Source organism: Salvelinus alpinus, chromosome 30, assembly GCF_045679555.1.
Source record: "Salvelinus alpinus chromosome 30, SLU_Salpinus.1, whole genome shotgun sequence".
Taxonomy (NCBI): Eukaryota; Metazoa; Chordata; class Actinopteri; order Salmoniformes; family Salmonidae; genus Salvelinus; species Salvelinus alpinus.
This window is the reverse complement of record NC_092115.1, coordinates 40,276,087-40,420,265: the sequence shown is the minus strand read 5'-3', so window position 1 is coordinate 40,420,265 and position 144,179 is coordinate 40,276,087. Positions and strand designations below refer to the sequence as shown.

The following is a 144,179-nucleotide window of genomic DNA, read 5'->3' as shown; positions in this document are numbered from 1 at the left end:
CTTCAGTTTCTTGGCAAGTTCTCGCATGGAATAGCCTTCATTTCTCAGAACAAGAATAGACTGACGAGTTTCAGAAGGGTCTTTGATTCTGGCCATTTTGAGCCTGTAATCAAACCCACAAATGATGATGCTCCAGATACTCAACTAGTCTAAAGGACAGTTTTATTGCTTCTTTAATCAGAACAACCGTTTTCAGCTGTGCTAACATCATTGCAAAAGAGTTTTCTAATGATCAATTAGCCTTTTAAAATGATAAACTTGGATTAGCTAACACAATGTGCCACTTGAAAACAGGAGTGATGGTTGCTGATAATGGGCCTCTGTACGCCTATGTAGATATTCAAAAAAAAATTAAACAGCTGTTTCCAGCTACAATAGTCATTTACAACATTAGCAATGTCTACACTGTATTTCTGATCAATTTTATGTTATTTTAATGGACAAAATAAAAAAAAAGTGCTTTTCTTTCAAAAACAAGGACATTTCTAATTGACTCCAAACATTTGAACGGTAGTGTATATGGCACAGCATGTTGTGCCAAATGGGAGTACTGGCCATTCATAGATTGTGGGCTCTGCGTCTAGTTCCATATCTCGCCATATGAACCGAAGCGGTATGGTGTCGGAAGGCATCAGACAAATCTGATGAAACATGGCTTTGATGTCTCCACTGACGGCTGTGGAGTGCTGCCGGAACCGGAGAAGGACGCAGAGCAAGGAAGGACCTAAGGTTGGCCCGGGGAGTAGAACGTCATTCAGGCTTTGACCACCGGCTTGGAATGAACAGTTGAAGGCAAGTCTGTACTTCCCACCATGTTGCTTGATAATATGGTGAGGGAGATACCAGGATTCGCTGAGTGGGTTTCCCTCTTCATGAGCTGTCACTTTGGCCACATAACCTTGTGAAGGCAGGCTATGAATCTCAGCAAGCTCAGGATTCTTATATCCTGCCTGTTTGGCCCTGTCCGGGGGTATCGTCGGACGGGGCCACAGTGTCCCGACCCCTCTTGTCTCAGCCGCCAGTATTTATGCTGCAATAGTTTATGTGTTGGAGGCTAGGGTCAGTATAATATATATGGAGTATTTCTCCTGTCTTATCCGGAGTCCTGTGTGAATGTAAGTATGCTCTCTCTTTCTTTCTCTCGGAGGACCTGAGCCCTTGGACCATGCCTCAGGACTTCCTGGCCTGATGACTCCTTGCTGTCCCCAGTCCACCTGGTCGTGCTGCTGCTCCAGTTTCCGCTGTTCTGCCTGCGGCTCTGGAACCCTGACCTGTTCACCGGATGTGCTACCTGTCCCAGACCTGCTGTTTTCAACTCTCTAGAGACAGCAGGAGCGGTATAGATACTCTGTATGATCGGCTATGAAAAGCCAACTGACATTTATTCCTGAGATACTGACCTGTTGCACCCTCTACCACTGTGATTATTATTATTTGACCCTGCTGGTCATCTATGAACATTTGAACATCTTGGCCATGTTCTGTATAATCTCCACCCGGCACAGCCAGAAGAGGACTGGCCACCTTTCATAGCCTGGTTCCTCTCTAGGTTTCTTCCTAGGTTCTGGCCTTTCATGGGAGTTTTTCCTAGCCACCGTGCTTCTACACCTGCATTGCTTGCTGTTTGGGTTTTAGGCTGGGTTTCTGTACAGCACTTTGTGACATCAGCTGATGTAAGAAGGGCTTTATAAATACATTTGATTGATTTGTTCTTTGCCAGGCGCCGCTCCGTTCCGCGCAGTAGTGGGAGTACAGCCCGTGTCGTGGTTGCCAGAGGAGGATGGTTGGGCACCCTTAGCAGTGGGGTCGCGTACCTCTGAATGCCATCCATTTCAGTGGTGGTGGTGCGCTTCTCCAGGAGGTCTAATTCAGAGGAGTCATGTTTCGAGCGGCTCCTGTAGCTTCCGGTTGGAGAAGGTGTCCATCTTCCAGAGCATCTCTACATTCCAAAGGAGGTCAGTGGCTGTACAGGGAGATGGAGCTGGACTGATTCTGGTGAAGAGGACTTACTGTGACTGTACAGCTTGGGTGGAGAGAAGTAGATGGGCTGGACCTTGCATAGCCAAACCCAAGGATGTATGGACAGCAACGGGCCCTCCTTCTGGTTCCAGCTCGTATAGGCTCGGTCAGGGTGACGAGGTGTGGGTGGTTTGACCCAATCAGGATGAGTGATGCTACCCTGGCCATGTTAGGAAGAGGCAATCAGGATATTGCTTCTGTAGAACAGTCACCGGGCAGGAGTGCTCTGCGAGATTCAGGCCATCTGCCGTGAAGGCATTGATGACGTTATAGGTCACATCCCTCTGTCCTGAAGGTGAAACGCAGAAGGTCACGGCAGAGCCTTCACTTGGATAACATCATGTCGCATCATTCTGAGGTTAAGGGGTCTCGGGGGTCCCCTTCAGGTTAAGCTGCCGGGCGGCAGCTGGGAGAATGATTGTTCATTCAGACCCATCTAGAACGGCGAATGTATCCATGCTCCTCCATTCGCTTTGCAGGGTGACCTTTACCACCTTCAACATGACCCTTGGAGACTGGTTAGGCTGGTCAAGGTAGAGCTCCTTTGCGGCTCCTACCATGAGCATACTTTGATCCTTTGGCTCTTGGAGTATTACATCATGCAACACTGTGAGATGGATTTCCTTACAGCGATTGCAGGGCTTTGTCAATGTGCAGGTCTCCACTTTATGGCTACAGGCACACTTGTAGCATCGCTGCCTGAAGTTTCCAGGCCTTCAATTGGGGTCGAGTGAGCTTTTGTACTCTGGTGCATGAGCCAAGGAAGTGCTCTTACTCTTGCAATGGGGCAGCAAGGCTGGAATTTGATGTTCTTGCTCGAGAGAGGTCCTCTTCTCGGGTTTCTCCTCAGCTTCACTGTTTAAGTACATGGTAGTGAGATTTGGCTTTTTACGAACCTCCTTGCATTCAAACTCCTTCCTTATACCGGAAGCTGTGGCCAAGATTGTGGCCTGGTGAGCGATGCTAGGTCTTTGAAGGCATAGGTGCCTCTCGAGCCCTCTTTCAGGAAGCCTTTGTTCAAACTATGTTCGATGAAACTGTCTCTGAAGTAGCGCTGGAAGCTTGCTAAGAAGCCTGTCCATGTGGGAGACACATTTCAGCTTGTTCCCGTCTTCTCCTTCAACGGATTGGAGCATTGAAGTCAGGGATTGGACAGCAAGGGAGAACTCTTGGAAGGCAGCATGGTCTCCCATTTTGATTGGAGATGTGTTCAGGATGTTGTTAAGTTCATTCTGGATTAGCTGGCGTGGCTCAACATAACTCGCTTTCAGAGCCTGGAGAGCGGCAGTGTATGGTGTTGTGGAGTGCATTAAGGATTTGTCCAGCTTGTATGCACTGGGAAACCGCAAGTGATCCATCAGTACTTGTAGCATTGTGACAGATGGCTGTGAATAGCCAATAGTCTCTCCAATGCCATTTCCAAAAGGACAAAATCACTCTCCTTTCCGCTCTCAAAGTATGGCAGTTTGGTTCTGGGAATTCCATAGGCTGAGGCGACTAGCAGTTTCATGATGTTGGCTCCCTCTTCTGGTTGCATGAAGGATATAACCGGGACTGCTGATGAGCTCACAGTCGCCTCATTGGGCCTGTCCCCTACTGTCCCAGACCCTCCATTGGTGGCAGCCTGAATTGAGTGACAGCTCTCCCACCTGATGGTTGATGCCTGGCCTGGCCCAGGCCCTGTACGAGAGGAATGATTTGCCGTTGTTGGTAATTGGCGGAAAGGCGAAGGAGCGGTGCTTTGTCTACATCAGGTATTCCCAAACTGGGGTACGAGCAAAGCTGTCGGGGGTACGCCAAATAAAAATGTGATTCACATATTCAAACAGTCCATTTATATTTTCCAACGGGGCTATACATTTGGGTGAGTTTTTTCCCCTCGCCTGAGTAGCCTCATTTCAAAGCCAAAAATAAATTTGAACCATCTGGTGTACAGCGAAATAACAACACAATGTCAAATACAGGTAGCCTAGTCAAATAATTAACATCCAATCACATTAACCATTACTCTCGAGGGAATTCCACTAACGGTCCGTATGCAGCCAAACGTAGCTGCAGCTCATTCCGTTTGCTTGAAAATTAATAAATGGTTAAACAAAGTAAGGCCCATGTCCATAGAGACACATACCAGCTCTACTGGTAGTACTGCTACCAGCAGCAGTGCTACACCTGCACCTGGTCGACGACACAAGTTGCTCTGCTTCCACTAGCACATCCAATGCTAGAGTCAGTAATTCTACATTTGTTGTTTACCCAGATAGCATGGACACTGACAGTTGTGAATCTGATGCAGCCGAAGAGCTAATGCCCCCTTACCTGGGAAAGCACCGAACAACAGACAGGGACGTTGAACCATCAAAGAGGCGCAAATATGATGAGGACTACCTTTATTTGGGGTTCACTTATTTTTTTATTTAACTAGGCAAGTCAGTTAAGAACAAATTCTTATTTTCAATTGCAGCCTAAGAACAGTGGGTTAACTGCCTTGTTCAGGGGCAGAACGACAGATTTGTACCTTGTCAACTCGGGGATTTGATCTTGCAAACTTTCGAGTACTAGCCCCACGCTCTAACCACTAGGCTACGCTGCCGCCCCTTATATTGGTAGTGGGGCCTTTCCTCAGCCACAGTGTGTTATATGTGTAAATGTACCATCTCACAACTCGATGAAACCTTCACTCTTGCGCAGACATTTAGAAACAAAACATGCCAATTTGAAAAATAAGCCACAGGAGTTTTTTTTTAACGTGAATTAAGACGACTTTTGAATAGTAAGACATGTATAAAAGCAACAGATACCATCAATAAGAAGTGGCTAGAAGTGTCTTATATGGTGAGCTACCGAGTGGCTAAGACAGGCAAGCCCCATACTATTGTGGAGGACTTAATTATTCCTGCTGCCGCGGATATGGCTGGGACAATGCTGGGGGAAAAGGCCCAAAAAACTATACAGACAATGCTTTCATCAAACAACACTGTTTCACAACGCACCAGTGACATGGCAGGAGGTGTTCTGAAACAATTACTGCTTCACATACAAGCCAGTGAATTCTAAGCGTTACAGCTGGATGAGTCAACAGACGTGGCGGGCCTGGCACACCTCCTAGTATATGTCCGTTACGTTTATGGGGGGTCAATTAAGGATGACATTCACTAGACTATCCGTGCCTTCTCCAACTCCCTTCTTGCTTGACGGTGCCGCCACTGCTGTGCCAGGTCTTTGGCAATGAATTGCCATTCCTGTAGAGCTCTACGGGCCTGCACATCCAATAGGTGACATCGTTTCTCAGCCTGTCGTTCCTCCTCAATCTGACACTCAAATTTCCTCCAACGGTAGTAGTTTCATCCTCTCTCATAGGACAGCGGTCTGTGAATCGCTGAGGGCTAGTGAACGGTGGCTGCCATGGCCACTTCCAAAGGGGTATCCACTGGTCAAACTCTAACTCCGTCTAGAGTGCCTCGATGATTTCCCATTACTTAAGGGGTGAGCGGAGCCTACCTCGGGAAAAGCTGGTCGACCTGTGCTGTGGGAGTTACCTCTACCATGGGTTCTTCCTGTAGATCATTTCCCGTTCCAAAGCAGTTTCCGGTCCTTGCCTCGGACGGGATGGTTGATGGCTGAAATGTACACTTGATCCATTGTCGCTTTGAGCCCTGGTGGGCTTGCCCTTTGGTGGGGGAAACTCCACCACATAATCCTTAAGATAACCAGGCGCTTGTCTGCTCGTTTGTTGCCTGGTTCTCCTGGTGTTGCTGGTGGTCGAGGATGAAGCCTTCTTTGGTGCTTTAGGCTTAGCTCCTGGATCTTTTATTTGTTTCAAGACTTTTCCCTCTTTAGCCTCAGCTGCTCTTTCCTCCTCTCTCCTTCCTTCCAGTGGAGAGAGTTCTTCCTTCTCCATTTCACCTTTCTTTGGCTCAGTCATCATCCGGCTCAAAGGACCATTGAAAGATTATTGGAATCTGTGTGGGTAGCTGGACGGGTAGGATGACTGACAATAGTGAAGGTGAACAGGTGGCCACGGGTCAGGTGACAGAGGAATGCATGAGACTGAGGCAGGAATTCACAAAGTGGTATATTTACTGGGTAGTTTGTCTGTGCTGCATAACAAAGGGAACAGAATAACATGTATGCAATCAAATTCAAATCAGAAAGTCAAATCATAACAATCATTCTCATTATTAACAGAAGGTTCAGTAAGGTTAACAGTAAGGTTCCATAGGAATTCAATATGAAGCAGAATGGAGTCATTTAGGATCATAACCATTCATCATAATCACGAGAAGGATAATACATATCAGTCGATCAGTGATCAAATCTATAATCTCCATCAGTTTGATATCAGAATTGATCAGTTCAGCAAACAATAATTACATTTCATATTTCATCCTTTCAGGTTTGTCTTCATATGTACATGTCATTACATATTAACATATATCAATGGCATAATTGGCCTGTGATGATTTGTAGGGCCTTGATCCTTGTTCATTTAAACCTGCTCTCCAAGCCGTGCTCTGCGGTAATAACTATAAACCCTAGCTGATGGCTCGCTCTTTCGATTGCAACAGATAGTTCAGATGAAAGGTAACAGATTGGGTGGACGTACGTTTATTCATTGACGCACAGAATGTCTGGATTAGACGGAGTTGGGGAAGAGAAAGAAGCGAGGTCGGGCAGTGGTGATTTCCTCCTTTTAATGAGTTGAGATCTGTCAGACATTTCTACCTGACCTAGTTAAAGCACCCCTGGCCCAACTGAGCAAGTGGCCATGAATTAAAGGACGATTCCAACTAATCCATGGGCCTTTTTACAATAACCCACTATAACCATTTCACCACTATTAATCAATCAAAAAGTAATTGGACAAGATGCAATCCTCCTCCTTAGACAATAAAGAACAACTTTAATCTGGAGGTTATGTGTAGGAGAGGTCGTTCCCACGATCCGTATATGTGCAGTGATGCTACCTCCGCTGAGACCTGAAATAAACTGTTGCCTTTGGAGCCATACACTACCTGCTGGTGGGAGCATAGTAACAAACACAGAGATATATATTGTTCTATTTAATTCAGGGTTGGTGCATTCTACATCTGCATGGGGGTAAATATAATGACTGAGACATAAAGATATGGAACATAAAACCACACCACATACAGAATGGTCTAATTAATGGTCTAATCACATTAGTATGTGAGGACCAATAACTCACTGTTCGAATGTTATACAGAACACACACCATGTTTACACACACCAAGGACATACAGTACCAGTCCAAAGTTTGGACACACCTACTCATTCTAGGGTTTTTCTTTATTTTTTAACTATTTTCTACATTGCATAATAATAGTGAAGACATCAAAACTATTAAATAATATATATATATGGAATCATGTAGTAAGCAACAACAAAAAGTTTTAAACCAATCAAAATACAGTGGCAAGAAAAAGTATGTGAACCCTTTGGAATGACCTGGATTTCTGCATCAATTGGTCATCAAATTTGATCTGATCTTCATCTAAGTCCCATTAGATAAACATAGTGTGCTTAAACTAGTAACACACAAATTATTGAATTGTTATTGAATACATAATTTAAGCATTCACAGTGTAGGTTGGAAAAAGTATGTGAACCCCTAGGCTAATGACTTCTCCAAAAGCTAATTGGAGTCAGGAGTCAGCTAACATGGAGTCCAATCAATGAGACGAGATTGGAGATGTTGGTTAGAGCTGCCTTGCCCTATAAAAAAACTCACAAAATGTGAGTTTGCTATTCACAAGAAGTATTGCCTGATGTGAACCATGCCTTGAACAAAAGAGATCTCAGAAGACCTAAGATTAAGAATGCTTGACTTGCATAAAGCTGGAAAGGGTTACAGAAGTATCTCTAAAAGCCTTCATCAGTCCATGGTAGGACAAATTGTCTATAAATGGAGAAAGCTCAGCACTGTTGCTACTCTGACTAGGAGTGGCCGTCCTGCAAAGATGACTGCAAGAGCACAGTGCAGAATGCTCAATGAGGTTAAGAAGAATCCTCGAGTGTCAGCTAAAGACTTACAGAAATATCTGGAACATGCTAGCATCTCTGGTGACTAATCTATGATACATAAAACACTAAACAAGAATGGTGTTCATTTTGCTACTGGCAAAATATTCTGTGGACAGATGAAACTACAGTCGAGTTGTTTAGAAGGAACGCACAACTCTATGTGTGGAGAAAAAAGGCACAGCACACCAACATCAAAACCTCATCAACTGTAAAGTATGATGGAGGGAGCATCATGGTTTGGTGCTCCTTTGCTGCCTCAGGGCCTAGACAGCTTGCTATCGTCGACAGAAAAATGAATTCCCAAGTTAATCAAGACATTTTTCAGGAAAATGTTAGGCTATCTGTCCACCAATTGAAGCTCAACATAAGTTGGGTGATGCAACAGGACAACAACCCAAAACACAGAAGTAAATCAACAAAATTGGCTTCAACAGAAGAAAACAAGCCTTCTGGAGTGGCCCAGTCAGAGTCCTGACCTCAACCCGAAAGAGATGCTGTGGCATGATCTCAAGAGAGCAGTTCACACCAGACATTACAAGAATATTGCTGAACTGAAACAGTTTTGTAAAGAGGAATGGTCCAAAATTCCTCCTGACCATTGTGCAGGTCTGATCCGCAACTACAGAAAACGTTTGGTTGAGGTTATTGCTGCCAAAGGAGGGTCAACCAGTTATTAAATCCAAGGGTTCACATACTTTTTCCACCCTGCACTGTGAATGTTTGCACGGTTTGTTCAATAAAGACATGACAACGTATAAATGTTTGTGTGTTATTAGTTTAAGCAGACTGTGTCTATTGTTGTGACCTAGATGATTATCAGATAAAACGTTATGATCAATTTATGCAGAAATCCAGGTATTTCCAAAAGCTTCACATACTTTTTCTTGCTTTCTTGAATATTTTAGAGTCTTCAAAGTAGCCACCCTTTGCCTTGCTGACAGCTTTGCACACTCTTGGCATTCTCTCAACCAGCTTCATGAGGAATGCTTTTCCAACAGTTTTGAAGGAGTTCCCACATATGCTGAGCACTTGTCGGCTGCTTTTCCTTCACTCTGCAGTCCAACTCATCCCAGGGGATTGTGGAGGCCAGGTCATCTGATGCAGCACTCCATCACTCTCCTTCTTGGTCAAATAGCCCTTACACAGCCTGGAGGTGTGTTTTGGGTCATTGTCCAGTTGAAAAACAAATGATAGTCCCACTAAGCGCAATCCAGATGGGATGGCGTACCGCTGCAGAATGCTGTGGTAGCCTTGCTGGTTAAGTGTGCCTTGAATTCTAAATAAATCCCAGACAGTGTCACCAGCAAAGCACTCCCACACCATCACACCTCCTCCTCCATGCTTCACGGTGGGAACCACACATGCGGAGATCATCCGTTCACCTACTCTGCGTCTCACAAAGACACAGCGGTTGGAACCAAAAATCAAAAATGTGGACTCATCAGACCGAAGTACAGATTTCCACGGATCTAATGCCCATTGCTCGTGTTTCTTGGCCCAAGCAAGTCTCTTCTTATTATTGGTGTCCTTTAGTGGTTTCTTTGCAGGAATTCGACCATGAAGGCCTGATTCACTCAGTCTCCTCTGAACATGTGTATGGTACTTGAACTCTGTGAAGCATTTATTTAGGCTGCAATCTGAGGTGCAGTTAACGCTAATGAACTTATCCTCTGTAGCAGAGGTAACTCTTGGTCTTCCTTTCCTGTGGCGGTCGTCATGAGAGCCAGTTTCGTCATAGCGCTTGGTTTTTGCGACTGCACTTGAAGAAACTTTCAAAGTTCATGAAGTTCTGCATTGACTGACCTTCATGTCTTAAAGTAATGATGGGCTGTCATTTGTCTTTGCTTGTTTGAGCTGTTCTTGCCATAATATGGACTTGGTCTTTTACCAAATAGGGCTATCTTCTGTATACCACCCCTCCATTGCCACAACACAACTGATTGGCTCAAATGCATTAAGGAAAGAAATTCCACAAATGAATTTTTAACAAGGCACACCTGTTATAGAAATGCATTCAAGGTTACTACATCATGAAGCTGGTTGAGAGAATGCCAAGCGTGTGCAAAGCTGTCATCAAGGCAAAGGGTGGCTACTTTGAAGAATCTCAAATATATTTTTATTTGTTTATCACTTTTTTGGTTACTGCATCATTCCATATGTGTTATTTCATAGTTTTGATGTCTTCACTGTTATTTTACAATGAAAAAAATAGTAAAAAATTAAGAAAAACCCTGGAATGTCCAATCTTTTGACTGGTACTGTACATTGGATGGACAGGTCTTCAAGCCCTTAAGCCTACTATCCTACAAGCTGTGGCCTAGATAGAGGATGGATAAAACCCTTTACTAAACCTAGAATTGAATGTTCATTTCTCTACCATAAGCCACCTCCAACGTCATTTTAGAGAATTTGGCAGTACACCCAAATGGCCTCACAACCGCAGAAAAAGTGTAACGATGCCTGCCCAAGATCTCCGCATCCGGCTTCTTCACCTGCAGGATAGCTGCAGGTGAGACATAGTACACTGAATAAAATTATAAATGCAACATGGTTACTGTTGGTCCCATGTTTCATAAGCTGAAGTAAAAGATCCCGGACTTTCCGTACGCAGAAAATTTCTCGCATTTGAGAGACATAGCTGATGAAACTGCAATAAAGCCTGTAATGAAGCCCTTTTGTGGGGGAAAAACATTCTGATTGGCTGGCCCTGGCTCCCCAGTGGGTGGCCCTTGCTCCCTAGTGGGTGGGCCTATGCCCTCCTAGGCCCACCCATGGCTGTGCCCCTGCCCAGTCATGTGAAATGCATAGATTAGGGCCTAGTGAATTTATTTCAACTGACTGATATGAACTGTAAGTCAGAAATCGTTGCATGTGTTTATATATTTATTCAGTATAATTTAATCACCTTTGGCAGCGATTACAGCTGTGAGTCTTTCTGGGTAAGTCTAAGAGCTTTGCACAATATTTGCACATTCTTCTTTTGAAAAATCTTCAAGCTCTGTCAAGTTGGTTGTTGATTATTGCTAGACAGCCATTTTCATGTATTGCCATAGATTTTCAAGTAGATTTAAACCCAAACTGTAACTAGGCCACTCAGGAACATTCAATGTATTTTTGTTAAGCAATTTAAGTGTATATTTGGCCTTGTGTTTTAGGTTATTGTCCTGCTGAAAGATGAATTTGTCTCCAAGTGTCACGCCCTTATCTGTTTCACCTGTCTTTCTGCTTGTCTCCACCCCCTTCCAGGTGTCGCCCATCTTCCCCATTATCCCCTGTGTACAGTACTTATACATGTGTTTTCTGTTTGTCTGTTGCCAGTTCGTCTTGTTTGTCAAGCTTACCAGCATTTGTCCTGTGAGCTCCTGTCATTTCCCAGCTCGTTATCTCGCTCTCCTAGTTTTTGACCCTTACCTGTCCTGACCCTGAACCCGCCCGCCTGACCACTCTGCCTGCTCCTGACCCTGAGCCTGCCTGCCGTCCTGTACCTTTGCCTCTGTTGCTGTAATAAACATTGTTACTTCGACACGGTCTGCATCTGGGTCTTACCTTATCCTGATACCCAGTGTGTGTTGGAAAGCTGTCTGGAGCAGGTTTTCCTTTTCCTGCATACCAATAACATCACCATCATGCATGAAAAAATGAAGTGGTATTCTGTAATATGTTGTGTTGGATTTGCCCCAAACATAACGCTTTGTACTCAGGACTTAAAGTTAATTTCATTGCCACATTTTTTGCAGTTTCACTTTAGTGCCTTATTGCAAACAGGATACATGTTTGCAATTTTTTTGGTATATTCCAGAATTAAAAAGGCTTCTAAAGTTTGTAATTTCATCTTTAAAATGTCTGACTTTATTTTCCCTAATGAAATATGTATATAGTCCCACAAAAAAAAGTATATTAATTATAATCCACTTGATAATAATTCACATTTCCTGTTGCTGCATGATTATTTTCCTACTGTAGCAAACTGGCTCAAATTAAGAACCAACATTTGTAGTCTGAACATTATGGTTATACTCATGAGTGTACAGCTCAGTACATTCTTTACTGTGAAAAGGTTGTACAGAACATACAGTTGAAGTCGGAAGTTTACATACACCTTAGCCAAATCACTTTTAAACTCAGTTTCACAATTCCTGACATTTAATCCAAGTAAAAATTACCTGTCTAATAGGGAGAATGATTTATTTCAGCTTATATTTCTTTCATCACATTCCCAGTGGGTCAGAAGTTTACATACACTCAATTAGTATTTGGTAGCATTGCCTTTAAATTGTTTAACTTGGGTCAAACATTTAGGGTAGCCTTCCACAAGCTTCCCACAATAAATTGGGTGAATTTTGGCCCATTCCTCCTGACAGAGCTGGTGTAACTGAGTCAGGTTTGTAGGCCTCCTTGCTCGCACACACTTTCAGTTCTGCCCACAAATGTTCTATTGTAACGGCCACTCCAATATCTTGATTTGTTGTCCTTAAGCCATTTTGCCACAAGTGTGGAAGTATGCTTGGGGTCATTGTCCATTTGGAAGACCCATTTGCGACCAAGCTTTAACTTTGACTGATGTCTTGAGATGTTGCTTCAATAATTCCACCAAATTTTCCTACCTTATGATGCCATCTATTTTGTGAAGTGCATCAGTCCCTCCTGCAGCAAAGCACCCCCACAACATGATGCTGCCACCCCCGTGCTTCACGGTTGGGATGGTGTTCTTCGGCTTGCAAGCCTCCCCCTTTTTCCTCCAAACATAACGATGGTCATTATGGCCAAACGGTTCTGTTTTTGTTTCATCAGACCAGAGGACATTTCTCCAAAAAGTACAATCTTTGTCCCCATGTGCCGTTGCAAACTGTAGTATTGCTTTTTTTATGGCTTTTTTTTGTGGCGGTTTTGGAGCAGTGGCTTCTTCCTTGCTGAGCGGCCTTTCAGGTTATGTTGATATAGGACTCGTTTTACTGTGGATATAGATACTTTTGTACATGTGTCCTCCAGCATCTTCACAGGGTCCTTTGCTGTTGTTCTGGGATTGATTTGCACTTTTCGCACCAAAGTACGTTCATCTCTAGGAGACAGAACGTGTCTCCTTCCTGAGCGGTGTGACGACTGCATGGTCCCGTGGTGTTCATACTTCCATACTATTATTTGTACAGATGAACGTGGTACCTTCAGGCATTTGGAGATTGCTTGTGGAGGTCTACAATTATTTTTCTGAGGTCTTGGCTGATTTCTTTTGATTTTCCCATGATGTCATGCAAAGAGGCACTGAGTTTGAAGGTAGGCCTTGAAATACATCCACAGGTACACCTCCAATTGACTCAAATTATGTCAATTAGCCTATCAGAAGCTTCTAAAGCCATGACATCATTTTCTGGAATTTTCCAAGCTGTTTAAAGGCACAGTCAACTTAGTGTATGTAAACTGACCCACTGGAATTGTGATACAGTGAATTATAAGTGAAGTAATCTGTCTGTAAACAATTGTTGGGAAAATTACTTGTGTCATGCACAAAGTAGTCCTAACCAACTTGCCAAAACTATAGTTTGTTAACAGGAAATTTGTGGAGTGGTTGAAAAACGAGTTTTAATGACTCCAACCTAAGTGTATGTAACCTTCCAACTTCAACTGTGTTAAGGGCATGGCTTGGAACTCTACACTCAGTCGGCAGTTTATTAGTGTTGTGTTTTGATGACCTGATATATGACGTCACCACGTCAGTAAAGGAATTCTGGTTCTTGTTACACCGACAGTGATGGAGTAAAGACATGTTGAAGTTTACCTCTGAGTCTGGTTGATTCAATTCAGTATAATATCCTAACTTAGCACAAATTGTAAGTATGGAATTGAACAATGGCGACGAGGATAACATTTGAAAATGATAGAGAATTCGTTTTGTCAAGATGGAAAGCACCATGCCAAAGTTTGAATGCTACAGTGAGTCTGCTACGCTAGTTCCACACTGGACCAGGTTGTTGATGGCGTTTGAGTTGTTTGTGGATGGTAAAGGTTTAATACTATCCGGTGACGTTGATGCAGTTACAAAACAATGGAGACCTTTGCTTCTACATCATGCTGGGACAGAGGTGCAGGACATTTTCTCCACACTCGCAGACACTGGAGAACCAACGGACTACGTCAGGGCTGTGGTTGCGTTAAATGCATACTTTGTGCCACAAGTGAACACAGCATTCGTGTGACAGACATTTTATCAACTGACACAGAAAACTGGTGAGACGGTTCAGGATTTTGTTACTCATCTTAAACAAGCAGCTAAAGACTGACTTTGCTAGAGATAAGGACAATCAGATTAGAGATGCCACACTGAGCAAGTGTAATATGAAAAATGTGCACCAAAAACTATTGGAGGGCCCTGGGCTAACATTGGTGCAGTCACTCGAGCTAGCCGCACAATGTGAAAGAATTGAAGTGCAAATGTCCACCACGCATGTGAGCATAGATGCTAAGAATAAGGAAACTGTGCTTTCAAAAAGGAGGGGAAATGTCACAAAAAGAAGCAGAGTAAGAATGCAAAATTAAAAGACTAATCAGAGAAGGTGTGCTACTGCTGTGGACATGCAGATCATTTTGCAAAGGACCCTGCTTGTGCAGCAGGTCCATTTTGCAAAAATGTGCAAGACCAAAGGTTACAGACTGTGAAATATGTTGATTCAGAGGGACAAAACCAAGACTATGCATTTGTGGTAAATGAGAACTAACTCAGACAGGATCACCTTCTCAGTGGGAAGGTTCAATTTATTATTGTTAATTGATTCTGGAACCACGCGTAACATAGTAGATGAGAGCACATGGGAAATGTTAAAAGCCAAGGAAATCAGGTGCCGTTCGTCACTGACTGATAAAAAGCTACATGCATACTCATCAAACGAGCCATTACCAGTAAAAGGGGTTTTCACATGCCAAATAAAGACAGGCAAGCGCAGCACACAGGCTGAGTTCACTGTGGTATGTGGACGGGAAGAGCCATTGCTAGGTAAAGAGACTGCCTTCACATTGGGTGTGCTAAAAGGGAGTGTTGGCATTAGCAGTGACAGATGTAAAAACGCAGATAAAACAGCAATACCCCAAGTTGTTTGAAAGGGTGGGTAAGCTAAACACAAAGCAGATCAACCTACATGTTGATTAAAACGTGACACCAGTAGCACAGGCGTGTACCCTTCTACCTGAGAGAAACTGTGGAGAAAAAGAGGAACTACAAAACATAGACTTAATTGAGAGTGGATGATGCCACACCATGGGTGAATCCGGTAGTGGTAGTGCCAAAACTGGATGGCGACATAAGACATAAGTGTCTAGACATGAGACAAGCGAACACAGGAATCATATGTGGCAGGTACCCAATCCCCACAGTAGGCAAGGAATGAATGGGTCTGTCATGTTCAGTAAACTGGATCTAAATGGGGCTATCATCAATTGGAACACCAGAGTCGGGAGGCATAACAACGTTTGCAGTGCATAATGGGATATACAGATGTAAGAGATTCATATTTGGAGTGTCATTGGCGAGCGAGGAGTATCAACACGAAGTCGCAAGAGCACTGGCAGGCATCGAGGGGGTGGAGAACATATCGGATGACATCATCGTCCACACTCCGGACAAGGAGATCCTTGACCAGTGGCTACATGCTGTCCTCAAAAGGCTGGAGAACTATGGGCTAACACTCAACTCAGAGAAATGTCAGTTCAACATGGGCATGCTACTCTAACAGAGGGCATTGTGCCCACAGCTGAAAGAGTGAGAGCAGTGGTCGAGGCCAGGGATCCTGAGACTGTAGAGGTTTGTAGCTTTCTAGGCTTAGCGGGCTACAGCAGTAGGTTAATTCCCCGGTTCTCTACACTCTCAGAGCCTCTGCGGAATTTAACCAAGAAGAACACAACATTCCCCTTCGGACCAGAATAGAAGAATACATTTCAGACATTAAAAGAGAAACCGTCTGACGCCATGACACTTGTGTACTTTGACAAAGACACTGCCACAAAAGCAATAGCAGACGCAGGACCAGTGGGCCTAGGAGCTGTGCTCATGCAAGAACAACAAGGAAAAATGGTTCTAGTCTGTTATGTGAGCAGGAGTCTGTCAGAGTGTAAACGCAGATATTCACAAACTGAGCGTGAGACCCTAGCATTGGTTTGGGCTTGTGAAAGGTATGTACACGGCAGGGAATTTGATCTAGAGACTGATCATAAGGCGTTGGAGGCTATTTTACAGCCCTCGCTCAAAGCCATGCTCTCGCATCAAACGGTGGGTGCTGATACGCCAACTCTATGACTTCCGTGTTTTCCACATAGCAGAGAAAAACAACATCGCCGACCCTCTGTCATGTCTAATTGGAGAGACTGCAGTGAAAGACCCACGCACACATGGAGCAGAGGAGTATGTGAGATTTGTGGCAGTGAACATGAACGCCAAATGCAATGACCACAAGGGAAGTGGAAGAAGCATCAGCTACAGATGAAGTGCTATTCAGAGCGGGTGTTATGAGACATGCCAGGCATATGCACCTATAGCAAATGAGCTGTGTGTAATTGAACAATTAGTCCAAAGGGGAACACGCATTGTTATGCCACGTGCACTTCACGCGAGCGCTATAGCCTTAGCTCACAAGAGACATTTGGGCATAGTGTGCATAAAACAACACCTCAGGAGTAAGGTATGGTGGCTGGGCATGGACAAGGCTGCAGAGAGACACGTCGAGTCATGCCACGGTCGCCAGATTGTAGCCCGATCAGACGTGCCAGAACCGCTGAGACCCACAGCGCTACCTGATGGGCAGTTGCAGGACGTCGCCACTGACCTATTGGGTCCACTACCAACAGGACACTCAGTACTAGTAGTTGTAGACTACCACAGCAGATATTATGAATATGATATCATGCAATTCACTACCGCAGAAAAAGGTGATTGATAGTCCGGAGACTATTTTCAGTCGTCATGGTTTAACTTTAACAATACGATCTGATTGTAGCCCACAGCACGTCTGCCAGGAAAATGGGATACAGCACGTAGAAACCTTAACCGGCGTTCAAGCGGTGTATTCCATGTGCTAGCACCAGCCGAACGATCCTCCCTCTTTAGACGAGTGAAGTGAGTTCAGAATAATATGTCTTAGAAGTCGCTTTCACATACAAACTTCATATGTCCTAACTCAGCATCAAAAATGCTTACCAAAAATAACATGATCGCTGTGCTAGAACGTTTATTTTGATTGCCGATTTCCTGCATTTATAAGTGTGGCTTCAGGTAGCCTGAGTTCAGATGTGTCCATGTGAACAGGATTATTAGGGAAATCTTTCTTCTTGCAAAGCACGTAAATGTTTTAATCGAGCTATTATATTAATTTGATCATCCACAATAAATCGCATGATTGTGTGCATGTAACCGTACTCACTGTCGTGCGTGAAAAGCCCAGGAGGCCGGCAATAGGAGCGAACCATTTACGTGAAAGGGGTGGTATTCACGTTGTATAAATGATTGGAGGCAGGCGCAAGAGTACGTAATAGGGGGGTTTTAATACTCCACCCAAAAACACAACATGCCGTGAAAAGGCACAGGGACGAAGCCCAAAACAAACACGTATTCAAAAACACAAGAATGTAACCCAAACAAAAGAGCGAGGTTAAACCTCAAATAAATACACGGGACGAGACCCGTACTAAACACTACACAGGACGAGACCCGTAATAAACACTACACGCAGCACAAAAGCCGAAACAACAAAGCACAGGTACTCACAAGACCAACATTGTCACGATCGTTGGTTGAATTAATGGACCAAGGCGCAGCATGCATAGAGTTCCACATGTTTATTGGATGAAACTCACAGAAAAACAAACCGTGAAACTAATGTAGTGCTCGCAGGCAACTAGACATTGACAAGATCACACAAAAACCCAGTGGGAAAAGGCTGCCTAAATATGATCCTCAATCAGAGACAACGATAGACAGCTGCCTCTGATTGGGAACCATACCAGGCTAACATAGAAATAAAAAAACTAAACTACCCACCCTAGACACACCCTGACCTAACCAAATTAGAGAATAAAAAAGGATCTCTAAGGTCAGGGCGTGACAAACGGACTTGGGAACAATAACCAAACAAGACAATGGTGAACAAAGGGCACAATTATACAATTCCTAATCAGGGGAAATGGGAACCAGGTGTGCATAATGAAACATTTCAGTGATGACTAGACGCCGGTGACGTAGACCTCCGGAACTGGTGCACGGAATGAGCAACAGTACCGAGGGGAGGTCCGTGACAGTGGTGTACCTAATAAACTGGCCACTGAGTGTATAATCAAGGTTGTCCGTGGGCTAAACAGTTTCATTTACTGGAGAAAATGTAATATTTGTACAGAACTCTCTGCGGGGATCGTTTTCTAAAGTCAACTTTCTGTTTTGTGGACTGAAGGTCAGTTGGAATGATTGCTAATTTTGCTTCATTGTGTGTGTTTGAGACCTTAAGACTTGTGTTAGCTCCCGAGGTAATACTTGTGCTTTAGCTAACAAAGATCAAGTGGGCTAACAAAGATAACCATTGCAAATTGCTAATCAGGATCTGTTCTTAATTGATTTACCTATATAAATAAAGGTAAAATAAATCAATAAAAACACTTAGGGTGCAGGAGACCAAGGTTCAAACCAAGTCGGTCCCATGTGTACACCCATCCCCGAGTACAGTGAGCACTGAACTCTTCCTGACCCTGCTGAAATGTATTGTGCTCTCAAACACAAGATGGTTTTGGGGTTCTTACAGAAAGCTCTCCTGAGAAAAGAATACACCAGATGCTCTCCTTTAAATTTGCAGGGGAACAGGGAGGTGAGATGTGATTCACGCCCATTGAAAACATTCAGATTTTAGCCCTATACTCTCAAATGGCGTAATGTTATATTGTAGAATGTTATATACCACAAACCTCAAGCATGTACAAAGGCACGCACACACAAATGCTTTATTTGGATCAACAGTGAACCATGGTGAGAACCACACAAGTCCATAGAGATATGGGCTCGTGATTCTGCATTAGTCATTGTAGAACGTCAAGTCATCTATGACAGTCTTACAGTCAGGGTTTTCCTCCATATGGACATGCTGCCATTATCAGCTAAAACAGAGCAGTATTCTCTGCTAGATGTTCTGCATTTTTCTTTGGCACACCTGTTATCAGCATAACATAAACGTGGGGTAATATCTTAGACAAACACACACACTTGATGATCTACAAATGGAAATATGATGTGACGCTCAATCAATTATTTTTTAATTTGTGATCGAGCCACGATACCCCCTCAGCTCCTGGGCTTTAGTTCAGTTTCGTAGCCAAGATTCTAATAATACTACCAATCAATCAATCACACACACACACACACACACTGTGTGTCTGTACATGTGTGTCTTCTCTACTGCAGTGAAAATTGAACTAACAGAGCTACAAGATCTCACAGTTTTACCAATTTGACTTCAGATTCTGATGCTTATCCAGATTTCTCCAAACATCAGCTTTAGAAGTTGCTCCAAATGTCAAATTTCAAAGTGTTTTTGACACCCTGGGTTGAGTCCTCCTGCTCAGCATCATTTCGTTTCTCCAAACGTCAAATTTAGAAGTTGATGGTTAATGTTTGGGATAGAGTAAAACAAAAATGGGTTTAGGCATTCCTTCTGATTGGTTAAGTTAAGGGTTAAGGTTTGAGATATTGTTAAAAAATAAAAATACAAATTGAGTCTACCACGCAACCTTTGGATCTAGAGTTTACATTCTGAAGGGTTAAAATAAGGCTACTTCAAAACCAAAGACTACATGATGGTAATACTGCTCACCGTTGCCCCTAGTGTCTGGTTTTTAAGGTATTTCTTGTCATCCTCAGGACATGCACAGATGTCCAATTTCGAAGTCAATCTTGAGCAATCTGCCTGGACAGATATCTGGAGATGTGAGATGGAGGGAGTACTCTATTTTTGGAGCCGAGATTCGCAGCATGCCCCTGGGAAGAACCCCTCCACGGGATCCCCTCCTTGAATAACACTGCTGGAGGAACCTCTTAGAAGCAGAGACAGCAGCAGATAGTTAGCTGGCTATTTAGAGATGCCCCCTCCCCCCATTTAGGGGGACTCATGTCTCATTCAGGGAGGTCTGAGACTGCTTGTCACAGAGGTGTTTTTATGAGGCTTATGAAGAGCTAAGTGCTGGGAAGGGAGGAGGAGGAGAGTTGAGGTCGAGCTGCAGTCTGTTCCTATCCTCCATTATCACGGCTGCAAAAGACACACGTTATTTACTTAGAAAAACATTTATTGGTGTGTGTGTGTGTGTGCGCGTGTGTGTCAGTGGCGGTCGGTGCCGATTAAGATTAATGAGGACACATTTTTGGGGGGCCTTATTTCCATTACAGCATATTGGATGATTGTCATTCATCTTCCATTCAACCAGATCAATGCAACATCAATATGTTTAGTCTACTACATGATACTCGAATATGCCCTATCCCCATCATGAGGTTGCTACAACCTAGACTACAAATGAAAGTTTATAACGTAGGTGCACAGGTCGAGTGACAAATTGGAGTAATCAAGGTGACAGACAGTGACACATTCAATACTGCCTTGCACACTCTTGCCTGCATCTAGCTGATCTGGGGTGTAATCATTAGTCCAAACCGTTAAAACAACATTTTATATTGGACAAATTCAGGTACGTCCCTCCCTGCTTCATTCCGTTCGCTTCTGCTAACATTTTGTAACAGAATCGCTGGAATGAATACACCCCTGATCACAGGCAAACATAGTTCGTTTTCATAGCAGCCACACACAGCATCATCACTTTGCTTTTTGTATTAAAAAAAAGCTACACTCCTCCTCTCACCTTTTCCCTTTGAATGTGGACTTCAGAGAAAAACATAACAGCTGTCTGTGACCAGGCACAAAAACCTCTTCAAGACAAACCTTCATACCATAACCGCTACACAGCCTACATTGTTGTCACCATATTAACGTTATACTCAAGAAACTAGAACTAATGCATTAGTAAACCCACAATCCAATCCATGTGTACAATCACGCAGTACAGTGTACAGCAAATAGTTTAGCAGTTACACCGGCAGGCCCCGGTGGCAATACTTTTATAAAACTGAAAGCTTACCTTGACTTGGAAGATTTGCAGTGTTGGTTAGCCTTAGCCAACTAGCTAACATAAATAGCATTCTCTGTTTGAGAATGCTATTGTTTGTCAGGTTGTTGAGTAGGCAAAATGAGCTGCATTAGCTAAGTCAGTGAAAGGTAAATTAAAAAGAAAAAATATAGGCAGCTCAACAAATGTCTTTCTGTCTCTTTGAGTCAACTACTCACTACACTTTATGCACTGCAGTGTTAGCTCGCTGTAGCTTATGCTTTCAGTACTAGATTCATTCTCTGATCCTTTGATTGGATGGACAGAAATTCAGTTCATACTACAAGAGCTCTGATAGGTTGGAGGATGTCCTCCAGAAGTCATCATAACTACTGTGTAAGTCTATGGAAGGGGGTAAGAACCATGAGCCTCCTAGGTTTTGTATTAAAGTCAATGTACCCAGAGGATGAATGAAAAAAGCTGTTCTCCAGCTACACAGTGGTGCTACCCTAGAGGGTGCTGCTGAGGCTACTGTAGAACTTCATTGCAAAAAAAGTGTGTTTTAATCCGTTATTTGGTGACGTGAATATATTTAGTGTAGTTTTATCTAGAAAGACTATAAACGTTTTCATATTTCTCAATTTCTTTTGTGTGAAATTCCATGAGTAGGATGGTCCTCCCCTTCTTCCACTGAAGAGCCTCCACTGGTATGTGTGTGTGTGTGTGTGTGTGTGTGCGTGTGTGTGTGTGTGTGTGTGTGTGTGTGTGTGTGTGTGTGTGTGTGTGTGTGTGTGTGTGTGTGTGTGTGTGTGTGTGTGTGTGTGTGTGTGTGTGTGTGTGTGTGTGTGTGTGTGTGTGTGTGTGTGTGTGTGTGTGTGTGTGTGATGGAGACAAGGCTCCAAGGCTAATTTCTCTCCAGACTTTTTAGGATTGGGCTAAGCTACGTGTTTGTAAGCAGTGGTTCCCAAACTTTGTAGGTTAGTGACGTGAGTGATCCAGCCATGACCTGCCACTGGGTCCTTGATCCCCCTTTGGATTACCATTGGATTAAGAGTGAATATTATGAGTACTATTTTCAGTACTATTTTCAGTTATAAGATTCATCCTTACTCTTATGTAATGGACCAAATTAACTGTAAAATATAATAAAGTCATATTTTATTGAACTCTCATTTCCCTCCCAAGAAAATATTTTGCAAAGCACCGACTTGTGTGGAAAACGAAAAGCAGGAAAAAGTCAGAACAGCACCGTCATCATTCTGCTTCACTCTTACAAATATGAATCAGTTATCCCATTAGTCATGACAACTTCAATGCCACAGTGCCCTCTAAGCACACCACAAAGCTCACAGCCCTGGGACTGAACTCCCTATGCAACTGGGTCTTGGACTTCCTGACGGGCCACCCTCAGGTGGTGAAGTTAGACAACATTACCTCCTCGGCACTGATTCTCAACACTGGGGCCCACAAGGGTGCGTCCTCAGTCCCCTCCTGTACTCCCTGTATACCCACGACTGTGTGGCCTCACACAGTTCCAACTCCATCATCAAGTTCGCTGACAACACCACAGTAGTAGGATTTACAACAAATTATGTGACGGTCTACAGGGAGGAGGTAGGCACTCTGACGGTGTGGTGCCGGGTAAACAACCTCTCCCTTAATGCCAGAATAACAAAGGAGCTGATTGTGGACTTCAGGAGGAACCAGGCTGGGCACGCCCCCATCCTCATCAACCGTGGAGACGGTCAATGCGTACACATCTCTGAGGGGCTGAAATGGTCAAACCACACGGACACTGTGGTGAAGAAGGCATGACAGCGACTCTTCAACCTCAGGATGCTGAAAAAATGTGGCCTGTCTCCGAGGGCCATCACAGTGTTCTACATGAGCACCATCGAGAGCATACTGTCGGGCTGCATCACAGGCTGGTACGGCAACTCCACCGCCGTGAACTACAAGGCGCTACAGAGGGTTGTACACTCAGCCGAACGCACCAGGTGTTGCAGGAAGGGCAAGAAGATAATCAGGGACCCCAGACACCCGACCCATTGCTTGTTCACCAGTTTCCATCACTCAGTATAGGAGCATCATGGTAAAAACTGCAAGACTGGCCAATAGCTCCATCCCCCGCCACCTCAATGGACATTTTTACCCTGTCCCCACCTCAATGGACATTTATCATGCTGAATAGCCACCACTTGTCAGCTACCTACACCCCATGTACTCTCTGCTGCTCCCCCGGTCTTCTTTTATTTAAATGGGGCCTGTATTGTTGGAGCTCAAGAACTTCCCTGTACCCCTGTAATTACATATGCAAAGGTGTACATGTGACTATTAAACTCTCTCATCTCTAAAAACGTTCAGCTATTTGGTGAAACAACATAGCAGCGTAATGGACTAATGCTTTCTGCTCTGTTGCTGTGACAACGACGGGCAGCCAGGAACGCGGACAGGAAACCTTGGGCAGCAGGAATGCTATGTACACAGTCACAGAGGACACATTCTGTCAGTTTAACATAATAACTTTATGACTCACCCCCACACACACTGACTAAACATCTGCACTGTATAGAACTGAAGACATTGTGGTAGCACTTTACTCATTGTGTTAGGTGTTTGGTTGATAGACAGAGTTTCAGTTTCTGACATCAGAAAATGCACTTTAGGCCTACTCTTTCATGAGGCGTACATGGCAGTTCCATTATAATGTCATGACATATTTCCTAAGCTGTCATGACTCATGACAGTTGACATAAGATGACATATGTTGTAATAACGCATGACTATTCATGACGCCATCATTATAAGCATGTAGGCCTTATGACAAAGGGCTCAAGTAAAATGTTTTACCAAAATCCTATATCCTTGTGTACCAGGCTTTTAGTTCCTCTCGTCAGGCCAGGATGATCCTCATACAACAACAATCACCTCTGTTGTTCAGTGTCCTGTGTCCATGATGATGAATGGCTGAGGGGTAGGATTGTATACCATCTCAGCTTTATCCAAACCCACAGACTTCTCTGGCCAGATCCAGTCTTGCTGAGTTAGCCAAGGCTGAGGCACACTGGTATCCACACCACACAGAGAGAGAGAGAGCAGTCCATGGCCCTTTTCAAATACTGTTCAAATGAATCTTTCCTTCTTCCCCTCCTTTGGAGTAATCACTTATCCAACACGAAAGGGAGGTGAAAGCGAGAGCTTTGTGCGAGGGAGCTTAGATCATTCATGTTAGAACAGGGATTACCTCAAGAAAGGGAGGAAAGAAAGAAGGATGCATTGCAAAAGTATTGTGACAGGGCACAGGGTATATATTACGCTGGATTATGGGAGAGAGATGGGATAAGACTGACAGCAGAATGACACATCTGGGTGCATCTCAATAGTCGAAAGTGCATTTTCCTCACCTGGTCTTCTTGTGTGTGTGTGCACTGACAAGCCAAACCACATTCCTCGCAAATATATCAATGTACGTTGCATTCCCCTAGCCTGTGTTCTCAGACCAGTACAGATGAAGGGAACAAAAAGAAGAGGCCACTTTAAACTGTTGTATTTACACATCAACAAATCAGTGCTTCCTTGTACTCATTAATACTACACAGTTTAAGTGTCTGCAAGCTCTAGTATGCTAGGGTACAACAAGATGGCGTAGCAGTGCAGACGTGGTTTGTCGTCCTCTCGTTTACTTTTTGTATTTTTCGTCTTTTTTTGTATATATTTCAAGTTATTTTCAATCTCTTTTCCATTTTTAAATTAAATATACCTTCCAGTAACCCGTCTCACCCAATGTGACACGGATCCGCTATTTTTTAGACCTAGCCAGAACCTCCGGCAGAAGCTAGCCATCAGGAGCTAAACAGCTAATTAGTTACTAGCTATTTAGTCATTGTTAGCCACTGCTAGCGGCCTTTACCTTCTGCACAGACACCAGCCGTTTTTTTTAGCCTGGATAATACTTGCCAGCCTGCCAGTATCGGACTGTTTTCTCCACTACAACGCCGAATTCCTGCCGTAAACCCTGGACCATTACTCCTGATCATCCCAGCTAGCTAGCTGCCACCGAGTGACCCAGCCCCGAAGCTAGCCCTGAGCCAGGCCCACCTCCCGGCCTACTCTGTGATCACTCGGCTACTCAGCTGATGCCTCCCGGACTCTACCTCCAACACGGCTAGAATCCACTACTCCACCGGATCCTTGCCTTAAGCTCTGGACCTTTGCATCGGATCTTCGCTGCTAGCTAGCTGCTACCGAGGGCTATAGTGGCTAACGCCCCTGCCCAGAAGCAAGCACCAGTTAGCCGCAAGCCAGGCACATCTCCCGGCTAGCAAGACGAAATTACTACAACTATAATACCTCTTTCGCCATCTGGCCCGGACCCTATGTCGACACGGCGCCCCGCCGTACCACCACGACTGGTCCGCCGACGTAACTCCACCCGCTGTGCCCTCAACGTCGAAGCAGAAGCTTCTACTTACCCCGGCCTGCTAACTTTAAATGCCGTGTCTCCCGCTTGCTAGCATAGTAACGACAACCCCGCGACTTCCCTGTTTCATCTATTGCTGTTCACTGGACCCTATGATCACTTGGCTACATAGCTGATGCCTGCTGGACTGTTCATTAATCACAGTACTCCATTTAGTAAATTTTTTTGTTTATCTGTCGGCCCCAGCCTCGAACTCAGGCCCTGTGTGTAGTTAACCGACCCTCTCTGCCCATTCATCGCCATTTTACCTGTTGTTGTTGTCTTAGCTGATTGGCTGTTGTTGTCTTACCCATTGTTGTCTTAGCTAGCTCTCCCAATCAACACCTGTGATTGCTTTATGACTCACTTTATGTCTCTCTCAAATGTCAATATGCCTTGTACACTGTTGTTTAGGATAGTTATCATTGTTTTAGTTTACTGCGGAGCCCCTAGTCCCACTCAACATGCCTCAGATACCTCCTTTGTCCCACCTCCCACACATGCAGTGACCTCACCCAGCATAACTATCCCATCCAGAGATGCAACCTCTCTTATCATCACTCGGTGCCTGGGCTTACCTCCACTGTACCCGCACCCCACCATACCCCTGTCTGTATATTATGCCCTGAATCTATTCTACCACACCCAGATATCTGCTCCTTTTACTCTCTGTCCCCAATGCACTAGACGACCAGTTTTGATAGCCTTTAGCCGTACCCTCATCCTACTCCTCCTCTGTTCCTCGGGTGATGTGGAGGTTAAAACCTCTAACGAGTCACAAACCCGGATCCGGGACCCCCCCCATCAAAAAAGCTGACTAGCATAGCCTAGCCTAAAGCCACAGGGATATCATATAATAAAATGTTCATGAAATCACAAGTCCAAGACACCAAATGAAAGATACACATCTTGTGAATCCAGCCATCATTTCTGATTTTTTTAAATGTTTTACAGGGAAGACACAATATGTATTTCTATTAGCTAACCACCATAGCAATAGACACAACTTTTTTTTCCCACCATTTTTTTCCTGCATAGGTAGCTATCACAAATTCGACCAAATAAAGATATAAATAGTCACTAACCAAGAAACAACTTCATCAGATGACAGTCTGATAACATATTTATTATATAGCATATGTTTTGTTCGAAAAAATGTGCATATTTCAGGTATAAATCATAGTTTTACATTGCAGCCACCATCACAACTCTCACCAAAGCAACTAGAATAACTACAGAGAGCAACGTGAATTACCTAAATACTCATCATAAAACATTTATGAAAAATACACAGCGTACAGCAAATGAAAGACAAAGATCTTGTGAATCCAGCCAATATTTCAGATTCTTTAAGTGTTTTACAGCGAAAACACAATTTAGCATTATATTAGCTTACTACAATAGCCAACCACACAACAGCATTGATTCAAGCCAACAGTAGCGATAACGAATAAACCAGCAAAATATATAAATTATTTCACTAACCTTCTCAAACTTCTTCAGATGACAGTCCTATAACATCATATTACACAATACATATATTGTTTGTTCGAAAATGTGCATATTTAGCGGCACAAATCGTGGTTATACAATGAGAATAGTAGCCAAGCTGCCAACAAAATGTCGGGAGAAATCTTGGGAGAGGCACCTAATCTAATCAATAACTAATCATAAACTTGACTAAAAAATACAGGTTGGACAGCAAATGAAAGATACATTAGTTCTTAATGCAACCGCTGTGTTAGGTTTTTAAAATTAACATTACTACGACATACAGCGTGCGCTAAAGCGAGACCGCACCGAAATTAATGGCCGAATAATAGTTTAACATTTTTCAACAGAACAACGAATTAACATCATAAATAGTTCTTACTTTTTGATGAGCTTCCATCAGAATCTTGTGCAAGTGGTCCTTTGTCCAGAATCATCGTTGCTCGGTTGTAGATTGCCGTCTTCAAATTAGGAATTAGCAGCAAACATTAGCTATGTGGCCCAGACGTGCCCAACTCTTCATAACGCAGCACAAAGAAATATCCAAAAATCGCAATATACTGATATAAACTGATATAACTCGGTTTAAAATAACTACATTATGATGTCTTTAACACCTATATCGAATAAAATCAGAGCCGGATATATCTAAGGCCTATAACGAGAGCTTTTCAGAATGCCATCCTGAGGTCCTCCTTTGCGCCATGACGAACGTTGAAAAGAGTGCACCCCCGGTTCCATGAGCCTTTATATGGCCTCAGATCTGCCTAGCAACACCATTCCAATTCTCACTGCTTACTGACATCTAGGGGAAATCATATGCAGTGCATGTCGACTCATAGATCACATGCAATTTAATAAACTGACCCTGGAACAGAGCATCGATTTCAGATTTCTCACTTCCTGACAGGAAGTTAGCTGCAACTTGAGTTCTGTTTTACTCACAGATATAATTCAAACGGTTTTAGAAACTAGAGAGTGTTTTCTATCCAATATTAATAATAATATGCATATTGTACGAGCAAGAATTGAGTACGAGGCAGTTTAATTTGGGAACGAATTTTTACAAAGTCGAAATGGCGCCCCCCTATTGACAAGAAGTTTTAACCCAGGCCCTGTGTGTTCCCAGGCACTCTCATTTGTTGACTTCTGTAACTGAAAAAGTATTGGTTTCATGCATGTTAACATCAGAAGCCTCCTCCCTAAGTTTGTTTTACTCACTGCTTTAGGACACTCCACCAACCCTGATGTCCTTGCAGTGTCTGAATCCTGGCTTAGGAAGGCCACAAATAAATCTGAGATTTCCATACCCAACTACAACATTTTCCGTCAAGATAGAAATGCCAAAGGGGGAGGAGTTGCAATCTACTCCAGAGATAGCCTGAAAAGTTCTGTCATACTTTCCAGGTCTATGCCCAAACAGTTCGAGCTTCTAATCTTAAAAATGAATCTCTCCAGAAATAAGTCTCTCACTGTTGCCACCTGTTATAGACCCCCCTCAGCTCTCAGCTGTGCCCTGGACACCATATGTGAATTGATTGCCCCCCATCTATCTTCAGAGTTCGTTCTGTTAGGTGACCTAAACTGGGATATGCTTAACGCCCGGCAGTCCTACAATCTAAGCTTGATGCCCTCAATCTCACACAAATTATCAAGGAACCCACCAGGTACAACCCTAAATCCGTAAACATGGGCACCCTCATAGATATTATCCTGACCAACTTTCCCTCCAAATACACATCTGCTGTTTTCAATCAGGATCTCAGCGATCACTGCCTCATTGCCTGCATCCACTACAGGTCCGCGTTCAAACAACCACCCATCCTCACTGTCAAACGCTCCCTAAAACACTTCTGCGAGCAGGCCTTTCTAATCGACCTGGCCCGGGTATCCTGGAAGGATAGTGACCTCATCCCGTCAATCAAGGATGCCTAGTTGTTCTTTAAAAGTCATTTCCTCACCATCTTAAATAAGCATGCCCCTTTCAAAAAATGTAGAACTAAGAACAGATATAGTCCTTGGTTCACTCCAGACCTGACTGCCCTCAACCAGCACAAAAACATCCTGTGGCGGACTACACTAGCATCGAATAGTTCCCGCGATATGCAACTTTTCTGGGAAGTCAGGAACCAATACATGCAGTCAGTCAGGAAAGCAAAGGCTAGGTTTTTCAAACAGAAATTTGCATCCTGTAGCTCTAACTCCAAAAGATTTTGGGACACTGTAAAGTCCAAGGAGAATAAGAGCACCTCCTCCCAGCTACCCACTGCACTGAGGCTAGGTAACACTGTCACCACTGATAAATCCACGATAATCGCGAATTTCAATAAGCATTTCTCTACGGCTGGCCATGCTTTCCTCCTGGCTACCCCAACCCCGACCAACAGCTCTGCACCCCCCGCAGCTACTTGCCCAAGCCTCCCCAGCTTCTCCTTCACCCAAATCCAGATAGCAGATGATCTGAAAGAGCTGCAAAACCTGGACCCATTCAAATCAGCTGGGCTAGACAATCTGGACCCTCTCTTTCTAAAATGATCCACCGCCATTGTTGCAACCACTATACCCGGCCGGTTCAAACTCTCTTTCGTATCGTCCGAGATCCCTAAAGATTGGAACGCTACCGCGGTCATCCCCCTCTTCAAAGGGGGATGAACTGTTACAGACCAATATCCATCCTGCCCTGCCTTTCTAAAGTCTTCAAAAGCCAAGTTAATAAACAGATCACTGACCATTTCGAATCCCACCGTACCTTCTCCACTGTGCATTCCGGTTTTCGAGCTGGTCACGGGTGATGTCTTTTACAAAATAGCTTCCAATACTCTACTCAGAAAACTGGATGCAGTCTATCACAGTGCCATCCATTTTGTCACCAAAGCCCCTTATACCACCCACCACTGCGACGTGTATGCTCTAGTCGGCTGGCCCTCGCTACGTATTCGTCGCCAGACCCACTGGCTCCAGGTCATCTATAAGTCTATGCTAGGTAAAGCTCCGCCTTATCTCAGCTCACTGGTCATGATAACAACACCCACCCATAGCACGCGCTCCAGCAGGTATATCTCACTAGTCATCCCCAAAGCCAACACCTCCTTTGGCCACCTTTCCTTCCAGTTCTCTGCTGCCAATGACTGGAACGAAATGCAAAAATCGCTGAAGCTGGAGACTTATATTTCCCTTACTAACTTTAAACATCAGCTATCTGAGCAGCTAACCGATCGCTGCAGCTGTACATAGCCCATCTGTAAATAGCCCACCCAATCTACCTACCTCATCCCCATATTGTTTTTATTTAATTTTCTGCTCTTTTGTACACCAGTATTTCTACTTGCACATCACCATCTGCACATCCATCACTCCAGTGTTAATTTGCTAAATTGTAATTACTTTGCTACTATGGCCTATATATTGCCTTTCCTCCTCACGCCATTTGCACACACTGTATATAGACTTTCTTTTTTTTCTATTGTGTTATTCTGTACGTTTGTTTATTCCATGTCTAACTCTGTGTTGTTGTTTGTGTCACACTGCCTTGCTTTATCTTGGCCAGGTCGCAGTTGTAAATGAGAACTTGTTCTCAACTAGCTTACCTTGTTAAATTAAAACAATTAAAAAACAACTAGCTATCTTCAAGTTAGCTAGTTGAAGTTAACTCTTCCGAAGTTCCTCATCTAGGACAGAAGATGGTTGATAAAATGCCCTAGGGGAGTGGTTAAAGAAATTATTCACAAAGTCTATTCAAAGGCTTGTGTGTCGCTAAGTGGAGACAAATGATTTTTGTCAACTTTAAATCAATGGTCCGGTGATTTCTGACTGAAGAGTTGCAACACTAAAGGTGAGGTTGATTAAGACGTCTGACGCACACACATGCCACTGCGGAACTAAGAAAGGTACTCAGAGCTCTAATAGAGGATAGGTTGTCAGAGAAGCCCTCTGAAACACTCAATCATTTGCTTTGTACAGTTAATCCATGAAAGTCTGTTCAACCCAGTCACTTTAACTATACATTCATGTACATACTACCTCAATTGGGCCGACCAATCAGTGCTCCCGCATTCTACCTCAATCAGCCTGATTAACCGGTGTCTGTATGTAGCCTCGCTACTTTTATAGCCTCGCTAATGTATATAGCCTGTCTTTTTACTGTTGTTTTATTTCTTTACTTACCCGTTGTTCACCTAATACATTTTTTCCACTATTGGTTAGAGCCTGTAAGTAAGCATTTCACTGTAAGGTATTCGGCACACTTGACAAATAAACTTTGATTTGATTTGATCATTATGAATGGTCTGCTGTGACATAGACTGTGTCTGACATCTAGTGGTAAAAACTAGAACTTAACAGTATCTTTCGAGGAGTTTGTTGAGTAGGCCAAATTTGATCAGATGTAATGGTTTATCCGGCCTCCTTAGCAGCTAACAGTACAGAGTATTTTTCTTATGTCATTTATTTGACACGGCAGGTATTTGTTAGATCCGTCACAGGACTTGGACTGGACAGTGGTTTATGATCCTCCACCCTCCACATGATTAGACTCTCTCCTGCCATGATTTGCCACTGGAGGAGACCAAGGAAAACGGAGAGATGTGGAAAGTTATGATCCCTATTACATAATCTTTGTTACTGTAATGTAACATTTATTTTACTTGGTTTAGCCTCCTTGACATTTTGAGAGATACCTGACGGAGGGAAAATTGTACGTAGCCTACATTTAGCATGGTTTTAATTAATAAGCTCAATGATAAAATGAATAGTAACACTGTATGCATATTATCTGTTCTAAAATACTGAGATGGGAGACAAAGTTCTGAGTTAAATAAAACACAATAAATAATTGCTGCCAGCCAACAGTGGTGTAAAGTACTTAAGTAGTTTTCTGGGGTATCTGTACTTTACTTGACTATTTATATTTTTGACAACTTTTACACCACTACATTCCTTAAGAAAATAATGTACTTTTTACTGCATACATTTTCCGACACCCAAAAGTACTCGTTACATTTTGAGTGCTTAGCAGGACAGGATAATTGTCTTATTCACACACTTATCAAGAGAACACCCTTGGTCATCCCTATTTCCACTGATCTGGTGGGCTTCTGGTGGATATTTTAGCAATTACATTTACTTTTGATACTTAACTATATTTAAGTATCTTTTAGACTTTTACTCAAGTAGTATTATAATGGGTGACGTTCACGTTTACTTGAGTCATTTTCTATTAAGGTATCTTTACTTTTACTCAAGTATGAGAATTGTATACGTATTCCACCATTTGAGTAATATATTTAGGAGCCTCCTTTTGGACATGACGGATCACATCCATTGATTTACAGAGGTCCTGTGTCAGGTAGCTGTCTTTTCTGGTCACAGTCTGCTCTGTAGCTCTAGTTGTTTATGTACAGTACGGATTGCGAGAGGCGGAGAGAGAGATAACGAATATTGGGAAAGACAATCCACAAAATGTATTGCATGGTGGGAAATGTAGGTTAGTTCAAACTACGTAGCCTATTGGCCGCAAAGTTTACTAACAGATAGGCAAAATAGATACACACGGAATCTTTAAAGGCTTGCCAAAGCCACACTGTAGATTTATGCTAAATTAAAACATGTCCGCTCCTTTGTGAGATACAGCACCCAATCACTTTCCATGGCTTTGTGGTGAGTGACGTAATGGACACCAACTCCCAGCGTCCTTTGAGAAGTACACTGATTTAATGAACAGTTCGTTTAGGCATAGACCTATCTTGGTAGTTGTAGTTTCCGTAGTAAGACTATTTCCTTGTAGCTTTCATGAGGTGGATTCTGCTCAGCAGAGGGAAGTAGATATGAAAATAGTGCCCAGGTAACTCTGTCTAAATATTCATTCTACTTTAATAATCGTTTTACTACACTAGAGTATAGGCCTACTGTAATTCAAGCCCTCCAGTGCGTCAATTTCGCCTGTTGCGTGCGCTATTGTAATGCAAATGTGAATACCGCATTGGTCGTTTTACTGTAGACCAGAGGTCAGTTTTATGTCACAAAACAACCTCACTGTAGCCTATACATGATTACATGACGTTCATTGTTACATCGACGTTGATGTCGCAAAATAGGCACGCGCGCCTTTGAAAAACAATTGTCAATATCTGAACAAAAATTACGAATGTGAAAGGCTACACCTCTGCTTACAGGATGGCTTCAACTTGACTATGTCTGTCGCCAGGAATATATCTTGTCTAGTCCAGAAAAATCTAATTGCTACAATTTTACGAAACTTGGTCGCAGCGAAATGACACTAGAGACGCGACATGATTGTATAGGGAATTGCACTGGCAGAAGTTGAAAGAGGTTATGCAGCGAGAGGGAGGGCGACATTGTTGTTTGTTGACATCCGGTATGGCTACAATGTAACAAAGCCTGTGGTCTACTCGCGGGAAACTACTAGGCTACATGGGTAAAATAACCAATCCTGTAGGAATACTTGTAGACTACATTGGTGGGTGTGGATTTGTTGGTTGTAGGGGATAGCATAATTTACGTAACCATAATTATGCGATATGATAACACTGTAATTTAGGCAACATTGTTATGAGTGTCCAGAATCCCAGGTAAATATGTGTGCCTTCTTCCTTTGTAACTTGAATATAGGTCTTTCTGCTCCTCAAGACACTGTCCATGTGTTATCCATGTAACCTAGTAAAATATAAACTCATAATCCAGCACACAATACCATTGTATCAAGTTACTTTCTCAAGATTGAGATTATTAAACGTTTTTGTGTTGTAAAATACACTCTTTGCCCTCTACCCACAGGATTGTGTGAATTTATGGAAACATGTCCAAGAAAAGGGGCAGGTAGGTTGAATCACCTGTTGGTTATTTCACTGATATTCTAGTACTGTTTTGTGTGTTTCCTGGTTTGCTTGAACCCGAACTTGCCCACTGGGCATACGATGGTTGAATTAACGTTGTTTCCACGTCATTTCAACAAAATTACATTCAACCAACGTGGTATAGACTGTGAATTGACGTATGTGCCCAGTGGGTTGAACTTATTTTACATTTGTCATTTAGCATTTAGCAGACGCTCTTATCCATAGTGACTTACAGTTAGTGTAAAGATAGCTAAGTGAGACAACCACATATCACAATCATAGTAAGTTTTACCTCAATATAGTTATCAGCAAAGTGCTAGTATGAAAAAAAAGTAATAGCACTAGCCAACAAAAGACAGGGCAACAACTGATTAAGACAAAAACTGATACTTAGCTACTCCTGGAGAGAGCAGAAGTCCTCTAGCTACAGATTCGATTTTTTTATTTATTAGGATCCCCATTAGCCGACACCAATGGCGACAGCTAGTCTTACTGGGGTCCGACACATAACGAAAAAGACATTACAGACATAGATGAAGAGCCTATATTCTTCTCTCCCTTCCCCTCAGAAAACGTAGCAGCGGTGAGCTGAGTGAGAGTTCAGGTTCGTCTCTGTCGTCGACCCCAGACGCTAACAACCTGCTGGGCCTGCGGATTGAGCACAATTGGAGGGAGAAGGGCAACCTGACCAAGTGGAAAGGCACAGTGCTGGAGCGCCTCACCGTCAACACCTCCCTCTACATGGTCAAATACGACGGATTCGACTGCGTCTATGGCATCGAGCTGTTCAAGGATGAGCGAGTGTTCAACCTCCAGATTTTAACAGAGAAAGTCGGTGGGTTGGCCTGCTATTTGAGTATGTTGACGCTTTTATTTAACCAGGTTGATCATGAGTAGGGCTATGGCGGTCACGAGATTTAGTCAGCCGGTGATTGTCAAGCAAATAACTGCCGGTCTCACGGTAATTGACCGTTAATGAACATAAACACATTTAGCCTCTCCTGGCTTCCAGACGTAGTCTACAAGCCACTGATGCAGAACTTTGAAACATCTATATTATAAAAAGTCTCATAAATCCCTGTAATATAGCCTACACCTTCACAATAAATCCATGATTTATTTTAGAATGGTCTAAAGTAACATGGTATGAAGAAAATGTAGTCTATTTCAGAAGAACAGAACAGCATACTCTGAGTTGTCCTTATGTTAGGTCCTGATCTGGCAAAATACTTTAATGTAGAAAATGGCTATTTAGGATAAAAGTATCTGATGAAAACCTTTCAAGTATACAGCTTATCGTGTTGCATCTTCCAAGCTTTGGAGATACAATTTACAACCAGGAGAGAAAAAAATCTCGTAAATTGCCATTTTCTTAAAAATCTTTTTTTTAATCCAGAATAGTTCCTGTTTCAGTATAGCTCTCAAATCATCATATAAAGTACAATAAAATAAAATGTGCACTTCATTCTCAACCTCCTAAATCCCAGATAGTACATAGTCGCTCTTCTTCATCAATGGCATTGAACCTACGTACTTCATATTGCCAGAGGCAGTATCCTGGTTCTCAACTGGGCACACAAGGACATTTAGATTTTTGGTTAGGTGAGCGGTGAGCGGTGACATAAGGTCATAGATCATAGCTGTTTTTGATCTGGTTGTAAGTTCAGAGTTTTGGTTTAGACATATGTCAGTTGACCATTTTTCATTGTAGCTCTAAGGGTTAACTTGTGTTTGATCATACTGCATCCTAACCTGTTTCTAAATAAGTGTTGTAGATCAGCTTCCTTAAATATGGCATCGAGTTCCGTTGTCCAAGGGTAGTTGTGTGTTTTATCCCAGTTGAAATCCATTTTTGTTATTCTGTCCACTGTGAATATTGATAAGGCGGTTCCATAACCTAATAATTTCACCCCTCTGTCTTATTTCACAGAGCTTCCAACCCATGTCTCCTTGAATAGCAAGGCTTGGAGCAAACTTATGCACTCCCAGAAAACATTGTATGGCTCTATTCTGAATAGAGTCAGCTGTTTTGGATTCTATAAAACTCCTGATTCCAGCAGCATAGTTCAGTATAGGACACACATGAACTAAAGAGCTGTGAATATGTACAATAGCCCAGGTCTTTACAGACTTTCAGTGTACTTACGACAGACCCCAACATGCTATCTGCAGAATCTAGTACGTACTTTATACCCTCTTTTAAAGGTCATACATTCATCAAAAGGAAACCAATGTATTTATATGAGCTAGTGTATTTTAGGGGCATTGCTTCAAAAGAGAATATGAAAACTTCTTACAGTACATTTTTTTTTTAAGTGCACCATCTGGGTTTTATCTTGGTTAATCATTCATCTCCATTTTGGTACACCAGAGATTGACTGTTCTGCGTACATTGCAAATCAAACTCGCTTTCTGCAATGAGGACAATATCATCCGGGTACAATAGTAAAAGACAAAATAGAGTCTGCAGTAACCTAGTAGACTTCGGGACTTCATTTGGCAACTCTGCTATTCCTATTGCTTTTCTTATTCTGCTTTCTCAACAGCCTTCCTAACTTCCTCCAAAGTCAATTCAGGAACACGTTTGAGGCGTATCCAGCCCTATTCATCTCAATTTCCAACCCATTCTTTAAGTTACATGATAATTTATAATTAATCATCAAGCACAGATGGTATATTATTGCCTGAAAATAGGTTAACAAAATCCTTCTCCCAGTTGTCTAATACACAATTCTTCTTGTGTTCAAGTTGATAATTATTCCAGTATGATTTCCATTGGAATTTTCATAACTCTTTTCGGACCCAGTTTATTAATTTCATTCCAAAATTGCTGAAGGTTGTTACTTTGCAGTTGTTCAAGATGCAGTGCTTGGCCCCTTCTGATACTCCTCTTCTAGAACTTAGCTTGTTTGTCAAAGATATGTTGACACTGTTTAAACTCTTCCCTTAAACCTCTTCTCATTGATTGGTCAAACCCTAAATGACTTAACTCTTTATTCCAATAGCGGTTTACCAATTTGTCGAGGTCTCTTAGGCTTGGATGATACTGATTTTAACAGGTAAACACTTTTCCGTTGCATCATGTAGTACATCACAGATCCGGCCATACCACTGATCAATATTATACGGTGTTTTCTGGCAAGCTTCCAGGTTATCAATCAGGTCCATAAGAACAGTACAGCACATGTCAGATGAAAGAAAATGGTCAGCTAGGTTTCTAGGCCTTCTTTTGGTCTGATTTGCACTTGACTTCGATAAGCCTACATCACCTTCCTCCCCAGTATAGTTTCCCACCATGAATTTCAGAAACAACAATGAAGGATCAGGCAGTCTACTACGATCTCCAATCAGACCAATACACTCAGGACCTTTACTTTCCACAAGCTTAGTTGAGGTAATCACATTCAACTCCACACATGAATTCAGACATTCATGAGGTGTTATAATATAGTCGATGACTGCTTTTCACTTTGTTGACAAAATTATAATTTTGTGGTGATAATCTACCATCCAGAATGCAGCATTTGGAATCCTTTTGAGAACTCATGCCTATTTAAACCTGTGTCTAAAGCAAATTTAGGTGCAATAACATCAATGTTAATTATACAGTCTTTCAGATCAGAGATACGACTGTTCAGGTCACCGAATATATATATATATATATATACAGTACCTTCAGAAAGTATTCATACCCCTCGACTTATTCCACATTTTGTGTTACAGGCTGAATTTAAAATGTATTAAATATATATTTTTCTCACCCATCTACTTCCCAATGACAACATGAAAACATGTTTTAAAACATTTTGCAAATGTACTGAAAATGAAATATCTAATTTACGCCCCTGAGTCAATACAGTGATTACAGTTGAGTCTTTCTGGGTAAGTATCTAAGAGCTTTGCACACCTGGATTGTACAATATTTGCCCTTTTTTAATTATTTTTAATTATTCAAGATCAGTCAAGTTGGTTGCCATAGATTCTTGCCACGTCTTGCCATAGATTTTCAAGCTGGTTTAAGTCAAAACTGTAACTCGGCCACTAATGACCATTCAATGTCGTTGTAGTAAGCACCTCCAGTATATATTTGGCCTTGTGTTTTAGGTTATTGTCCTGCTGAAAGGTGAATTTGTCTCCTAGTGTCTGTTGGAAAGCAGACTGAACCAGGTTTTCCTCTAAGATTTTGCCTGTGCTTAGCTCTATTCTGTTTTATTTTTTATCCTAAGAAAAACTCCCTAGTCCTTGCCAATGACAAACACATCCATAACATGATGCAGCCACCACCATGCTTGAAAATATGAAGAGGGTATTGTGTGTAGGCTCGTGGCACAAAATCCCAATTGAATCCATTTTAAATGCAGGCTGTAAACACAAGAAACTTTGGAAAAAGTCAAGGGGTGTGAACACTTTGTGTCCAGAGAATACACCTGCGCCAACAACTGGAGAGTTCCCCTTGTAGAACCCTCCGATAGTAAATAACAAGGCAAAATAATGTTTTTTTATTTAACTAGACACACAGTGTTCAAATCTTACACCAATTATTCCACCCATTGACTTGTCCACAATGTTCACTCTATATTGTTCAATTTGTTCCTATAAAAAAAAGTCAGATGCCACCTGAAGCTTTAGGGGCTCTTGGTCTTATATGAAAGTTTTGGTTGTGTCCAAACCAAGAATAACCATCGAAGTCAATAGTGGAGCCGCCAGACAAATGACTTTCATTCAGATAAATAGTCAGGGTGTAGGGCCTGCAGTAGTAATGTTCTAAGTGTAGAATTTGAGGTCGTCCATCCATTAACGTTCCAGTGAATGAAATACAATTGTTAAGCATTTAACGGACTGGGCAGATGGTTCTCATCCTTCCTGGACATGATCTGTGAGTCCCGGCGTCTGTCAGAAGAACTGCTTCATCATCCTCCTATTCCCCGAAATGTAGAAATCTCTGTTTTGAAGTTGAGTTCGATGATTCCATCTGTGTGGACCGATGATGCTTTAGCCGGAGGCTATCCACCTTATCTTTAATGCGACCTTCACGACTCCTGGTCCCCGGCCTCTTGCTCTCAATCTTTCGGTGGCCACCAACTCTGGCACCCTCGGTGACGGCTCCCCTCCTTTTCTGCCGTGTCTTTGTTGTCCTTGTAAGGTTACTATTATAGATACGTCTGGGTCGAACTGTTTAGCTGGGTTCTTGTTGTGTTACATTTCTGTCCTCGATACTGCCCATTTTTGAACTCAGGAGCGCTATATCCAGGTCAATATCTTCACAGATTTTTTTGGCCTTCTGCTCCAAATCAGTTTTCATGAGATTTTGATTTTCTATGACCAGCTTCTCCATGTTGTCACGAAGGCTGTCGACCTTGCTGTTTATTTGCTTTTTAAGAGTCGTTTGCATTGTGATCATTTTCGCATTGAGCATCTTCAATTATTTCATTATACCGTCAGTCTCGTTTTTGTCGAAGCGAATCTCCATCCGGGTTATTTTCTGCCTTAACGGTAGCGTAGCAGACTTCTCCCATATGGTTAAGATAGCCTGCTGAGTAATTAATGTAACTTTAGGAAGTTTAAAACAACCTATTTACATTTTGTTTTCAAAGTTTTGTCTCAGTTTGCTAAATGCTGTTCACCAATTGGAAGTCCAGTCAGTCTATCTACAAAATACACAAGAGCTACTGTGTGTGCAGGTCTTTGCTCCAGGCCAGCATGTACATAACAGATTAATCTTATCAAGGCCTTAATGATTAGCATAATTGTATAGAAAAGCCTGTATACCCATATCTCCCTTTACTCTCCTTATCCCCAAGTTAATGACCTACCATTGCCTTATCATGTGTAATTTCCCCTCATTGATAATTGTATTCTTCTTCCGTACAGCAAACCACAACTCTGTGCAATATAATTGTACTCAATCCCATTATGAACCCGAGCACCTCGCTTCTACTGTATATGTGTCAATGTGGAAGGATTGTGTAGGATTGGACCTATACAGCTATCCATGCCATTCAGATCTACACAAGTTCTTAGGAGTGGTTTTGAAATTGAGTATTTGTGTTTCCCCCTCTTGTCTTAATGTTTCCCCCTCTAGTCACCCCCCAAAGTACACAAAAAAAAGCAATGCTATTCCCTCTACCTTTCCCAACTTGGGGAACTATTTTAGTTGCCTGGTGGAACCTGCCTGGTCTTGCGAAAGCTCACATTCGGTTTCATTTTAAACCAAAAGTGAGCGCAGCATTCAGTCTGCTTAACCATGTTGCTATTTGAGTTATTTTCAACACTATAAACCCTGTGGTTTACCCCTATAGTAAACAACAAGATCAAGGTGCCCCATGATGCGCCAGAGCTGGTGGGGAAGGCTGTGGAGCACCTGTTTGAGAAGGAGGACGGTGAGAAGAATGAGTGGCGGGGCATGGTGCTCTCTCGCGCCCCCGTCATGACCAACTGGTACTACATCACCTATGAGAAGGACCCTGTGCTCTACATGTACCAGCTCTGGGACGACTATAAGGACGGAGACCTCCGCATCCTCCCTGAAGCAGGTAAGAGCTTTTATTTGTTTTGGGGTGTTTGTTTTCTTTTCTTTGGTTGGAATCAGCTCATTTCCTAATCCTGTAAAAAGAGGGAAGGGCAATACAGAGAGACAGAAATGGAGAGAGATAATTGATCCACTGATAAATCTGGACTATACAAATGAAAGATTAAACATTCTCAGACACTGCCAGAGATAATTATCATTCCCTCTCAAATAGCCTATGATGATAATCTCAGGAATTATGCAATGTTAGTGCTGACCAAAGGGAAACCTCATTTAACATAGTAATGGGGGTGGTGGTCCTTTTGATTTTCAAGGGTACACTCATATTGGTATAGCTCTACAGTATCTTATCTTCTTAAGAAAGCATAGTACTGGAGTTTACTGCGTACAGCACTGAGGTCGGAATAGGGACAGAGGAAGAGTGTGACGTCGAGAGTACTATGACCACCTGTGGTGAAGTAATTGTTGTGAAGCTACATGGAAGGCAGGTGACTGAAAGCATATGAAAAAAATAGGAGGTGATGTAAATCTTGTGAGGCTACTGGGTGAAATAGACTTGAGTTTTGAATTGAGCATGAGAACTGGAACACACGTACATACATACCCTATGCTCATTCCCTGTTCAGGTTGTTATTGTAAAAGAGAGTGTGTTCTCAATTACTTACATGGTTAAATAAAGGCAAATAAATAGCTTAGCTTCTGAGCAGGCTACTTGAATGAGGAAGAAGTATTTGTTATGGTATGTGAAGTAAAAGGGCAGATGACAGCATATGCAAATTCTCTTTTTTCATTCTCTCTATTCTTTCTTCCTCATCTTATTATTTTCTTGTTTCCCAGAGAATAAACACCTACTGCCTGCAGACAGGAAGCCAGGCGAGGAGACAGAGAGCCTTGTGGGTAAGCAGGTGGAGTACGTCACGGATAAGGGCGTGAAAAGGACGGGGCTGGTTATCTACCAGGTTCCAGCCAAACCCTCTGTCTACTACATCAAATACGACGATGACTTCCACGTCCACGTCTACGACCTGGTCAAAACCACCTAGAATACAACTCTACCCGGTCAAAGCCCCCTAGAAAGGACTAGGCCCCCCTGCCTCCGACCCTCACACCTGTACACTCATCTTAGGTTGAGGCCTATTTCAACTCAGTCAATTCAGGAAGTGAGTTGAAGTTCAGTATTCACCAAAGTCGAAATATTGGGAAACTTTTAATTAATTATTGGAATGTCAATCCATTTCCTGAATTGACTGGATTGAATTGGAACTCTCTGCAACCATGACACTACCCTGTCATTATTGTGGACATATTTCTTGCCCTGTGTCTTGTCCAACGTCAGAAGTTTGCTAAAAGTGTGAACTCTGTGACTCATAGTGACTAGTGTTTTGTAAACAGTGCAAAGCTTGCATGTATTTCCTTTGCTTTTAAGAAACAAGTGATTAAGCAGTTATGTTTTATTTTGTTTGGCTAAGAAGTACTAATTATAAATCGCTCTGGATAAGAGTGTCTGCTAAATGACTAAAATATAAATGTAAGGAAGTAGATATTATCAATGAAAATGACCTATGTTGATGTTCAAATGTGTTTCTAGAATAAGTGCAATAAAAAAATGATTTGATAGAAATTATAAACAACTGCCAAGATTTGACTGCACATGTCTCAGAATAGCCAAACACCAGCTGAGGTCAAATTATTAGACCTACTAGTTTCATGAGTACAGAGAAGTCATGTTTATTTGAGCCAGACATTTAAATATTATTGGCTGTCACTGCAAGACATTTTGGATTATTAATAATCTACCCTTAGTCATGGTTGAATAATCAAATATGTCTGTCACGTTGTTAGAACGCCGTGAACGTAACTGTACTTACTTTTGTAAATACCTGTATTGTGAGTCATTCTTGAAAATACTGCAAAGATGCTTTGGTATGATTTGCTGTTAAATAATGCACGATTTAGAGATTGCAGCAATTGTTGGTTCATTATTGTTTGTTTCATTATGGTGGGTAACCACCCCAGTTGGTAAAGCAGCACAATATATACAAAAAGACAGAAGGACAAATGGTTTCTCCATCATTTAATCCTCCCCCCTCCAACATTTTAAATAAACATTTAAAATCAAATTAAAGTTTATTAGTACAGAGATTAGCGGATGTTAAAGCAGGTGCCGTGACAAAAAAAAAAAAAAATCAACAAGAAATTAAGAAACGAGCAATATCGGAGTCCGGAATATTAATACAGGGTGTGTATAGACAATATCTAACATATACGGTGTCAGTAGTAAAAGGGTATGTACAACAGTAGTTGTATAGGATGAGCTATGTCAAGAATACAGTATACCACTAGGCACAAATGTCAATTCAACGTCTTCCACATTGGTTCAATGTAATTTCATTGAAATAATGTAGAAACAACACCTAAAGTGGACATTGCTCTTGGCTGCACGGAATCGCATTAACAGTAATCCCATGCATCCTTGTTTACAAGTTTGAACACTGGAAGATGAGATTTAATTAACACCTCGATTAGGATGATAGAGCGTAATTATTTCTATATAGCTTATATTCTTGTTCTGAACTTCTAATGCGAGTGGGGTGGGTGTGGCTTCATGACAAGCAGCTGCTCACCTATTTTACCCAGTGCAGTTCCACCTCCAACACCGCCAAAACATCCACTATGCGGGTGTCTGCTATCGCCAGTTAATGCTTGATCTGATTGAATCTAGGCCGGCTTGTGATGACTGTTTAACAGTCTGATGGCCTAGAGATAGAAGCTGCTTTTCAGACTCTCGGGGCCAGCTTTGATGTACCTGTACTGTCTCCGCCTGCTAGATGGTAGCAGGGTGAACAGGCCGTTGCTCGGGTGGCTGAGGTCCTTGATGATCTTCTTGGCCTTCCTGTGATACCCGGTGCTGAAGGTGTCCTGGAGGGTAGGCATTGTGCCCCAGGTGATGCGCTGGGCAAGACCGCACCACCCTCTGGAGAGCCCTCCGGTTGCGGGAGGTGCAGTTGCTGTACCAGGCGGTGATACAGCCCGACAGAATGGTGCTCAATGGTGCATCTGTAGAAGTTTGAGATGGTCTTGAAGTCCAAGCCAAATTTCTTCAGCCTCCTGTGGTTGAAGAGATGCTGTTGCCCCTTCACCACGGTATCAGTGTAGCGGGACCATTTCAGGTTTCTCTGAGGAACTTGAAGCTTTTGATCCTCTCCACTGTGGCCCCGTGGATGGGGGCGTACTCTCGGCTGTCTCCTGTAGTCCACAAACAGCTCCTTCGTTTTCTTGACATTGAGGGAGAGGTTATTTTCCTGGCACCACTTTGCCAGGGCTCTCACCTCCTCCTTGTAGGCTGTCTCATCATTGTTGGTAATCAGGCCTACCACTGTGTCGTCAGCAAACTTGATGATAAAGTTGGAGACGTGCATTGCCATGCAGTCATGTGTGAACGGGGAGTACCTTCACCACCTGGAGTTGGCCCATCAGGAAGTCTAGTTGCACAGAGAGGGGTTCAGACCCAGGGTCCTGAGCTTAGTGATGAGCTTGGAGGGCACTATGGTGTTGAATGCTGAGCTGTAGTTGATGAACAACATTCTCACATAGGTATTCCTCTTGTCAAGGTTGGATAGGAAAGTATGAAGTGCAATGGCGATTTCGTCTTCCATGGATCTGTTGTGGCAGTATGCAAATTGTAGTGGGTGTCGGGTAAGGTGGAGGTGATATGGTCCTTAACTAGCCTCGCAAAGCACTTCATGAGGCAGGGGTGAGGCTGTTGATGTTTGTATGTCAGCATGTTGTCATTTTTATGTGTATGTTTTGTATTGTTCAATAAAACTTTTTTTTAACAAAAAAGAGCACTTCATGGTGACATTTAGATCAGTAACCTTTGCTTTCTTGGGTACAGGAACAATGGTGGACATCTTGAAGCAAGTGTGGACAACAGAAAACCGTTTTGTAATATGATTCTAGCAGGTAATTACTGATTGTTAGAAATAGTTCAATTGAGCAAAAGCTTTAATAAACACATTAAACCACACTTTGAACAATTGTTGTAAAATGAGCATTTCCTTGTTTTAGCAATGACTGAGTGGCAAACACGACTCCAACGCCATCATTAGGTTTGCTGACGACACAACAGTGGTAGGCCTGATCACCGACAACGATGAGACAGCCTATAAGGAGGAGGTCAGAGAACTGGCGGTGTGTTGCCAGGACAACAACCTCTCCCTCAATGTGAGCAAGACAAAGGAGCTGATCGTGGACTACAGGAAAAGGCGGGCCGAACAGACCCCCATTAACATCGACGGGGCTGTAGTGGAGCGGGTTGAGAGTTTCAAGTTCCTTGGTGTCCACATCACCAACAAACTATCGTGGTCCAAACATACCAAAACAGTCGTGAAGAGGGCACAACAAAACCTTTTCCCCCTCAGACTAAAAAGATTTGGCATGGGCCCCCAGATCCTCAAAAGGTTCTACAGCTGCACCATCGAGAGCATTCTGACCGGTTGCATCACCGCCTGGTTTGGCAACTGCTTGGCATCTGACCGTAAGGCGCTACAGACGGTAGTGCGAACGGCCCAGTACATCACTGGGGCCAAGCTTCCTGCCATCCAAGACGTATATAATAGGCGGTGTCAGAGGAAAGCCTATAAAATTGTCAGAGACTCCAGTCACCCAAGTTATAAACTGTTTTCTCTTCAAGCGGTACCGGAGCGCCAAGTCTGGGACCAAAAGGCTCCTCAATAGCTTCTACCCCCAAGCCATTAGACTGCTGAACAATTCATAAAAAAGTCGCCACCGGACAATTTACATTGACCCCCCCCCCCCCCCCTTGTACACTGCTGCTACTCACTGTTGTTTGTTACCTATGCATAGTCACTTCGCCGCCACCTACATGTACAGATTACCTCAACTAGCCTGTACCCCTGCACACTGACTCGGTATCGGTGCCCCCTGTATATAGCCTCGTTATTCTTATTCTTATTGTGTTACTTTTTTATTATTACTTTTTATTTTAGTCTACTTGGTAAATATTTTCTTCTTCTTGAACTGCACTGTTGGTTAAGGGCTTGTAAGTAAGCATTTCATGGTAAAGTCTACACTTGTATTCGGCGCATGTGACAAATAAAACGTTTGATTTGATTTGACTTATGTAGTGGTTTTAGTCCATTCTTGTACAGTTCAAGTGATTGACTGTCAATGGGTTGTCATTAGAAATACAATTTCGAAGGAGATTTGTTGAAGATAATCACTTGCGCTCTGTGGACAGGTTCACTAATAAGGAATAAGGAATGAAACATAAATGGTATTGAAAACATTTAATGTTTCTAGCTTAGCTTTTGTTCTTTGTTCACCTCGGGAAATAACAGGAGTAAAAATTGCACAGACCTTTGTAAAGCTGGACATTAGGTTTTAATGGGGTATTTTTCCACGCTAAAAAGGTTGATGTTGAAATTGACTTTTGAAACTAGCTTTTGTTTCGAAATGTTGAAGAAAGATAAATACCTTCTTAGTCATGTTCTCTCAAAATGCAATTTTTAATTTAACTCTGAAATTATACATCTATTTTGAGACTTGTCATTGTCCTCTCCTCTTGTGTTCTGCTCTATTATTCTCGCCGTGTTTGCTAGCTATTAAAACCGTTGTTTCTGTCATTATGCCAGTCTATCAGTCAGTGGCATTCAAAATCTCTGTTTGGAATAATATTTTAATTTGTAATGTTCTCTCCTCCCTCTCCTTCGTTGTTACAGTGTATAGTTTGCGAGCTTACAGGACTGTCAAGGCCTTCGGAGGAAATATATTTACGCTGTTATTTTGCAGCTTTCTACAAAAGTGTATTATTTAGTAAGCTTAGAAGTGTTGAATTCTCCGTCTTATCTGTTTGTGTAGCAACACTATCATGGATAATAAAATGAATATTTTCTGCACAAGGTGTGTATATGTTCCCAGCTCCTGGTACATAGCTCCCATTTCACTGTTCATGGAAATAGGGTGAGAGGAAGAAGTAGAATGAATAAAAGGAAGAGGGAACACAATTACATAGTGTTTGTGTGTCCGTGCATGCCTATCTGATGTGAAAAATATACAGTACCAGTCAACTCATTCAAGCGTTTTTCTTTATTTTTTACTATTTTCTACATTGTAGAATAATAGTGACGACATTAAAACTATGAAATAACACATATGGAATCATGTAGTAACCAAAAAAGTGTTAAACAAATTTGAGATTCTTCAAAGTAGCCACCCTTTGCCTTGATGACAGCTTTGCACACTCTTGGCATTCTCTCAACCAGATTCACCTGGAATGCTTTTCCAACAGTCTTGAAGGTGTTCCTACATATGCTGAGCACTTGGCTGCTTTTCCTTCACTCTGCGGTCCAACTCATCCAAAATCATGTCAATTGGGTTGAGGTTGTGTGATTGTGGAGGCCAGGTCATCTGATGCAGCACTCCATCACTCTCCTTCCTGGTCAAATAGCCCTTACACAGCTTGGAGGTGTGTTGGGTCAATGTGCTGTTGAAAACAAATGATAGTCCCACTAAGCGCAAACCAGATGGGATGGCGTAGCGCTGCAGAATGCTGTGGTAGCAATGCTGGTGAAGTGTGCCTTGAATTCTAAATAAATCACTGACAGTGTCACCAGCAAAGCAACCCCACACCATCACTCCTCCTCCATGCTACACGGTGGGAACCACACATACAGAGATCATCTGTTCACCTACTCTGCGTCTCACAGAGACTCAAATTTGGACTCATCAGACCAAAGGATAGATCTAATGTCCATTGCCCGTGTTTCTTGGCCCAAGAAAGTCTCTTCTTATTATTGGTGTCCTTTAGTAGTGGTTTCTTTGCAGCAATTCAACCATGAAGGCCTGATTCATGCAGTCTCCTCTGAACAGTTGATGTTGAGATGTGTCTCTTACTTGAACTCTGTGAAGCATTAATCTGTCCTGCAATCTGAGGTGCAGTTAACTCTAATGAGCTTAACCTGGGACGCAAACTGGTGAGGGCCTAAAAAGGTGACACTTTTTTTTTCTTTTTTCACCGAAACATGCAAAAAAATCACTGCACTTGGGTAAAAAAACATCTTAAAGTAGAAATCGAATGAAACAAACAGGCATTCTATTATTGCTCTATTATAGTGGCCACTATGGTAGACATTGATTAAGTGCACAAGGCTACACGTGTGCAAAAATAACGTTCACAGAGTAAAACATTTAATAACCCCCCCCCCCCTCACTCACACACAAGTTGTACTGTGAAGTTCAACACAAAATCAATATCTTTGGGCTACACTGCAGGTTATTACATTGTACACTTTCTGCCTGTAGACATCTGTTCTACAATGTGCCAGCCACAGAGCATGAGACCCTTTGTTGACATAATGGATCTCTTTCAGGCAGAGAGTACACCTGGCATACTCCTTTTTATCCACTGTATTGGAAAAGTGAGAAAGAGGGGAAGTGTGTGGTGTTCCTTTCACCTCTATAGTGGCATCCAGCTTAAGCCAGGCCTAGCTACACTTTTTTTTTTAAACCTTTATTTAACTAGGCAAGTCAGTTAAGAACATATTTTTTTATTTACAATGACATCTACACCGGCCAAACCCAGACAACGCTGGGCCAATTGTGCACCACCCTATGGGACTCCCAATCACAGCTTGATGTGATACAGCCCGGATTCAAACCAGGGTGTCTGTAGTGACGCCTCTAGCACTGAAATGCAGTGCCTTAGACCGCTGCACCACTCAGGAGCCCCAATCCACTTGTTTAAGCAGCGCCTCATTTTTACCAAATTCTCTCATTCTGAACATTAACATTAACCACATATTGTACAGGGAAAACATTAGTTCACAGATAGTAGTTAGTTCATTAGCTAGTTAACTAGTCAACATTTCACATAGATTGCCAGGGTCCAGTAAGCAACTAACGCGTTATAACTTCAGGATCGGCAAGGAGTCGTAACGTTATACCAGTTAAGTTAATACTATAGCGAATTGGTTAGCTCATCTGATGTTAGTTCATCTGATGTTGTAACGTTAGCTAGCTAACGTTAGCTGATTGACTTTATTAGCCAGCTAATTTCCCCACCATAAACTAAATTATTTGATCAGTTAAGTTGGCTAATGTTGCTCAACATTTCTCTGGCTAGCTTAACAATGCTAACAATAATAGTACTTGTTCCACCACACTTTCTCCCTCACCTCAAACTTTCCAAATACTAGTTGTTTTTTGGTTACAGCTCATGAAGTATGCTTCATCACCTTCTCACCCCGTCTCCGTAGTCAGGCTTTTCACCTACCTCTTCGTTATCGTTCAGGGGACACACTGCTGTAAATGGCAAACTGCCTTTCTACTCTCTGCTGTCTTTCCAGAGCAGGCGCTGATGCTGTAACTAGCAAATTGGTTGTCTCCTCTCTTCAGTCGTGTGCTGCATTCTGCTGTTATGTGAACGATATTTCGCAGAAAGCTTGCATCCCGGGGTAACTCTGGGTCTTCCTTTTCTGTGGCGGTGATCAATTGAGCCAGTTTCAATATAGCGCTTGATGGTTTTTGAAGAAACTTTCAAAGTTCTTGAAATTTTCCAGATTGACTGACCTTCATGTCTTAAAGTAATGATGGACTGTCGTTTCTCTTTGCTTATTTGAGCTGTTATTGCTATAATATGGACTTGGTCTTTTACCAAATAGGGCTGTCTTCTGTATACCACCCCTACCTTGTCACAACTCAACTGATTGGCTCAAACGCAAATTAACTTTTAACAAAGCACACCTGTTAATTGAAATGCATTCCAGGTGACATCAGATGACCTGGCCTCAACCCAATTGAGACGGTTTGGGATGAGTTGGACTGCAGAATGATGGAAAAGCAGCCAACAAGTACTCAGCATATTTGGGATCTCCTTCATGACTGTTGGAAAATTATTCCAGGTGAAGCTGGTTGAGAGAATACCAAGAGTGTGCAAAGCTGTCATCAAGGCTACTTTGAAGAATCTCAAATATAAAATATATTTTGATTTCTTTAACAATTTTTTGATTACGACATGATTCCATGTGTTATTTCATAGTTTTGATGTCTTCACTATTATACTACAATGTAGAAAATAGCAAAAAATAAAGAAAAACCCTGGAATGAGTAGGTCTGTCCAAACTTTTGACTGGTACTGTATATTAAATCCAATTTTATTTGTCATATGCTTCGTAAATAACAGGTGTAGACTAACAGTGAAATGCTTACTTAAGGGCCTTCCCGTCAATGCAAAGAGAAAAATAATAGAAGGATAACACAAGGAAGTAACAATAACTTGGCTATTTACACCGGGTACCAGTACTGAGTCGATGTGCAGGGGTACAAGGTAGTTGAGGTAGATATGTACATATACTGTATGTAGGGGTAAAGTGACTAGGCAACAGGATAGATAATAAGTCGTAGCAGCAGTGTATGTGATGAGTCAAAAGAGTTAGTGCAAAGGGGGACAATGCAGATAGTCTGGGTAGCTATTTGGCTAACTATTTTGCAGTCTTATGACTTGGGGGTAGAAGCTGTTCGTGTCTATGACTTGGGTGGCTGGAGTCTTTGAGTCTTTTGAGTCTAAATCTATGTGCCAACTTTACAATCAAAACAACCTTGGCATCTGGGCTAGATAAGGCTATAGTAGTAGGGCTCTATTCAATCTGTAAATTTCAGCGTGACAGCGTGATTTAAATTTAAAGGCAATATTCCCACGTCAATGGAGACTGCATTCACAGCGAAGCTGCGTACACTGAGTATACAAAACATTAAGAATACCTGCTCTTTCTATGACATAGACTGACCAGGTGAAAGCTATGATCCCTTATTGATGCCACTTGTTAAATCCACTTCAATCAGTGTAGATGAAGGGGAGGAGACAGGGTAAAGAAGGATTTTTAAGCCTTGAGACAATTGAGACATGGATTGTGTATGTGTGCCATTCAGAGGGTGAATGGGCAAGAGAAAATATTTAAGTACCTTTGAACGGGGCATGGTAGTAGAGCACCGGTTTGAGTGTATCAAGAACTGCAACGCTGCTGGCTTTTTTCACGCTCAACAGTATGTATCAAGAATGGTCCACCACCCAACAGACATCCAGACAACTTGACACAACTGTGGGAAGCCTTGTAGTCAACATGGTCCAGCATCCCTGTGGAATGCTTTCGACACCTTGTAGAGTCCATGGCCCGGCGAATTGAGTCTGTTCTGAAGGCATAAGGGGGTGCAACTCAATATTAGGAAGGTGTTCATAATGTTTTATACACTCGGTGTATGTCGGCTCAATCGGAAATTACCTTTAAATTTCTCTTGTACAATCTGTAACACTTCAGCGATAAAGATTGAATAGAGCCCTTAGTTTAACTGAGAGGGGTTGGGTTAAATGCGGAAGACACATTTCAGTTGAAGGCATTCAGTTGTACAACTGACCTGATATCCCCCTTTCCTCTTTCAGGGAAGACAAGCGGTAGGCTATACCTACTATACATTTGAAGAAGTGGACGTCATCCATTGGATGGCGAGAACCTCTCTTCCTGCGGCTTGCAGCAGAGTACCTACATAGGCTACCATCCTTTACAGAACCTGGTGGAGTTTTTAGAACATACTTTTTGACAGTTTTGATTTTAGATAGCCAAAAATCAACTCGGATATTGACACAAGCGTGATTTAAAAAAAAAAAAATAAGGTGTGTTACCTAAGCATCACCTGTAGCATTGAAATGGATTCAACATGATTATGAAGGGCAGGATGAAGACCATGTTTTTTCATGTCTAGTATTTGGCTGATGGCAGTCCTCTGGAAGGACACGTTTCTTCCAGTTCTCCAACAGTAGCTAGCCATGTCAGTTGAGTAGCAAGGCAAAGGGCAGGCAAAAATATTATTCAAGGTTTTGAATACACCTTTTGAGCTACTTTTATGTATATTCTTTCATTTTTAAGGCAGTTGTTGTCATTTTAATTTTCCATTCTTATATTCATTTGGACCTTTTTCTATTTCACGTACATTGAGATTTAATGCACTGATTTGACTGTTGTGATTATTTGACAATATAATGGAGCTCTTTCTGACGTGCGTGTTGGCTTCAAATATGTCGGACATTTGATGTGAGGGTCTTTATGGTAGTGATGATGATGATCCGTTCAACACAAATTCATGCTCGACCTCAAAACACCAACATTGTATCATATCCATTGTGATCAGATGATCTTCTAATTCCCGAACCGACTAGGTGAAAAACCTGTCGATGTGCCCTTCTGCAAAGCAATTAACCCTATGTAACCATGTACGCTGAGAGTTGGGAAGCAAGTTCAGGGAGTGAATACATTTAATAAATACACGAACAAAACAAGAAACACACCGACATGAAACAGCAACAATGACGACTGGGGAAGGAACCAAAGGGAGTGACATATAAAGGGCAGGTAGTCAAGGAGGTGATGGAGTCCAGGTGAGTGTCATTATGCGCGTAACGCTGGTGACAGGTGTGCGCCCTAACGAGCAGCCTGGTGACCTAGAGGCCGGAGAGGGAGCACACGTGACACCCTAATTGCTCCTGTAAGTCGCTGTGGATAAGAGCGTCTGCTAAATGACTAAAATGTAAAATGATCTTCCTCCCTCATCAGTTGTCTTCCTCACCCCAAGCAGCCTGACTCACTGTCTGTCTGTCCCTCCCCTCAGTCTGATCGTGGTGCCAGGGTGCTGGTGACTGGTGCCAGCACGGGCATAGGAGAGCAGGTGGCATACCGCTACTCAAAGATGGGTGGCCAGATCGTCATCACGGCCAGGAAGGAGCACGCCTTGCAGAAGGTTTGTGGATCTGTCTGACTAACTATGTACATCTGTCCTTTCTATTATGACCAGATGGTGACAGCCTCTTTACCAGTGTGTCATTGCTTCCTCTGTCCTGTAGGTGGCAGAGGACAGCACAAGCCTGGGGGCCCAGAAGGCTCTGTATGTGACAGGAGATGTGTGCCAGGCCTCAGATCCAGAGAGAGGGGTGAGGATGGCTGGGTAAGAACTGATCACTTAGATTAACTTCAGTCATTGTCTGTATTATGTTAAAGATTCATACGGCACATTAGTTTACATTTTCCAACTGTCTTTTTGTTCTGCAGGATGTCTTGACATCCTAGTTTTGAATCACATTGGATCCTCCCCATTCGCAATATGGAACGGAGACAGGGAGCACGTCAGGGAACTGATGCAGATACGCTTAGTTTTTTTTCTTTATATTAGGCTATACTTAGCCTTGCACCTAGCCAAGTGAGACAAGGCTATGCTATAGTAGTTTTTAATGTGTTGCTGTTTTCCAAAGGTGAATTTCCTCAGCTACGTGAACATTGCTTCTGCAGCTTTGCCAGTGTTGGAGTACAGGGTCTGTGATCGTAGTATCCTCTCTGTTGGGTGAGTACACAACACACGGTCTTATACAAATACAGTCTTATACAGATGCAGTATTATACAGATGCACACTACACTTGTACTCCTTCTACTGTATTGTTAGAGGGGAATAAACCCAAGATCTGTCCTTCTGTCTGAAGTACTCAGACAAGCACTGTCAATACTGTGTGAACTCACCAACGCTCTTTCCACCCTGTCTCTCCTTCTCTCCCCCACAGGTAGGATGACTACTCCGTGGAGCCCTACGCGGCCAACGTTTTCTTGTAGTGAACGTTTTCTTTGGCACCATACAGCATGAGCTAGCCATGCAGCACAGCAATGTATCTCTGACCATCACCACCTTGGGCCTGATCGACACAGAATCAGGTCAGACACACAAAATCCATTTACAGTCTTTTTTTTTATTTTTTATATGTGTTCTAGAGCTTTTGTCTTTTCCTACTGAATAAATGGCATTATGACTGGGTAGTGTGCGTGGTTGTGCTGGTGATGTTGAATGACTGGCCATGTAAAATAAACATTTTCAAGTGTCACCGTGACTTTACATGCATGAGTTGTATTGACTGCTTGTGTAGCAGTAGTTGGATATTTATGAAGGTACAATACCTGCTACATTTATAGTAGGCCTTAGATAAAGTAGAATGAAGTAGAAAACATTACAGTAGGTATCATGTAGGTCTTATCAAGGTGTCCTTACTCTATTATTTAACCTTTAGTAAACCAGGAAGTTCAATTGAGATGAAACCTGATCAAAACATTTAAACACATCCTGCATGTAGCATGCATCACAGTACCCTTAATGTCTTACCCTGCAGCGTATCTTTAATTTCCCATGTACTATCCCGCCTGCAGAGGCCACGCCTATATGATGGCCTCCCCAGCCAGCGATGCTGCCCTCCACCTCATCACCCGCCAGAAGAAGTCATTCTGCCCTGTCTACATTTACCTCGCCTGCCTGTGCAGACTGGTTCCCCTTCTTCAGAGACATTGTCATTGAGAACTCCTACACATACTGAAGGAGCCTCAAACCCCGAGTGAATGAAGCCCCTACTACACAGAGTGGGGCAGGGTAAGGGTCAGGGGGAACTTTTTTAAGGATAGGATAGAAATATAGAGGAGAGAGGGTGCTAGAGCAGTGGGTCAGATTCAAACCCATGCTCGCAGACGTTCACAGTACATATGATCCAGAGACAGTGACTTTCAGACAGCTGGAACTCCCAGGCCACGTGCTTCACCTACTTAAGGGAACCCTCATAGTTGTATGGAATGAGCCCACCTACTACTGTGACCACACAGGAAGCCCAACTCCACCTATGGTTGGATGTTGTATCTATATGAGGCGTTCTCATGTCTTCAAAATGCTTTCCATTGTAATGGTGGCGAGTGCTCCTTATCCACTAACCAAGGTGCAGCACCCGTTGTGACCAATCAGACTTATCTGGGGGGAGGAGGTGGGTGGTTAAATGGAAAGCATATCAGGGCGTAGAGTGACCATCGTGGCTATATCTCATTATGTGTGGTCACTAGTGTGCAATTGAGATCTGCTTTAATGATTTCAGACAGGCCCTCCTTAAGCCCCCTTCAGGTGCTACATGCGTGGACATCAAAGGATTTGAGTTCTAGCCACCGGTTCTTATAACCCATTCCTTTAATTAACATGCAATATTCTGTGTCTAGAGAATAAGGTGCACAATAAACTACGGTGCTAAGCGGAAGGTTGAAGTAGGGCTGTAACGTGAAGACCTCTGAAGTGTTGTGTGTGTGTGATGACACGCTCGACAGCAACGCTAACTGTGTGCAGTCATATGAATACAATGAATAGAACAGACACAGGTCTGGGTAGGCTATGTGTTCTCATGACTCATTGGGTCAAATGGAACAGAGGGGAATGCTAAATTGATTTGAAGTATTCCAGCTTGGTAACGGAGCATTTCAAAATGGCTTCTTTTATACAAATCCATTACCAATGCCCTTTGTCTCCATGGTCATGTAAATGCTGCCTGTACATTGTCTGTAGGTTCAAATCTGTAATGTGTTAGTGTGTCTAGGCTTTCTGCAAATGTTGATGAAGTCTGTTGATGTCAGATAAAGCAATTATAGAGGTGTTTTTATCTACAAAGTGTAGTCATAAAGTCATTTACCGTTGGTCTCCTGCCCTAGTTCAACTGTACCAGTTTTAAATGCAAGTCACATGCGATTACTAGGGGAAAATGGCTGCTTCTCATTTTTAACAGCTTGCCTGGGAAACTGATCAAAGCATGTTTGCGATGAGGTACCAAATTTCAAATGCATTTTCTGATTGTATGAAAGTGACCATTTGTACATGTTTTGTATTTTATCAATGTTCCAGTCTTGAATTAAATGTCTATGCTATTTCAGCTTACACATCATGATGGTTTTATTTGCATTTATAGTCATGCATGTTTATGCTGCAATTACACCGTGAAACAACACACACACACACACAGTAATATGCAGCAGACTGTAGGGAAGTGCCCTGTGCTGAGAGGCAGACTGGGACTTGTTGTTATTCTCATTGCTCAGCATCACAACAAAATCACTAGTCTTCCACACTGCACTAGGACCAGTTCTCTCTCTCCATCCTCCATCCATCCATCTGTCTGGTGTTTTATTCATCCCTTGCTTCAGCTGAAAGAGAATAATGATACAAAATGTGATAGCACAGAGCCTTGACACAGATTCTGAGGGTAAAAACTCACATTCCACTTGACATTTCACGTATGTACCCACCTAACATTTGTATTCCCGCTCCGCACATCCACATTTATACAGTATGCACTCAACATGTAAATACCACACTCTCCTATGCATACTCACACTGCATTTGGGAGCTGTAGTGGAACTCTAGTGGAAGATATAAAAAGTGACAAGGGACGTAGGGGCTAGAGGTTGATTTCACACTATCCTTTTCTCATTCCTGTGTTTCCTCTCTCTCTCTCTCTCTCTCTCTCTCTCCCCCATCTCTCCGTTCTCTCGGCCTATTTCTCTCTGAAGCCTGTTGACATTCCGTCCTGCCTTTGTTGTTCTAATGCCAACCTTTCAGCTCTTCTCAAAGAGGCAGAGGAGAGGAGGAGAGCAGGATGAGGGGAGGTGGAGGAGAATAGGGGGAGGGGAACATAGCACTCATAATAAACCTTATTTGCTAAGGCACTGCTACTGCATGGAGGCCTTCTTTTCTAGTCAAATTCTAGCATTAAAGAAATGGAGATGGCCTTCATTAGTATGCCCGATCTACATAGGTATTTATTCAAATGGTTCTATGTTTTCATACTGTAAATATGATGTTACATTATCTATACACTACAGTCACCTCCACTAATGACAGTAAAAAATAAACTGCACTGCACTTCCACAGCAAATAAATCAGATTGTTGTTGGCTTTAGACTTAATTTTCCATAACATCATCTGATATTTTTATTTTTCAACATATGCCATGCTAGCGTGCATGCATGTACACAGCTATAATCTTTGTCTTCCATCTCCAGTGTTTCACGGGCAGTGCTAGTAGCTATGCAACAGGACTGGGAGCAACTGGGAGAGGGGGATGGGGTGGGGGTGACAGTTTAGCAAAGGAAGAGAAGGGAAGGATGGGGGGAAGGGGCCTTGACAGTCGTTGTTGGCAACCATGGTTGGTAGAGAGGTTGGCTGATCACGAGCAGAGAAAGCCCTCTCTTAGGAGAACAGATTGACTAGAGGAGATTTGTCATCTTGTGTGGAAAAGTAAATTCCTCTTTTGCATAGTTATATTTGCCAAGACCTGCCTTGCCTTGATTTTCTGTTGGCAATAACATTTTAGAGTGAAAATTACATTCAAAAGTCAAATGAAACATAAACATATCAATGGCTCTTTTTGACATGAATTTCATGAACCTTTACACTTGAAAGTAAATGGTGATTTCAATATTTAAAAAAATTTCCAGATGAATTAAGGGTATTGTGTATATATTCTGAGGCAAAAGCCTACTCATTATATAATTACATGGTGTGATGTAGTTGCTAACAAGACCAACAAACACATTTAAAATCTGGTGGCGAATTTAAAAGAAACAACCTTTGTATTGATTGACCCACATAAATAGGCGAATAGACATTGTGAATGTAGGAGCTGTCCGGTGTCTCGGGCTGAATGACGCCCTACTTCATCTCTCTCCCATCCTCAGCATCAGACTCGCCTTTCCCTACTCCGGCCCGGGAAAAACCTGCCACCTGTTGCACGAAAGTTTCCCATCTAAAGCTGATTTTATTTTTTATGATATTCAACGTAAATGAAGATAAACTACGTAAATAGGCTACTGAAAGTTAACGGCTGCTCAAAACATTTTGCGATTTGTTCTTTAAAAAAAAAACAGCAACCGGTGAGGGAATATTTTTCTCGAGGCTCGAGCTATATCGCGGCAGACGAGCGAGAGAATTACAATATATTTCAGAATCACTCCAGTAAAGATGGAGTCTGCTCTTAATTTGTCAACGATAGATCACGATTTACTGTTTTCTCACACTGACCGTTTTCTTCTTTGGGACACATGCTGTACCATTAAACCATAATTGTGTGAACATGAAAATGTATCTCTACAATGACCACGTCGACGAAATGTTCTTAATAACCCGTTTTAAATAGATGTACATGTCTAAAATGTGAAATTGAGAAAGTCTGACTTACCATCATGTAGCGTAGCCTATACGGACCAACAGGGGTCTTCTTATGGCAGCACATCTCTCTCTCCGGCTGCCATTGAAACACACGTCAATCTCAGCTGTAAACCCTCCCCATTTGAGGTCCACGTATTGGTTATTATGATGTTACTAGGTAGCTCAGAGAGAGAGAGATTCTGTCTGTTTATATACTGTCCAAACACCAGAAAGGAGGTTGGATCAATGCAGATGACGACTACAGGAAGAGACCAATTGAGATTCGATTATTTTTTCTAGTGCTGTAGTAGAAAATCCAGGGTGCGGCCCTAACAAATTGTGACATGAAATTACAAATAAAAACCAATGGAGTTACACATTAATGATGTTAAACGCAAATAGGCCTACAAGCACATGCAAAAATGTATAACGTTTATTCATGATGATCATATACAAACAAGGCTGTTTGCAATTGGATTAAATCTACTATCATGAGAAAAGGTGAAATGCATTGGGCAATTATTCTTTACAGAGTATGGTCACTTTACACACAGGTGTAAGCCTGGAAACCACAAGAGGATTGATCATATTCATGTGTGGATACTGTCTTTTTCTAGCCAGTTGCAACTACCTGAACAAATAAATGAAATAGGATATAATATGCAAAGGATTTCAAGGGCGCAATCTTCAAATAAATTGTCAAACCTTCAATAACCACCTAAGGCCTACTTATATGTGCCTTAATATTGGGGAAAGTGCTCATCTCACCCCTCTCCCACATAAACATATTTGTAAAAGCAAAACCTACTTGGAAAATCCAAGTGGTGCTACTTTGCAATTCAACCCTAATTTTGACATGGTCCATACTTCACCCCTGATACCGCACAATACCTATTCACTAAACATTTTTAAAGACGTTTCATAGCCAGTGGAGAAATGAATGAATACAATTACGCAGGAGCATTGTCTGTAAAGGTCGCTCATAATTGTGAAGTCCCACTCACGCCTCAAGAGAGCCCTGAGCCATGCAAACTCAAATAGATGGACGCAAGTCTGCGATGACTGAGGATGCTGTGGGCGATGTTACAATCCTATACGGACACAACCTATTAGTAGGGACGTCAACATTCAGCTTGCTGCACAGACCATATTGGACGCTCTAGTCTAGGTGGTGGTTTTTCTGTGTTCGTTTTAACAGGACGTGCAACCTCATCTCTCCCCTTTTGCGCAATTAATTTCAACTTATTTATCGATAGGAGTGATTGACAAAACAGTGTTGCGTCTCTCTTTCTGTGAGGTGAGCCCAGTGGTTATTTTGGCATTAATATGTGTCACATATCAGTTTGAAAACTCATTGACTTAATAAAGCTGCATACAAACATGGTCTCTTTTTAGTTTTCTTGATTAAGGCAGCTCCAAAATGCAGGTGTTTCAGCCTAGCTCAATGCTTTCTGTGGTGGTGGGGCAGCCAGTGGAAAATATGGAGCTTAGGGGTTGGTAATTTCACTAGTTTAGCCGTGATTGGCTCAGTGTTCTGTCACTCATGGGGACACCTCGTCACCGCAACATCTATGAGTAGAGCTAGAACATTCAAGCCCCTTGGATGCTGCCACATTAGAAATGCCCTCAAGGTCATTGGCCACAGATAAAATGATGTCAAATCATTATCATTATATCTACCATAGCTTTGATTGGACTGTCAACATCATACTTTCAAAATCGTAGCTAGCAAGCTAGCAGTCATCATCATGAATCAAGTTGACAATCTACTGGCAAATCCTTTTCAATCCTTGTCACAATGAGAGAAATTATGAAGAGAAATTATAGATAAAACGTATTGTATCGGCCATTGGACATAAACATTACACAACAAGTTGGAAATCGCAAAGTTAACAGTGAGTGGTTTGGATGGAATCAGGGTGTGTGGTCCAAGTGTGGGTTTAAGGGTCTCTTTTCCAAGCTTAAAAGGATAAACATTCAACACCATGGGTCATAAAAGGTTGAAGACATTGACCCTGCTGTCAATCCAGCATGACTTCTGCCGCGTTCAAAACAACTGGAAACTCGGAACTGGGAATTATCAAACATCAGGGAGTTCAAGACAACTGGGAACTCTTGAAAAAAATTAGCTCCGACTGGGGAAATACGTTTTGAACGGTCATCCATCTCAGAATTCCAAATCAAGAATTCGGGCCTCTTTCTAGAGCTCCGACCTGATAATCACTGACGTCATGATTCACCCTTGTTTTTTACGAGTTGTCTTGAAAGCACCATAAATCCAGAGAATGCCAGACTTTGATGACAAAGTTTGATGACAGAATTTGCCCACAAGAAGGACCACCTTCCTGTTCAAGTGAGCACAACACAACAAGGTGAGTCCAAAAATGTATTCTATGCTGCTACACAAATTATGTAATTTGCCAGGGAGATATGTATACTGTAGCTAAGAAAGTAATACTAAGTGTATGTTGTGTAGTAAGCTGTTAGTTGCCCATATGCCTCACCTTAATAACTTGGTCCCTTTTCCCCTCCCCCTTTTCCCCCCTTTTCCCCTTTTCCCCTCTTATGACTTGGTGGTGCACATGTAGCCTATAGCCTGTTTTAGAGAAATGTAATCATTGAATATTGTGAGAGCTGTTATCGTCTGTTTACAGTAATCCCTCGTTTATCGCGGGGGTTACGTTCCGAAAATGACCCGCGATAAGTGAAATCCGCGAAATAGAAAACTTCTTTTTTTTTTACAATTAGCAACTATTACATGTATACAAATACAGTGACTCACGTGTAGGCCGTTTCACTGCTCTTCAGACTGGGCCGCTGCATCCTGACTGCGCTCTGCAGTGTTCTCTTCTTCTGAAGCCCGCGGTGCAGGTGTGTTTGTTCGGGAGAAGAGCATAGTGATAGGCAGCTGTTGTCGCTCTTTTTTCTTCTTTGCAAAAAGATCCTTGTACACCGACATGCCACCATCGATTACGTTGGAGAACTGTAATGAACGGCTCATCAAAGGGTCCCATTCCTCAGCTACTCGCTTAAGTTCAGTGGCCATTCGCACCATGGTTGCTAAGCGACCAAGCGTTAGTCCTTCCTTCCTTCCTGGCCAACTTAATGTAAATTTGCCAAGCTGTTTTATGTACGTACACATAACTGCACGAGACGACAAAATGATAGCACAATTCGTAGCATGTTTTGATACAAGAAGCGGGAGTGAGTTTTTAGCGAATCAGAATGCAGAGCACAATGCACCAAAAATAAATAAAAAATGCATTATGAAAATCCGCGAAATAGCGAATCCGCGATAAGTGAACCGCGAAGTGGCGAGGGATCACTGTATATGCCACCTTTATTTATCCTACGGTTCTGACTTGGTGGTGCACATGTAGCCTATAGCCTGTTTTATAGAAATGTAATCAATGAATATTGTAAGAGTTTCCATTCTCTGCTTATAGGCACCCTTTATTTATCCTACCGTTCTGACTTGGTGTACAGGGAGAACACTTTAAAAACGACCCATGTTCGGAATTCCGTTGCTCTACATTTCAAATGCGCTAAACAAATAGTTACATTGACTACGTCCGTCCTAGCTCTCTCATTAATGTCTTAATCGAAATTACAGATTGCCTCTTATTTATGCAAGTCAGCCATATCAGCTATGTTTTTTTTAAAGGCAGTAAGTGAGGCTGAATTAACTGTTCCACTGCCAAACAAGGCTCCGCTGGTAGCAAGGTGTAGCAGTGGTACGGATTTACTCCATGGTGCTGACAAAAAGCTCTGCTGTTGGGACAGATTAATCAAGGCCCTAACCGTTTGTTTTGCTGACATACATCTAAAAAAAACAATGTTTGAGTTTGCCCCACCAAGATTGACATGCTAAAATCACCACTAAGTGACCCCTGTATCGAAATGCAACATTCCAAAGTGTAGCTGAATGTGTTTTGCAGGTTGTCCTCTAACCAGTGATGTAAAAACATATCCAGTTTCCATTCCATGTGGTTTTTGGTGCCTGTGCAGTTTACAAGGTGCTCATTTAAATAAAAAAAAGTTATATTACTATTGTTGCAAAATAATCACTCACACCCCTTAACTTTTTCCACATTTTGTTGTGTTACAGCCTGAATTTAAAATCAATTAAATGTAGATTTTTTTAGGCACTGGCCTACACACAATACACCATAATGTCAAAGTGGAATTATATTTGTCGAAAGTTTTACAAATTAATAAAATATGAAAAGCTGAAATTTCTTGAGTCAATAATTATTCCACCCCTTTGTCATGGCAAGCCTAAATAAGTTCAGGAGCAAAATGTTGCTTAACAAGTCACAAGATAAGTTGCATAGACTCAGCCTGTGTGCAATAATAGTGTTTAACATTCTTTTTAAATGACTACCTCATCTCTTTACCCCACACATCCAATTATCTGTAGGGTCCCTCAGTCGAGCAGTGAAATTATTTAATATTTTTTTCTCACCAATTTTTTTGTGATATCCAATTGCGATCCAATTACGATCTTCTCTAATCGCTTCAACTCCTCAACGGGCTCGAGAGAGGCAAAATTCGAGTCATTCGTCCTCTGAAACATGACCCGCCAAACCTCGCTTCTTAAAACCCGCTCGCTTAACCCAGAAGCCAGCTGCACCAATGTGTCGGAGGAAACACCGTTCAACTGACGATTGAAGTCAGCCTGCAAGCGCCTCGCCCCAACACATGGAGACGCTAGAGTGCGATGAGCCAAGAAGTTGAGTGTCAGCCACATAGCAATGATAGACGATACCGTGTGAGGTTATGATGGAGCCGAGTGACTTGGTGTATAGAGAGAAGAGGAGAGGGCATAGAAGCAAGCTCTGGGGGACACCAATAGTGAGAGTATGTGGTGCAGACAAAGATTCTCTCCATGTCACCTGGTAGGAGCGGCCTGCCAGGTAGAATGTGCAGAGCCTGAGGGGCCCAGCCATGAGAGGGTGAAGAGGTGGATCTGATGGTTCACCTTGTCGAAGGCAGCGGACAGATCTAGGAGGATGAGAACAGAGGAGAGAGAGTCAGCTTTGGCAGTGCGGAGAGCCTCCGTGACACACAGAAGAGCAGTCTCGATTGAGTGACTGGTCTTGAAGCCTGACTGGTTAGGGTCAAGAAGATCGTTCTGAGAGAGATAATGAGAGAGTTGATCAGAGACAGCATGCTCAAGTGTTTTGGAAAGAAAAGAAAGAAGGGACACAGGTCTGTAGTTTTTGACGTCAGCGTGTTGGTTTCTTGAGGAGGAGAGCGACTCGGGACATTTTGAAGTCAGATGCGACGCGGCCAGTGGTCAGGGATGAGTTGATGAGGGAAGTGAAGAATGGGCCAAGGTCTCCAGAGATGGTCTGAAGAAGGGAGGAGGGGATAGGGTCGAGCCGGCAGGTTGTCAGGCGGCCAGACCACACTAGTCACAAGATTTCATCTGGAGAGAGGGGAGAAAGTGGTCAAGGTGTTATGTAGTTCTGTGTGAGTGGGACCAGTGGACTCAATAGGCTGAGTAAATGAGGAGTGGATGTCAACAACCTTCTTTTCAAAGTGGTTGACAAATTAGTCCGCAGAGAAGGTGGAGGGAGGGGGTGAAGTATTAAGGAGGGAGGAGAAGGTGGAAAAGAGTTTCCTAGAGTTAGAGGCAGAAGATTGACATTTAGAGTGATAGAAAGTGGCTTTAGCAGCAGATACAGAGGAAGAGAAGGTAGAACAGAGGGAGTGAAAGGATGATAGGTCCTCCGGAAGTTAGTTTTACTCCATTTTCGCTCAGCTGCCCGCAACCCTGTTCTTTAAGCTCACGATGAGTCACTCAGCCACCGAGCCGGAGGGGAGCCAGGAGGATAGGGGACAGTGCGAGTCATATGATGCGGAAAGAGATGAGAATTAGGGGACAGGAGGGTGAAGAATTTAGCAGAAGGGAGAGATGATAGGATAGAAGAGGAGAGAGTAGTGGGAGAGAGAGCGAAGATTACAACAGCGCATTACCATCTGGGTAGGGGCTGAGTGGCTAGGGTTGAAAGAAAGGGAGACAGAAAAGGACACAATGTAGGAATCGGACACCTGGAGGGGGGTTGCCTCCCTACCTGAGTTGGAGAGGATTGGGAAAGGGTGAGGTCAAAAGAGACGAGGAGGGGAAAGAGAGAGTTGGAAAGAAATGAATTGAAGGCAGGCGTAGGGAGGTTGAAGTCGCCGAGTACGAAGAGCGGTGAGACATCTTCGGGAAATTAGCTTATCAAAGTGTCAAGCTCATTGCGGAATTCTCCAAGAGCCCCTGGTGGGCGTTTGATAACTACAATATTAGGCTTGAGTGGACAACTGACAGTGTCAGCATGGAATTCAAATGACCAGATGGACAGGTGAGAGAGGGAGAAAAGAGAAACTCTCCAGTTAGGAGTAGCTATGACTATGAGAGTAAATGGTGTCAAAGGAAGAGAGAGCAGCTGGAGTAGCAGTGTTCTCTGGGGAGATCTATGTCTCTGTCTGGGCCAAAAAGTCACAGCACGGAAGGGCAGTATAGGCTGAAATGGGTCAAAAATAAAATGAATAGAGGGGTAAAAAAGCAGATATTATATATCCCCTTGAGCATGCTGAAGTTATTAATTACACTTTGGATGGTGTATCAATACACCCAGTCACTACAAAGATACAGGCGTACTAACACTGCTACTCCTACTGCTCTCTCCTCGTCTGCCCACGTGTTCTCGCACACCCCGAGAGCTTCTGGTCAGCGGGGTGGTGGCACTGGGATCCTGATCTCTCCCAAGTGGACATTCTCTCTTTCTCCCCTGACCCATCTGTCTATCGCCTCCTTTGAATTCCATGCTGTCACAGTTACCAGCCCTTTCAAGCTTAACATCCTTATCATTTATCGCCCTCCAGGTTCCCTTGGAGAGTTCATCAATGAGCTTGACGCCCTGATAAGTTCCTTTCCTGAGGATGGCTCACCTCTCACACTTCTGGGTGACTTTAACCTCCCCACGTCTACCTTTGACTCATTCCTCTCTGCCTCCTTCTTTCCACTCCTCTCCTCTTTTGACCTCACCCTCTCACCTTCCCCCCCTACTCACAAGGCAGGCAATACGCTTGACCTCATCTTTACTAGATGCTGTTCTTCCACTAATCTCATTGCAACTCCCCTCCAAGTCTCCGACCACTACCTTGTATCCTTTTCCCTCTCGCTCTCATCCAACACTTCCCACACTGCCCCTACTCGGATGGTATCGCGCCGTCCCAACCTTCGCTCTCTCTCCCCCGCTACTCTCTCCTCTTCCATCCTATCATCTCTTCCCTCTGCTCAAACCTTCTCCAACCTATCTCCTGATTCTGCCTCCTCAACCCTCCTCTCCTCCCTTTCTGCATCCTTTGACTCTCTATGTCCCCTATCCTCCAGGCCGGCTCGGTCCTCCCCTCCTGCTCCGTGGCTCGACGACTCATTGCGAGCTCACAGAACAGGGCTCCGGGCAGCCGAGCGGAAATGGAGGAAAACTCGCCTCCCTGCGGACCTGGCATCCTTTCACTCCCTCCTCTCTACATTCTCCTCTTCTGTCTCTGCTGCTAAAGCCAATTTCTACCACTCTAAATTCCAAGCATCTGCCTCTAACCCTAGGAAGCTCTTTGCCACATTCTCCTCCCTCCTGAATCCTCCTCCCCCTCCTCCCCCCTCCTCCCTCTCTGCTGATGACTTCGTCAACCATTTTGAAAAGAAGGTCGACGACATCCGATCCTCGTTTGCTAAGTCAAACGACACCGCTGGTTCTGCTCACACTGCCCTACCCTGTGCTTTGACCTCTTTCTCCCCTCTCTCTCCAGATGAAATCTTGCGTCTTGTGACGGCCGGCCGCCCAACAACCTGCTCGCTTGACCCTATCCCCTCCTCTCTTCTCCAGACCATTTCCGGAGACCTTCTCCCTTACCTCACCTCGCTCATCAACTCATCCTTGACCGCTGGCTACGTCCCTTCCGTCTTCAAGAGAGCGAGAGTTGCACCCCTTCTGAAAAAACCTACACTCGATCCCTCCGATGTCAACAACTACAGACCAGTATCCCTTCTTTCTTTTCTCTCCAAAACTCTTGAACGTGCCGTCCTTGGCCAGCTCTCCTGCTATCTCTCTCAGAATGACCTTCTTGATCCAAATCAGTCAGGTTTCAAGACTAGTCATTCAACTGAGACTGCTCTTCTCTGTGTCACGGAGGCGCTCCGCACTGCTAAAGCTAACTCTCTCTCCTCTGCTCTCATCCTTCTAGACCTATCGGCTGCCTTTGATACTGTGAACCATCAGATCCTCCTCTCCACCCTCTCCGAGCTGGGCATCTCCGGCGCGGCCCACGCTTGGATTGCGTCCTACCTGACAGGTCGCTCCTACCAGGTGGCGTGGCGAGAATCTGTCTCCGCACCACGTGCTCTCACCACTGGTGTCCCCCAGGGCTCTGTTCTAGGCCCTCTCCTATTCTCGCTATACACCAAGTCACTTGGCTCTGTCATATCCTCACATAGTCTCTCCTATCATTGCTATGCAGACGACACACAATTAATCTTCTCCTTTCCCCCCTCTGATAACCAGGTGGTGAATCGCATCTCTGCATGTCTGGCAGACATATCAGTGTGGATGACGGATCACCACCTCAAGCTGAACCTCGGCAAGACGGAGCTGCTCTTCCTCCCGGGGAAGGACTGCCCGTTCCATGATCTCGCCATCACGGTTGACAACTCCATTGTGTCCTCCTCCCAGAGTGCTAAGAACCTTGGCGTGATCCTGGACAACACCCTGTCGTTCTCAACTAACATCAAGGCGGTGACCCGTTCCTGTAGGTTCATGCTCTACAACATTCGCAGAGTACGACCCTGCCTCACGCAGGAAGCGGCGCAGGTCCTAATCCAGGCACTTGTCATCTCCTGTCTGGATTACTGCAACTCGCTGTTGGCTGGGCTCCCTGCCTGTGCCATTAAACCCCTACAACTCATCCAGAACGCCGCAGCCCGTCTGGTGTTCAACTTTCCCAAGTTCTCTCACGTCACCCCGCTCCTCCGCTCTCTCCACTGGCTTCCAGTTGAAGCTCGCATCCGCTACAAGACCATGGTGCTTGCCTACGGAGCTGTGAGGGGAACGGCACCTCCGTACCTTCAGGCTCTGATCAGGCCCTACACCCAAACAAGGGCACTGCGTTCATCCACCTCTGGCCTGCTCGCCTCCCTACCTCTGAGGAAGTACAGTTCCCGCTCAGCCCAGTCAAAACTGTTCGCTGCTCTGGCACCCCAATGGTGGAACAAACTCCCTCACGACGCCAGGTCAGCGGAGTCAATCACCACCTTCCGGAGACACCTGAAACCCCACCTCTTTAAGGAATACCTAGGATAGGATAAAGTAATCCTTCTAACCCCCCCCCCCTTAAAAGAGTTAGATGCACTATTGTAAAGTGGTTGTTCCACTGGATATCATAAGGTGAATGCACCAATTTGTAAGTCGCCCTGGATAAGAGCGTCTGCTAAATGACTTAAATGTAATGTAAATGTACTTCCTAACTCAGTTGCCGGAGAGGAAGGGATTTCAACATGAGGCCAATGTTGACTTTAAAACAGCTACTGAGTTTAATGGCTGTGATAGGAGAAAACTGAGGATGGATCAACAACATCATAGTTACTCCACAATACTAACCTAATGGACAGAGTGAAAATAAGGAAGCCTGTACAGAATAAAATATTCAAAAACATGCATCCTGTTTTCAACAAGTCGCTAAAATAATACTGCCAAAAATTTGGCAAAGAAATACATTTTTTGTCCTGAATACAAAGTGAGTACTGTACACATTACTGAGTACCACTCTCAATATTTTCAAGCATAGTGGTGGCTGCATCATGTTATAGGTATGCTTGTAATCATTAAGGAATGGGGATTTTTTCAGGATAAAAAATAAATAGAATGAAGCTAAGCACAGGAAAAATCCTAGAGGAAAACCTGGTTCAGTCTGCTTTCCACCAAACACTGGGAGATTTATTCACCTTTCAGCAGAACAATAACCTAAAACACAAGGCCAAATCTACACTGGAGTTGCTTACCAATAAGGCAGTGCATCTTCCTGAGTGGCAGAGCTACAGTTTTGACTCAAATCTACTTGAAAATCTATGGCAAGACCTGAAAATGGTTCTCTCACAATGATCAACAACTAATTTGACAGAGCTTGAAAATAATAAGGGGCAAATGTTGCACAATCCAGGTATGGAAAGCTCTTAGAGACGTACCCAGAAAGACTCACAGCTGTAATCACTGCCAAAGGTGCTTGTACAAAGTATTGACTCAGGGGTGTGAATACTCATGTAAATTAGATATTTCTGTATTTCATTTTCAATAAATTAGCAAAAATGTCTAAAAACGTTTTCATTTGATCATTATGGGATATTATGTGTAGAAAGAAAATCTATTTAACCCATTTTGAATTCAGGCCGTAACACAACAAATGTGGATTAAAAGGTATGAATACTTTCTGAAGGCATTGTACGTGTAGATAATACATTTTAGGTTAAGTTTTATGGAGTAAAAAGTACATTATTTTCTTTAGGAATGTAGTGAAGTCAAAGCAAAAGTTGTCAAAGATATAAATAGTAAAGTATAGATACCTTAAAAAACGTCCATAAATTCTTTTTTTTACTCAAGTACTTTATACCCCTGCGTATTGGTTATTGATTTGGACACTTAAAAAAAATAATTACTGCAAGTCTTGTCAACAGGAAGCAGCGACAGCATCATTTTCAACTTAAGTTTAAGGAATATGTAACTTTCAACATTCATTTCCAATGTATTGTACTTAATCAGGTAAAAACTGCTGAATGAGTCCAAAAATGCTGTTATTGATACATTTTGATGATATACCAGAAATCACAAAAATGTGTTTGGTTTTTTGATAACATTGAGTTTTATTGCATATTTCCGGTGGTTTTGACCCACAGATTTGCAGATAGACTGGCAGGTCAACAATTTTGGCTTGTCTAGCGAGCTAATTGTTTTTATTATAATTTTTTCGAATGATGCATCTGGACACTGTACCCTTTATTTATCTATTTTTTCACCTGGCTGCTGGTTCCTGATATTTTGAAAACATAAACTGAAGAGTCACCTGAAGCTTGAGAAGAATATGAGATGCAGTAGAGAGATTGTAGCAAGGAAGACTGGCTACTACTGTGAACTGTGTGTGGTGAGCTTTCTGGCACCCAGAGCTGCCGAGGCATCACCCAAGTGTGTGCTATACATAGTGAAGGAGAAGTACAGTGGCTACATGACTCACAATGGTTCCCAGAGTAGCCTTCTACAAGATCGTCGCCAGACTCTTCATCAACCATCTCCCTGACCACCTTTCTTTGATCAAGCCATAAACTGTCTCTCTCCATCTTTGTAGGATGCATCATGCACTCAAAGACGTACTATTGGTTGACCTAGCTAACTATATGGGCTACTCATGATGATGTAATGCTTCTTTGCTTTTTTTGCTTTTGAAGCACTTTGAAATTATGCATTCTTTTTTATAATTTATTATTATTATTATTGATTGCCCAACCTAATGTTTACCAGTAAATAGGCTATGCATGGTATTATATCCTATTAATAGGATATGGCATCAAATCATATATCCTTACAATGTTGTATTGCAAACCAACCCAAGATATAGGTCTATCCTGTCTTTCGGTCTGAAGAAATCCTTCCATTTTGAGCCGACAGGTGGTTGGGGGGACAGGCAGGATGAGAATCCATTTGCAAAAGAGCTCTATGACCCACTACAGCTCCATTCTGTCCAGGAAATGTCAGCAGGACGGGCCTGGGTAGCCAACACTCAACTCCACTCCTTTGATAGCCAAGAAGCCTGGTGGTGACTAGCACTACAACTGGGTTTAATATGGATCCTACAGACCTCTCTCTGGGCTGTCTCCTGATAGACTCATCGGGAGGCAGGATTATCCAGATGAAGACATCTACCTCTGTTCTCCAACCTTTTCTCAAGGCTTAATGATACAGGTTCTAAGCTGGAGCTGCTGTAGAGATGTAATGCTGTGCGTGTCCTGGTTTATCCCTACATCACAATAGAGTATCTGTGTAATTTGCATGGGATTATGATAGGTCTGGAGGAAAGGCTTCTACAAGTAGATGGAAGACACAATCCATTATCTGTCTGGTGAGCACACCGCTTTGATCCTTCATTGTTCTGTGGTCCAATAGTCTTTAGTAGTTTCCATTTGTCTATCTGGTCAAAAAACAAAAACTCCTATCTGCTAACCTATGTATTTGCAGAACTGAAGGGACTGGATAGGTGAAAACAACAGATTTGCAAACAAGCAACCAGGTTAGACAGGGGGGAGGGGGCTTGGTAAGAGTTGTTTTTAGAATGGGCTTCTATCCCCTCTCTCACCATGACCAGTGAAGGGTAGAGACACACCTTATTGGCCTCTCCTTTCACTTCAGTGGTCATGAAGAAAAGGAAGCAATTCAATACTATTAAGAAGCAGCTGTGATACAGGCCCAAATGGAACATTACCAGTTCCTGACCCTTTGGGTTTGTCAAGTCTCTAAAAACAATATTGTTGAAAATCTTAACTGTTTGAAGGACTAGTTTAAGCAGAAGCTCCATATTTCTCACAATTCCTCAGTCCTTTCACACACGTGAACACTGAAGGGGTGGGAGCTAGGGTACTAGCTCAAGAGGGCTCTGAACGGTCAGTGTGTGTGCAGGCACATTCAACCCATTCAAAGAATCCACTTACTTTTTTTTATGCAACCAGTAGTTCAATCAAATAGCACTGGGCTGGAACAAAAGTTTGCACATACTGCAGCCTTCCAGAACTGGAGTTGTCCACCACTGGCCTGATCTTGGTGCGGAAATGGAACAGAGGTGTGGATGAAAGGCTGCTGCTGCTGTAGAAGAGAAGACTGGTGCCCTCTGGTGCTTCCTTTGTATTAGGACAGCTTTACAAGAGCCATCTCACACTGGGCTTCAGTTTCTGGTACAGTAACAGCAGTTAACCAAGGGTAAAATCTCACGCAATTTGGTCAGCTGCGTGATTAACTTCTGTGTTCATACGTGTTAGACATTAAGAGATCTGGCAAAAAAGTAGTCTCCACCCTCCACGATCTGTGTGGGCACGCACTGGAAGCACTTGTGGCAAAGCAGTTTAAGCACCGCCTTTGCCCAATCCTGATACTTCCAAATAACCAGTGATGAAACCGCCAAGAAACTGAACTACTGCTGCTCCATTTCACACATTCCTTTCAGTCCTGGCAGATTCTCTCGGTCTACATGCAGAATCTGCCCACGGGAGATGAATGGTATGATAGTCATCAACACATACAGCAGTTAAAGCTCTTTAGCAAGAATGATGTCTCTCTCAGGGGACTATTCAACACTACACCAATCATACATGCTCTGCATTCCCTCTCCTACACACACACACACTTTATAATGCAAACAGATAATAGCATACACTCGAAAATAGTGATGTGATCACTTTATTTTTTTCTCAGTACAGAAATATTTTTTGATCTTCATAACATTCTTTATGCATTTCAATTTGGCAGCATTCTTTGTTTTGTTTCTGTGGCATAAAATAATAAGTACAAACGCTTAGCTAGGACTGGAGCTAGTATATACACTGTACAAGTCAGCGGTCCATCTTTCAACTATCAGATAATAATCAACTCTCAGAATAATACACACATGCTGTGTGTGTACTGGACACTTTTACACAGCTCAAATAAATAGCACTCATTCACAGACGGCACAAAAGGTCACTCAAAAGCCACATCCAAACTGAGAAAATGAAAAAAAAGGTACCACTACAAGAATCAAACAAAGAAATGCTGAGAAAAAATAAGTGCCCTGGATTAAATATCTTTATACCGCAGACAGACACATATAGCACAATGCAACCATCAAGGCCTTTTAAGAGACCATGAATGTTTTTCCTTTTTCTTTACAGCGCATTTCAGTTACTGCTACACCCAGGGAAAAAAATAAAACGTTTATATTTTATCCTGTATAAGTATAAATTCCAAAGTTTATGCCTAGTTTTTTTTACCTACGTTCCCAAATACTACTTGTTCGTTAGACTGAGTGCAATGACATTTTCTTAGAACAAAAGACACCAAAAATTGTAATTTGTCTCTGTAAATGTAGGTTAACCTACATATATCCATGCAAGTGATTACTGAGTACTGATACTTTGGTTAAAAATTAAAAAAATACAATTAACTGGCAAAACAACACAATTTACAGAAAAACTGTAAGTGATTTTATGTAGTTAGTTTTTGGCCACTGCTCAAATTTCAAAATGACCACTGCAGATTTGTTTTCTAATTAAAAAATGTAAGATTTTCACCATTATTGACACACATCACACAATTAACTTAAAACTTTTTTTTTTACCGGGTGAATAAATTAGAATGGTCTACAACATGTAAAAAAATTATAATATCTATAGTTTACAAATAGGTACAGGACAGCTCACCCTGAAGTCAAAGCATGTCACACATTTTCATACCTCGTGAGGCAAAAAAACATTTGACATACTTTCATTTTAGATGTAAACTATCCCTTTAAGGCACAAACAAACAAAAGCTTCAGGCTCTTCGCTGAAGAGTCCGACACGCAACATTCACTCACACAGAAAACAAAACAAAGTCTGCTGAAGCACACTGGCGACGTTACGTGATTAACAATAAATAAAACATTCAAAAAAAAGGACAAACTTCATATTTGGCAAGTATGCACAGTCTGTCTGTAAACAAAACAGAATAACTTGGGGAAGATAACATCCCAGAATCCTCCTCTTCCAGGGAAAATCACCAATGGTACTATATGGGGGTGTGGCCTTGTAATGTCACACTGATTGTGATGGGTGTTGTGAGGATAGGATTTATTCCACTGGAATATTGACTCCCATCTATCGGCTTCACGACCTGGCCTTGGGTATTTGAAAGGGCCATAGGCTACCAGAGGCCTAGGAGGACATAAGGGGGCAGAGAAGGGGAGTTGTTTTTCAGAATGAAATCCAGTGGGCTGGTTCACCCCCATGTTCCCTTGTTGGACACCAGCATCCCTCTGGCTACCGGATCCTGGTAAACAGGTTCAGAACAGATACAGACTCCTGCAGAGGAAGAGAACAGGGGTCAGCTCTCTAACACTAGAATCCTCAATACCAGTGTTTCCCAAATGAGACACTGGTTTTGCTTATTGGGTTGGTATTGGTAACAAAATCATTTAAAAAGAGGTAGACTTTAAGTGGGGCACAGGCAGCACAAAACCAATGTCGCCAGTCAATGAGGTGTGGGGTTACCTTGGTGGACCTCATCTTGCTGAAGACGTTCCAGAAGCGCAGGGTCTCGTCTCCGGCGCCTGTCACGATGGCCTCTCCGTCAGGGGACATGGCCAGGTAGAGCACTCTGTAGGAGTGACCTGTGAGTTTCGCCACCTGTGTGAGGGAGGGGTACTTCCACACCAAGATCTGGTTCTGGGAGTAACCGTGTGTGCTCACCTGGAAGTAAAAATAATTTTAGTTACAAATGCTTAAAAGGGATAATCCACCCAATTTTGTGAAAGACTATGTTCAGTAAAACATTTCCCCCCCCCCACAATTTAACTTCTAAGTGGTCGGTCTGAAATAAAGAAATCATGTAGGAATGTGTCATAGCTACATGGTTCTCGTTACTGGAGATCGGGTTATGGCCCATCACATTTCATAATTACCTGGGGCTCGATTCATTACTTAAGAAAAGAAAAGTAAGAAGATTAAGGAAAAATATAAGTTCGTAAGATAGTTCATTCTTAGGAACCCAATAAACAAGCCTGTGACAGGGATGATAGGATTTGGCCCACTATAATAAAGTGTTGATATTTCCATTTGAATTCCATTTGTTTTTTGCTTTGGGTCTCAAAATTATTATTTTTTTGTTGGCTCGCGAACCCTTTATGCACAAAAACAATTTTTGTTTTCACACATTATAGCCATCAGACTAGCTATATCACGGATAACCAAGGAAAGCGCAATACAAAGTTCAGCAAACAAGAGTTTGAAGTGATGGTGGAGGAAATAGCAGCCAGGAAAAGATTGCTGTTGGGGAGACTTGAAAACTGCAGGGTCACTGCAGAGACCAAAAAGAGAGGATGGGCAAGAGTGGGCGAGTCGGTCTCTGCCGTCGGGGGTATGGCAAGTGTCGCCGCGTAAAAAAAGTGGTTCGACATCAAGTCGGATGCTAAGAAGAAGGGAGCTGAGAGACCATTCATGGGGACCAGCTGGAGGAGAAGATGTTGTCCATGATAGGAGAGATGGTGGTAGAGGGACTGCACAACCGGTAAGTTAGCTAACGTAAACTCACCCCATTCCATACAAATGTGCGCAACCGCGACATTCAAACGAGGCTACAAAGAAAACTAATGGGACTGTAGCGACTGTGTTGACTTCAAAATCGGGGGTGTGAACTACGTTTCTATTCAACCGTTGATCGACATGGTAATGGCTCTATAGTATTGGCGAAAAGTTGAAAAAAACGGACCCTCCGTTACATCGTGACATGTCATGCCGTAACGTACAGCACGCATAAAGCAACTATTTCTGTCTTACAATCTCTCTCCACCAGGTGTAGCACCTCTCTCATCGTTTAAAAACAAGAAATGGACAGTGACGGGGGTACGGGGGGATACCTAGTCATATTTTACGTCGTTACTGCAAGCGATCACGACTCTCAAAAAAACGGTTTACTTCTGAAGTTCACTTTAGCACCGTCCGAAAAACCCGATTCAAATTCGACACAAACCTTCAAATAGGTATGTAATCACACATTATATAAACTCTTTACAGTGTTTTACTTACATTTTAGAGGCGATAAGGTGATAAGTTTGACAGATCGAGTGGAAAAAAAGCAATTTTCCCACACATCTCTCCTTCATACTATCACGTATTAGTTTCGCTTCCCCACCCGCCATTTAAAAAAAAAGACCCGACGGGGCTCATTGCCTGCTTGAATCAGGACGGTTGTTGCTAATGTGACTAGAATGACTTCCATTCAGTAATCTTGCTCTGATTAGTCATTCTGAGGGCCCCAGAGAAAAGAATATAGCATAGTTGTGTTTGATAAAATCCATTATTATGTTCAAATGTAGGAACTGAGGTCTACAGTTTGAACCCACTGCTGTCTCTGGCTCCACACCCACCCCGCCATCTAGATGTGTGAAAGTATATAAGCTAATGATCCAGCATGTATGACATTCCTGAGAGTATGTAAAATTGCATTTTTTAATACCATAGCATTTTTGTATGTTCTCTATAGTTATGTACATGAAAATGTATCAATTCGGCACATTTGGGCAAACTCCTGGCAGATTTGACACAAAATATTGTGCAGTAATGTAGTTCACAGGATCAGTCTGAAACTTTGCCATCTGGTGGCCAAAATCCAAATTATACCTAGACTCCTATCTGAAAGTATGGCCATGGTCTAGCATTTCAAAGTTGATGAAAAATATAGTTTTTTTGTTTGTATTATCTTTTATCAGATCTAATGTGTTATTCTCCTACATTAATTTCACATTTCCAAACATTTCTAAGTGTTTCCTTTCAAATGGTATCAAGAATATGCATATCCTTGCTTCAGGTCCTGAGCTACAGGCAGTTCGAGTTGGGTATGTCATTTTAGGAGAAAATTGTGGGGGGGGGGGGGGGGGGGTCAGATCCTTTAAGATGGCCATACCAAGGATAATCTAGCAATTTGATTTAACAGCCTTTAAGTATCCCCAAAAATGCTTAAAAAAATATTTGATTAAGTATTGAATTTGGCCTTACTGCTATTAGCATTGAATAACAGACCCCCCCAAAAAGTGTCTGCCCGATATCTAAGATATATAACAAAGATCAGGAAACTGTTTGACACATTTAATATCTATGGAAGTAGTTTAGGTACTAAAATACTTCCACAAAATGTGGAAAAAGTCAACGGATCTGTATATGGGTTACAGCCTTATTCTAAAATTAATAAAAACGTGTCCCCCCTCAATATACACACAATACACCAAGACAAAGCAAAAACAGGTTTAGAAAGTTTTGCTAATTTATATATATATATATATATATATATATATATAAAAATATCACATTTACATAAGTATTCAGACCCTTTACACACTACTTTGTTGAAGCACCTTTGGCAGCAATTACATCCTCGAGTCTTCTTGGGTATGACGCAACAAGCTTGGCACACCTGTATTCGGGGAGTTTCTCCTATTCTTCTCTGCAGATCCTCTCAAGCTTTGTCAGATTGGAAAGGGGAGTGTTGCTGCACAGCTATTTTCAGTTCGATCGGGTTCAAGTCCAAGCTCTGGCTGGGCCAGTCTAGGACATTCAGAGACTTGTCCCTAAGCCACTCCTGCATTGTCTTGGCTGCGTGCTTAGGGTCATTGTCCTGTTTGAAGGTGAAGCTTATCCCCAGCCCGAGGTCCGGTGCGCAATGGAGCAGGTTTTCATTAAGGATCTCTCTATACTTTGCATCATCTTTGCCTATGTTCTGACTAGTCTCCCAGTCCCTGCCGCTGAATAACATCTCCACAGCAGGATGCTGCCACCATGCTTAACCTGGCAGCATCCCTACAGTGTCTTCCAGACGTGACGCTTGGTATTCAGGCCAAAGAGTTCAATCTTGGTTTCATCAGACTAGAGAATCTTGTTTCTCATTTTCTGAGAGTCCTTTCTGTGCCTTTTGGCAAACTCCAAGCGGGCTGTCATGTGCCTTTTACTGAGGAGTGGCTTCCATCTGGTCATTCTACCATAACGGCCTGATTGTCTAGCCCGGCTGATTTGTAACAATCTGGACCCTTTCTTTCTAAAATGATCTGCCGAAATTGTTGCAACCCCTATTACTAGCCTGTTCAACCTCTCGTGTCGTCTGAGACTACCAAAGATTGAAAAGCAGCTGCGGTCATCCCCCCCTCCAAAGGGGGGGGACACTCTTGACCCAAACTGCTACAGACCTATATCTATCCTACCCTGCCTTTTAAAGTCTTCGAAAGCCAAGTCAACAAACAGATTACCGACCATTTCGAATACCACCGCACCTTCTACGCTATGCAATCTGGTTTCAGAGCTGGTCATGGGTGCACCTCAGCCACGCTCAAGGACCTAAACAATATCTTAACTGCCATCGATAAGAAACAACACTGTGCAGCCGTATTCATTGACCTGGCCAAGGCTTTCGACTCTGTCAATCACCACATCCTCATCGGCTCCTCAAATGATTGCCTCGCCAGGTTCACCAACTACTTCTCAGACAGAGTTCAGTGTGTCAAATTGGAGGGCCTGATGTCCGGGCCTCTGGCGGTCTCTATGGGGGTGCCACAGGGTTCAATTCTTGGACCGACTCTCTTCTCTGTATACATCAATGATGTCGCTCTTGCTGCTGGTGAGTCTCTGATCCACCTCTACGCAGACGACACCATTCTGTATACTTCTGGCCCTTCTTTGGACACTGTGTTAACAACCCTCCAGACGAGCTTCAATGCAATACAACTCTGCTTCCATGGTCTGACAAACACCGCTGTAGCTTGGCCATCTTCCACCGCAGATGCGTAATGCTGCCATTTGCAGACGCAGTGAATCTCTAGCTTAAACAGACAGATTTTGATGGGGATTTTTTTTTATTGTTATGCTAATAAAATGTTCAGTGGGTCGCGGAAATTGACTCAAGAGGGTTTTAAAAAGTAGTATAAATGATTATAAATGATATCCATTAAAAGGGCACTTCTTTGTGCCAAATGTAAACAAATATATATATATATATATATATATATATATATATATAAAAATAAACACATTTCATAGTCATTTTTGTTCAGGTTTCCCAAAGAATGAACCCAAAAAGCACCCACCAGCTACGTACCAGTTCATTGGTGTGTTTAGACCAGGCCAGGTTGCACACCTGGGATCCGGTGTCGGTGCACTGCAGGGGCTGGCCCGTCAAGGTGTTCCAGAAGCGGATACAGCGGTCGGCTGTGCCCCCTCCAGATGCCAGCAGGCCGTGCTGATGAGGGGACCAAGCGATGGCCTTCACCGCAGCCAGGTGCTCTGTGTACTGCTGCACCGGGAGAACACTGGAGTGGTTCCATACCAGTAGCTATGGGGAGGGGGAAGGATTGTTAGTTTTCTAGGAAAATAATGCTATAGGATAAGGATAAAAGAAGTAGTGTAGTTAATCAAGAGAGGGTTTAACTATTGTGAGATGGGATAGGTCAGACTGCAGGTTTGTGTTTCTGTGTGTGTCTTGTAATTACACCGATACCAGTAGTTGGTGGTCTGTGCTGTGTAGGGCTGAGGTCAATTCCATTTAAATTCCAGTCAATTTAGAATATAAACCAAATTCTAAATTTTCCTAATTGAAAAACATTGGAGAGAATCAGAATTTCAATGTACTTCCTGATTTCAAATGGCATTGACCCCAACCCTGTTGCCTTGTCTGTGCATGTACCTTGTTGTCGTTACCCCCTGAGGCCAGCAGCTGATGGTCTGTGCTCCACTTGAGGCCGCAGACTTCCTGTCTGTGTCCCTGGAGACGGCGTTCTGACTGGAGGGGTGGGGCTCGGATGTCCCTCTGCAGGATCACCCTATCACGACTGCCCGACGATAACTGGTCGGCATTCCACGCCAACGCACCTAGAGAGAAAGTTTGCAAATAAATGATATTCAAATCATACAAAACAGTTGAAATGCACTCAGTTTTCGTAGTTGTTTTGACTAAACGCTAAATATTTACATGAAGCCATAGCAATAGAATTAATAGATATTGTATTCTGTGTCAATCTATTTCTATGGTGCATCACTACTGTTCCTCTCTCTAAGGAGAAGCTGTCATGTTCTCTCTGTAAGACAGGCAGCATCAGTCTACTCCCACTCACCCACTCTGGCTGTGTGTCCCTCCAAGACAGACAGCTTCTTCCCTGCTGCCGCATCCCAGATCTGTACATAGCCCTTATGAGTCCCCACTGCTACCAGGTTCCCCTGAAACCACACACACACACACACAAATGCAATAACCAGACATGGTATCAGGGCAAATCCACCACACACCCTGAAATCTCTAGAAACACATGACTACAAAGGGATATAGGGTCGACTAAGGGGCAGAGCCATATATTTAGGGAGTTGGGCCAACTTTCAGAATTTCTTTCATTCAGTTATATAGCATTGTTTAGATATTACTCATGTAATGATAATAGGGTGCAAACAATGGCTGCCATAGAATGGTTGTAGTGTCCTGTACAGTGCATTCGGAAAGTATTCAGATCCCTTGACTTTTCCTACATGTTGTTACGTTACAGCCTTATTCTAAAATGGATTAAACAAATGTTTCCTCAATCTACACACAATACCCCATAAGGAAAAAGTGAAAACAGGTTAAGACATTTTTGCAAATGTATTAAAAATAAAACCGAAATACCTTATCAACGTACGTATTCAGACCCTTTGCTATGAGACTCGAAATTGATCTCAGGGGCATCCTGTTTGCATTATTTATCCTTGAGATGTTTCTACAACTTGACTGGAGTCCCACAGTTGACAGTGCATGTCAGAGCAAAAACCAAGCCATGAGGTTCAAGGAATTGTCCGTAGAGCTCCGAGACAGGATTGTGTCGAGGCACACACAACAAATTTCTGCCGTATTGAAGCCCCCCCCCCTCCATCATTCTTTAAATGGAAGAGGTTTGGAACACCAAGACTCATCCTAGAGCTGGCCGCCCGGTCAAACTGAGCAAATCGGGGGAGAAGAGCCTTAGTCAGGGAGGAGACCAAGAACCCGACGGTCACTCTGACAGAGCTCCAGACTTCCTCTGTGGAGATGGGAGAACCTTCCAGAAGGACAACCATCTCTGCAGCACTCCATCAAGCAGGCCTTTATGGTAGTGGCCAGACGGAAAACACTCCTCAGTAGAAGGCACATGACAGGTCACTTGGAGTTGCCAAAAGGCACCTAAAGACATTCAGACCATGAGAAACAAGATTATCTGGTCTGAATGGCAAGTGTCACATCTGGAAGAAACCTGGCACCATGCCTACGGTGAAGCACGGTGGTGGCAGCGTCATGCTGTGGGGATATTTTCCAGTGGCAGGGACCGGGAGACGAGTCAGGATCGATGGAAAGATGAACAGAGCAAAGTACAGAGAGATCCTTGATGAAAACCTGATCCAGAGTGCTTAGGACCTCAGCCTGGGGCGACGTTTCACCTTCAAACAGGACAATGACCCTAAGCACACAGCCAAGACACTGCAGGACTGGCTTCGGGACAAGTCTCTGAATGTCCTTGAGTGACCCAGCCACAGCCCAGACTTGAACCCGATCGAACATCTCTAGAGAGACCGGAAAATAGCTGTGCCGCAACGCTCCCCATCCAACCTGACAGAGCTTGAGAGGATCTGCAGAGAAGAATGGAAGAAACTACCCAAATACAGGTGTGCCAAGCTTGTAGCGTCATACCCAAGGAGACTCGAGGCTGTAATCGCTGCCAAAGGTACTTCAACAAAGCAAACATATATAAAAACCTGTTTTTGCTTTGTCATTATGGGGTATTACGTGTAGATTGATGAGGGAAAAAACGATTTAATCCATTTTAGAATATGGCTGTAACATAATAAAAAGGTCTGAGTACTTTCCAAATGCACTAAAAATGCATCATAATGCAGAAGTCTCAATGTCCCAACTCTATAAATAAATGCAGTACATGGCTCTGATAAAGGGTATACATGAGAACATATCGGAGGTCAAGTAGACATACACACCCTCTCTGACCAGCCCACTGACGTGACAGAGTCCCCCTCCACTGACAGGTCACACAGACGCGTCACCTGGAGACCAAAAGACATAATTGTTATATTGTCAATTACCAACTCATATCACATGAAAGAGCTTACAAAAGACCTTTGAGATAAATGGAAACATCAAATAGTAGGCCGTTTCTCACGGTGAGAAGGTGGTCACTGATTTCAGTGTATCAAAGAGTAACTTTCATGATTTGTTTTATTTATTGTTGCTGAACACCAGATGTTCCGGCATAGTTATAGTGAAACATGTCAACTCTGGTATTCATTTTGACAGTTTGTTGCAAAAGTGACATATTATGGTCTTTTAATAGTAAATCTAGCCAGGATTACATCATACATGTCAAGCGGTGAAGTTTCAGCTCTGTCTGTCCGTGGCCTCTCTTCCTCGGTGCGCACTGTCACTGTGTTCGTTTCCATCTTGTCCAGCTGTGTCTAACATTTCACGTAAACCCTGTTTCTTGTCTGCATCGAAGTAGCGGTCCTTGTACCTATCATCGAGCATGGTGGCGACAAAGTAAAGAGACTCAGAGAGAATGCCACCAAATCGCTTGTTCACAGCCTCGAGTACTTTTGTAAGTTAACCCCACGGTCTGTGTCGGCAGTTTTGTTGAGCAGGCATTTCAATGACATGACAGAGGGTATCACGTCTGCTGCAGATGCAATTGAGCTTATTTCTTTAGTCAGTTGTTCGAATGGAGCTAGGAGTGTGTTCATGTTTCCAAGTTTCAAACATGTTCTCAAATGCCATTGAAATGGCAGCAGCGGTATGAGAACCAGCACATTCTTGAGCATGCAATAAATACGTCTTTCCTCAGTATGAAATCCTCGTTTACCCACTGTGCTGTCAGACTCCATGCTCATGGGGCTGACATCGCTGGTCCAAATGTCAGTTGTGAAGCTAACAGCAGTGATGCTCATGGATGTGAATTTCAACAATACTGTGTAACTCTGGTAGGGCAACATCTGAAAAATAGTGTGTACCAGGGCTCGACCAGTCAGAGAAAGCCAACATCATCCACAACAGAGGACGGTTGATTGTCAAGGGCAATGAATTCCATTATCTTGGCGTTAATGGAGTTCGCCTTTGAGTTGTCTCGCTGAAATGTTCTTACTCTTTTAAAGGACAGCTCGACTTGGAACTTGTTTAGTTGTGTGCGCTGAGAATTTCTCTGCTTTTGTGATGTGTAGCGCTGTATTTTTCGTGGAGTCGTTACATCATCTACTTACGTTATATAGGTATGCACGTCAGCTTTGACATTGGATTTGCGCGTCGGTGTTAAACTAGACATCGGGCCGATGTTGGCATTTTTAGCTAATATCGGCCGATTCCGAAATGCTCACCGATATATCGTACGTCCCTACAAGTAAGTGAAAGAAATAGGTGGATTATGTTTTCATATGGGTGCATCTCTAATCTGAACTAAAAGGACTATTGCCCCGTAGCACTCAGTTCTGTCATCATGAAGTGCTTTGAGAGACTAGCCAATATTACCTCTACCTTACCTGACACCCTTGACCCACTTCAATTTGCTTACCGCCCCATTAGATCCACAGACGATGCAATCCTACACTGCCCTATCCCATCTGGACAAGAGGTACACCTATGTAAGAATGCTGTTCATTGACTATAGCTCAACATTCAATGCCATAGTACCCTCCAAGCTCATCATTAAGCTTGAGGCCCTGGGTCTGAACCCCGCACTGTGCAACTGGGTCATGGACTTCCTGACGGTGGAGAAGGTAGGAAAAAACACCTTCACTTTGCTGATACTCAACACCAGGATACATGCTCAGCCCCCTACTGTACCCCCTATTCGCCCATGACTGCGTTGCCATGCACGCCTCCAACTCAAATCATCAAGTTTGCAGACAGCCGTAGTAGGCCCGATTACCAACAATGACGAGACAGCCTACAGGGAGGAGGTGAGGGCCCTGCGAGTGTGGTGCCAGGAAAATAACCTCTCACCCAACGTCAACATAACAAAGGAGTTGATCACGGACTTCAGGAAACAACAGAGGGAGCACACCCCTATCCACATCGACGGGACCGCAGTGGAGAAGGTGGAAAGCTTTAAGTTCCTCGGCGTACACATCACTGACAAACTGAAATGGTCCACCCACACAGCCAGTGTGGTGAAGGCGCAACAGAGCCTCTTCAACCTCAAGAGGCTGAAGAAATTTGACTTGGCACCTAAAACCCCGACAAACTTTTACAGATGCACAATCGAGAGCATCCTGTCGGGCCGCATCACCGCCTGGTCCGGAAACTGCACCGCCCGCAAGTGCAGGGCTCTACCTGCCCTCCAGGACACCTACAGCACCCGATGTCACAGGACAGCAAAAAATATCATCAAGGACAACCACCACCCGAGCCACTACCTGTTCAACCTGCTATCATCCAGAAGGCGAGGTCAGTACAGGTGCATCAAAGCTGGGACTGAGAAACTGAAAAACAGCTTATATCTAATGGCCATCAGACTTTTAAATACTGTTAAATAGCCATTACTAGCACATTAGAGGCTGCTGCCCTATATACATAGACTTGGAATCACTGGCCACTTTAATAAATGGAACACCACTCACTTTAATAACGTTTACATATTTTGCATTACTTATCTCATATATACACTGCTCAAAAAAATAAAGGGAACACTTAAACAACACAATGTAACTCCAAGTCAATCACACTTCTGTGAAATCAAACTGTCCACTTAGGAAGCAACACTGATTGACAATAAATTTCACATGCTGTTGTGCAAATGGAATAGACAAAAGGTGGAAATTATAGGCAATTAGCAAGACACCCCCAATAAAGGAGTGGTTCTGCAGGTGGTGACCACAGACCACTTCTCAGTTCCTATACTTACTGGCTGATGTTTTGGTCACTTTTGAATGCTGGCGGTGCTTTCACTCTAGTGGTAGCATGAGACGGAGTCTACAACCCACACAAGTGGCTCAGGTAGTGCAGCTCATCCAGGATGGCACATCAATGCGAGCTGTGGCAAGAAGGTTTGCTGTGTCTGTCAGCGTAGTGTCCAGAGCATGGAGGCGCTACCAGGAGACAGGCCAGTACATCAGGAGACGTGGAGGAGGCCGTAGGAGGGCAACAACCCAGCAGCAGGACCGCTACCTCCGCCTTTGTGCAAGGAGGAGCACTGCCAGAGCCCTGCAAAATGACCTCCAGCAGGCCACAAATGTGCATGTGTCAGCATATGGTCTCACAAGGGGTCTGAGGATCTCATCTCGGTACCTAATGGCAGTCAGGCTACCTCTGGCGAGCACATGGAGGGCTGTGCGGCCCCACAAAGAAATGCCACCCCACACCATGACTGACCCACCGCCAAACCGGTCATGCTGGAGGATGTTGCAGGCAGCAGAACGTTCTCCACGGCGTCTCCAGACTGTCACATGTGCTCAGTGTGAACCTGCTGTCATCTGTGAAGAGCACAGGGCGCCAGTGGCGAATTTGCCAATCTTGGTGTTCTCTGGCAAATGCCAAACGTCCTGCACGGTGTTGGGCTGTAAGCACAACCCCCACCTGTGGATGTCGGGCCCTCATACCACCCTCATGGAGTCTGTTTCTGACCGTTTGAGCAGACACATGCACATTTGTGGCCTGCTGGAGGTCATTTTGCAGGGTTCTGGCAGTGCTCCTCCTAATCCTCCGTGCACAAAGGGCGGAGGTAGCGGTCCTGCTGATGGGTTGTTGCCCTCCTACGGCCTCCTTCACGTCTCCTGATGTACTGGCCTGTCTCCTGGTAGCGCCTCCATGCTCTGGACACTACGCTGACAGACACAGCAAACCTTCTTGCCACAGCTCGCATTGATGTGCCATCCTGGATGAGCTGCACTACCTGAGCCACTTGTGTGGGTTGTAGACTCCGTCTCATGCTACCACTAGAGTGAAAGCACCGCCAGCATTCAAAAGTGACCAAAACATCAGCCAGTAAGTATAGGAACTGAGAAGTGGTCTGTGGTCACCACCTGCAGAACCACTCCTTTATTGGGGGTGTCTTGCTAATTGCCTATAATTTCCACCTTTTGTCTATTCCATTTGCACAACAGCATGTGAAATTTATTGTCAATCAGTGTTGCTTCCTAAGTGGACAGTTTGATTTCACAGAAGTGTGATTGACTTGGAGTTACATTGTGTTGTTTAAGTGTTCCCTTTATTTTTTTGAGCAGTGTATATACTGTATCTTAGTCTATGCCGCTCTGACAATGCTTGCCCAAACATTTATATATTCTTTATTCCATTCCTTTAAATTTGTGTGTATTATTAGATATTACTGTTAGATAGTACTGCACTGTTAGAGCTAAAGACACAAGCATTTCACTACACCCGCATTAACTTCTGCTAAACACGTGTATGTGACAAATACAATTTAATTAGATTTTTGATAATATAGGAAAGGTTTAACTAAAATGTATGAGTGTTTACCAGCAATTGTAACTTTAGTCTAACTTTTTTGTACAAATAATTATTAATCTGAAGGAATACATACTTGAATATAAAAATACTAGCTTGATATGTTTTCCAGTTTCTTGAAATACTTTGCCAATGCAACTTATTTATGTGTATTCAATTACTGTATTGTGCATTGTTTTTCTTCATGGTGATGGAAAGTCTACAGGTACAAACCTACATGACCAGCCTATGTACAATACAATAATGTACATTAAGTTGTTTATGGATGGTAAATTAATACTACTCAGTTTTTTCTTTTTGATCAAGAAAAATATTTAATGTGGATGTTTTGTGTCTTTGCCCATAACTTTCTACCTTTTGATGTAAATGTTTGAGGTCGGGGATTTGTTCTTTCTGTATACAATTAGAATAAGAATCGTAGAGAAAGGGACATAGAAACAACTCTTACAATTTCAACTATTGAATTCTGCGAGATACTGTTAATTATACAACTAACTTCTTTGCCCAAGTGGAGATGCTGGATTTTTTTGTTGTTGCCCAAGCTACATATGTATAGATCGGTCTGTTAATACTAGTAAAGGCCCAGTGCACTACTTGTGTGAAAATATATTTAAAAAACTAAATTAACATCCATCATAAGAACAACTGTCAACTAGTTGTATTTTTCCCCTGAATGCTATGACAGATTGGTGGCGCAGTCCACTATGACAGTTGGCTCATAGTACAATGGTTGTGAGTTCTAATCCCACATGGGGTAGATAGATTTTTTTCTTCTTCTCCAAATGCTTTATTTACAATATTCATCCCATGCCCAGACACTCCTAATTTGAAAAGTGAAAGCATACCCTGGTAGTAATTCTAGGTTTTTTACACAGTACCTAAGACAAATATGTGAGTTAATTTGACCATTGGAAAGAGCTACTGCGTAATAATCCAATACGGGATGGACTGAATTGAGCCCCTCATGTTAATTTTTAAGGTGATGATCTCACTTCTTCCCAACACAATATGCAATAAATGGGAGTTTACACCTCAAAGATTATTTTTGCACCCCATGGGGGAATAGATGTCAGGAACTCGCCACCTTACTTACCACTGTGAGCCAACTGCCCAAAGCCCTATTTACTTGCCATGCACATTCATTTCATCAGATTAATATTCATGAGCAATTCCCCACACCCACATCTTCTCACCTGAATGCATTTTTTTTTTTTTTAATTAGAAGGGGTTGGGCAAAGGCTGAAATTTGGGTTGAGAGTTACCCTTTAACACAAACACCCCCCACCTGGCTGGTGCAGGCGCTCCACAGGTAGACACAGGTTCCCAGGCCGACACTGAGGACGTTGAGGGAGGACCAGTCCACCAGGTTGAGGTAGAAGTCATCCTGCAGCTCCGGAGCATCCAGCACCTTGAAGGGGATCTTAGAGATCTTACGTGTGGGTTTCCTAGGCGACCGTAACAGCTTCTGACTAGGAGGGAGACAAGGAGGGCTGGATTGCTCATTCAATGTGAAACAGAAGAGACTCTTCTTCACCAAGAGTAATATCATTAGAATGGAATGAGAGGGTGAGGAGAAATAAAACATCACTGTTGGCCATATAATATCAAATGTATGAGAAGGTGAAGGTGGTGGTTACCTGTTGCTGCTAACAGGAGACAGGGAGTATGGAGAGACCGTGTTGCCATCCTCAGGGAGAGACCGTTTGGCACAGACAGAATACTGTAAACCCACACAAGTGGCATATTCAGAATCAGAAGTTAACACGTTGTAGTACGACTAACAAATATTAAAAGGTGGCTAACTCCAGCATACAGTACACTAGTACTGGTAGTTTTGAAAAAGACGCCATTGCCCCAGAATGTATAAGGGCCTACTACGGACATTAAAGAGGCTCCTCTTGGCAGGGGTGGAGGGCTGGAGGCGGCGATCCTCTGACTGGGGGTCCTGGACCTTCTCTATGCCTGCCCCCAGCAGCTCGTTCTTTAGCAGGGCAGAGTACGCCAGGCCGTCTGCTAAAGGAGAAATAGTGGAGGACCGAGGGGGTGAGCAGACATGCATGAGCAGCACAGATTAAGTGCCGTAGGAGACTTTAAAGGAGTCAAGAGGGTTACCTTTGCTAGTGTCTGTTGTGCCATCCTTTGTCTTCCTGTTCTGATTGTGGGACTTCTCATTCTCCTACACAACATCAACACAGTGATTACATGTGCTGAAACCCAGAAAGTGATACAATCAACACAGATGTAAAACTTAGGGCAGAAGACAAAATCCCAGGTTGCATCGCAGGGGTCTCACGTTGATGCGGTGGAAGTTGACGCTCCAGTTGGCGCCGGCGCGGGAGGGGATGAAGCGGTCGCCATGTTTGCTTGGTGACGACAGAGGGGAGTTGGTGGGTGTCAGCGCTCGCATTGCATCTATGGCCTTCTTTACAGGGGGAAAGAGCGAAGGATACAGTGTAAGATGGGGAATCGTCATAAGAGGACACAATTTTTTAAGCCAATTTCCTGCAAATCTACACGTTTCTCCATGGAGTGTAGCTAAAATGTTTGCAGTTTTAAAGCTAGGGCACTATACAAATCTGTTTTATTTTGAGTAGATACCACAGACTTCCAGTCATTGCGCTAATGCTAGTTAGCACCGGCTCGCAAAAACTACCAACTTCCTTCATACAGGACAGACATACAAATGGTATTCACGACCTCATCTGCCTCTAGGGAAATAGATTGCCAAAATCCCGAAGTATTCCTTTAAAACACATTAGGAGACCACTTTTGAGTTCTGCGAAAAATCTAAAGAAACTTAGAATTTTGGGTGTAGTTATTCTTTAATGCAAGTGCACACCATGCTGTTGTTTAGCTAGCAGTGTTTCTGTAGCGCTCATGTGATTGCAGTGTGCCAAACAAATGGCCACTTGATTGATACAAATAATCATGATGTCATTATGCCAGGTAGGCATAGGCTACTTTGTGGTTAACATTTAAAATCAATAAAGTTTTTGGGAAAACCTTTCCATTACCAGCATACGGTGATCATTAGCATGATAGCAAACTGCTACACAAAGTGCGCGCGCACACCCCACTAGAGGCCGACCGATTTATTGGTTGAACTTTTATAAATGTATTTGTACCGCCAAATAATTAATAGGGCACTCTTTACATGGCTATAAACCCATCTTGCCTTGGCGCGATACAGCAAGACTGGACACGATCACCCAACGCAACTACACTTGTCGGGGAGGACAGTGAATTACTGTAAACTAACTGTTACTGCTTCTACGTTGAGTGCTTCGTAGATAGAAGCTTGGCAGCTCAATAAAGTGCCAGAAATGCACACTGGCCATATACTGTTACATTAAGTGTCATGGTATGGTTTTGGGTGTCGTAAAAAACAATTGATGCTGTGCCCAAATGTAAAGCCGTGCTAAGAACGTTCAACTTTGGTGATGTTAACGTTGCAGCCCTTTAGTGAAGCCGGAAAAATCTGGTGTTTTATATTTGCTCTTTGCAAAGGTTATTCCTCAAGCTCTGTCATTCAAATGTTTATATAGACACACACACACAAAAACAGCAGGTTACAAAATAGCGCAAATAGCGCTTCATGGCTACTTTTTGATGTATGGGTTGTCATTTGTCAGGGACTGGTCCAAATTCACGTTTCGTCACCCCCATCTTGCCAGCTGTGTGAGAGTAGTGGACACCGTTCACTGAGGGTAGTGTTAACAGGAATCCTTGGGACGTCCCTATGCTAAACCCTAACCTAATCATAAACCTTACCATTTAAAAAAGTTAAACTTCAAATTGGGTAGTGACGTCCCAAAGATCCCGCATAGAAAATACCATTCACTGAGGCAACGCCTTAGGCGAGAGGCAGCGCTATTCCAGCTGCAAATGTTGTGATTTATGTTTTCCTTTCTAGTGACTACTACCAGAATTCAGTTGCTACAGCCCTACAATTTACGAAAATATAGCTAAGTACCAATACATTGAAAATGTGTTCCATGTCATTGTTTTCCAGCTGGCTAGTATAAGGCAGCTCAGTCTTCAGAGAATAATTATTTGCTGGAATCTGTGTGCAGTATATCCTCCTTTCAATAGAGTAAGTTTATCTATTTAAAAAAATATATTGTCTTTCTGGTGCTCCTAAATTGTATGTGGTGCTTACATTAATGTCCTTTCCTCAAATGTAAGAAATCAGCTTTGAGTATCTTTGTTAGTGCTGTTTTAAGCACAATCATTTCATCATTTAAATGTAAATGTAATGATATTTTTTTGGTCCAGCTATAATAAAAATATCAGCAGATACTGTATAAGTCAGTGAAACCCATATAGGTGGGGGTTTACATAACACAGAGATGGGCATTCCTGTGCCGTTTCAGAAAGTGGCAGAAAATACAAATTACTGAAGCATTTTGTTCCCACATTATGATTAACTTGGGCAAATTAAGTTATTTTCTAATAAGTATAATACATTTTTAATTATATTTTAATGCCTGGATTCCGTCCACGTTTTCTGCAAAACGCTGATTTTAGTGCCCTATATAGCAAATACTGAGAGAAATTAAATTCCCATTCTACCATGACTAAAGCGGTGTTCCTTTGCTCAAAACATAAAATCAATACAGGTAAATTAAAAGAATTTCAAATTCTCCCTGACAAATGTATTTTGGTGATTGTCAGTTCAAAGATACACATATATACAAACTCATCAAAAAAAGAAAGGTCCTCTCACTGTCAACTGCGTTTATTTTCAGCAAACTTAACATGTGTAAATAGCAGTGCATCTCCTCCTCATGGACTGCACCAGATTTATCTGTTCCTGCTGTGAGATGTTACCCCACTCTTCCACCAAGGCACCTGCAAGTTCCAGGACATTTCTGGGGGGAATGGCCCAAGCCCTCACCCTCCGATCCAACAGGTCCCAGACGTGCTCAATGGGATTGAGATCTGGGCTCTTCGCTGGCCATGGCAGAACACTGACATTCCTGTCTTGCAGGAAATCACGCACAGAACGAGCAGTATGGCTGGTGGCATTGTCATGCTGGAGGGTCATGTCAGGATGAGCCTGCAAGAAGGGTACCACGTGAGGGAGGAGGATGTCTTCCCTGTAATATACAGTGTTGAGATTGCCTGCAATGACAACAAGCTCAGTCCGATGATGCACTTTTTGCCAGTCCTGTCTGGTCCAGCGACGGTGGGTTTGTGCCCGACGATGTTGCCGGTGATGTCTGGTGAGGACCGGCCTACAAGCCCTCAGTCCAGCCTCTCGCAGACAGTCTGAGCACTGATGGAGGGATTGTGCGTTCCTGGTGTAACTCGGGCAGTTGTTGTTGCCATTCTGTACCGCAGGTGTGATGTTCGGATGTACCAATCCTGTGCAGGTGTAGTTACACGCGGTCTGCCACTGCGAGGACGATCAGCTGTCCGTCCTGTCTCCCTGTAGCGCTGTCTTAGGCGTTTCACAGTACGGACATTGCAATTTATTTCCCTAGCCACATCTGCAGTCCTCATGCCTCCCTGCAGCATGACTAAGGCACGTTCACGCAGATGAGCAGGGACCCTGGGCATCTTTCTTGTGGTGTTTTTCAGTCAGTAGAAAGGCCTCTTTAGTGTCCTAAGTTATCATAACTGTGACCTTAATTGCCTACCGTCTGTAAGCTGTTAGTGTCTTAACGACCGTTCCACAGGTGCATGTTCATTAATTGTTCATGGTTCATTGAACAAGCATGGGAAACAGTCTTTAAACCCTTTACAATGAAGATCTGTGAAGTTTGAAAGACAGGGTCCTGAAAAAGGGACGTTTCTTTTTCTGCTGAGCACACACACAAACACACAGTGCCTTCGGAAAGTAATCATATCACCTGACATTTTCCCACATTGTTAGGCCTCATTCTAAAAAAAAAAAAAATTATCCCCTCATTCTAAAATAGATTTTTTTTTTCCCCCCTCAATCTACACACATTACCCCATAATGAAAAAACAAAAACATGTTGACTTTTTTGCTAATCTATAAAAAATAAACTGAAATATCTAATTTGCATAAGTATTCAGACCTTTACTCAGTACTTTGTTGAAGCACCTTTTGCAGCAATTACAGCATCAAGTATTCTTGGGTATGACACTACAAGCTTGGCACACCTGTATTTGGGGAGTTTCTCTTATTCTTCTCTGCAGATCCTCACAGGCTCTGTCAGGTTGGATGTGGAGCGTTGTTGACACAGCTATTTTAAGGTCTCCCCAGAGACCTTCGATCGGGTTCAAGTCCAGGCTCTGGGTCACTGAAGGACATTGAGACTTTTCCCGAAGCCACTCTTAAGTTGTCTTGGCTGTGTGCTTAGGGACGTTGTCCTGTTGGAAGGTGAACCGTCGCTCAAGTCTGAGGTCCTGAGCACTCTGGATCAGGTTATCATCAAGGATCTCTGTGTACTTTGCTCCGTTCATCTTTCCAGTGATCCTGACAAGTGTCCCAGTACCTACATCTGAAAAACATCCCCACAGCATGATGCTGCCACCACCATGCTTCACTGTAGAGATGGTGCCAGATTTCCTTCAGAAGTGACACTTGGCATTCAGGCCAGAGTTCAATCTTGGTTTCATCAGACCAGAGAATCTTGTCTGTAGGTGCCTTCTGGCAAACTCCAAGCGGGCTGTCATGAGCCTTTTACTGAGGTGTGGCTCCTGTCTGGTCACTCTACCATAAAGGCCTGATTAGTGGAGTGCTGCAGAGATGGTTGTCCTTCTTGAAGGTTCTCCCATCTCCGCAGAGGAACTCTAGAGCTCTGTCAGTGACAATCGGGTTCTTGGTCACCTCCCTGACCAAGGCCCTTCTCCCCAGATTGCTCAGTTTGGCCGGGCGGCCAGCTCTCGGAAGAGTCTTGGTGATTCCAAACTTCTTCCATTTAAGAATGGAGGCCACTGTGTTTTTGGGAACCTTCAATGCTGCAGACATTTTTTGGGAACCTTCCCCAGATCTGTGCCGACACAATCCTGTCTTGGAGCACTACGGACAATTCCTTTGACATCGTGGATTAGTTTTTGCTCTGACATGCACGGTCAACCATGGGACCTTATATACAGTACCAGTCATAATTTTGGACACACCTACTCATTAACGTGTTTTTCCTTATTTGTTACTGTTTTCTAATTGTAGAACAATAGTGAAGACATCAAAACTATGAAATAACACATATGGAATCATGTCTGATAAAAAAAAAAGTGTTTCAACAAATCAAAAGATATTTTAGATTCTTCAAAGTAGCCACCTTTTGCCTTGATGACAGCTTTGCAAACTCTTGGCAGCCTCAACCAGATTCATGAGGTAGTCACCTGGAATGCATTTCAATTAACAGGTGTGCCTTGTTAAAAGTTAATTTGTGGAATTGATTTCCTTAATGCATTTGAGCCAATAAGTTGTGTTGTGACAGGGTAGTGGTAGTATACAGAAGATGGTCTTTTACCAAATAGGGATAAGTCCAAATTATGGCAAGAACAGCACAAACAACCAAAAAAAAACAGTCCATCATTACTTTAAGACATGAAAGTCAATCTATGCAGAGAATTAGGAAGTTTGAAATGTTCTTCAAATGCGGTCTCAAAAACAATCAAGAGCTATGACGAAACTGGCTCTCATGAGGACCACCACAGGAAAGGAAGACAGAGGGTTACCTCTGAACATATCCTCTGCAGCAGAGTTAACAGCCTAAGAAATTGCAGCCCAAATAAATGCTAGAGTTCAAGTAACAGACATCTCAACATCAACTGTTCAGAAGAGACTGCGTGAATCAGGCCTTCATGGTTGAATTGCTGGAAAGAAGCCTCTACTACAGGACACCAATAAGAAGAGACTTGCTTGTGCCAAGAAACATGAGCAATGGGCATTAAACCAGTGGACAGTTGTCCTTTGGTCTGATGAGTCCAAATTTGAGATGTTTGGTTCAAACCGTCTTTGTGCGATACAGACTAGGTGAACAGATAATCTGCATGTGTGGTTCCCACCGTGAAGCATGAAGGAGTTGTGGGGGTGCTTTGCAGGTGACCCATCTGTGATTTATTTAGAATTCAAGGCACACTTAACCAGCATGGCTACCACAGCATTCTGCAGCGATACGCCATCCCATCTGGTTTGCGCTTAGTGGGACTATCATTTGTTTTTCAACAGGACAATGACCCAACAGACCGCCAGGCTGTGTAAGGGCTATTTGATCAAGGAGGAGAGTAATGGAGTGCTGCATCAGATGACCTGGCCTCCACAATCCCCCGACCTCAACCCAATTGAGATGGTTTGGGATGAGTTGGACCACAGGGTGAAGGTAAAGCAGCCAACAAGTGCTCAGCATATGTGGGAACTCCTTCAAGACTGTTGGAAAAGCATTCCAGCTGAAGCTGGTTGAGAGAATTCCAAGAATGTGCAAAGCTAACATCAAGGCAAAGGGTGGCTACTTTGAAGAATACACTTTTTTGGTTAGAACATGATTTCATAGTTCTGTCTTCACTATTATTCTACAATGTAGAAAATAGTCAAAATAACAAAATAACCTTGAATGAGTAGGTATCTCTAAACTTTTGACTGGTACTGTAGGTGGCCCAAAACAAAGCGTAGGTGGCCTGCATAAGGAATTCAATGGCAGAAAAATTCCTGCAGATGAACTGTTCAATAGAAATACGATTGAAAGAAATACATGTAGCCTAAGGTCTATTTTTAAAGGGTTTCCACAGGAAGAGGGGAGGGGTAAAACTTGTTATTAAGTAAACAGAAGAGGTCAATCATAGGTGATTTTAATTTAGATAAAACACCAGGGGACCTGAATAAAATAGACTATTTTAATAAAACCTTAGCTTTTAGACTTCACACACTGTGTTAAATAGCAAAGCCCTAGTTTCACACATAGACACTCCCTTTAGTCTTCACAAAGCAGTTTTGTTATTATACCGGTTAGGGAGGAGCCAGGATCAGACGATTGTCAGTGATCTGAGGAAATCCAGCCTTTGTTCAGTAGCTTTGAACTTCAAAATACTGACAGTGTGTTTTGCTTAGCCTAACATTATGTTCCATATACAGTTCTGCAAAACTAAATACACTAACAGGTTCTCGTACATGTCGGGGCAAGTATAGCCTACTCGTACTCCTGATCTACTATCAGGGGATTTGGATCTCGGGTGACGCAAATGACGGTACACTTTTCTGCCAACTAACATACCCTTGTTAACCAGGTTACATTTTTTCAAAACACTAAAATGTCGTGGCCAACAGAAAACACTATGCATGCATACAAGGAACATACATGTTTCATTAACAGCTTAATAGGGCTGCAATCCCGTTAACGGGATCGATATGACAACAGCCAGTGAAAGTGCAGGGCGCCAAATTCAAACAGAAATCTCATAATTAAAAATCCTCAAGCATACAAGTATTTCACACCATTTTAAAGATACACTTATTGTTAATCCCACCACAGTGTCCGATTTCAAAAAGGCTTTACAGCGAAAGCACCACAAACGATTATGTTAGGTCACCGCAAAATCACAGAAAAACACAGAAATGGAGATAAAATTAATCACTAACCTCTGATGATCTTCATCAGATGATACTCATAGGACTTCATGTTACACAATACATATATGTTTTGTTCGATAAAGTTCATATTCATATCCAAAAACCTCAGTTTACATTGGCGCCATGTTCAGAAATTCTTCCAAAATATCCGTAGAAATTGCAGAGAGCCACATCAAATAACAGAAATACTCATCATAAACTTTGATGAAAGATACATGTTTTACATAGAATTAAATATAAACTTATTCTTAATGCAACCGCTGTGTCAGATTTCAAAAAAACTTTACGGCAAAAGCACAATATTCAATAATCTGAGAACAGCGTTCAGCCACAAAAGCAAGCCATACAGTTACCCGCCAAATTGTGGAGTCAACAAAAGTCATAAATAGCATTATAAATCTTCACTTACCTTTGCTGATCTTCGTCGGAATGCACCCCCAGGACTCCCACAAGAAATGTTTGTTTTGTTCGCTTATGTCCAAATAGCTACTTTTGTTAGCGCGTTTGGTAAACAAATCCAAAGTCACGAAGCGCGTTCACTAAAAGCAGACGAAATGTCAAAAAGTTCCGTAACAGTCAGTAGAAACATGTCAAACGATGTATTGAATCAATCTTTAGGATGTTTTTAACATAAATCTTCAATAATATTCCAACCGGAGAATTCCATTGTCTTCAGAAGTGCGATGGAACAGACCTCGCTCTCACATGAACGCGCATGGTTAGTGCATGGTCAGGTCATGATAGACCTTACTCATTCCCCTCTCCTTCGGCCCCACTTCACAGTAGAAGCATCAGACAAGGTTGTAAAGACTGTTAACATCTAGTGGAAGCCGTAGGAAGTGCAAACTGACCCATATCCCACTGTGTATTCGATAGGCGATGAGTTGAAAACCTACAAACCTGAGATTTTCCACTTCCTTGTTGGATTTTCAGGTGTTTGCCTGCCATATGAGTTCTGTTATACTCACAGACATCATTCAAACATTTTTAGAAACTTCAGTTATTTATATCCAATACTAATATGCATATATTAGCAACTGGGACTGAGGAGCAGGCAGTTTACTCTGGGCACCTTTTCATCCAAGCTACTCAATACTGCCCCTGCAGCCATAAGAAGTTAATGGAAACATGCAACAATAGCAAACCTATCATCTTAAAGTAAAAAGGTATTTTTGGCCATAGTGGCCATAGTGGTCTTGGCCATAGTGGAGTTTGGAGTGTGACTGTTTGAGGTTGTGGACAGGTGTCTTTTATACTGATAAGTTCAAACAGGTGCCATTAATACAGGTAACGAGTGGAGGACAGAGGAGCCTCTTAAAGAAGAAGTTACAGGTCTGTGAGAGCCAGAAATCTTGCTTGTTTGTAGGTGACCAAATACTTATTTTCCACCATAATTTGCAAATAAATTCATTTAAAAAATCATACAATGTGATTTTCTGGATTTCCCCCCCTCATTTTGTCTGTCATAGTTGAAGTGTACCTATGATGAAAATTACAGGCCTCTCTCATCTTTTTAAGTGGGAGAACTTGCACAATTGGTGGCTGACTAAATACTTTTTTGCCCCACTGTGTATATATATATATATACAGTGGGGAGAACAAGTATTTGATACACTGCCGATTTTGCAGGTTTTCCTACTTACAAAGCATGTAGAGGTCTGTAATTTCTATCATGGGTACACTTCAACTATGAGAGACGGAATCTAAAACAAAAATCCAGAAAATCACATTGTATGATTTTTAAGTAATTAATTTGCATTTTATTGCATGACATAAGTATTTGATACATCAGAAAAGCAGATCTTAATATTTGGTACAGAAACCTTTGTTTGCAATTACAGAGATCATACGTTTCCTGTAGTTCTTGACCAGGTTTGCACACACTGCAGCAGGGATTTTGGCCCACTCCTCCATACAGATCTTCTCCAGATCCTTCAGGTTTCGGGGCTGTCGCTGGGCAATACGGACTTTCAGCTCCCTCCAAAGATTTTCTATTGGGTTCAGGTCTGGAGACTGGCTAGGCCACTCCAGGACCTTGAGATGCTTCTTACGGCGCCACTCCTTAGTTGCCCTGGCTGTGTTTCGGGTCGTTGTCATGCTGGAAGACCCAGCCACGACCCATCTTCAATGCTCTTACTGAGGGAAGGAGGTTGTTGGCCAAGATCTCGCGATACATGGCCCCATCCATCCTCCCCTCAATATGGTGCAGTCATCCTGTACCCTTTGCAGAAAAGCATCCCCAAAGAATGATGTTTCCACCTCCATGCTTCACGGTTGGGATGGTGTTCTTGGGGTTGTACTCATCCTTCTTCTTCCTCCAAACACGGCGAGTGGAGTTTAGACCAAAAAGCTCTATTTTTGTCTCATCAGACCACATGACCTTCTCCCATTCCTTCTCTGGATCATCCAGATGGTCATTGGCAAACTTCAGACGGGCCTGGACATGCGCTGGCTTGAGCAGGTGGACCTTGCGTGCGCTGCAGGATTTTAATCCATGACGGTGTAGTGTGTTACTAATGGTTTTCTTTGAGACTGTGGTCCCAGCTCTCTTCAGGTCATTGACCAGGTCCTGCCGTGTAGTTCTGGGCTGATAACTCACCTTCCTCATGATCATTGATGCCCCACGAGGTGAGATCTTGCATGGAGCCCCAGACCGAGGGTGATTGACCGTCATCTTGAACTTCTTCCATTTTCTAATAATTGCGCCAACAGTTGTTGCCTTCTCACCAAGCTGCTTGCCTATTGTCCTGTAGCCCATCCCAGCCTGTTGCATGTCTACAATTTTATCCCTGATGTCCTTATACAGCTCTCTGGTCTTGGCCATTGTGGAGAGGTTGGAGTCTGTTTGATTGAGTGTGTGGACAGGTGTCTTTTATACAGGTAACGAGTTCAAACAGGTGCAGTTAATACAGGTAATGAGTGGAGAACAGGAGGGCTTCTTAAAGAAAAACTAACAGGTCTGTGAGAGCCGGAATTCTTACTGGTTGGTAGGTGATCAAACACTTATGTCATGCAATAAAATGCAAATTAATTACTTAAAAATCATACAATGTGATTTTCTGGATTTTTGTTTTAGATTCCGTCTCTCACAGTTGAAGTGTACCTATGATAAAAATTACAGACCTCTACATGCTTTGTAAGTAGGAAAACCTGCAAAATCGGCAGTGTATCAAATACTTGTTCTCCCCACTGATATATATATATATATATATATATAACCTATTATTGAACACGCAACTCCTGTAATGACGCAGGCAATTAAAACATAATTTAACATTTCCCAAAATGCAATTAGTTGGAAATCACAGTTTTAAACAGAGCACCTGATGGCGAGCAGTTCCATATGTGACTCATGAAAATCTCTGTTAAACTTAGAGAAGAAGGGAAATCTAACAGCAAAAACTAGCATGGGTTGCTAATATGAATAGGATTGTACCTTCGGCTTCTGGACAACTAAATAAAGTTTATATGAAAACCAATAAAACAGAAGGAGAAATATTCTGGTTAACGGCCTTTATAAAATCATTTCCTCCACATTTCTATCGTTGGATTTTGGCTACCCTTACCAAAAAAAGATAGCAGTTGTGAAACTGCAGTAAAAGTGCATTAACTGCAGTCGACGGTGTTATTTTGGATGCAGTTATACTCTCTAGTTACGCGCTGATAGCCTGTCTACCGTTGGTAAAGCCTATGCACTCGAATGGGAGGCGCGATTTAATTACAAGTTCATAAAAATAGCTCTTTAAATCTTGGCCATCAAAATATGTGCATTTAAAATTATTGGTGGCGCAATGACTGGGCTTACAAAAGCACGTTTCACTCCAGCAGCACATTTCCGATGAGCTGCTCTCGCTCTGTCTGACAGGTGATAGGCTATTCCTCTCCACAAACTAGGCTGTGTGATAAATGAGATACATGACAACTAACGAAAATACACACACGCGCCAATTTAATTCCACCAAATTAACCTGTAGACTGAAACATTAACATCACTAGTATCTCTGGATAGATTACCTTCACCCCATGTCCCATCAATTGAACTAAAACTCACTCTCCAAATCCCTGAACATTCTGTGGTCAGCTAAGTGTGTTCCAAGCAATTCATACATGAATACATTTAGACACCATCTTGAGGTTTGAATTCTAAGATATTTGCAAGATGTAAACAAGGGAACATCATACCATCTCAATACAGAATGATATTGGACAACACAAGCCAATACAGAATAATAAACAGTACAGACAATACCTTTTAAAAAGTCAATCCACTTACAATAGGGCTGGCATTCTCGTTCTGGATGTTGATCTGCCTGAGCAGCCGACACTCATAGTCCTGGTCCATAGCTGTAAAGGAATAGGAAATTATATAGCATGGATTTACATTCACAAATATCATAGCTACACTACATGACCAAAAGTATGTGGACACCTGCTTGAACATCTCATTCCAAAATCATGGGCATTAATATAGAGTTGGTCACCCCTTTGCTGTCATATCAGCTACCACTCTTCTGGGAAGGCTTGCCACTAGATGTTGGAACATTGCTGCAGGTACTTGCTTCCAATCAACCACAAGAGCATTCCAATTCATCCCAAAGGTGTTTGATGGTTCAGGGCTCTGTGCAGGCCTGTCAAGTTCTTCCACACCATTTCTGTATGGACCTCGCTTTGTGCATGGGGCCATTGTCTTGCTGAAACAGGAAAGGGCCACAAAGTTGGAAGCAGAAAATTGTCCAGAATTTCATTGTATACTGTATCGTTAAGATTTCCCTTCACTGGTACTAAGGGGCCTAGCCCGAACCATGATAAACAGCCCCAGACCAGTATTCCTCCTCCACCAAACTTAAGTTGGCACTATGCATTGGGGCAGGTAGCGTTCTCCAGGCATCCGCCAAATACAGACTCGTGCGTCGGACTGCCAGATGGTGAAGCGCGATGCATCACTCCAGAGTCCAACAGCTAAGAGCTTAAAATCAAATCAAATTTTCTTTGTCAGATGCGCCGAACAACAGGTGAAATGCTTACTTACAAGCCCTTAACCAACAATGTAGTTAAGAAAATACCTATATATTAAAATAAAATGATATAAAAATAACAAATAATTAAAGAGCAGCAGTAAATAACAATAGCGGGGCTATATACACAGGGGGTACCGGTACAGAGTCAATGTGCGGGTGCACCGGTGTCGAGGTAATATGTTCATGTAGGTAGAGTAATTAAAGTGACTAGGCATAGATAATAACAGAGTAGCAGCAGCGTAGAAGAGGGGGGGGGGGCAATGCAAATTGTCTGGGTAGCAATTTGACTAGCTGTTCAGGAGTATTATGGCTTGGGGGTAACAGCTGTTAAGAAGCCTCTTGGACCTAGACTTGGCACTTCGGTACCGCTTGCCGTACAGTAGCAGAAAGGACATTCCATGCCAAGGGTGGCTGGAGTCTGACAATTTTGTGGGCCTTCTGCTGACACCTCCTGGTACAGAGGTCACGGATGGCAGGAAGCTTACCCTCTGTAGTGAAATGCGGTCGGAGGCCAAGCAGTTGCCATAGCAGGCAGTGACGCAACCCGTCAGGATGCTCTCGATGGTGCAGCTGTAAAACCTTTTGAGGATCTGAGGACCCATGCCAAATCTTTAGTCTCCTGAGGGGGAAAAGGTTTTGTCGCGCCCTCTACTCAACGTTTTCCCAGCTGTACTAGCCTCCCTCCACAGCAACCATCTGAACCTGAACGATGCCTGGGCAGTGGTCACAGATGATGCCTCCTACTGCCTGAAGACATACAAGGAGGTTCTGAAAGGAGTGATGCCCAACAGTGTCCATGTTACCGGTCTCTGCCATGTCATCAATCTGGAGGGTGAGATCTGGCAGCACTACAAATACTTCTCTGAAGTTGCATCACTTGTGACATGGATGAGATCTGTCTTCTTCAAGAAGCCTGCCAGAAAGCTGTTCTGGCATGGTAACCCACGCCAGAACAGAGGCAGTTTGGAACTCGGTAGTGAGTGTTGAAACCGAGGACAGACGATTTTTTAAACGCTACAGCCCTGGGCAGTCCTGTTCTGTGAGCTTGTGTGGCCTACCACTTCACGGCTGTCCATTGTTGCTCCTAGACCTTTCCACTTCACAACAGCACGTACAGTTGACCGGAGCAGCTGTAACAGGGCAGAAATTTGACAAACTGACTTGTTGGAAAGGTGGCATCCTATGACGGTGCCACGTTGAAAGGCACAAATATCTTCAGTAAGGCCATTCTTCTGCCAATGTTTGTCTATGAGATTGCATGGCTGTGGCAATTGCATGGCTGTGGCAACCTTGACAGGTGTATAAAATTGAGCAACAGGTGAGGCAGAAAGCCAAATCCTCTCATTTGAAGGAGTGTCCACATACTTTTGTATATATAGTGCACATTATGCATATCCTAGGTGATACTGGGCTTTGCCTATTGATGTAGATTAATTCAATACTTAGTTCCAAAGCACTGTTTTGTTTTCTGTAAATTGTACCTAACTATTCGGGTTGTTTTGTGCGGAGATTTGACTAGCTGGCGCACTAATCTCGCTGGCTGTAATTAACTTATCCTCTGCAGCAGAGGTAACTTTGGGTCTTCCTTTCCTGTGGTGGTCCTCATGAGAGCCAGTTTCATCATAGAGCCATATGCAACTGCTTCTGTCGTGCATCTACAGAAAACTGTTGGCATTGCTTACTTATGTTGTTCTCTCTAAACTAAGCCCAAGGGTCTACGTTACAATTTTAATTGGCAGAAAACTAGTGTTAGATCTCTAGTTCAAGAATGCCGGATAGCACCTTGAACTAGCTAGCCATATTATAGTTCAAGACTTGAGCCAATATAAAAGCCACTTTCAAACACCGTCCAAAAATAAAATAATTCGACGACTCTAAAGCCACTGATTGTAGAAAGCTAACTACAATTAGCACGATAAAGCCATGCTAGTCATAAATCACATAGCTGTTCCTTTCGCTGACCAGTAACGTTAGTACCGCGCTAACGTTAGCAACCTATCAATCTCCAAACGTTCGAACTTGTTTCTCACACAAACATTTTTCAAATTGACCTACCGTGCAGCGTGAAAGACTCAGTTATGAACTGAATCGGAGATTATTGTTTGTCTGGCGAGATTTATGTGGAGAAAAATATATATTCTTTATTCTCCAGCCCAGACGGAGACTAATGTTTTCACCAACAAACGCTTGACTGGGATTCGCAAAGGAACATGGGAAATACGCGGTGACGTCACTTTTTTGAATCACACATTTTGCGTTGTCAAGGGAACACACAGGCAGAAGTGATTCTGACGAGTCATGGGTAACTGCATACATGATGGGGTGTGTCTGAAAGTGGGTGTGTCAACAGAAGTGGGAGGATCAACATAAGTAGGTGTAAAGAAAGGGAATCAGCTAATTGGGCAGATTTGATGCAACTCAAGACAGTTTTGCGTGGCTGATTGGGCTGCATGACTAGTCAATTGTTGACAACTGTAGCATTTTAGTTAAGCCTAACCCCAACACTTTCCCTAGCCTTAACCTCATTCTCCTAACCTGCTGCCCATTCTACCTAAACCTAAACCCAACCCCTTTCCTAATCTTAAACTAATTCTCTTTATTTCTTCTAACCTACCAAGTTATTTATCCTAACCTTCTATTCATTTTAGCTAAGCCTAACCCTTTTCCTATCAATGCGCTAAGTAGATATCAATAATGATCGCCATTGACTACACCACTGCTGTCATCCTTATCTCCAAGCGTTTATTCAAGTTGGATAATCTTTGGATGCCACCAGCAGTCACACCATTGGAAGACATAGCTTGGACCGTAGCCTACAAAAGCCTATTCCTGCTCTTTTCCCTAGATCCATCAAACACATTTGGGATGTCATCATTGTGGTCTCTGATTTAATGTCATGTTGAACAAATTTAAACTTGCTCTATTTTTCAAAGCTGTTTGAATGTCATTGAGAAAACAGAGAAGTGTCAAAGATGGTTTTTTTCGCAAGCATCCTTTCTGAATTTAAAAGTAATCCTTGAAGTAATAATCACATTTTTCAAAAGTATCTAATCTGATTATAATAATTTTGATGGTAATGTAACGGATTACAGTTTTTGCAATCGTTTACATGTAATCCGTTACTCTCCAACCCTGTATGGCACAATACACTTCTGTCAATCAAATTCAACCCACATAATCAATTTAGCAATGCCAGTATACCATAAACACGTTTCCAATACGTACTTTTCCATTTACAGTAATGAAAACCAATAGGTTTATCAAGAAAAACATAATAGAATGTAGCATACCGAAATGTATTCATACCCAGGGGCATCATTTGGGTTCTTGCATTGGAATTATATTGAATTCTGCTTATATCACGTTGTACCACAGTAAACATACGAGTTCAAAAAATGCTTTAGACCAAGAAGTGACAGGTTGAATGGCACGCAATCTCACAGCGCTCTATCAGCACAATGGACACACTAAAGCAAGATTTTGATTTTAAAAAACAACCAGCTAGATTGTTTCAATCTTACCTTTTCAAATGAGTTGCAGCTTCCTTGATGCTCTGTGAAACTTCCTGAGTAATCTATCATTCAATTCTCCCGAAATCTTCTTATAAGATCCCCCTCAAATGCCAGTTGGATTAGTTGACCTTTCTTCGGGTGTATAGCATGTTTCTTCTGTGCTACCTGTACACGTTTGTCAAAGTGGAAAATGAGTTCTCGCGTGTAGCTCACATGTAGCACGGATCAGCTACCTTATGGAGGAGTGGCTATGGAGGAACTGAGAATGTCGGAGAAAGAGAGGGACCCTGATGAAGAGCTCCTGCCCTGTCTGACAGATTTACTTTCTCCCTGGCTGTAGGCCTACTGTACAATCGATGCACCCTTTGCTCAAGGCAAACTGCCTTTTCTTACCAAACATCCAAAGCTGACTAGAGACACAATTATTTTCCCATCGTTCATTTGATGTTCATTGATGACTCATATAGATGACTCATATATTTTGTTAACAAGAGGAACACAATAGAAATACGTTTTTTAACTTTTTTGTGTTATCCTGGATGATTTTCAATTGCGTTGTATACACATGTGGTTATATTGTGTTTTTTAAATGGTCAAATAAATCATATCATATAAAAATATGGTGGAAGGAAACTCTCTCTCACCAGTGTTTACACCAATCATAAGCTTTTTAACTTTAGTAGTACATGTAAGAATCAGTTAGCTATCCATCCTTTTTTCCTGTTCACTTGTGATAGCTATTGATAGTGATGCACAAGCTAGGCCTTTTTGAAACATCGCCATCTTGTTAACCAGCCAGATTCAGTAGCTTGAAGAGCTTGAAAACCCTATTTGAATTTTGCCCAAAGATTGCCAGTTCAAAAAGGGAACCAGAGTGCCCACCTCAGCTAACGCAATTAGATGCTAGTAACAATCACTTACCTTATTTGGTGGTTTATTTAAGCTGACCGCTTCTGCTCTCACATCCTGCTGCCGCTTGCTTCTACTGCTAGTATGTGTTTAATTATTTTGCTCCGACCACCACCCCAGCCTTCACCTGTTAGGGTCTGTTTTCCTGCTGAGGGGATTGGCATACTTTACTGTGCTCACTGCTTGTAGGACTTTTTATATGTTGACACTTTACTTGGGCAGTGAGCTACCCTGAAGAAGCAGAGCCTATATTACCTAAACTTGCATTATTCATTATTTAATAAATGGTTAAACATGTTTATTCTACATGGTGTTTCATTTCTAGACCTTGGTTCAACGACAAACATCTAGTGTAATAGAATTACTTTGGCAACGATTACAGCCTCGAGTCTTCTTTGGTATGATGCTACAAGCTTGGCACACCTGTATTTGGGGAGTTTCTCCCATTCTTCTCTGTAGATCATCTGTCAGGTTGGATGAGGAGCGTTGCTGCACAGCTATTTTCAGGTCTCTCTAGAGATTTTAGATCGGGTTCAAGTCCGGGCTCTGGCTGGGCCACTCAAGGATATTCAGAGACTTGTCCCGAAGCCACTGCTGCAGTGCCTTGGGTGTGTGCTTAGAGTCGTTGTACTGTTGGAAGGTGAACTTTCACCCCAGTCTGAGGTCCTGAGCACTCTGAAGCAGGTTTTCATTAAGGATCTCTCTGTATTTTGCTCCACCGCACACAGAAAGGCTGATTTTAGGCAGCACTAAAAAGGCAGGGCAGGCCAGGGCTCATGTCTGGAGTATTCGTTGCAGTGTGTAATTCAGTGTAGCTTACGTAGCTTGGGACTATCATTTGTTTTTCAACAGGACAATGACCCAAAACACACTTCCAGGCTGTGTAAGGGCTATTTGACCAAGAAGGAGAGTGATGGAGTGCAGCATCAGATGACCTGGCCTCCACAATCACCCGACCTCAACCTAATTGAGATTGTTTGGGATGAGTTGGACCGCAAAGTGAAGGAAAAGCAGCCAACAAGTGCTCAGCATATGTGGTAACTCCTTCAAGACTTTTGGAAAAGCATTCCTCACAAAGCTGGTTGAGAGAATGCCAAGAGTGTGCAAAGCTATCATCAAGGCAAAAGGTGGCTACTTTGAAGAATCTAAAATGAAAAATATATTTTGATTTGTTTAACACTTTTTTGGTTACTACATGATTCTATATGTGTTATTTCATAGTTTTGATGTCTTCACTATTATTCTACAATGTAGAAAATAGTAAAAAATAAAGAATGAGTAGGTGTGGCCAAACTTTTGACTGGTACTACTATATCTATTTTACCTCTTTTATATCCCAAATTTCATGACATCCAATTGGTAGTTACAGTCTTGTCCCATCTCTGCAACTCCCGTACGGACTTGGCAAAGGCGAAGATCGAGAGCCATGCGTCCTCCGAAACACGACCCTGCCAAGCAACACTGCTTCTTGACACACTACTCGCTTAACCCGGAAGCCAGCCACACCAATGTGTCTGAGGAAAAACCGTACAACTGGCAACCGTGTCAGCGTTCATGCGCCCGGCCCGCCACAGGTGTTGCTAGAGCGCGATGGGACATGGAGATCCCGTTAGGCCAAACCATCCCCTAACCTGGACGACGCTGTGCCAATTGTGCGCCGCCTCGTGCGTCTCTCGATTGTGGCCGGCTGTGACACAGCCCGGGATCGAACCCGGGTCTGTAGTGACGCCTCATGATTTTAGGCAGCACTAAAAAGGCAGAGCAGTCCAGGGCTCATGTCTGGAGTATTCGTTGCAGTGTGTAATTCAGTGTAGCTTACGTAGCTTGTTTTACACCATCCCAGCAGGTCAAAAGACTGAAACAAAATCATTGGGGGCTACAGCTCCAAAAGCTGATTTAAATATTATTAAAGTGACCAGTGTTCGTGAAGAGAGCACGACAAAACCTATTCCCCCTCAGGAGACTGGAAAAATTTGGCATGGGTCCTCAGATCCTCAAAAGGTTCTACAGCTGCACCATCGAGAGCATCCTGACGGGTTGCATCACTGCCTGGTTTGGCAACTGCCTGGCCTCTGACCACAAGGAACTACAAAGTGTAAATGCTTATGCCCCAGTACATCACTGGGGCCAAGCTTCCTGCCATCCAAGACCTCTATACCAGGAGGTGTCAGAGGAAGGCCATAAGAATTGTCAAAGACTCCAGCCACCCTAGTCATAGACTGTTCTCTCTTCTCCCGCACGGCAAGCGGTACCGGAGTGCCAAGTCTAGGTCCAAGAGGCTTCTTAAAAGCTTCTACACCCAAGCCATAAGACTCCTGAACATCTAATCAAATGGCTACCCAAACTATTTGCATTCCCCCCCTTTTACACTGCTGCTACTCTCTGTTATTATCTATGGATAGTCACTTTAATACCTCCTACATGTACATATTATTCAACAAAAAGTTAATTTCTGGAATTTCTTTCCTTCTTAATATGTTTGAGCCAATCAGTTGTGTTGTGACAACGTAGGAGTGGTATACAGAAGATATAATTGCCATAATTGGTAAAAGACCAGGTCCATATTATGGCAAGAACAGCTCAAATAAGCAAGGAGAAATGACAGTCCATCATTACTTTAAGACATGAGGGTCAGTCAATTCAGAAAATTTCAAGAACTTTGAAAGTTTCTTCAAGTGCAGTTGCAAAAACCATCAAGCGCTATGATGAAACTGGCTCTCATGAGGACCGCCACAGGAAAAGAAGACACAGAGTTACCTCTGCTGCAGAGCATAAGTTAATTAAAGTTTATTGCACCTCAGATTGCTGCCCAAATAAATGCTTCAGAGAGTTCAAGTTCAGACACATCTCAACACAACTGTTCAGAGGAGACTGTGTGAATCAGGCCTTCATGGTCAAAATGCTGCAAAGAAACCACTACTAAAGGACACCAATAATAAGAAGAGACTTGCCAAGAAACACGAGCAATGGACATTAGATTGGTGGAAATCTGATTAGTCCAAATTTGCGATTTATGGTTCCAACCGCCATGTGTTTGTGAGACGCTGAGTAGGTGAACGGATTATCTCCGCATGTGTGGTTCCCACCGCGAAGAATGGGGGTGCTTTGCTGGTGACACTGTCTGTGATTTATTTCGAATTCAAGGCACACTTAACCAGTGTGGCTACCAGAGCTTTCTGCAGCGATACGCCATCCCATCTGTTTTGCTCTTAGTTCAAAAACCCTTGAATGAGTAGGTGGGTCTAAACCTTTGACTGGTACTGTATATTGGAATTTCATGTATACTGAGAGAGATTTGGACAATTATTCAAACAATCAATCTTTATTTAACATCGATTAATTATTGCAATAATGAGACTGGTCGACCCAACACTCTTGAGTGTTGGACCGAGAGCCTAACCTTTACAAAGGAATCCTGGTTCTAATATAGCTGACACTAAAATGTTTGGTCATTGCTGGTTGCACCCCTCCCATGCAGATAGGTGGCATCATAAGCCATTTTTGGGTCCATCTCTTGGTTCATCTCGTGCACCTGGTGTTGTTTTAACCCCCAACCTGGCTTAATTTCCCAAATACAAGAATGATTAGAAACAATGAGGGATTGTTCTACTCCTAAGCTATCTCTAGTAAAACCCATGTCCTTGACCATACGCCCAGTAGCTGCAGGGAGCTAGTGTGGAGACCATTAAAAACAAAGCATTAGTAGAACCGAAATGTCTTACTATTTGTTAAGAATTAATTGTTAACTATTAATATAAAAAAATCTGGTAAATATGTAATTTTTCTCTCACATTCCCCCATTTTCAGATTTCTCTCAATTTCTCTCAAGTTTCAAAAGACATTAAGAATATAAATAATTCTAAGTCAGAGTACATTTTTCATAATGTTGATACTGAGCATACTCCCATTGATCAGCATGGTAGAAATAACTATTTCCATCCCTATAGCACCATCTGTAAGAACACAAATTAGCATATCTTGTTGGACAAATCCAGGTTTTGACTCGCGGTGTCACACCCTGATCTGTTTCACCTGTCTTGTGCTTGTCTCCACTCCCCACCAGGTGTCTCCCATTTGTTCCCGTTATTCCCTGTGTATTTATACCAGTCCTATCTGGCTGTTGCCAGTTTGTCTTGTCAAGTCAAGCCAAGCAGTGTGTTTTTCCATGCTCCTGTTTTTCGTAGATTCTGTTTTTCTAGTCCTCCCGGTTCTGACCCTTTGCCTGCCCTGACACTGTACCCTTTGCCTGCCTGACCATTCAGCCTGCCCTCAAGCCTGCCTGCCGCCCTGTACCTTCTGGACTCTGATCTGGTTTATGAATTTCTGCATGTCCTCGACCTGCCTCTTGCCTGCCCCTTGTTTTTCAAAAAATATCGAACCATCTGCCTCCGGTGTCTGCATCTGTGTCTCGCCCTGTGTCGTTATTTATTTCATTTTTTTATTTCACCTTTATTTAACAGGTAGGCAAGTTGAGAACAAGTTCTCATTTACAATTGCGACCTGGCCAAGATAAAGCAAAGCAGTTCGACACATACAACAACACAGAGTTACACATGGAGTAAAACAAACATGCAGTCAATAATACAGTAGAAAAATAAGTCTATATACAATGTGAGCAAATTAAGTGAGATGGGAGGTAAAGGCAAAAAAGGCCATGGTGGCGAAGTAAATACAATATAGCAAGTAAAACACTGGAATGGTAGATTTGCAGTGGAAGAATGTGCAAAGTAGAAACAGAAATAATGGGGTGCAAAGGAGCAAAATAAATAAATACAGTAGGGGAAGAGGTAGTTGTTTGGGATAAATTATAGATGGGCTATGTACAGGTGCAGTAATCTGTGAGCTGCTCTGACAGCTGGTGCTTAAAGCTAGTGGGGGAGATAAGCGTTTCCAGTTTCAGAGATTTTTGTAGTTCGTTCCAGTCATTGGCAGCAGAGAACTTGAAGGAGAGGCGGCCAAAGGAGGAATTGGTTTTGGGGGTGACCAGAGAGATATACCTCCAGGAGCGCGTGCTACAGGTGGGTGCTGCTATGGTGACCAGCGAGCTGAGATAAGGGGGGACTTTACCTAGCAGGGTCTTGTAGATGACCTGGAGCCAGTGGGTTTGGCGACGAGTATGAAGCGAGGGCCAGCCAACGAAAGCGTACAGGTCGCAGTGGTGGGTAGTATATGGGGCGTTGGTGACAAAACGGATGGCACTGTGATAGACTGCATCCAATTTATTGAGTAGGGTATTGGAGGCTATTTTGTAAATGACATCGCCGAAGTCGAGGATTGGTAGGATGGTCAGTTTTACGAGGGTATGTTTGGCAGAATGAGTGAAGGATGCTTTGTTGCGAAATAGGAAGCCAATTCTAGATTTAACTTTGGATTGGAGATGTTTGATGTGAGTCTGGAAGGAGAGTTTACAGTCTAACCAGACACCTAGGTATTTGTAGTCCACATATTCTAAGTCAGAACCATCCAGAGTAGTGATGCTGGTCGGGCGGGCAGGTGCAGGCAGCGATCGGTTGAATAGCATGCATTTAGTTTTACTTCTATTTAAGAGCAGTTGGAAGCCACGGAAGGAGAGTTGTATGGCATTGAAGCTCGTCTGGAGGGTTGTTAACACAGTGTCCACAGAAGGGCCAGAAGTATACAGAATGGTGTCGTCTGCGTAGAGGTGGATCACAGAACCACCAGCAGCAAGAGCGACATCATTGATGTATACAGAGAAGAGAGTCGGCCCAAGAATTGAACCCTGAACCCCATTAAGACCGCCAGAGGCCCTGACATCAGGCCCTCCAATTTGACACACTGAACTCTATCAGAGAAGTAGTTGGTGAACCTGGCGAGGCAATCATTTAGGGAGCCGATGAGGATGTGGTGATTGACAGAGTCGAAAGCCTTGGCCAGGTCAATGAATACGGCTGCACAGTGTTGTTTCTTATCAATGGCAGTTAAGATATTGTTTAGGACCTTGAGCGTGGCTGAGGTGCACCCATGAACAGCTCTGAAACCAGATTGCATAGCGGAGAAGGTGCGGTGGTATTCGAAATGGTCGGTAATCTGTTTGTTGACTTGGCTTTCGAAGACCTTAAAAGGCAGGGTAGGATAGATATAGGTCTGTAGCAGTTTGGGTCAAGAGTGTCCCCCCCTTTGAAGAGGGGGATGACCGCAGCTGCTTTCCAATCTTTGGGAATTTCAGACGATACGAAAGAGAGGTTGAATAGGCTAGTAATAGGGGTTGCAACAATTTCGGTAGATAGTTTTAGAAAGAAAGGGTCCAGATTGTCTAGCCCGGCTGATTTGTAGGGGTCCAGATTTTGCAGCTCTTTCAGAACATCAGCTGACTGGATTTGGGAGAAGGAGAAATGGGGAAGGCTTGGGCGAGTTGCTGTGGGGGGTGCAGGGCTGTTGACCGGGGTAGGGGTAGCCAGGTGGAAAGCATGGCCAGCTGTAGAAAAATGCTTATTGAAATTCTCAATTATAGTGGATTTATCGGTGGTGACAGAGTTTCCTATCCTCAGTGCAGTGGGCAGCTGGGAGGAGGTGTTCTTATTCTCCATGGACTTTACAGTGTCCCAGAACTTTTTTGAGTTTGTGTTGCAGGAAGCAAGTTTTTGCTTGAAAAAGCTAGCCTTGGCTTTTCTAACTGCCTGTGTATATTGGTTTCTAACTTCCCTGAAAAGTTGCATATCACGTGGGCTGTTTGATGCTAATGCAGAATGCCATAGGATGTTTTTGTGTTGGTTAACCTCTCTGGCGCAGGCATTCCGCTAGCGACCCACTTCGACAACATCCGGTGAAATTGCAGAGAGCCAAATTCAAAATACAGAAATAGTCATAATAAGCATTCACAAAAAAGATTAAAGATTAACTTCTTGTTCATCCAGCCGCTTTGTCAGATTTCAAAAAGGCTTTACGGCGAAAGCATACCATGTGATTATCCGAGGACAGCACCCCGCTTACAAAAGCATACAAACATTTTCCAACCAAGTAGAGGAGTCACGAAAGTCAGAAATAGCGATAAAATTAATCACTTACCTTTGAAGATCTTCATCTGGTTGCAGTCACAAGAGTCCCAGCTACACAATAAATGTTTGTTTTGTTCAATAAAGTCCCTCTTCATATCCCAAAAACTCAGTTTTGTTGGCGCGTTGTGTTCAGTAATAATCCACAAGCTCAAAGGCGGTCAAAACAGGCAGACGAATACATCCTAATTGTACCGGTAAAGTTTGTTGAAACATGTCAAACGATGTTTATAATTAATCCTCAGGTTGTCAGTTGTCTAAATAATCGATAATATTTCAACCGGACAATAGCATATTCAATAGAAAGGAAAAACAACGAAGGAAGCGCACACGGTCACGCGCGCAAACCAGCACTGCATGCTTCCTCAGTCCACTGACAGAAAGGTCTCATTCTTCTTCATTTTTCAGAAAACAAGCCTGAAACAATGTCTAAAGACGGTTGACATCTAGTGGAAGCCATAGGAACTGCAATCTGGGTCCTAACCCATTAGATACTCAATAGGCATTCAATTGAAAACTAGCCACATCAAAAACATCCCACTTCCTGGATGGATTTTTCCGCCTGCCATATCAGTTCTGTTATACTCACAGACATTATTTTAACAGTTTTGGAAACATTAGAGTGTTGTCTATCCAAATCTACCAATTATATGCATATCCTAGCTTCTGGGCCTGAGTAACAGGCAGTTTACTTTGGGCACGCTTCTCATCCAGACGTCGAAATACTGCACCCAAGCCATAAGAAGTTTTTAAACCCGTTGGAGCTAAAAAAATATGACACATAAAGTCCCGAAACACCCCACGGTTGTGGTTACTCACTACTTGTAGATATTTCCTCAGCGAAGTATAGCAGTTCTGTGCAGGTGTCCTCACAAGATTCACAGCAAGCACAGCTATCAATGCAGACAGTACTCCTTAGCAGCAACAGATATCTCATGGAAACATGAACTCGTTAATCTTCCACAAGCAATTCTCTCCAGGTCTCGCACAATGCTAGGCTAACCTCGAGCTGTCAAATACCTCCACGATGAGACAGTACCTTCAGTCTCTACTAAGTATTTCTTAACAAAATAATAACACTCTCTTATAAAATAAAATCAGTATTTCCCTTCAAAGCTCGGTAGATATGGGTTTTGTTCTATTTTTATCGTCTTCTTTCATAGATTTTCTTCACCAACACTGATAATGTCTCTCCATCACTCTTTCAACGTCTCTCCCTCTTTCTTCAACGTTTCTTTTTCTCAGGCCTCCTGTTAACCTGGTCAACTCTCCCATTGGCCTCAGCTTAACAAGCTACCTTATTGGTCAAAACTTAAAGGCAAACCACTTATACATTAAATAAATATTTCTTCAAAAGAAATGCATTAACGACATTACAATTCAGGAGCAATATGATCACCTTTTTAATTTAATACCAATTAATTATAACAAATAAACTCTACACCTGGTTTTAACAAGGGTATTACATCTACATAGGCGTACAGAGGCCCATTAACAGCAACCATCACTCCTGTGTTCCAATGGCACGTTGTGTTAGCTAATCCAAGTTTATTATTTTAAAAGGCTAATTGATCATTAGGAAATCCGTTTGCAATTATGTTAGCACAGCTGAAAACTGTTGTTCTGATTAAAGAAGCAAATAAACTGGCCTTCTTTAGACTAGTTGAGTATCTGGAGCATCAGCATTTTTGTGTTTGATTACAGGCTCAATATGGCCAGAAACAAAGACCTTTCTTCTGAAACTCATCAGTCAATTCTTGTTCTGAGAAATGAAGGCTATTCCATGCGAGAAATTGCCAAGAAACTGAAAATCTCATACAACGCTGTGTACTACTCCCTTTACAGAACAGCGCAAACTGTCTCTAACCAGAATAGAAAGAGGAGTGGGAGGCCCCGGTGCACAACTGAGCAAGAGGACAAGTACATTAGAGTGTCTAGTTTGAGAAACATACGCCTCACAAGTCCTCAACTGGTAGCTTCATGAAATAGTACCAGCAAAACACCAGTCTCAACATCAACAGTGAAGAGGCGACTCCGGGATGCTGGCCTTCTAGGCAGAGTTGCGAAGAAAAAGCCATATCTCAGACTGGCCAATAAAAATAAAAGATTAAGATGGGCAAAAGAACACAGACACTGGTCAGAGGGACTAGTTTCCGGAAACATTTCAAAGAGACAGAAAATGACTACCCCCATTATCCTGGAAGAGAAAGTGCACATTTCATTAATATTCACTATACTAGATCTTAATCAGCAACCCAAATGTTTTAATTACAAAAAAACATGATGAAGATAATTCCACTGTACTCCATGTATCTCGCCACCGAGTCTAACGATTCACTCCCATATATGACTGGTCTCTCTTTTCCCCATGATTTTCTGTATCCACCACACCATAATGCCCTCCATGTTCCTCGTGCCTACTCCTCCCTTTCGTCCATTCTATAAATCTATTTCAGAATAAGACAACATAAAATGTAAAACTACTTCAGAATAAGCCGAAATCAAATCCCTCACAAGATTAAAAACATCCAAGGTTCTCTGGGTTTGCAAGGAGTATTTGGTCATTCCGATTTTAACTTGTTACCTTTTAGACTCCATTGTCTTTGATTCTAGCGAGGATTATCCAACCCCAAAATCGGCTGCACTTCCATCCATGTAAAATTATCCAGTCATTGTTAATGGACATATGTTTAAAGACATGGGTAATAGCTGTATCGCCTTAGATTGTGCCCCTGTTACCCTGCTAAATGGGGGCGGCAGGTAGCCTAGTGGTTAGAGCGTTTTGTCCAACCCCAAAATCGGCTGCACTTCCATCCATGTAAAATTATCCAGTAATTGTTAATGGACATATGTTTAAAGACATGGGTAATAGCTATATCGCCTTAGATTGTGCCCCTGTTACCCTGCTAAATGGGGGTGGCAGGTAGCCTAGTGGTTAGAGTGTTGGACTAGTAACCGAAAGGTTCCAAGATTGAATCCCTGAGCTGACAAGGTAAAAATCTGTTGTTCTGCCCCTGAACAAGGCAGATAACTGTAATTCCATCTGGAACTCTCATGTTATTTACTACCCTTGCTTAATCCAGTTGACTCTCCAATAGGGAAAATGTTTATCCTTGCTCCCTCAGAACAACAGTGCTTTATTTCAAAGGGAGATTGTATCCAATCCTTATGTCACAAGTTACTGGAATACATTCGTCACTAATATATGTTGGAAAAAAGTCTGGTTATTACCACACAAATAGTTGCTTGTTAACAAGGTCAAATAGGTCTCCTTAAGAATGATCCATAAGTATTACCCTGCAAATTATTACCTGAAGAAACTCCAAAAATAAATTCATATTGATTGTACTTTTTGTGTTGAGCATCCAGAAACAGTTTCACATTTATTTTGGCATTGTTTACATGTACAATTATGGAAAGATATTCACAGTTTTATAATTGTTAATATTCTTGATGACTTTTGTTTGTTATGGGAGAATGTGCTGCTCAGTTTCCTTAACCATAATAAAGATAAAGGAAAACAATTTTACCTCATAAGTCTAATTTTGCTAATGGCAAAATTTCACATTCATAAATGTCAATTTACTAATAAAAAAACACTCTTCCGTGTTTTCTATAAGGAATTTGAGCAGTACATTAAGACCATTCTACATTCTTCTAATAAGAAAGCTGTTAAAACAATCAATATGTGTGTTTCTTTTAAGGTCTTTGTATAATCTGTAATTTGTTGTACCCCCTAGCATATTTTATCATTGTCTATTTATGTACTTATTGTATGTATACAGACTTTTTCTACATTGGTAATAAAACAAATATATATATATTTTTTTAAAGGCAGTTAACCCACTGTTCCTGTTAACTGTTAACTGACTTGCCTAGTTAAATAAATAAATAAAACATACGCATTTGAACATTATAGGCTATACATTATAGATAAACGGACGTCTTGTATTTTAGAGAGGCTTAACTTCAAATATTCACGTTTCTGCTGAACTATCTCGTAAAATATAGCAAAAATACATTGTTTTGAACTGTGTGTTGTGTAGTTTTGTCAATAAAGTTATACACATGTACGAAACGGAAGTTTGCCTATGCGCATTAGTGTTTACGTTGTGAACGGCGTGACGCAAACGTTGAGGAATTGGTGAGTTTAAAAACGAGTATTTCTGTGGTAAATTAGATATTAAAGATATTCCATTAATTTGATTAGATGCACCTACATTTACTACAGCAACAGATATGAAAAGAAGTCCCGTTTTGTTTGTTAAAGTCGTAGCTGCTTTGCCGGTTACCTCAACAAAGCTATCACAGGCTAATATTAGCATAGCTAGCTAATCCACCCTCTGCACCAAAACCCAGTGTATAAGATAGCTATACTATAGCCTATAGTAGTTGTCTTATAATAGTGTTATTACATGCATTGTTAGGCCTCTTGCTTTTGGTGTAGAAATGTATGTAACAAACTACGTTTGAATAGTAGCTTTAGATAGTTGGCTAGTTGCACCCTAATTGCTAGCTAGGTGCCATGGGCAGCGAATGTTACTAGTTAGCTAAGCTGAACAAATGTTATATAATTTGGTACAATTTCAAGTCTTATTTTCCCCCCCAAAGATTCTCCCCAAATGCACAAGTGAAAAAACGTACATTTTTAAATTATGTTAAACTTTTTCCCCCCAATATGTTTCTCCAGAGTGAAGACGTCTACCTTGAGTATTTGACCAGCTGTCCAGGAGGTGGAGTTGAGTGTTTTGACTGTGAGTGAATCCATTGCTCTGCAAAATGGATTTCCAACACAGAGCTGGGGGCAAGACGGGGAGTGGTGGGGTGGCGTCCTCCTCGGAGAGCAACCGGGACCGGCGAGAGCGGCTCCGCCAGCTGGCCCTGGAGACCATTGACATCAACAAGGACCCCTATTTCATGAAGAACCATCTGGGCTCTTATGAGTGTAAACTGTGTCTGACACTCCACAACAATGAGGTAAGGAAGTGCTCATTTTAACATAACTCTTTATATGATGATCAATTGTCATTTGAATTACAGATTTTAACCATTATTGTTTTCTCTTTACAGGGCAGCTACCTGGCTCATACACAGGGAAAGAAGCATCAAACAAATTTGTAAGTACATATGGATTACTACTACTTTTGTGTCATTTTAGCACTGTGTATATTTGGTTTTGCTCACTTCTCTATTTTGTTGAATGCAGAGCAAGAAGAGCAGCCAAAGAAGCAAAAGAAGCTCCCGCCCAGCCAGCCCCCGAAAAGGTGAAGGTTGAGGTCAAGAAATTTGTGAAAATTGGTCGACCTGGGTACAAAGGTAGGTTATTATGTGTTTTGATTTAGTCATCATCAGGCTCTCAAAGGATTTGATGACTCTAGAACAATCTAATGTACTGAAATGTATTGATATTATTTCCCTTCTCAACAGTAACAAAACAGAGAGATCCAGAGAGCGGGCAACAGTCTTTACTTTTCCAGGTGAGTCTGAATCAGAGTATGTGAGCGGAGCTGGCGAGGAGCGGAGAGTGCCCAATTTGACTGGAGCTTGGAGCGAGATTCCCAAAGGCTGGAGCGTTGGCATTCTCGCTTGCTCCAATTTCGCTCCAGTAGCGCTCACATCACAAGCTCAGGGCATGCCAGCCCCATGCATTTGTAGTCTACTTGTGTGCTGCAAATAGCCCCTTGCTAATGTCATGGAGTTTGTTAAAATATTTTCATAAAGAAACTGATTAAACACACAGGTGCTAAATCAAGGTGACTTACAAAGATGAGGTCCAAGGGGGAGTGCAGTGATGTAGTGTCCACAACTAAAGAATCATTGTGGAATCTGAGACATTTATCCCAAAAGCCTGAAGCCCCAGACTCGCCAAACTCGTGTTTCTAAAAATGAAATCTTATTTTTTTTTTTTTTCCCCTTTATTTAACCAGGTAGGCCAGTTGAGAACAAGTTCTCAGTTACAACTGCGACCTGGCCAAGATAAAGCAAAGCAGTGCAACAAAAACAACACAGAGTTACACATGGGATAAACAATCGTACAGTCAATAACACAATAGAAAAGTCTGTATACAGTGTGTGCAAAAAAACAAGTAAGGAGGTAAGGCAATAAATAGGCCAATGGTGAAGTAATTACAATTTTGCAATTTACACTGGAGTGATATGTGCAGATGAGGATGTGCAGGTAGAAATACTGGTCTGCAAAAGAGCAGAAAAACAAAACAAAAACAAATATAGGGATGAGGTAGGTAGTTGGTTGGATGGGCTATTTACAGATAGGCTGTGTACAGCTGCAGAGATCGGTAAGCTGCTCTGACAGCTGACGCTTAAAGTTAGTGAGGGAGATATAAGTCTCCAACTTAAGTGATTTTTGCAATTCGTTCCAGTCATTGGCAGCAGAGAACTAGAAGGAAAGGCGGCCAAAGTAGGTGTTGACCTTGGGGATGACCAGTGAAATATACACGGGTGGGTGTTGCTATGGTGACCAATGAGCTGACCAGTGAGCTGAGATAAGGCGGAGCTTTACCTAGCAAAGACTTATAGATGACCTGGAGCCAGTGGGTTTGGCGACGAAGATGTAGCGAGGACCAGCCAACGAGAGAATACAGGTCGCATTGGTGGGTAGTATATGGGGCTTTGGTGACAAAACGGATGGCACTGTGATAGACTGCATCCAATTTGTTAAGTAGAGTATCGGAGGCTATTTTGTAAATGACATCGCCGAAGTCAAGGATCGGTAGGATAGTCAGTTTTACGAGGGTATGTTTGGCAGCATGAGTGAAGGAGGCTTTGTTGCAAAATAGGAAGCCAATTCTAGATTTAACTTTGGATTGGAGATGTTTGATGTGAGTCCACATATTCTAATTCAGAACCATCCAGAGTAGTGATGCTGGTCGGGCGGGCGGGTGAGGTCAGCAATCGGTTGAAGAGCATGCATTTCGTGTTACTAGCATTTAAGAGCAGTTGGAGGCCACGGAAGGAGTGTTGTATGATGTTGAAGCTCGTTTGGAGGTAACACAGTGTCCAAAGAAGGGTCAGATGTATACAGAATGGTGTCGTTTGCATGAATTCTAAAAATGAATTCAAAGGCACTGTTTAATTTGTATTTAATTCTAAGTAAGTCACAGCCTAAATGCACAATTTATAGACTGTCATGATTTAATACAACAACATGTATGGCCTAGCCCAAACCATTATTCCTCCTCCACCTCCAAACGTTACAGTTGGCACTGTGGGCTGCAATTTCTGAGACACTGGCTACTTTCTCTTCCTCCCCTATCAGATTGATTACCCAGAGATAGCAGAGGGCATAGGACCCAGGCATCGCTTCATGTCTGCATACGAGCAGCGCATCGAGCCCCCAGACCGTCGTTGGCAGTACCTTCTACTGGCTGCAGAGCCCTACGAGACGATCGCCTTCAAGGTATGTGCATTTTTTTATTTGGACCTAAGAAAATCCCCAATCACTCTCATTTGTCTGTGCTTTGTTCTGTTTTCCTATGAATGACAACTCATACCTTTTTGTATCTTCTATATTTATGCAGGTGCCAAGCAGAGAGATTGATAAAGGCGAGAGTCGCTTCTGGACCCACTGGAACAAAGATACAAAACAGGTAAAGTACATTTGGTGTTGACAGTCCCATGGTTGGTTTTATCTGACTTGGTTTTTGGAGGATATTTAGGTATTAATGGAATCCAACTGAATGTACCGTCCCTCTCCAGTTCTTCCTCCAGTTCCACTTCAAGATGGAGAAAGCCCTCGCCCCACCCAGCGGACCCGTACCCCCCATGGGTATAAAGCGCCCCCCTCCCCTGATGAGTGGGATGGGGCCTCGACCCCCCAGTGAGCCCATGCCCCCTCCACTTCCAGGGGGGATGAATATGCCCCCTTTACCCCCTGGCGCCCCCGGCCCTCCCCAAATGCACCACCACCATCAAATGCAACACAGTGGCCCCGGGATGGGTATGCCACCCCTGATGAGACCCCCACTCCCCTCTGACAGCCATGAAGGAATGCCCCATCGAAACAACTGATCTCCAACCAGCACATCATCCTTCTGTTAGATTGTTTGCCTATCATTTGGTTGCTATAACAGTGCCCTGTTTTAGGACTATGTCAAGTGTACTGTTTCATTGTCCGATGTACTTTTTCCTAAACTCTGGAAGAAACTTTGAATACCTACATATATTCTACAGATGTAAAATGGGCCATATTCAATAGGTTTTGTACACAGTTGCCAAGGCATTGTATTTATCATGCTCGTCTAATATCCACACTATCATACCATTTTTAGAATGAGGCAATATAATGTGCAAGCGTGCTAAGTGTTATGCTAGTGTGGCTATAGGAAGATATCCATTGTTTTAGGCACTTTGTGATGGCACCAATATTAATAGGATCCTGCTGTATTGTAAATGTTGAGTCCTGTGAAACAACATATTTTAAGATTCTTTTTTATAATAAAAAATTTGGAAAAGTGTATCATGATCTTTCTCTGTGTGCTTGGCTGAAAATAAAATGTGTTTAGAGGCAAAGATATGATACATAACAGGGAAAGCTTTATTGACAATTAGGGTAGCAGAAAAAGGATTTTAGATGAAAGCATTTTTTTATTTTTTTTATGTTTAACAGTTGCCCAGCAGTAATAGGCAGTCTGAAACATTCCCATAGTCCCTACAAAGAGTCCCCAATAAAGCAATTCAATTTGCTTTATTGGCATGATGTAACAATGTGCATATTGCCAAAGCTTACTTTGGAGATTTACAATATTAACAATTAAAATAATAATAATATTGTCAATGGAACAACAGTAACAACAACAATTAAGGGTGAAAATAACCATACATTGAACAATTACAATAAGCATAGAGGACATGTAGAGCATAGAGGACATGTGCAGGTTGGTTTACAATAGCACCCATACAATTACTCAAATGAGACGTCTTGCTCAACTTTATAATACAAACCAACATTTTCAAAACGGCATCACTGAACAATATTCTAAGCAACAAAGACATGGCAGACTGGGAAATCAGTCATGCTTCTCTTCTGACTAGCACTTGCAATGGCTGCCAATGAGCCAGCAGCAATTACAGTTGGAACATTCATTTGTGCAGAGAACCCATAATAAGTGTTCACAATGATGCCCATCCACATTACCTTATTTGACTATTATGTAGAACTACTGTTGTATTCCTTTACTTAATTCTTCATCAGACAGCATGCCATTTGCCCTCCTATGATTTGCTGTCTTTTCATTTCTTAACCTTTTGTATCGTGAGTTTAACGTCCTCCTCCATCTTCCACCACTTATTTTTCCTCCTCTCTCAGCTTTACCTGTTTTCCCTTTTTCTTCAGCTTAGTTTCTTCATCCCTCTCTCTCTTAGCCCTCTTAGCCCTCTTTTCCTCCCCCTCTCTGCCTTTGAAAAGTCTTCTCTCTGGTGTTCCCCTGCTTCTCCGGCCCTTCAGGGACCTCTCTCTGACCCCCTTCTTCAATCGAACTTGTTTGGTTTCCCCGTCATCATCTTCGTCATTAAAGTCAGGTAACCACCAGAACAACACCTCATACAGAGAGGTCTCAGGCTGCAGGAAACAGGAAATGGTCATTACTATGTTATATAAAAACGCAACATTTTCCAAGATTTTACTGAGTTACAGTTCATATAAGGAAATCGGTCAATTGAAATAAATAAATTAGGCCCTAATCTATGGATTTCACTTGACTGGGAATACAGATTTAAATCTGTTGGTCACAGATACCTTTAAAAAAAGGTAGGGGCGCGGATCAGAAAACCAGTCAGTATCTGGTGTGACCACCTCTCCTTCGCATAGAGTTGATCAGGCTGTTGATTGTGGCCTGTGGAATGTTGTCCCACTCCTCTTCAATGGCTCTTCAAAGCTGCTGGATATTGGCGGGAACTGGAACACGCTGGTCAATCCAGCCTGCCCATACCATAACCCCACCGCCACTATGGCGCACTCTGTTCACAACATTGACGTCAGCAAAACGCTCGCCTACACGCTGTCTGCCATCTGCCCGGTACAGTTGAAACCGGGATTAATCTGTGAAGAGCACACTTCTCCAGCATGCCAGTGGCCATCGAAGGTGAGCATTTGGTGAGCATTTGCCCACTGAAGTCAGTTACAATGCCAAACTGCAGTCAGGTCAAGACCCTGGTGAGGACGACGAGCACGCAGATGAGCTTCCTTGAGACGGTTTCTGACAGTTTGTGAAGAAATTCTTTGGTTGTGCAAACCCACAGTTTCATCAGCTGTCCGGGTGGCTGGTCTCAGACGATCCCGCAGGTGCAGAAGCCGGATAAGAAGCTCCTGGGCTGGCGTGGTTACACGTGGTCTGCAGTTGTGAGGCAAGGTAGATGTACTGCAAATTCTCCAAAATGACATTGGAGGTGAATTATGGTAAGGAAATGCATGCCAATCACATGCCAATCGCACGCTCCCTCAGAACTTGAGACATATGTGGCATTGTGTTGTGTGACAAAACTGCCCATTTTAGTGGCCTTTTATTGTCTCCAGTGCAAGGTGGTCATGCTGTTTAATCAGCTTTTTGATATGCTACATCTGTCAGGTGGATAGATTATCTTGGCAAATGAGAAAGGCTCACTAACAGGGATGTAAACACATTTGTGCACAACATTTTAGAGAAATAAGCTTTTTGTGCATATAGAACATTTCTGGGATCTTTTATTTCAGCTCATGAAACATGGGACAAACACTTTACATGTTGCATTTATATTTTTGTTCCGTACAGTATATAGTTTGTTTGCAAACTTCAGCATACAATCACATCACTCATCGACGAGACACAGAGGTCTCAGCCCTCAATGCATTCAGGGCAGAGGCTGGTGAAAGGAGCCATATGAGGGCGGGCTCATTGTAATGGCTGGAATCAATAAATAGAGAAACCATGTTTGACTCGGTCCTATGTTTGATACCGTTCCATTTATTTCATTACAGCCCTTACATTGAGCCCCTCCTATAGCTCCGCCCACCAGCCTCCTCTGATTCAGGGGTATAATACATTTTTTTGTTGAGGAATGTAGAGGTCACATACACATTATTCCACTGAATGTCGTATGCCATCTTAGTCTTTCAAGCATAATCAGCATACTACCCCATATGTGTACACTACCTAATAAATGTTCACATATACTCATACCTACTAAATATTATAGAAGTATGATTCCATACGGTGTGTATGGAATCATACACACGGTGTCACCTAAACGTCCTTGAGGAGCCAGTCATTTGAATGGATGCTCCAGCTAACCGTCAGTGACAGCAGTAGCTGATCTGCAAAGTGCAGATGAAAACCAGCACACACTGCAGGCCTTTAGGAGTGGCACTTTGCAGCAAATCTCCTGTAATTCATACCATGTTGGGAATGAGGATTCTGAGCCCGGAGAGACAGGAGAGTATTTTGTTTCTGTGCCACTACCTCCTGTGGTGTCACGATCGTCTTGTGGAGAGAGAGATGACCAAGGCGCAGCGTGTGCAAAATACATCTTCTTTTATTAGAAGAAAGGAAAAAACACGAAAACGAACACTATACACAAAACAAACCAAAACAACAAACGACCGTGAAGCTAAATGACGTAAGTGCATGGACAAGCAACAAACGTTCAACATAGACAATTACCCACAAACACCTAAAGCCTATGGCTACCTTAAATATGGCTCCCAATCAGAGACAACAATAACCAGCTGTCTCTGATTGAGAACCAAATCAGGCAACCATAGACTTTCCTAAACACCTACACTCAACCATAGACATACCTAGACACATACACTCAACACAAACCCATACACTACAACCAACACCCCCTATACCATATAATCACCCAAAACACACACATACCCCATGTCACACCCTGACCTAACTAAAATAATAAAGAAAACAAATAATACTAAGGCCAGGGCGTGACAGTACCCCCCCCAAAAGGTGCCGACTCCGGCCGCAAAACCTGACATATAAAGGGAGGGTCCGGGGTGGGCCCTAATATGGCGGCGGCTCGGGTGCGGGACGTGGCCCCCACTCCAGCATTGTCAATATCCGCTTTGGTGTCTCTGGTAGATCCCGGCTGACTGGCGACTCTGGCTGCTCATGGCTGGCGGGCGACTCTGGCTGCCCATGGCTGGCGGGCGACTCTGGCTGCCCATGGCTGGCGGGCGACTCTGGCTGCCCATGGCTGGCGGGCGACTCTGGCTGCCCATGGCTGGCGGGCGACTCTGGACGCTCATGGCTGGCTGACGGCTCTGGACGCTCATGGCTGGCTGACGGCTCTGGACGCTCATGGCTGGCTGACGGCTCTGGACGCTCATGGCAGGCTGACGGCTCTGGACGCTCATGGCAGGCTGACGGCTCTGGACGCTCATGGCAGGCTGACGGCTCTGGACGCTCATGGCTGGCTGACGGCTCTGGACGCTCATGGCTCGCTGGCGGCTCTGGCAGATCCTGTCTGATTGGCGGTTCTGGCAGATCCTGTCTGGTTGGCGGCTCTGGCAGATCCTGTCTGGTTGGCGGCTCTGGCAGATCCTGTCTGGTTGGCGGCTCTGGCAGATCCTGTCTGGTTGGCGGCTCTGGCAGATCCTGTCTGGTTGGCGGCTCTGGCAGATCCTGTCTGGTTGGCGGCTCTGGCAGATCCTGTCTGGTTGGCGGCTCTGGCAGATCCTGTCTGACGAATGGCTCTAGCAGCTCCTGACTGACGAACGGCTCTGACGGCTCGGGACAGACGGGCGGCTCTAATGGCTCTGTGCAGACGGATGGCTCAGATGGCGCTGGGTAGACGGCAGACTCTGGCCGGCTGAGACGCACTATAGGCCTGGTGCGTGGCGTCGGAACTGGAGGTACCGGGCTAAGGACACGCACCTTTAGGCTAGTGCGGGGAGCAGCAACAGGACGCACAGGACTCTGGGGACACACAGGAGGCTTGGTGCGTGGTGTAGGCACTGGTGGTAATGGGCTGGAGACACGCACCACAGGGAGAGTGCGTGGAGGAGGAACAGGGCTCTGGAGACGCACTGGAAGCCTGGTGCGTGGTGTAGGCACTGGTGGTACTGGGCTGGGGCGGGGAGGTGGCGCCGGAAATACCGGACCGTGCAGGCGTACTGGCTCCCTTGAGCACTGAGCCTGCCCAACCTTACCTGGTTGTATGCTCCCCGTCGCCCGACCAGTGCGGGGAGGTGGAATAACCCGCACCGGGCTATGTAGGCGAACCGGGGACACCATGCGTAAGGCTGGTGCCATGTAAGCCGGCCCGAGGAGACGCACTGGTGACCAGACGCGTTGAGCCGGCTTCATGGCACCTGGCTCAATGCCCAATCTAGCCCTACCAGTGCGGGGAGGTGGAATAACCCGCACCGGGCTATGAACAAGTACAGGAGACACCGTGCGCTCTACTGCGTAACACGGTGTCCGCCCGTACTCCCGCTCTCCACGGTTAGCCTGGGAAGTGGGCGCAGGTCTCCTACCTGCCCTCGGCCCACTACCTCTTAGCCCCCCCCCAAGAAATCTTTGGGTAGTACTCACTGGCTTCCAGCCTTGCCTCCGTGCTGCCTCCTCATATCGCCTCCTCTCGGCTTTCGCTGCCTCCAGCTCTTCACGAGGGAGGCGATATTCTCCCGGTTGTGCCCAAGGTCCCTTACCATCCAATATCTCCTCCCATGTCCATGAATCCTGTGTAGGTGGGTCCTGTTGCTGTTTCACACGCTGCTTGGTCCTTTGGTGGGTAATTCTGTCACGATCGTCTTGTGGAGAGAGAGATGACCAAGGCGCAGCATGTGCAAAATACATCTTCTTTTATTAGAAGAAAGGAAAAAACACGAAAACGAACACTATACACAAAACAAACCAAAACAACAAACGACCGTGAAGCTAAATGACGTAAGTGCATGGACAAGCAACAAACGTTCAACATAGACAATTACCCACAAACACCTAAAGCCTATGGCTACCTTAAATATGGCTCCCAATCAGAGACAACAATAACCAGCTGTCTCTGATTGAGAACCAAATCAGGCAACCATAGACTTTCCTAAACACCTACACTCAACCATAGACATACCTAGACACATACACTCAACACAAACCCATACACTACAACCAACACCCCCTATACCATATAATCACCCAAAACACACACATACCCCATGTCACACCCTGACCTAACTAAAATAATAAAGAAAACAAATAATACTAAGGCCAGGGCGTGACATGTGGTTGGACTTTGGGTCTCAATGCAGAGTGCCTCACAGTCAGCGCATCAGCATACTCCTCTTCCTCCACAGCCCGTCGACCTTTAATGGTTTCTATAGGATGACAAGGCGCTCACATTATGGATGGAAACCTACAACAAAATGTGTGTCTGTATGTGTCATTGTCACTGACTGGTTTGAGTTAAAGTTTAACCCCCAAAATGTATATTAATTGTGCTTTAACAACTCAACATAATTGTATATAGTAAGTGTAGTGGGCCGTGGTCCACACTAGTGTACTTGCCATGTAGTTTCTGAAAGCCGGAGCTGAGTAGCAGGATTGTGATAGCTATGAGCAGACAGCGGTTAAGTGTGACCCCTTCCCAGGGTGTCTCTATCTGGCTCAGGTTCTGGGGGGATATAGCCTTACGCAGAGACACTGACGAATACAGAGACAGAGTGAAAGACACGGGTTATAACAGCATAAATCACAGTGTCGTAAAGTAAAGTGCGTAAAGTACTTAAGTAGTACTTCAAAGTATTTCTACTTAAGTTGTTTTTTGGAGTATTTGTACTTTACTTTACTATTTATATATACAGTACCAGTCAAAGATTTGGAAACACCTACTCATTAAAGGGTTTTAATTTATTTCTAGTATTTTCTACATTGTAGAATAATAGTGAAGACATCAAAACTATGAAATAGCACATATGGAATCATGTAGTAACCAAAAAAGTGTTAATATGTCAACCAGATTCATGAGGTGGAATGCACCTGGAATGCATTTTAATTAACAGGTGTGCCTTGTTCATTTTTTTTGTTGAATTTCTTTCCTTAATGCGTTTGAGCCAATCAGTTGTGTTGTGACAAGGAAGGGGTGGTATACAGAAGATAGCCCTATTTGGTAAAAGACCAAGTCCATATTATGGCAAGAACAGCTCAAATAAGCAAAGAGAAACAAACGTCTATCATTACTTTAAGACATGAAGGTCAGTCAATCCGGAACATTTCAAGAATTTTTAAGTTTCTTCAAGTGCAATCGCAAAAACCATCAAGTGCTATGATGAAACTGGGTCTCAAGATGACCGCCACAGGAAAGGAAGACCCAGAGTTACCTCTGGTGCAGAGGATAAGTTCATTAGAGTTAACTGCACCTCAGATTGCAGCCCAAATAAATGCTTCACAGAGTTCAAGTAACAGACACATCTCAACATCAACTGTTCAGAGGAGACTGCGTGAATCAGGCCATGGTCAAAATGCTGCAAAGAAACCACTACTAAAAGACTTACATGGGCCAAGAAACATGAGCAATATACTTTTTTTGGTTACAACCGCCGTGTCTTTGTGACGCACAGTAGGTGAACGGATGATCTCTGCATGTGTGGTTCCCACCGTGAAGCATGGAGGAGGAGGTGTGATGTGTGGAGGTGCTTTGCTGGTGACACTGTCTGTGATTTATTTAGAATTCAAGGCACACTTATCTAGCATGGTTACCACAGCATTCTACAGCGATATCCCATTCCATTTGGTTTGCGCTTAGTGGGACTATCATCTGTTTTTCAACAGGACATTGACCCAACACACAGTGCTGCATCAGATGACCTGGCCTCCACAATCACCCAACATCAACCCAATTGAGATGGTTTGGGATGAGTTGGACCGCAGAGTGAAAGAAAAGCAGCCAACAAGTGCTCAGCATATGTGGGAACTCCTTCAAGACTTTTGGAAAAGCATTCCTCACAAAGCTGGTTGAGAGAATGCCAAGAGTGTGCAAAGCTATCATCAAGGCAAAAGGTGGCTACTTTGAAGAATCTAAAATCAAAAATATATTTAGATTTGTTTAACACTTTTTTGGTTACTACATGATTCTATATGTGTTATTTCATAGTTTTGATGTATTCACTATTATTCTACAATGTAGAAAATAGTAAAAAATTAAGAATGAGTAGGTGTGGCCAAACTTTTGACTGGTACTACTATATATATTTTACCTCTTTTATATCCCAAATTTCATGACATCCAATTGGTAGTTACAGTCTTGTCCCATCTCTGCAACTCCCGTACGGACTTGGCAGAGGCGAAGATCGAGAGCCATGCGTCCTCCGAAACACGACCCTGCCAAGCAACACTGCTTCTTGACACACTACTCGCTTAACCCGGAAGCCAGCCACACCAATGTGTCTGAGGAAAAACCGTACAACTGGCAACCGTGTCAGCGTTCATGCGCCCGGCCCGCCACAGGTGTTGCTAGAGCGCGATGGGACATGGAGATCCCGTTAGGCCAAACCATCCCCTAACCTGGACGACGCTGTGCCAATTGTGCGCCGCCTCGTGCGTCTCTCGATCGTGGCCGGCTGTGACACAGCCCGGGATCGAACCCGGGTCTGTAGTGACGCCTCAAGAACTGTGATGCAGTGCCTTAGACCGCAGCACCACTCAGGAGGCCGACTACTATTTACATAATTTACTTCACAACATTCCTAAAGAAAATAATGTAATTTTTACTCCCTCCTTGGCACCCAAAAGTACTCATTACATTACATTACATTAAATGCTAAGCACGATAGAGAGAGAGAGAGAGAGAGAGAGAGAGAGAGAGAGAGAGAGAGACTTGCTGCATGACCCTGTTGAGAAGGCATGGTCTGTCAAACACGTCAATCCAGAGCATCCCAAACATGCTCAATGGGTGATATGTCTGGTGAGTATGCAGGCCATGGAAGAACTGGGACATTTTCAGCTTCCAGGAATTGTGTACAGATCCTTGCAACATGGGGCCGTACATGAGGTGATTGCGGGAGATGAATGGCACGACAATGGGCCTCTGAATCTCGCTATGGTATCTCTGTACGTTCAAATTACCATCGATAAAATGCTGGAGACGATTTATGGTAGAGAAATTAGCATAAAATGATCTGGCAACAACTCTGGTGGACATCCTGCAGTCAGCATGCCAATTGCATGCACCCTCAAAAATGTTGACATCTGTGGCATTGTGTTGTGTGACAAAGCTGCACATTTTAGAGTAGCCTTTTATTGTCCCCAGCACAAGGTGCACATGTGTATTGATCATGCTGTTTATTCAGGAGAAATGCTCACTAACAGGGATGTAAACTAATTTGTGCACAACATTTTAGAGAAATAAGCTTTTTGTGCGTATTACACATTTCTGGGATCTTTTATTTCAGCTCAGGAAACATGGGACCAACACTTTACATGTTGTGTTTATATTTTTGTTTAGTATAGTATTAGAAGCATCATGTTACATCCATCTGTCACATTTAGCAGGGATAGACAGGGTTTTGGTACTGTATACTCTAAGTCTCACCGCTAGTGATGTAAAATGCGGTAAGTGAAGGAGTGAGAGAAATGAAATGAGAGGAAGAGAGACAATGTATACTCACTTGTAACTAACCTCCCTTGCTTTAAGGATAGGAGCTCTGCTGCCAGTAAGTTACTGTAGTTGAAACTCTCCCAATACGTCTCTGTGAGGTGAATTCACACTACGGTGCTCATAGGACCAGAGATCATATTTCAATGGCATGGTGAATATGTAGAGGTATGCTGATACCACCAGGCTACACCAATCACGTTATTAGATACCGGTGTTCTGAAATAGGGCCCATAATGGTTTTAGTACACTTTATGTAAAGGCTTCTTAACATCAAGACAGCCATGGCAGACGGTTCACATCGTTTTCATGCTCATCAAACCATTCAGTGACCACTCCGACCCTGTGGATGGGGGAATTGTCATTTTATGGGGGCATAGCCATGGTATCCAAAATAATGGGTAACTGGGCCTGTCCAGCATTTTTATACATGACCCTAAGCATGATGGGATTTTAATTGTTTAATTAACTCAGGAACCACACCTGTGTGGAAGCACCTGCTTTCAATATACTTTGTATCCCTCATTTACTCAAGGTTTCCTTTATTTTGGCAGTTACACTATATATACAAAAGTATGTGGACAACCCTTCAAATGAGTGGGTTTGGCTATTTCAGCCAAACCAGTTTCTGACAGGTGTATAAAATCGAGCACATAACCATGCAATCTCCATCCACAAAGATTGGCAGCAGAATGGCCTCACTGAAGAGCTCAGTGACTTTCAACGTGCCACCGTCATAGGATGCCACCTTTCCAACAAGTCAGTTCATCAAATGTCTGCACTGCTAGAGCTGACCCGGTCAACTGTAAGTGCTGTTATTGTTATGTGGAAACGTCTAGGAGCAACAATGGCTTAGCCGCGAAGTGGTAGGGCACACAAGCTCATAGAATGGGACTGCCGAGTGCTGTAGCGCATAAAAATTGTCTGTCCTTGGTTGCAACACTTACTACCGAGTTCTAAACTGCCTTTGGAAGCAACGTCAGCACAAACTAAAGCAGGAATTACCAGTGACTCGCTCAATACGGAAGAGGTCAGATGACGCGGATGCTACGCTACAGGACTGTTTTGTTAGCACAGACTGGAATATGTTCTGGGATTCATCCAATGGCATTGAGGAGTATACCACCTCAGTCACCGGCTTCATCAATAAGTGCATCGACAATGTCGTCCCCACAATGACCGTACGTACATATCCCAACCAGAAGCCATAGATAACAGGCAACATCTGCATCGAGCTAAAGGCTAGAGCTGCCGCTTTCAAGGAGTGGGACACTAATCCGGACGCTTATAAGAAATCCTGCTATGCACTCAGACCATTAAACAAGCAAAGCATCAATACAGGATTAAGACTGAATCCTACTACAACGGCTCTGACGCTTGTCGGATGTGGCAGGGCTTGAAAACTATTACCGACTAAAAAGGGAGACCCAAACGCCAGCTGCCCAGTGATGCGAGCCTACCAGATGAGCTAAATGCCTTTTATGCTCGCTTCTAGGCAAGCAATACTGATGCATGCACGAGAGCACCAGCTATTCTGGATGACTGTGTGATAACGCTCTTTGTAGCCGATGTGAGCAAGACCTTTAAACAGGTCAACATTCACACAGCCGCGGGGCCAGACAGATTGCCAGGAAGTGTACTCAAAGCATGCGCAGAGCAACTGGCAAGTGTCTTCACTGACATTTTCAACCTCTCCCTGACCGTGTCTGTAATACCTACATGTTTCAAGCAGACCACCATAGTCCATGTGCCCAAGGAAGCGAAGGTAACCTGCCTAAATGATTACCGCCCCGTAGCACTCACGTCGGTAGCCATGAAGTGCTTCGAAAGGCTGCAACAGCATCCTCCTGGACACCCTAGACCCACTCCAATTCGCATACCGCCCCAACAGATCCACAGATGACGGAATCTCAATCGCACTCCACACTGTCCTTTCCATCCTGGACAAAAGGAACAACTATGTGAGAATGATGTTCATTGACTACAGCTCAGCGTTCAACACCATAGTGCACACTAGTCTCATCAATAAGCTAAGGACCCTGGGACTAAACACCTCCCTCTGCAATTGGATCCAGGACTTCCTGACGGGCCGCCTCCAGGTGGTAAGGGTAGGCAACAACATGTCTGCCATGCTGATCCTCAACACTGGGGCCCCTCAGGGGTGTGTACTTAGTCCCCTCCTGTACTCCCTGTTCACCCACGACTGCATGGCCAAACACGACTCCAACACCATCATTAAGTTTTCTGACGACACAACAGTGGTAGGCCTGATCACCGACAACAATGAGACAGCCTATAGGGAGGAGGTCAGAGAACTGAGCACTGGAAGTGTGGTGCCAGAACAACAGCCTCTCCCTCAATGTGAGCAAGACAAAGGAGCTGACAGTGGACAGGAAAAGGCGGGCCGAACAGGCCCCTATTAACATCGACGGGGCTGTAGTGGAGCGGGTCGAGAGTTTCTAGTTCCTTGGTGTCCACATCACCAACGAACTACCATGGCCCAAACACACCAAGACAGTCGTGAAGAGGGCACGACAAAACTTTTTCCCCCTCGGGAGACTGAAAAGATTTGGCAATGGTCCCCAGATCCTCAAAAAGTTCTACAGCTGCACCATCGAGAGCATCCTTACCGGATGCATCACCACCTGGTATGACAACTGCTCGGCATCTGACTGTAAGGTGCTACAGAGGGTAGTGCGTACGGCCCAGTACATCACTGGGGCCAAGCTTCCTGCCATCCAGGACCTACAGATGAAGACAGTCGTGAAGAGGGCACGAAAAAACCTTTTCCCCCTCAGGAGACTGAAAAGATTTGGCAATGGTCCCCAGATCCTCAAAAAGTTCCACAGCTGCACCATCGAGAGCATCCTGACCGGATGCATCACCACCTGGTATGGCAACTGCTCGGCATCTGACTGTAAGGTGCTACAGAGGGTAGTGAGTACGGCCCAGTACATCACTGGGGCCAAGCTTCCTGCCATCCAGGACCTACAGTTGAAGTCGGAAGTTTACATACACCTTAGCCAAATGCATTTAAACTAAGTTTTTCACAATTCCTGACATTTAATCCTAGTAAAACTTCCCTGTCTTAGGTCAGTTAGGATCATCACTTTATTTTAAGAATGTGAAATGTCAGAACAATAGTAGAGAGATTGATTTATTTCAGCTTGTATTTCTTTCATCACATTCCCAGTGGGTCAGAAGTTTATATTCACTCAATTAATATTTGGTAGCATTGCCTTTAAATTGTTTAACTTTAGCTGCTGCTACTCACTGTTTATTTTCTATGCATAGTCATTTTACCCCTACCTACATGTACAAATGACCTCGACTCACCTGTACCCCCACACATTGACTCTGTAACGGTACTCCCTGTATATAGCCTTGTAATTGTTATTTTATTGTGTTACTTTTAATTTTTTACTTTAGTTTATTTAGTAAATATTTTCTTAACTCTATTTTTTGAACTGCATTGTTGGTTAAGGGCTTGTAAGTACGCATTTCACAGTAAGGTCTACATCTGTTGTAATCGGCGCATGTGACAAATCACATTTGATTTGATTCGATTTTTTATTTGATATTCTAGATGATTCTGTGCTTCCAACTTTGTAGCAACAGTTTGGGGAAGGCCCTTTCCTGTTTCAGCATGACAACGCCACAGTGCACAAAGCGAGGTCCATACAGAAATGGTTTGTCGTGATTGGTGCGCAAGAACTTGACTGGCTTGCACAGATCCCTGACCTCAACCCCATCTAACACCTTTGGGATGAATTGGAACGCCGACTGCAAGCCAGGCCTAATCGCCCAACATCAGTGCCCGACCTCACTAATACTCTTGTGGCTGAATGAACGCAAGTGGAAAGCCTTCCCAGAAGTTTGGAGGCTGTTATAGCAGCAAAGGGGGTACCCACTCCATATTAATGCCCATGATTTTGGAATGAGGTTTTTGAAGAGCATGTGTCCACATACTTTTGGTCATGTAGTGTACCTATAGATCACACAGCTGGTAAAGGAGAAAAGCCATCGCAATGCTTGGTTGTGTCACTCATGTTTCCTGGTTCAGTAATACTTAGCAATCTTTGATTGATGGTCTGCCACAGGAACTAAAACAGTGCCTGACTCATGCTCTTTGTTGCGGTCAGTGAGTTTTAGTTGCGTCAGTGGTCTACACCAAAGTGTGTGTGTGTTTATGTGTGTGTGTGTGTGTGTGTGTTTATGTGTGTGTTTATGTGTGTTTTTGTGTGTTTTTGTGTGTGTGTGTGTTTATGTGTGTGTGTATGTGTGTGTGTGTGTGTGTGTTCCTTACCCGGAACTGGTCTGCGGACCTGTCTGACAGGCTTCTGAGGGGGAGGCTCTGGCCTGCCTAACTCCTCCTCAAACATCTCAAAACTCTCTTCCATCTCTGCCCTGACAGGGAGAGAAAAAGATAGAGGGAGAAAGAGAGGGGGAGTGGGGAAAAGGGAGGGAGAGAGAAAGAGATTTATAGGACTGGCACAGTCTGTATTTTTAGATGTGCTATTTTTGCTTGTTGTCAATAGATATGTAATTGCATTATTCACATATTGCAGATCTGTATATCAGCTATTATATAATCAGTCATTACAAAAATAGATATTGTGTATAAACCAACACATTACAGCTATTGCATGCTCAATTGCTTTGTAATAGACCTAAATACCGTAGTAAAGCAACAACAACAAAGCAATAAAGGCCTCCTACCAACCTCTTTAGCACGTGAATAACTTGAGGCCCTAAATGATTACATTCTAATCCACTGAAGCCATAGTTGAGGACATTACATTTCTGATCTAACCCTGAAATAATTGTATAACAGTCCTAAAAATAGGGATGAGTCCAAGCCAACCTTTCTTATAGTATATGTCGTGACCCACGGACCTGTTAATTGTGGGTCGCGATGTGTTACAGCAGCCTTTCTTAAAAGTATGGGTCGCGACCCAAAGTCAGTCACAGACCGCGAAGTGTTAGAGTAAATGTATCAATATTTCATGAATTACTGGAATTGATTTGGCCTAGTGCAAATGCGCTCTGTTCAGTGCGCTCTCTGCTTAGCAGCAGTGTCAGTTTGGCAGCTGCCGAGTGGGAGGGAAATGCCCGTGTGCTTCGTGGTTTACCAGATATTTTTTCTGCAGTTTTCTTGAAGATCACTCCGCGACCCACACGCTGCAGCGTTGTCGTTCAGCAACAGATGATGTGCTGTAGGGCACTGACTTGTTATTCCTACTCGCCATCACTCACTGCCATCAAATGGAGTCAAGCTAGCCACACATTTTGACTGAGCTCAATCATCATGAAACGCAAATACAGCGATGAGTTTCTCTCTCTTGGGGTGTGTTCGTAATTTCAATCTGGAGTGCCAGAGTGCGCGTTCGTAAATTCAGAGTTGTCAGAATGTCCTTTTGTATATTCGGAGCGTACAATGGATGAGTAAGGTTGACCCGAGTGTTTTGACCTCACAACCCGCAGTCAAGCACTGAAGCTATCTGGCTAACTTGCTGGTGTAACAGTTTAATTAACTTTAGTTCGTCCCTCGCCCCGACCCGGGCGCGAACCAGGGACCCTCTGCACACATCAACAACAGTCACCCTCGAAGCATCGTTACCCATCGCTCCACAAAAGCCGCGGCCCTTGCAGAGCAAGGGGAACCACTACTTCAAGGTCTGAGCAAGTGACGTCACCGATTGAAAGTCTACTAGCGCGCACCACCGCTAACTAGATAGCCATTTCACATCGGTTACACTGGTTACTTCCAGACACAAATGAGAGAACACCTCAGACTATTTTACTCACTCTAGCATGGCATTGTTGTCATTTTATAACAGGTGATGATGATAAGCAGAAATAAGGGAGTACTATCTCTCATAGTAGTAGAAGTGAGTTTCTCTTTCAAACAATTCCCTTGTACACAGCTAATAGCTAACGTTAGCCAAAGCAAGCAAGCTAGCTAGCTACTGATAGTGTGCAACCCTAAGTAACAGTATATAAACTCAACAAAAAAAGAAACGTCCTCTCACTGTCAACTGCGTTTATTTTCAGCAAACTTAAAACCTCTACCGCTTCTCTCTCCCGGATCCGGGATCCTCCTCATCAAAAAAGCTGACTAGCATAGCCTAGCCGGGACAGGGATATCATATAATATAATTTTCATGAAATCACAAGTCCAATACAGCAAATGAAAGATAAACATCTTGTGAATCCAGCCATCATTTCCGATTTTTAAAATGTTTTACAGCAAAAACACAATATGTATTTCTATTAGCTAACCACAATAGCCAAACACACAACCGCATATTTTCACCATGTTTCCACCGCATAGGTAGCTTTCACAAAACCGACAAAATAGAGATAAAATTAGTCACTAACCAAGAAACAACTTCATCAGATGACAGTCTTATAACATGTTATACAATACATTTATGTTTTGTTCGAAAATGTGCATATTTGAGGTTTAAATCATAGTTTTACATTGCAGACACCATCAAAAATAGCACCAAAGCAGCCAGAATAATTACAGAGCAACGTGAAATAAATAAATACTCATCCTAAAACATTTATGAAAAATACATGGTGTACAGCAAATGAAAGATAAACATCTTGTGAATCCAGCCAATATTTCCGATTTTTTTAAGTGTTTTACAGCAAAAACACAATATAGAATTATATTAGCTTACCACAATAGCCAAACACACAAACGCATTTGTTCACCGCAAAGGTAGCTTTCGCAAAAACCAGCAAAAGATATAAAATTAATCACAAACCTTGAACAAATTCATCAGATGACAGTCTTATAACATCATGTTATACAATACAATTATGTTTTGTTCGAAAATGTGCATATTTATAGCTACAAATCCTGGTTATACATTGTGAATACGTAGCATCGATTCACCAGAATCTCCGGAGATATTTTGGACACTCACCTAATCTGACCAAAGAACTCATCATAAACTTTACATAAAAATACTTGTTGTATGGCAAATGAAAAATACACTGGTTCTTAATGCAACCGCTGTGTTAGATTTTTAAAAATAACTTTACCATAACAAACAGCTTGCGTTATTGTGAGACAGCGCTCACCAAAACGGCGGAGAATAGGAGTCAACATTTTACACAGAAATACGAAATAACATCATAAATGTTTTCTTACTTTTGCTGAGCTTCCATCAGAATGTTGTACAAGGAGTCCTTGGTCCAGAATAAATCGTTGTTTGGTTTTAGAATGTCCATTTCTTCTGTCGAATTTGCGCCACAATGCTAGCCAAGGTTGCTAACATTCCCATCCTCTCTTGACGCAAAGAACGGAAAACTCCAAAAGTCCCAATAAACGTTGAATAAACTGATAAAACTCGGTTGAAAAAACCTACTTTATGATGTTATTATCATATGTATCAAATAAAATCAGAGCCGGAGATATTCGCCGTGTAAACCGAACGCTTTTCAGAAGACAATGTCGAGCTCCGCCGCGCGCCTTCGAAGACTTCCAGACCTGTCACTCCAAAAGCTCTTGTTCGGCCTCAGATCAAGCTAGACACCCCATTCCACCTTCCACTACCTGTTGACATCTAGTGGAAGGCGTATGAAGTGCATGCATATCGATAAATAAAAGCCAGTTGAATAGGCAGGCCCTGAAACAGAGCCTCGTTTTCAGATTTTTCACTTCCTATATGGAAGTTTGCTGCAAAATGAGTTCTGTTTTACTCACAGATATAATTCAAACAGTTTTAGAAACTTCTGAGTGTTTTCTATCCAATAGTAATAATATTATGCATATTGTATGATCTAGAAAAGAGTACGAGGCCGTTTCATTTGGGCACGATTTTTTCCAAAGTGAAAACAGCGCCCCCCTATTGACAAAAGTTATTAACATGTGTAAATATTTGTATGAGCATAAGACTCAACAACTGAGACATAAACTGAACAAGTTCCACAGACATGTGACTAACAGAAATGGAAAAATGTGTCCCTGAACAAAGAGGAGGTCAAAATCAAAAGTAACATTCAGTATCTGGTGTGGCCACCAGCTGTGAGATGTTACCCCACTCTTCCACCAAGGCACCTGCAAGTTCCCTGACATTTCTGGGTGGAATGGCCCTAGCCCTCACCCTCCAATCCAACAGGTCCCAGACGTGCTCAATGGGATTGAGATCCGGGCTCTTCGCTGGCCATGGCAGAACACTGACATTCCTGTCTTGCAGGAAATCTCGGACAGAACGAGCGGTATGGCTGGTGGCATTGTCATGCTGGAGGGTCATGTCAGGATGAGCCTGCAGGAAGGGTACCACATGAGGGAGGAGGATGTCTTCCCTGTAATGCACAGCGTTGAGATTGCCTGCAATGACAACAAGCTCAGTCCGATGATGCTCTGACACACCGCCCCAGACCATGACGGACACTCCACCTCCAAAACGATCCCGCTCCAGAGTACAGGCCTCGGTGTAATGTTCATTCCTTCGACGATAAACCTGAATCCGACCATCACCCCTGGTGAGACAAAACCACGATTTGTCAGTGAAGAGCACTTTTTGCCAGTCCTGTCTGGTCCAGTGACAGTGGGTTTGTGCCCATAGGCGACATTGTTGTCAGTGATGTCTGGGGGACCTGCCTTACAACAGGCCTACAAGCCCTCAGTCCAGCCTCTCTCAGCCTAATACGGACAGTCTGAGCACTGATGGAGGGATTGTGCGTTCCTGGTGTAACTCGGGCAGTTATTGTTGCCATCCTGTACCTGTCCCGCAGGTGTGATGTTCGGATGTACCAATCCTGTGCAGGTGTAGTTACACGTGGTCTGACACTGCGAGGACGATCAGCTGTCCGTCCTGTCTCCTTGTATCGCTGTCTTAGGTGTCTCACAGTACGGACATTGCAATTTATTGCCCTGGCCACGTCTGCAGTCCTCATGCCTCCTTGCAGCATGCCTAAGGCACGTTCACGGAGATGAGCAGGGACCCTGGGCATCTTTCTTGTGGTGTTTTTCAGAGTCAGTAGAAAGGCCTCTTTAGTGTCCTAAGTTTTCATAACTGTGACCTTAATTGCCTACCGTCTGTAAGCTGTTAGTGCCTTAACGACCGTTCCACAGGTGCATGTTCATTACAGTTTTTCTCAATTGATAAAACACTAAAACCCATTGGCTGAACAAAGTTCTCAGTTGACTGTACTCATTTAGCTAATTATGCAGTCTGTTGTCAATAACTTAAACCATTTCACATGGTAAAACACAATTTGCAGATCTCACTTAGACTTTTCAGCAAAACCCTAAACACATTCTCATTCTCAAAACACATTCTGCACTCTAATGCACATGTCATCCATACTGGTAAACACAAGTGGCAACAATCAAATACAAATAGAGAACACATGTCATTGATTGAACACAACCACTTAAAATTGATTTAACCTGTTTCAAATGATGCGACACAACCAATATAAGCCAGTTCAGAGAGCAAACAGGTTGTTGAAGGTGGGAAGGAGAAAGTCTGAGAATGGATAGAAGAAACAATGTGAGAGGACGAGGACGAGTGCGTATGCGAGGAGGAGGGCAAGAAAGAGAAAGAGGAGGACGAAGAGGAAGACAAACAGTGGAAATATCTGATGAAATTCGAGCAACAGTTATAGACCATGTTCTTGTCCATGGACTGACAATGAGGGAAGCAGAACTTAGAGTGCAACCCAATTTGAGCCGATTTTCTGTGTCAACCATAGTAAGGACATTCAGAGAAGAGAACAGGTACAGTATACTACTGTATTTTTGTAATTGCAAATTTACTGTACTACACTATATGCAGCTGTTTCAATAGACATTTGTAAAGTTAATCACTATGTATTGTACTGCATGAATATGTTTTGTAACTGCACAACTACTTTTTGTAGAGTCCTTCCACCTGCCAGATGCAGGTGGAAGGACAACTATATTCACTCGGGAGCAAGAGGCCGTTATAGTTGGCATGGTCCTTCAAGATAATGCAATACGACTCAGAGAAATCCAGGAACGAGTGATACAAGACAACATACACTTCCAGGGAATCGACAGTGTGAGAATTTCCACAATGACCGTGTCCTCCATCGTAACAGGATGCGAATGAAACAAGTATACAGAGCATCTTTTGAGCGCAACTCACCAAGGGTGAAAGAACTGCGAGCTCAGTATATGCAAGTAAGTGTACATTCAGAAACATTTACTGTAATCCAGATTGTCTACAGTACTAACACATACTATGTGAATGACATTACCCTTCAGTACATACAATGTATGTGAATCAGAAGCCTAATTGTACTCTACAGTATAGCACTGTCTCTGTACGACTTACAAAATCCTACATACAGTATATTGTATTTCTACACAGACAATATTTGACTTGGAATCCTTGGACAGTCCCCATGAGTTCATCTTTGTCGATGAAGCAGGCTTCAATCTAACAAAGAGAAGGAGAGGCCGAAACATGATTGGACAGCGGGCCATTGTTGAGGTCCCTGGTCAACGAGGTGGCAATGTCACAATCTGTGCTGCTATCAGCAACCATGGTGTTCTACATCACCATGTTACACTCGGGCCATATAACACCCAGCACCTTCTAAGATTTATTGCCAATCTAAGAGATATTTTATTTGAGCAGCAGGTTCAAGAGCAGCAGGGTCAAGAGCTAAATGAGAATCCCATTCCCACCTATGTGATTGTCCCACACTATGTCAGTGTGAGCTGCTCAGGTAAGGGAATGGTTTAACATCAATGGGCAGTTTATGAACTTGTACCTTCCTCCATACTCGCCTTTCCTGAATCCGATTGAGGAGTATTTCTCCTCTTGGAGATGGAAAGTGTATGATAGACAACCCTACACCAGAGTAAATCTGCTGCAAGCCATGGATTTAGCCTGTGGTGATATAGGTGAGGAATCATGTCAGGGCTGGATACGGCACACAAGAGGCTTCTTCCCCCATTGCCTCAGGAGGGACAATATTGCTTGTGATGTCGACGAAGTGCAATATTGCTTGTGATGTCGACAAGAAGAAGCACATTGATCACATGTTTACTCCTTTGATTTTTGTCCCTTTTAGTATTGTATACTGTAGTACAGTGCATTGTAGGCTGTATACTGTACAATGGACAAATTGTATGGCCCTGAACATTGTGCTTTCCATTTATTAACAGTACTGACTGCTCAATAGATTTTGACTGGTTGCAGGTTCATATCAACAAAGAACAAGAATTACAGTATCACAGAGACAAAGGATAAGTTTGTGAGATGCAGGGTACAGTACTGTAAAAATAGGGGTACAAGGAGGAGGAAGAACAAAAAACCAAAGCAGAGTAGTAATTTCTGATCAATTTTGAGCTACTATGATAGAATATGTTTTCGTTCATCAAAAGACAATGACGGAAAAATATGAATATTTTTTTTAATTAAAAATGTACTTCTCCCTGAGAATTGTATGTTTTGAACAATGTGTTTTCTATTTTTCGGTGTATTGTTTAAGACTGCTTGAGAGTGTATATCATGTTGATCACTTTGTTTATGATTTGAGAGCAGTGTTTGATTTTGAACACAGGTAAAACTGTTTTGAGGCGAATGTTTCATTTTGCGAGAGGAGTCAGAGGGTATGTAAATAGTGCTTGAAGATGAGGTTTTGTGTTTAATGTTTTCAGGAAATGGAGCAAGGTTTCAGAAATGGTGTTTTAGCAATTGAGAAAAACTGTAATTGTTCATGGTTCATTGAACAAGCATGGGAAACAATGTTTAAACCCTTTACAGTGAAGTTATTTGGATTTTTACAAATGATATTTGAAAGACATGGTCCTGAAAAGTGGACGTTTCTTTTTTTGCTGAGTTTATGAAGATGAAAAATGATCAGACCAACTGTACTTCTTACTGTAAAAATGATTGGTGAAAACACATCTAGGTTGCAACTATTGCGGTTAAAATACAAGTAATATTTTTTGTCTGAACTGGAATAAACTGATTGAAGCAAGATGCTTTTTGAGGCAAACACACTCACACAGTTCTGGGTTGCTCATCTACAGCAGGAAGCGGTCTCCTGCCTGACTGAGAAAGCAGTAGATGTTCTGATCCAGTTTGTCACCACATGCCTGTGTGAGTCAAGGTTCTCAACTCTGGCGTACTTAATAAACAAGTACAGAAACAGACTCAATGCTGAGGACGACCTCAGGGTTGCAGTGTCCAAAACTGAGCCCAGAATAGACATGCTTGTTAAACTTCAACCAGCCACACACTTCTCATTAGGATAGTGTGTGTTTTCTAGTCTAGATCTGTGTGATGTGATCAGTCAGTTAATTCCAATTCAGAATACAAATGATTTATTGTATTTTAACAACAGTTCCAACCTAGATTTGTTTTCAACCATACGTTCTACAGTAAGATGTACAGATCATTTTTCATCTGTACTGTTACTTAGGATTGCACTGTCAAAAAACGGAGCCTGTGTGTGTGTTTGTGTAATGTTATACATCTGTGTCATGTCATCAATCCGTTTTTTCCAGCTCAGAAGGAAAATGATTTATTGTATTTTAACAGCAACCGTTCCAACCTAGACAGATATGTAGGAGTGTTTTTAATGGGGGGGAAATAAACATGAATAGCTATTTTATATTTACTTTATTTGTTATTTGTCTGTATTGCATTTGTTTTAGGCATAAGGGCAATGACATGTACTGATATTGAAATACAGTTGCATATTTTCCTAAGCTTAGGTCCCAGGAAAACACAGAATTTCGAATTTAGGTCCCAGGCTGAACAAGTTTAAGAACCCCTGGTCCAAACTATAGACAGAGACATTCTAGATACACAGAATTGCAGAGATACATTGATGTTCTAGCTGTGGTAGCAGCTTGTCACTCCAATCACATGGACGATTCTAACCCTTGAACTCAGACGGTGTGTGTCTTACCTGGTTCGACATGAGGCGTCCCCCAGAAAACACCAAGGACCTTTATCACGAGCAGTTGTCCCGTAGCAGGGCTGGGGTGGTGGTAGAGACATCCTCTGTGTGGAGGGTGACAGCCAAGCACAGGTGCAGCCTAGAGAAATAAAAAGCATTTTGTGTCAGCCAGTGGGGTTGAACAAGGCTGGGTGGACTACATGCCAGCTGCCAAATCCAGAGAGAGAAAGAGGGATGGGGGGAGAAAGCAAGGCGGGTTATGCTAAATCAGGAATGGCCGCTCTTGATGCTGCAGGGTTGCTTTGTATGCAGGCTTTTGTTTCAGACCAGCATGAACCCACCTGAGTCAATTATTTCCTTATTTATGAATTAAGTTACCCATGGATGCTTAGAATTCGACTTTGATATTTTGGGTCAACACTAAGATGTTTTATTTGTATCAAGCTTTATGGGTGACAACTGGGCCCGGTTTCCCAAAAGCATCTTATGGCTAAATTAATCGTTGGAACCTTTGTTAAATCTCAGAGCTGTTTCACCAAAACCATAGTTTCTAAAGTTGCACTTAACAACGCTTGCTAAATAATCATATTGAAATCAATGTCATGTTCAATCAATTTATTCTATTTTGCTAATTGTAGGCTACTGTCTAATTTCTGCCTCAATTTATTTCATGATGTGTAACAATGTGTGCCAAATCGGTGATTTAGTGCGTTATTATATGGTAGCCTACGATAAACCGCAATATTTGCAGCCATATGCCTAGGCCTGTAGGTGATAATCTCTCCATGAGCTGATCCGTCGTCAGTATTGTGGAATAATTCTAATGTTAAAGTATGATTTGAATGGAAAAGACTGATCATAGAGCATCGCTACCGTCCTTTTGATCCTATCATTACACGACAAGCCTCAACTACGCACTTGAGCGAACGTTCTCTCTGCGTGGTGTTTTGGGAAACGCATGTTACATCTTCAGCCCTTCTACGAAAGACACATTCGTAAACTTAAAATCCTTCGCTCATTATTTCAGTAGCCTGCCAAAATGAGGGTGTCATTTGCAGAATCGGCCACCAGGGAGCTGTACAAGGCCAGAGGTACAGTAGAGGCCAAGCTGGGGCTGATTCAGGTGGTGGAAGTATCCAGTGCATTTCAGTCAGCTGTGTTACCTAATAGTCACATTTAGAGAGAATATGCACATTTCGACGTGTGTCCTTTTGTGATACGCAATATTAACTCAAGAAAAATGAGAAAATGCTGAATAATTTGTTTTGGTGACAGTGTTGGAGGGGGTTTTGGAAGGGATGGGGGAGGCTTTGGGACAGGATTTGGGGTACGAGAGAAACGAGCTGGGAAGCAGGATTAGCTAGTGGGGAGGAAGGCTGAGTAGTGATGTTGTTGGTGGCTGAGCAGTTCTTGGTAATGCATGTGATCCGGACGGTGCCTGCCAGTGGTCACCCTCTATCGGGTACAGTGGACAGGATCTGTGGCTCAAATTACACCCTATTCTTCAGATAAGGTACTACTTGGAAATGCTACTCCCCCTATAGTGTACTGCTATTGATCCGTCTGCATGGTAGTGCACTACATAAGGAACAGGGTGTTGTTATTTATTTGGCCCCCTAAGACTCGTTATTTGGTTTTCCTCTAAGACTCGTTGAATGACCCTGAGATTCTATACCAGGCATTATGCACTACTGTATATGCTGCAGTCTATCTCATACCCATACTGTACATTGATGGAATGTTTGCATTGGAAGTTTTAATGCAGAAATCTTACTGACTTAATTGACCAAGTGCACATTTTTTTTGTGTCGCTTAGTTGGCTTGTCATCATTGATTAGTCCTCAGGATATGACCTCGTAAGAACCGGAGAGCGGACTGAGTTATTCGTTTGATCAACAAGATTGTGTGTTTTTCCCCTAATTTAATCCGATTGAAATAACCAGAGAAATCAGAGTGACTTTCTCTTGTCAATGCTGTGAGTTAAAATGTTTTAATTGAACCTTTATCTAACCAGGCAAGTCAGTTAAGAACAAATTCTTATTTTACAATGACGGCCTACCCCGGCCAACCCCCCCCCTAACCTGGACGACGCTGGGGCAATTGTGTGCCGCCCTATGGGACTCCCCATCACAGCCGGTTGTGATACAGCCCAGGATCGAACCAGGGTTTGTAATGATGCCTCTAGCACTGAGGTGCTGTGCCTTAGACCGCTGCACCACTCGGGAGTACAGTAGGGAGAAGTCTTCCAAGTTTGTCCCAAAGTCTTGGGACTGTTTCAAGGTCTACGGAAGACCCATACGGAAATAGTTTCGGGTAAAGTGGGCTAACAAAGCCTCCGAACTCCCTGTGTCTCAAATTCTCTCAAATGGGCGTGCTCGGGTTGGATGTGGCGCTTCTGAATCTGCCGCTTTTGACCTTATGTAATGAAGAAATAGCGCAGAGGGCAAAGTGACTGTGTCTGTCAACCACCATGTTCGACCCTCTCTATGCCCTGCCTCCCTACGGGACAGTATGAAGCGTAAAATCCCATTAGCTCTTATTACCTGGCTGCCAGTTAGAGGGTATGATGACTTCACAGACTAAGTAAGTGTGACTGTTAATTGTTAACTCTATTGTCGAACAGTCAGCGACAGTCTGACGATGAGGAACGCAGCCACAGATTGTAGTGATAATGGCTGTAACAGCAATTTGCAATGTGACAGTGCATTAACCATTGTGCCGGATATGCTCCATTTACGGTTTGTACCAATACTGTCTAAAGTTTGTACCTGTGATTATTAAGAGGGAATTAAAATAGAAAAGAGTATAAATAAATAGTGTTTATTTTGGTATTTTAACTTATCATGCCTTCTCATC

The 144,179-nt window shown here is 43.0% G+C and overlaps 5 protein-coding genes across 14 annotated transcripts; 3 read left to right on the top strand and 2 right to left on the bottom strand.

Moving 5' to 3' along the window:
• The first annotated feature begins 32,817 nt into the window (after nt 1–32,817).
• LOC139560657 (spindlin-1-like) lies at nt 32,818–42,559 on the top strand. Of its 8 annotated transcripts, none has more exons than XM_071377641.1 (5): nt 32,818–32,963; nt 33,917–33,958; nt 34,548–34,813; nt 40,278–40,511; nt 41,345–42,559. In XM_071377641.1, the coding sequence occupies exons 2-5, from the start codon at nt 33,939–33,941 to the stop codon at nt 41,548–41,550; spliced, it is 726 nt and encodes a 241-aa protein (XP_071233742.1). In that variant the 5' UTR covers nt 32,818–32,963; nt 33,917–33,938; the 3' UTR covers nt 41,551–42,559. The 8 variants fall into 8 exon arrangements, with proteins under 8 accessions (XP_071233742.1, XP_071233738.1, XP_071233745.1 ...); XM_071377637.1 differs by having other exon boundaries at nt 32,826–32,963; nt 34,548–34,834; XM_071377644.1 differs by lacking the exon at nt 32,818–32,963 and adding an exon at nt 33,423–33,574.
• Nucleotides 42,560–52,117: 9,558 nt separating this feature from the next.
• LOC139560031 (hydroxysteroid 11-beta-dehydrogenase 1-like protein) lies at nt 52,118–55,287 on the top strand (the record flags this gene model as incomplete). The annotated part of the gene is made up of 5 exons (XM_071376527.1): nt 52,118–52,315; nt 52,419–52,519; nt 52,824–52,912; nt 53,128–53,275; nt 53,762–55,287. Coding segments are annotated over 3 exons (303 nt in total), but the record flags the coding sequence as incomplete, so codon positions are not given.
• A 15,741-nt stretch (nt 55,288–71,028) lies between these two features.
• Nucleotides 71,029–103,020, bottom strand: LOC139560462 (fizzy-related protein homolog). 3 transcript variants are annotated; one of them, XM_071377265.1, is made up of 13 exons: nt 102,907–103,020; nt 98,641–98,711; nt 87,114–87,242; nt 86,933–86,996; nt 86,703–86,833; nt 86,458–86,540; nt 86,106–86,289; nt 80,350–80,415; nt 78,471–78,573; nt 78,044–78,228; nt 77,459–77,692; nt 72,871–73,068; nt 71,029–72,681 (listed from the first exon to the last, which is right to left on the bottom strand). In XM_071377265.1, the coding sequence occupies exons 2-13, from the start codon at nt 98,707–98,709 to the stop codon at nt 72,640–72,642; spliced, it is 1,488 nt and encodes a 495-aa protein (XP_071233366.1). In that variant the 5' UTR covers nt 98,710–98,711; nt 102,907–103,020; the 3' UTR covers nt 71,029–72,639. The 3 variants fall into 3 exon arrangements, with proteins under 3 accessions (XP_071233366.1, XP_071233365.1, XP_071233367.1); XM_071377264.1 differs by lacking the exon at nt 102,907–103,020 and adding an exon at nt 101,441–101,587; XM_071377266.1 differs by lacking the exon at nt 102,907–103,020 and adding an exon at nt 101,441–101,468 and having other exon boundaries at nt 98,617–98,711.
• Nucleotides 103,021–114,844: 11,824 nt separating this feature from the next.
• Nucleotides 114,845–119,293, top strand: LOC139560461 (splicing factor 3A subunit 2-like). Its single transcript, XM_071377263.1, has 8 exons — nt 114,845–114,963; nt 115,510–115,796; nt 115,890–115,936; nt 116,026–116,135; nt 116,247–116,296; nt 118,096–118,236; nt 118,358–118,426; nt 118,536–119,293. The coding sequence occupies exons 2-8, from the start codon at nt 115,599–115,601 to the stop codon at nt 118,845–118,847; spliced, it is 927 nt and encodes a 308-aa protein (XP_071233364.1). The 5' UTR covers nt 114,845–114,963; nt 115,510–115,598; the 3' UTR covers nt 118,848–119,293.
• A 57-nt stretch (nt 119,294–119,350) lies between these two features.
• On the bottom strand, nt 119,351–141,484 carry LOC139560460 (junctional sarcoplasmic reticulum protein 1-like). Its single transcript, XM_071377262.1, has 5 exons — nt 141,333–141,484; nt 132,724–132,824; nt 125,333–125,467; nt 125,087–125,142; nt 119,351–120,396 (listed from the first exon to the last, which is right to left on the bottom strand). The coding sequence occupies exons 1-5, from the start codon at nt 141,479–141,481 to the stop codon at nt 120,124–120,126; spliced, it is 714 nt and encodes a 237-aa protein (XP_071233363.1). The 5' UTR covers nt 141,482–141,484; the 3' UTR covers nt 119,351–120,123.
• Between the last annotated feature and the right edge of the window lie 2,695 nt (nt 141,485–144,179).

Coding starts and splice junctions, on each gene's coding strand:
- LOC139560460 (XM_071377262.1), bottom strand. CDS start 141,481: ATGCTTTTTATTTCTCTAGGCTGCACCTGTGCTTGGCTGTCACCCTCC. Junction 125,143..125,332: donor CGGCTTTCAGAAACTACATG/GCAAGTACACTA, acceptor GTCATCCTATAG/AAACCATTAAAGGTCGACGG. Junction 120,397..125,086: donor AGTATGCTGATGCGCTGACT/GTGAGGCACTCT, acceptor TGTTTCCTGCAG/CCTGAGACCTCTCTGTATGA.
- LOC139560657 (XM_071377637.1), top strand. CDS start 33,939: ATGTCCAAGAAAAGGGGCAG. Junction 34,835..40,277: donor TGGGTTGGCCTGCTATTTGA/GTATGTTGACGC, acceptor TTACCCCTATAG/TAAACAACAAGATCAAGGTG. Junction 40,512..41,344: donor CCGCATCCTCCCTGAAGCAG/GTAAGAGCTTTT, acceptor CTTGTTTCCCAG/AGAATAAACACCTACTGCCT.
- LOC139560462 (XM_071377265.1), bottom strand. CDS start 98,709: ATGGACCAGGACTATGAGTGTCGGCTGCTCAGGCAGATCAACATCCAG. Junction 86,834..86,932: donor CACAACAGACACTAGCAAAG/GTAACCCTCTTG, acceptor TTTCTCCTTTAG/CAGACGGCCTGGCGTACTCT. Junction 86,541..86,702: donor CCAAGAGGAGCCTCTTTAAT/GTCCGTAGTAGG, acceptor GTGGGTTTACAG/TATTCTGTCTGTGCCAAACG.
- LOC139560461 (XM_071377263.1), top strand. CDS start 115,599: ATGGATTTCCAACACAGAGCTGGGGGCAAGACGGGGAGTGGTGGGGTG. Junction 115,937..116,025: donor AAGAAGCATCAAACAAATTT/GTAAGTACATAT, acceptor TGTTGAATGCAG/AGCAAGAAGAGCAGCCAAAG. Junction 118,237..118,357: donor ACGAGACGATCGCCTTCAAG/GTATGTGCATTT, acceptor ATATTTATGCAG/GTGCCAAGCAGAGAGATTGA.